Raw genomic sequence first — 144,179 nt, 5'->3', positions numbered from 1 at the left:
TTGTATTTTAAAAAATTTTGTTTTGTTTTATGTTTATTTATTTATTTGAAAGTGACAGAGAAAGAGGCAGAGAGAGAGAGAGAGAGAGAGAGAGAATGGGCACGCCAGGGCCTCCAGCCACTGCAAACGAACTCCAGACACATGTGCCCCCTTGCGCATCTGGTTATCATGGGTCCTGGGGAATCAAGCCTCGAACCGGGGTCCTTAGGTTTCACAGGCAAGCGCTTAACTGCTAAGCCATTTCTCTAGCCCCATTTTTGTCTTAATTTGTGTTTTCTTTCTTTTTCTAAGGCGGGGGGTGCAGGGGGCTGAGAGAATTGGTGTGCCAGGGCCTCTGCCACTGCAATAGATTCCAGACACTTGCACCATCTAATGGGCATGGATGACCTTTGTGCTTGCCTCACCTTTGTGCATCTGGCTGATGTGGAATCTGGAGAGTCGGACATGGGTCCTAAGGCTTCGCAGACAAGCACATTAACAGTTAAGCCATCTTTCTAGCCCCTGTGTTTTCTTAATAGTGTATGCTTCCAACTATTCTTGGTTGAAATATATAGACACAAACTAAATCTACTAGCAGTTTTAAGAATCCTTCAGGCTTTCACAGCAGGATCTAGAATGTGGATCAGTGGTAGATATATGCAAAAGTCCAGGGTTCAATCCACAGCACTGCTACAAAATGAAGCAAATCAAAACAGAGCAACAACAAAGAAAGAGAAAGGGGGAGACAGTGAGTAACACTGACCTCTGCAAATTTCAGGTTACTGTTGATAAAAGACCATTCTAACAATTGTTGAATGGTAGGAACTCCAACTTTTTCATTTTTTTCCATAAAAATTTGATAGAAATAACAATCTTGTACTTTTTGGCCTGCTGATCTAAAAGAAAGCAGAAAAGAATACCACATGTAACTTATCTACCAAGGCTTAACTCAAAATGAAGTTGTTCTAGCAAGATCTGACACAAGAACCATAAAATTGATGGTATAAGCTTTGGACCATGCAAATTAGAAGCTAAAATCAACTGGTTCAACTTTATTATCCAAAGAAAGCAGTGAATTAGATGTAATGCTTGAAACAAGAAAACAAAATCTTACATACCCAAATATGACAGACTCTTAGAAAACTTTAGAGCAATTTTTTTTTTTTTTTCCCTAAAGTGAAGGTCCTAAGACTCTCTCGTCTTAGCAAGTCTACAGCAGAATGAGTGTAAAGGCCTCAGGGTCCTAACAACTGCTTTGTAATTTTCGGGCTACAAACTAGCTCTTTAATGCCAACACTTTGCTAAAGCTAATCACAGTAAAACCCACATATGAAACATCTCTTATCCCTTATGCTCTTACTACACATGCAATTAACCCTTGAGACTACCTACCATAATGGCAAACTATCTTCAACTTACTTTTTTAATAGAACTGTTTTTATTCTATCTTAGAATAAAAACTTTGCTTTAATACTTAAGGCTCACGGCAGGTATGCCATGCTTCCAGTTATTACTGGGACAACAAATGCCCAAGTCAGTGACCCCAGAGGGCTGGGAAAACAAATGAGCTCATACTATCAGAGAAAGAAGTGGTATTTACAGTTGTTCTTTTAGAAACCAGCCTGGGACCTTTTCAGAGTTTATTTAGAGTTCATATATCTATATCTATATCTATATCTATATCTATATCTATATCTATCTATCTATCTATCTATCTATATATATATATATATATAATTTTCAGTGTTTTAGGGAAAAAACAGTATGATTTTCATAATAAAACTTTAATTCAGAAACCAGATTGTAGAAATTTCAGCCTCCCAGAGAAACTTTCATCCTCAGTAAACAAAACTTCAAATATAGCTATTAACAAGGCAGAACTTTCTTGAACACTCATAATCAGTAAGAACAGATATCTGGCAATTATTCTAGAACAATATGTTTAATTTGGTTGTTGATAACTACAGAACTCCGAAATTTTTCTATGTACTCAAAAATCATAAAAAAATAATAGGCAAACATAATGTAGAAAATTGAAAAACTCATTCTTAGTATATACACAGTGGAATTTTCTTCAGCCATAAATATAGTAAGGTTATGCTATTTTCTGGAAAATGGATGCAACTGGAGATACCATATTAAGTGAAATAAGCCAGTCTCAGAAAGACAAACATGTTTTCTCTCCCTTGTTGTTTCTAGATTATATATAGATACAAAAAATTATATAGGACATGAAAGAAGTGAAATTGTCTAGGGAAAAAGACTAATAGGAGGAGAAGGAGGGGCAACAGGAAGGTGGAAAGAAAAATAATTTTAAAAACTTAGTCTTTAAGTTTTAGAAACCCAAAAGTCCTACAGAATCACTAAATTTGATGTGATTGTACCCAACATGCAATACGGATTATTTTCCACTAAGTGCAACTCAAGAGCACTAGAATATACATGTGATAACTTTCAAAGGAAGTGGACATCCACATTTTACAAATATGAATATAAGACACTTAGGAATTGTGTATTTTTCTACCTACTTTTGTGACACAAACTGTAACAGGTGGCCACTAAAGTTGTATGTACATTACTCAGCAGGATCAAATATAACACAGAAAAGATACATCCATGTAAGACTATGTTTGGGTTATACTATCTGAACTTGCCTTGCATCTTTTGTTTTTTGGTTGCAGTTGTTATGTCACTTTTGTTTTGCCTGTCCCCGATTGTGACATGACTTTAGTTTCACCTTAACATTAACGCTGTACACACACTCACTATTACCATTTTTGTGATAGTTTTTTAAATGTGAAGGTTTAATATACCCAAATTTACCAATTTTACTCTTCCTTGCATCCCACTCCTTTTTTCAAAGTTCAATTTGACTTACTTTTAAGGTGCATCCTGTAATAAATCTCTAAGTGGTCATTTACTCCAGCTTCTTAAGAAAACTTCACATAACCTTACTTCTCCCCTATTCTCTCTACCACCTCTTTAAAGAACTCTGGGGAGAATATGCCTTCTCTGTCTCATCTACTTTCTGGATTTCCAACTCTTCACCCCTAGGTTCTTCTCAGGGAACCTTTTCCCCTCTGTCTTCCAGTGGGCAAGCCTCTCTTCCCAGTGTGCATGCTGCTCCCCCACCCATGATATACTTCCTATTTCAGAAAATTTCTGCATTTGCTTACCTATTTCATTCTGTTGGACAAATCTACTTTTATGTCTCCTCAACCATTAAAAAATATCTTACTGCCTTTCAGATTATTTTATTACTTCTCATTTTTAAGGATGTTCATCTTCCTATTAGTTCTGTCAGCTGACCTCTCCTGACCAGAATGAAAGATGAGTTCAGGGGAAGAATAACAATAGGGGAGAAACACTCTTCTATGGCCTTTAGGTAGTGACTTGCAATATGAAAAGGCTGTTTGGGGGTAGATGGCCAGTGTAGCCCTTGGGCTATAATAACTCTCTCATGGCCTTCATATTCAGCAGGGACTGATTCTGCCTTGCTTACTGAGCATCACTGAGTATTCAGCTATGTTAATATGAGGAAGTATAACATCCCTCAGGTATGCTAGGCCAAGGAGGAAAAACATAAGGATGAAAAAAAAAACTATTTTAAGCACCTAAAATTTATTTTTTATAAGATAAATAAAAACAGTGACTTCTCCCTCAAACTATCTGCTAGATGCCCCACATGATGTATATATCTGTCCTTTCCTGTTTATATTTGAAAACTGAATTTTTAAGAGGCTTAAATACTACTAAGTGTTCTTTCTATTAAGTTCTATTGATCAAGACTTATAATTTTATGCCAATAGTATAAACTATTGCTCTACATTTATAGTTTATAACATAACTTTTAACCAAATTTATTTATTTGCAAGCAGAAAGAGGGGAAATGAGTGTGTCAGGTCTTCTTGCCACTGTAGGCAAACTCCAGTTGCATGCAACACTTTATGCATCTGGCTTTACTAGGGAATCGAACCTGCACCAACAGACTTTGCAAGCAAGTGCCTTTAACCGCTGAGCCATCTCTTCAGCCCAGAATTTTTTCTTTAATTAAAAAGTTCAGTATTTTTTACCACTTCATTTTGTAAAGAACTCTACAATAACTTTCTTGAGTTTCGATTTCAATTTTTTTCAGTTTCTTGAGTACAATTGTTTGGTTAAAAAAAAAAATAGCATCAGGCTGGGGAGATGGCTTATTTAGAAAACCTGCCAGCCCAGGATTCAATCTCGCTGTACCCACGTAAACCCCAATGCACACAGTGGCACATGTGTCTGGAGTTCACATAGAGTGGCAAGTGGCCCTGCTGTACCCATATTTTTACTTTATCTCTCTAATAAGTTTAAAAGATAGCATGGATAAATTAGTCTTTTTCACCAATCAAGTCACCTTTTAACTTTGTGTAAGTCTTTTTAGAAATCTATCTAGGAAGTGGCTTAGCAGTTAAGGTGCATGCCTATGAAGCCTAAGGACCCAGGTTCAATTCTCCAGGTCCCATGTAAGCCAGATGCACATGGTGGCACATGCATCTAGAGTTCATTTGCAGTGGCCAGAGGCCCTGGCGTTCCCATTCTCTCTCTCTTTCTCAACCCCCCCCTCCGTCTCTGTCTTTAATAAATAAATAAATAAAAATCTATCTAGGAGCTGGGGAGATAACTCAGTGTTCGACTGCAAAGCCTGACAGCCTAAGTTCAAGTCCCCCCATCCATGTAAAGGCAAATGCACAAAGTGGTGCATGCATCTGGAGTTTGTAATAGCAGGAGGCCCTATCACACCCATTCTCATTCATATTATCTTTCTCCCCCCTTGCAAATAAATATAAAAAATAAAAATAGGGGCTAGAGAGATGGCTTTGTGGTTAAGACACTTGTCTGCAAAGCCAAAGGACACCAGTTCGATTCCCCAGGACCCATGTGAGCCAGATGCTCAAGGTGACACATATCTGAAGTTTGTTTACAGTGGCTCTAGGCCCCGCCACACCCATTCTCTCCCTCTTTCTCTGTCTCTCAAATAAATCAACAAAATATATTTTTAGATAAATAAAAATAAAACCTATCCAAATAAAATTGATTGGTGTTTAACTGTCTTGAAATGTGAAATGATATTCCATTTTCCTATATGTTTGAAGATATATTACGGTGGTTTTTTTTTTTTTTTTACTTGGCTAAATTACAGATTTTTTTAAGGCAGGAAGAATTTACTGTGGTTCAAACTTACATTCACCATGACAGGGAAGACACAGTAGGAGAATCATGAAGCAACTGGTCACATTCAGAAATTCTTTGCATAATTCTGGTAGTTGCTAGACAATTTTCTAGGATTTTGTAGGCATATATGTAGCCATTACAATCTTAACCAGATAATAAACATGTACAGTTGATGCTCATTCATCATGTCTTCTTTCATTTGTAGAAGTTTGCAAAGAATATCCAATTATAACTGTGGCACTTTCCCCCTCCATTTCTTTCTCTTACAAACCAGTTCAACACTGCCTTCAAACATCACTGAGGCACATACCTAAGGAACTGTCAGTGATGAGAAGGAAATAGATTGCACACAATCAAGATTATCAACAGAGAAACCATTTAGACTGCCAATACTCAGACTATCTGGGAAACCTAGACACAACATCTAACCAAGAACTGTCTTCCAGCATAGGAGAAGGAAAGACCAAGTTGGCAAAAACAGAACTAGAGTCAGTTTAAGGTTAATTAAATTCTCTAAGTGGTGGGTAGTCAAAAACAATGCTCTTCCCTTTTTTGGTTGGGTTAAAGTGAGATTCTCTTAAAAGGTTCATTAATTGGACTTACAAAAATATTCATATTTGATGGGGGTGGTGGTGCATGCCTTTAATCCCAGCACTCAGGAGGCAGAGGTAAGAGGATTGCCGTGAGTTCAAGGCCAGCCTGGGCTAGAGTGAGACCCTACCTTGAAAAAAAAAAAACCAAAAGCATTCATATTCAATTTTAATTTTTAAATAAAAGTGCGAATGGGCTGGAGACATGGCTTAGTGGTTCAGGTGCTTGCCTGCAGTGCCTAAGGACCCATGTTTGACTCCCCAGGTTCCACGTAAGCCGGACACACAAGATAACACAAGCACTCAAGGTTGCACATGTGCACAGGGTGGCACATGTGTCTGGAATTCGATTATAGTGGCTGGTTGGCTGGAAGCCCTGGCACACCAATTCTCTTTCTCTCTCACACACGTTTTAAAAAAGGACAGTCTATTGCACTTGCGTCAAAATATACTTTTTTAAAAAACATAAGAGTACTTATTACTAGTGGGCATTAAAAGTACAATTTCACAACAGTTTTGATCTTCAAGTGAAGTGTGGCATGACAGAGAGGATAGTAACTAATATTAATTTATATTTGCACACAGGCAGCTTGACTACAGGCCCCAGACCACATGCAGTGATCAGAAAAGGACTCATTGCTATTTGAATGTCAGTAATGGAAACAAGGAAAATCTACTTTTCTAATGTTTCTATAAAAATTTGAGAGTTACCTTATTTTTAACAATGGTTCTACCCTTAAAATATGATGAAACAGGATATTTAAGAATTCTTCAGGATCTAGGAGAAAATAAAAACATTATATGATAGACAAAATTTCAAAAGCATTTTATTCTTTTCTTAAAATAATTTTTTGTTTTTATTTATTTATTTCAGAGAGACAGAGAATGCAAGAGAGATAGAGGGAATGGGTGTGCCAGGGCCTTCGGCCACTACAAACAAACTCCAGATGCATGTGCCACCTTGCGCATCTGGCTTACAAGGGTCCTGGAAAATTGAACCTGGGTCCTTTGGCTTTGCAGACAAGTGCCTTAACCTCCAAAAGCCACCCCTCCAGCCCACAATCTATTCTTTATAACAGTCATATTTCTATGTTGAACTCAATTTCTATCTATATTATTTCAATTAAAATTATAGTTTTCAGGGCTTGAGAGATGGCTTAGTAGTTAAGGCACATGCCTGTGAAGCCTAAGGACCCAGGTTCAATTCTACAGGTCCCATGTAAGCCAGATGCACATGGTGGTGCATGAGTCTGGAGTTCATTTGTAGTGGCTAGAGGCCCTGGTATGCCCATTCTCACTCACTCTTTATTCCTCTCTCCCTCTCTCTCTGTCTTAAATAAATAAATAAGTAAATAAAATCTTTACAAAGTATAGTTTTCAAGCTTTTCTAACACTGGGAAAGTTATAAAGAACATTAAAGGTAATGATAAAATGCCATGTTTCAATTTTGTTACCACTTGATTGCATTTGAAAGATTTATATGCTCTGAAGAGAAACTAGAGTACACCTATTATATTTGAAAGAGTCTAGCCACTCATACAGAGTGAAATAATTATTTCTCTTGGAGTACCTTAAGATCAACTAGAATAAAACCTGAAATTTAAACACTAAGTCTCTAAATGTCATAGCTGGTACACTATTAACAATTTCAAAGTTGGGATCTGAATCTGAGTAAATCTATTAGCTGTGAGTAGATTAAGACAGTGACCATAAACACTATATTACTCAGTGGTTTTGTAACTTCTTTTACAACAAGGAAGACTAAGTGGGAAAGCATAAGTGACTCAGTATACCCCTTGGCCTCAGAAAAAGAAACAACTCAAATAGCATTGCTGGATGGAATGTAATTCTAATCTAGTACAGTAGACCAGCCAGCTTCTTAAAGGGTTCATTAATCCCCACCACACTCATTTATAGAAAAGAGGAAGAATGTACAAAAATAGGAAATAATTTTATATTACATAGAAAAAAATTTTCACTGATGTTTTTCAGTGCTAGAGAACAAACCTAGGGCCTCTTGCATACTAGGCCAACACTTTCTACTAAGCTATAGCCCAATCCTCTCAAACAATTCAAATTTAAAATTAAAACCCCAAAACTATACAGATACATTACAATAAACAATTAGCATATTGCTAAATAACATGGTTCCATATTATTTTTAATGCTTGTGCTATAAATTAAAAGAGTCACCTTTTTCTTCAGAGGTAAATCCTGATGCAGCTTCAACCTTTTCAAGTATTTTCCTTAGTTTCATAATTTTTGTGGCACACACATATCCATATCTATGATAGCAAAAATTTAGTTAACTAAATCTGGCATAGTAAATGTTACAAGACATCTGAGTAATCACATATTCTTGTGTAGTTCAGGTGTCATAAATCAACAGTCTAGTATAATTATAAAGCTTTTTACTGAAGTATGAAAGGTGAAAAAATAAAAAAAGCAGAATTACCCCTAGAAACTATTAAACACCATAAAACTGTTATATAACTAATAACATTTTAAAGCCTGTGACAAATTGGTATTAAATGTCTGCTTATGAGATTGAAGCACTTAACTTTATAATACAGGATACAAAATTTTAATAGACAAAGCCATTTTAATACTAAAAGGGAATTGATGAGATTCTTAAAATCTGAATTCTATGATCAAACCAATCAGGATAACGACACCATTTCCTCTCATTGTCTGAATACAAGACCCATTCAATAAAGTTATGAAATGCTAGTTCTACAAATGTTTTCAGAAGAGCACCTTGAAGACTAACATGGACTTCACAGGGCAAGTCAGAGCCAGCTCTTCTTCCATCCACTTTTCCTACCAACTCTTCACCCACTCAGATCTTTGCAATTAACTGAGCATCTACTGTTTGCATAGTAATCAAACATGTCAGCCATTTTAGAAAGAAGGAAAGATATATTAACATGTTTTAGGAGTTTTTCATGTGACCTGTATTGTGGATCACTGGGGGTGGGCCTTGTTTTATAGTCTGGGTCTTGCTTCCTCTTTCTTCTCTTCTGCTTCCTGACCATGGAGATATATATATATATATACATACACATATACATACACATACACACACATACATATATATGTATATGTATATATATATGTGTGTATGTATATACGTATGTATGTATATATGTGTGTGCGTGCCTGTCTGTCTGTCTGTCTGTCTGTCTGTCTGTCTGTCTGTCTATCAATCTATCTATCTATCTATCTATCTATCTATAATGTGACCAGCTGGACCCTGCTCCTGCTGCCATGTCTTTCCAGCCATGAGGCACTGTGTTTCCTTGAATTGTAAGCAAAAATAAATCCTTCCTTCTTTAAGTCACTTTTCTCAGATAACTCACCATAGTAATGAGAAAAGTAATCAATCCACATATCTGCTCTAATAGAGCATTAAATTACTAACTTGTAATACATGCTACCAAAATGGGTTACTTCATTTCATGGAATATAATACGTTCTATATATTGGATGTACTGAAAAATTAAATAACAGAAATATAAGAAAAAGCAAAGCTTTAAAAAATAGTATTTCAGAGAATTTTTGTTCTTTTCTTAATATATTAACACAGAGTATAAATTAATTATATCACCTAAAAGATTTTGTTTAGAAACATCCATAATCTACTCACATTCTCAGAGGATTAACAATTTCTGTCCTTAGCAGCTCTTGAGTTTCACTGTAATATTCCACATCATTCTTTTCTTTGGGTCTAAGTAACACAGTGTCCAGAACAGAACTGAAAGCAAATAAGCTGCAAAATAAACAGGAGATTTTTGGGTGGATGATGTGTATAAGCGTGGGTACTGCTGCTACAGTGATGTGGAAGGTAGAGGACAGTCTTAGGTGTCAGTCCTCACCTTCTACCTTGTTTGAGGAAGACTCTCTCATACACTGCTCTGTTTTCCAGCTTTGCTGGTTTGTGAGCTTCTGGAAAATTCTCCTGTCTCTGGCCCCCTTCTTTTCACAGACATTCTGGAAGTGTAGAACTTCCCCATAGCTTGTGGCCTTTTATGTGAGTTTTGGGGAGTCACACTCAGGTACTCATCTTGAAGGGCAAGAACTTTATCTGCTAAACCATTTCCCCAGCCACCTAAGAAGAATATTTTCTCCATACTATAAACGTATTTTTTTTTTTTTTACAAATAGGTTCTAACAGGCATCAGAAGAGCAAAAGAATCACAATGTAGGAAACAAAAAAATAAAAAAGATTCATGTTTTTTTAAGAGCACAGGCACCCTGTACTTCAATCACTGGAGTCCAGAGATCCTTAAGGAGACACCTTAAAAGCAAGACTATAACTGTGCCTTGACAGCATGAAGGGATAAATATATACCCAGAGACTGTTAAAGAAAACTTGCTTGCAATGTTAAGAAGCACCTACAAATCTGAGTCATACTACAGACTACAGCATAGGCAGAAACTTGGAAATTATTTGTCAAAGTAAATGCTACTCACTACCAAATTTCTCATTACCCTTTTGCAAGAAGACCTACATTACTTTAAAATAACTTGAAAGTAATTAATAGCAGAAACTTGCTGGTATCAAAGAAAACAAAACTTGGCTAGTATAGAATTTTATCAGAAATCTACAGAATATTGTATCAGTACTATAAAGCCAATTTTTTGTCAACACAAAAGTATTTTTCCAGGGCTAGAGAGATTTCTCACTGGTTAATAGTGTTTGCTTGCAAGCCTGCTGGCCCAAGTTCAATTCCCCAACACCTAAAATGTAAAGCTGGGCTCAAAGTGGTCAAAGCATCTGGAATACCAATACAAATACAGTAATGGGAGGCAGAGCCAGGAGACTGTGGAAGCTCAAGGGCCAGCTAGACTGGAGCACATGCAGCAGCAAAAACAACCAGGGAAACCCTGTCTCAAAAAGAAGGCAGAAGGAGAAGACAAACCCTGAAGGTCGTCACCTCACCTCCACATTCTCCATGGCATGTGAATCCATACACACACATCATACACAGGCATAAATAACTTTACAAGTTAAAAAATGTGCCAACAAAATGGTCCACCACCATTATTATGTTCTCTAGTTTTTAAATTCCAACAACCCATGTTAAAAAGCAATCTCCTAATCTTTCCTGACTCCCAGTCATCCCTTTCCTCTACTCAAAGGCAGTTGGCACTTTCACATACATACATACATACATCCACGCATACACACATATACCTCCCATGTCCTACCCACAACATAGTACCTATAACTACTGCATTGATTCTGAACTTACCAGAATAAGGTTGAGTCTAAGTAACAAGAATTGTAATGACCCTGGATACCTTTCTTCTTTCCAATCATTATCTCCAAACCTTCTTTTTCCATTTTTGGTGGAGTATTTTCTTCTACTACCTCACTTAAGTAGCCTCCAAATGCTTTAAAAAAAAAAAAGATTTCTTTTAAACTATTGTAGTATGTATCCATATATAGATAGCTTCATTTTAAAATGTATATCATTAATTTTATGTAAACTATCTCAATCCTTAGTTAAATGCTATTCATTTTGACTTGTAAAAATTCCATTATTCATTTGGAACCTCATTTCCACCACAATTTAAAACAACACTTTAGAACATTAAGTCATGTATAAAAAGCATCTGTCAAATAAAATATGAAAATTTATTTATACAAAATGCTTCATTTTCAAGTATGAAAAGAAAATTAAAAATGCCAGAGTACTCTTTCACCATTAAGAAAAATGTTCTTTAGGGTTAATGGATGGTGTACATATTTAATCCTAGCATTGGGGAGGCTAAAGTAGGAGGTCGCCATGTATTTGAGGCCAACCTGGGCTTCAGAGTGAGCTCCAGGAACAGCATGAACTAGAGGGAGACCCTGCCTCAAAAGCAAAATCTAAGAAAAGAAAAATGTTCTTTAAGTGATTCAACAGGAGTGTAAGAAAGACAAGAGAAGACAATGTGTTGGCAAATGTGATCAAAATACATATATACATGTTTACAATTATCAAGAAGTACTTTTTAAATATTTTTATTTATTTATTTGAGTGACAGAAAGAGTCAGAGAAAGAGAGAGAGAGAGAATGAGCACACCAGGGCCTCCATCTAGCCACTGCAAATTAACTCCAGATGTACGCACCACCTTGTGCATCTGGCTTACATGGATACTGGGAAACTGAATCTGGGTTCTTTGGCCTTGCAGACAAGCACCTTAACCACTAAGCCATCTCTCTAGCCCAACAAAAAGTATTTCTTTTACTTTATAAATATGGCTCTCCTATTCCCACTGCTAGATTCTCGGGTGCTTCACCACTACTGTTCAGAACTAGGAAGGCTAACGTCAGGAAACTTATGGTAAGTGATGGGAAGGGCTATCTTCCACCTGTCAAGCTGGTTGTGTGCAGAGGCTGTATCAGATTCCTTAAGAGGATACCTGACTGGTGTACTTAACCTGACTGGTGTACTTAAAACATATTGAGGGCTCTCAATAAAGGGCCGTGTTTCTATTTTACCACAAGTACTGCTGAAAATTAAATGTTTATAATAAACAAGGCAAGAAAAACCCAACTATTATTCATTTTTTAGATCCTAAAGACTTTTCCTGACCAGTACTTTTTCAAACATCTACTTTTAGGATAATTTTCTTATATACCAAGTTACAATCTTTACTGACTTAGAAGCTTGATGAACACTGGCAAGACAAGCACTTTAACACTTTCCTGTCAGATAATGCAAAACCATGTGGAATGGAGCCATTCCAGATGGGTAAATAAATGAAAAGCAACCAAGTACCTAAAGAGTTGCAGCGTTCAATCTGATTGGAAACAGGCTGCAGGGATGCAAACCTAGAGTCAGGTCTGCAGCTCTTCAGTTTTACGAACAGCGCCTTCTTCAGGGCACAGGTGAAATAACGAGTGCCCCTGAAAGTTCCGTCTGTACAACCTGCACATTCATCTTCCTGAAAAAGAAAGACTTCCCTATGTATCAGCCACACCTCCAATGGCAGTATCATAGGACTAAGGAACCCAAGGCATGTTCCCAGGTTAGCCTTTTCCTGAACTCCTTATTCAAACTTGTACTGAGGACAGCATCAAGAAAAAAGACTAATGATTTAAATATTTTCCTTACCCCAACATAAAGTACTCTTATTTCCTCTAAAACATGCGTAGATATTCCCTAGTTAAATGGATTTTCCTACATCATTTCCACAAGTATTAAAACCAAGTGGGGAGTAACCTAAGGAGCATGAAGAGGCAAATTAGTTTAACTAGTCCTTTCAATAGGAATCACTACCACAGAAATAGAAAAACAAATTTTAAAAACCCAAGAAATATATTTAAATAAAAGCTAAATAAAGTCAAGCTCCCTTGTCCTGAATAGGAAATATCACACAATATGCTTTTTTCATCTCAAAAAGAGAAAATTTTCCTTTTACCAAAGATCTCAAAAGATCACGGTTAGAACTGTAATAGGAGAAGGAGGCCAAGCATGAAAAAGAAAGGCTTTCCTTGTTACATTCTGTTTGATATAATGAACAAAAATATGCTAGCCTAAAAATCAATTTGATTCCTTGATCACAGATAAAATAGCATTAGGAATAAGTCACCGAACCTAGGGAGTGACAAAAGGTGAGAGGCAGGCTACATGATAATAAAATTTTTCTTCAGTAATGGCCTTTTTGACTAATACACTGATTTTTGAAGAGAACATGTAATGGGGAAGAATCTGAACAAAATCATGTAGAAAGAATTGTAGCTTTTAGGTTAAATTAAATTACCAGTTCTAGTCCAGCTAGTACTTCATTGAGTCCTGGTGGCTGGCCAATCCAACGGATCACCCCATAGAAAGGAGGGTTCTCTTTCACTTCAGCCAGGGAGCCAACCTCTAGACCGTGTGAGTTACTAGAGGAGATGGGTAAGGGTGGACTCTCCTGCACTGGTGCATTGTTCAGCTCTCCCATCACAGACTGCACTGACAGAGAAAGTGGATTGTGACCAATACTGCCATTGGTATTGGGCATCTTCGTCAGACTGAAGGGTAAAGAGTGAAATCTGTTCTCGCTGGACAAGGAGTTCATGGAAGGAGGTTGTGGTGGTGATGATGAATGTCCAAACTCTGGAGAAAGCTCTGTAAGTGACTTTGCAGGGTCTTCTGCAACTACAAAAAAATTGTTCTTAATTAAGGAAAGTTAATAATAATAAATATGCCTTACAGCTCCAAAACTTAACACACATACCTAGTCTATCTACCCACATGATCTCTCTAGTAGGATTCTTGTAGGACTATAAACTTAGTACCTCTAAAATAATGTACCTATTTTCCTCCTCTATCTTTACACTTTTCTATCTTCACAAATATCATCCAATTATTCATATTTTTAAACTCTATGATTCAATAGTATTATATAGGTTACAGTCTCTGTCCATAATATAATTAAATTACAAATCATTATAAGAAAATACCAAAAAAGTAATAATTCAAAGAACCACAGGATCAAAGAACAAATGTTAATATAAATTTTTTAAATAATGAAAAAAAGTAGAGAAAGAGAAAACAGGAAACAAAGGAAGAGCATTTGTGGAACATAAAGGAAATTTAAGGACAACATATTTTAGAAAAATGTTAGATATTAATGAACTCAGCATACAACTTAGGATGTCAGAAAAATAGAAAAACATAGAATAAAAATCAATAAAAGAAAAAACACAGAAACTTAAGCCAAAATAAACACAGAAAAATAACTCAAGAGAAAAAATATAGTAGGCTAACACCAAAAGCAGTTCCTTAGATGGCTAATGCAGCTGACAGACAAACATTTCTTCTCAGGGTAAAAATGACCTTCTTAATAGTATTGAGATAACTAATCACCCTTATATCTAAACCATTAAACTGGAATCCTATTCATATCCTTCAAAAATCATTTCCACAAATGTGACCAGCAAACTATACACTTCTGGAAAATTAATACTAGAAGAATGCTCTTTATGATTTCATGGAAGAGAGGTTTCTTGACCATATAAACAATAAATGGGGAAAATCAGTATGACCTTGTTAAAATTAAGAAATTATTGTTGATTTAAGATAAAATCTTGAGCCACAAGAAAGAGAAAATATTTAAAATAGATTTTACTGGCAAAAGATTAGAATGTGAAGAAGACCTATTAATAAATGAGATTAGAACAGATGAAAGATCTGAAAAATTCACAGAAAAAACTAAAAAAAAAACATCAGGTCATTGAGGAGAGCCTTTCCCTCCCTAGTGAACTGATAAGTGAAATCCAAAAGCAGGACGAGCTGTCAATATGAGAGTGACAGGTCTTAGAATAACTGTTCGTAAGAATAAGCATTAATTATGTCTTGCTAACAATGTCATGGGAGTATACTATAGACTGTACATTTGTGGCCCTAAAAGTCATATGCTGAAACCTAGTTCTTAATGTGATAGTGTTAGGAGGGGAGGTTTGGGGAAAATGATTAGGACACGAGGGTGGAGCCCTCGTAAGTGAGATTAGTGGCCTCATACACAGTCATCCAGAGAACTCTCTTGCCTTTCTGCCATGTGAGAACAGAGAAAATAGACAGCTGTGATCTTTGGATCAGGAAGTGAGCCCTCAGCAAACACCAAATGTGTAAAGGTCATGATTTTAGACTTTCAGCCCTTCCAAACTATGACAAATAAATTTCTGTTCATAAGGCATTCAGTCTATCGTATTCTGTTATAGCAGCCCAAATGAACTAATTCATTGTGTAAATTAGTATAACTACTTTGAGAAATAGTTTGGCATTATTTCATAAATGGAAGATATACATATCCCAAGTTCCAATAATAGTACTCCTTAGTTATATACCCTGGGCATGTAAAAGAATGTTAATAGCAAAGCTGTTAATAATATTAAGAAAATAAAAACAATTCAAATGCCTGCCAATGGTAAACTGAATAATTAAATTGTGGTATACTTGTATCATGGAAAAGCATATAACAAAGAAAATAAATAAATTATGATCACATACTGAAAACTGCAAGAATCTTAAGATACATACTGCTGAGTAGAGGAAATTATGCAGCAATATGTATAATCTGATCCCTTTTATATAAAGCTAAAAACATTGAAAGCTAATAATGTATGTTTAGATACCCAAACATAATGGAAAGGATAAAATTATAAAACATTTGCAGTGGTTTGAATGTAAATGTCTCCCACCCTATTGAAGTCTCTAGCAGGCAGAGCCCTGCTGGAGGTGTGTCAGTGAGGGTGGATCCTGGGTCTAGCCCTAAGGTGTGTGTTCAGAGTCAGTGTGTGTTCCCTGTCCTGTCTGTTATCTCTATCTGCTATGGGTCCATGAAGTAAGTCAGCTTCTTCCTCCATCATGAACCTTCCCCTGGAATCTGAAAGAATTCCTGAAAAGCCTGAAAGAAACTCTTTTCTCCCGTAACCAGCTCCTGGTTGGGTGTTTGATGCAGCAATGAGGTGCTTAACTGCTACAACATTAAAGATTTTGGTTGCTCAGATCAATAATGGGAGAATGTAACTAAGATGAGACAACCAGGAGATTTCAAAGGTAATTAGAATGATTTGTTTCATAAAGAAAGCAGTGACTACTTGGGTATTCATTGTACTTTCTACCTACTACTGTTCTTTATACCTTATCATGGTCTTTGGAAATAAAATTTAATCTAAAAATTTCAAAAGTTATTCTCTTATTTCCAACGTCCTGGCCCCCTCTAGGCCCAATGTATGGGTCCACAAAGCAGGCTCCGTTGGTCCTATCTGTTAACTACTTCCATCAACACTTTGATCTAAGCCTCTATCACCTACCACTCTAACCAGCCTCTTACCAGATTTGTCTCCCTTCTTGTTCCTCCTTACTCCATTCATCACATAGAAACTAATGAGATCTTGCCAAAATTTAAAGAATCCAGATGATCATGAGTCATTTGCCAGCTTAACCCTCCAATGGTCTTCTGAGAAGTACTGAACTTGTTACCTAGACCTGGAAAGTCCTGGACAAACTAGCTTTTCCTCTCTCCTCCCCACTCCCCTCTCCCATCTCTCTGTGTGCATGTATGTGTCTTGTACATGTGAAGGCCAGAGGTTGATTTTGGCTATTTTTCTCAATCATTCGTCACCTTAATTTTTTTTTTAAATAGTCTCTCACTGAAATTAAACCTGGACTTCACTGACTCAACCGGATGAGCTAGCCAGCAAACCCAGCAATCCACCTCCCAAGAGACTTATAAGCACATGATATCATGTCCAGCTTTTTTTAATGGGCGTTGGAGATCCAAACTCAGGTCCTCATGCTTTCATGGCAAGCATTTTACAACTGAGCCATCTCCCCAGCCCCTTCTACCATTTTTCCTTGCTTACTCTGTAGTCACTGGCCTTCCTGTTTGCTCACCACAAAGCCTTTGCACTGAAATGCTATTGTCAAGTTCTTACCCTGGCAAGCAGTTCATTCTCATCATCCTGTCCTCAGAATCCTTCCCACACTACTTGTGGTGTTAGCTTCTCACTAGTTATACTCCCTTTCATTTCTTTCACTATGTGCTACAATATCCTATGACCTTTTCCATTTACACAGTTATTATCTATCATATAAAACTTAACTTCCAGTTTTTTAATTTGTAAGAACAACAATTTTGTTGGCCTTTTCCATAACTAAATCTACAGCACTAAAGATAGCCACAAGAAAATACTTGTAAAAGTATCAGTCAGTCATACATTGTAGACAAAAGCTTTATAAATCAATGAGCAAAATTAATTATAAAAACAATGCTCTTTTACAGATAATTTACTTCCATTTTCTGATATATATTTCATCATTATCTATGATCCATGTAAGCCTTTTAGGACCAATCTCATTTCATGAAATTATTAATGTACAGGATTCTAGTAAAATCAAGAAGTTAGGAATATTCTAGTACAATATGGAATTTATATTAATAAGAAGAAAGGTAAAATTAGGGTCTAGAGATATAGCTTATCAGTTAAGCACTTGCCTGAAAAGACTAAGGACCCAGGTTCAATTCCCCAGTAGTCATGTAAAGCCAGATGCACAAGGTGGTACATGTGTATAGTTCTTTTGCAGTGGCTAGAGGCCCTGGCATACCCACCCATTCTATCTGCTTCTTTCTCTCTTAAATAAATAAATAAATGTAAAATTATAGCATAAACTTAAAGAATAGGCATCATCTAAATTATGAAAGCCTATAGTTTTACTACTTTTATGTCCTTAGAAAGAAATTAACACCTTTAAAAGCTTTTTTAAATTTTCCAAGAATAACAGAGCAAGGGCAGGATTATGCACAGTCACCATGGACAGGCCCTATACACCTGCACTGGACAGCAGGACCGGGAGACACAAAAGTCCAGCCAAACAATCTCAGGAAGAATTGTTAAAGAGCTGAGAATCACTAACATATAGGCCAAGACCTAGCAAAAGTAGTCTATCAGGAGACAGGAGCTCTGGGGTACACCATTTAGATATGACTCCTGCTCTGTAGCAGGGGTGAGTTCTTGGGGAAAGCAGGCTCTGATGCTTATGCTCACAGAGTAGGAATGGCATGTGGGGAAGAAAGAACCAAAGATTGCTTTCAAGTCTTTTTCCATGTAAATACCTAGCCCAATTTATGCAACAGATGTTTACTGTTACATTCATGGATATGTTTCAGCTTTTAACTGAATCCATGTGATAACTAAAGTCATTATAGAGACCTATAGTACTACAAATTCATATTTTATTCAACTTATTATATTCACTCATTCAGTCAAGCACTGTTCTGAGGAAAAGTGGGAAAGAAAGGAGAAAAGGAAGGCTTCCAGATAAACTAAAAAAAATTGAGACAACATATGAACAGCAGCAAGGAGACCATGAAGTTGGAGGAGCAGGAAGAGGACTTCTAGGCAGCTGAGGCCATATGCGCAGCCAGATGTGAGACAGACACACATCAGAATGAGGCCCAAGCTTCCATTTATATGTCCACTGTCTCACTCTTCATCCTTAGCATACTGCAATTTGGGTGCTAATGAGACTTTTCACATGACAGAATTGACTGAGGTCATCAACAACTTCCTGGTAACTAAATCGAATGGGCTTTTGTAGTCATCGCTTCACACACTCTATCAAGAGCATTCACTTCTGCTGTCCACATGCTTGTTGATGTCTTGACACAACAGTGTCCAACTCAGAGCTCCTCCCCCTCCCACTGGCCAAAATTGAAGTCTATCTTCAAAGACTCCCCCTTCCTCTCTCATTCCATGGGAAATTCAGACACCATCTCCTCTCTGAGCTCACATCCCTCCAAGGTCCCCCTACCCTCCATCCGCTGGTCAGTCCACCATGCTCCAAGGAGGCACAGACTCTCCCAGCTCTTCAACACAGGTGCATATATTTGTTTATACTTTCCTGCCTGTCCACCTCAGCTTCTACTCTCTGCTCACGAACATACCTTATCTCTCCCTGTGTCTTTCTCTCTCTCTCCTTCCCTACCTTCTCTTCTTCCTCCTCCACTTGTATTTGAGTTCCATTCTACTCCTAGCATGTGCACCAACAGCCTCCTGTAGCCTCAGTCACAGTCCACCTGCAGGCCAGCTGCGGGATAATTCTCATCATTCCATCTCCTGTTCATTCTCTCCCTTTACACCCTCTCTGTCAATCTCTCCATGTCTCCCACACTTCCCAGCTGGCCCCTATCTCCTAACCTGCCCCATCACTGGCTCACCATAGGCTTCCTTGGGCACATGAGACACACTCCCCCTCTTCCTCCCTATCCGAAGAGTGATGTCCTGAGCTATAGTAACTGATTTTCCAGCTTCTCACCTTCCCCTTTGCTGCTTCTCCACAGACCCATCTATGAGCCACTAATAAATCTCATTTCTAAAAACTGTGGTCTCAGAGCCTCTGTACTAAAATCTCACCTGTGCTTTTACATTTACAAATAGTCTTTTGCTTTCCCCATATCCCCTTGGTCATTTTTTCTTAGGCTCCATTGAATTATCTTACTCCCACTAATGACTTAAATTCCTCCCACTGCAGCCATTAACTTCCTCAATATTCAGTCTCAACCTCCATCTTCCATCCTCCCTCTTCTTAGGAAATGTCATCTCTACATGAAGACAACTGCAAATTTATTCTCAGCTATCTTCAAGCTCAAGACTTGTACATGCAACTTCCTACCTGATGATTCACTTTTAGGAAGTTTCAAAGGCTTCTCCACCTGAACATAATCAAATTCGTCACCTTCCCCTACCACCTAAGTAATGATCCAGAAAGCCAAGAGTCACATCTGCCAAGCCTTTCTCTTCCAAATCTTTTTTTTTTTTTAATTTGTAAGTTTGTACATGTGTGTGTGGTACCTTTGTATGTGCATTGTGACCCCATGTTGTGGACACTCTCATGTGTGTGAGCTGTACATGTGTGTGGAGGCCAGAAGCAAATGATATTAAGGATCTTGCTCAGTTGGTCTCTACCTTAGTTTTTTGAGACAGGATCTCTCACTCAACCTGGAACTCACTGATTTGCCTAGACTAGCTACCTAGCAAATCCATTCATGTCATTCCTTATTAAAAATCCTTCAGTGGCTCTCTATTTCCATTCAGTAGGGTACACCAGCCCCATGTGGTGCAGCCCTCTTGGGTGCTCCTCTCTTTCCTCTGGTTCTTGCTTGTCCTTGGAAAACACTAAGCTTATTCCTTGAAGCCTTTACATATGCCATTCCCTTTGCCTAAAAGGCTCTTCTGTCCTCTGTGTTCCCTAGCGCTCCCCTGGTAAGCCTGAGCATGTGTCACTTACTCAGACACAATCTTCTCTGGGACACTTTCATAGTACCACGTCCTGCCACTGCACTCACCACCTCTGCAATTCCACAGCTGGATCGGGGTGCAATTATTGTGCATGTGTGTCCATGTGTGTGCAGTGTGTGTGTAAGGCATCACCCCAATCTACATTTGATTAATTTCTAAGAATCTGACTATAAACTCAAATAGGTAAAGAACCATTTCTGTTTTTTTCTTACCACTGGAACCTCAAAGAATGGCTCGATAAATATTTGCTAAACAGATGGACATGAAAATGAACAGACCAGGACAAAGTAATGTCTAAGAACCAAAATAAGGTGAAGTGTTTTTAAAAATGTCAGACAAAAAATTCTTTAAATTGGTTTGATTCTAGAAGTCTTCTACCTTAAGCAGATTAGTTAAGAGGTGAGACTAGGCTGCTAAAACATTTTAAATGTTTTATTATTTTAATAGTAGTACAGTTCAAATTATGTTTGATATTTTATTTCAGGAATATTAATCATGATCTATGCATTTTCCCTGATGTAAATGGAGAGCATCACTACAAAGAACACTAATGTTATTGATTACCTTCATCGATGTACCATGTATTTTTGGACTTGGATTGTGTTTGTGAATCAACAGACGACCCATTTAAGGTATAAAATAATTCAGATCTATTTCTACTTCCAGGGTCTGAGGTAGATCCTTAGGAACAAGAAAAGTTCTGTTAAAATAATAGTTCGTATAGCATCAAAGAGTTTTTAAACAAGAGAAAGTAATATACATATGGTATTAACAACTCTTCACACACAGACAGACAGATATATATATATTTATTATATATTTATTATATATATATATTTATATATATATATATTTATATATATATATATTTATATATATATATATAAATACAAACACAAAAATAATAATTTTATTATTGTCTTCAAACTTTAGTAACCATTTTGATCACATTAAAAAGACTCTCCACCATTAGAATCAAAATAGGAAGAAGCGGAAGCAAATTCAATCCCACTCATCTTTATATTAGTAGCTTTAATTTCTTAAATAAAATTTCTTTTATTTCATATACTATAATTTATTTCTTAATGTCAAAATGACCTCCCTTAGCTTCATATGATGAATCCATTGACTCAATACTTTAACCTATTATAATCATGCATCACATAAGGACATTCTGGTCCACACAAGACCCCATATGCAACAGTGTGACACAGACTAGGTATACACTAGGCTATATCAGCAGGGTTTATATAAGTACCCTGTCTGATGTTCACACAGAGACTCACTAACAATGGACTTCTCAGAATATATTCCATTAGTACATGAATTACAACTATATTTTCCCATCAGAAGAAGATAATCTTCAAATGTGAATACAAACTAATGCACAAGTTAAGATTTTTAAATGTTGAGAAGGAGTTTATAAGGGGAATGGATGGGAGGAAGGTAATGGGAAAAAGATAATGATCAAAATACATTATGTACATTTATGAAAATTGTCAATAAAAGGGTTTTTCAAACTTTCAGATTTACACTGGGTGTAGTTCAGTGAATAAAGTGCTTGTTTAGCTTATGTGAGGTGCTGGTTTTCACCCCAGCACCAAAAAATAACATTACTAAGTTTAATAGCTGGGGCTATAGATGACTGAAAGCATGCACAAGATTGTACTACATTTGATCCTTACATTGAAAAAAAAAAATGTTTTTAAGCCAGGCATGGTGGTGCACGCCTTTAATCCCAGTATTTGGGAGGCAGAGGTTGGAGGACTGCCATGATTTCAAGGCTATCCAAAGACTACATAGTGAATTCCAGGTCAGCCTGAGCTAGAGTGAGACCGTACCTTGAGAAACAAACAATTTTTTTTTAATTTCCAGATTTACCATCTAAACATCTTAGAATGCTACCCAAGTTCTTGCTAAATTCCCTAATATCTGTTGAAAAAAAAAAAGGACTATTATTCCTTATGTATTAGATTTTTTAATATGGAAGAAAAATATATAGCTGTATCACAAACATGTGATACTAGATACTGTCCTGCCTCAGTACTAAGAAGACACGCCACAGTAGATAGCAATAAAGTCTCCAGAACTCTACAGAAGCCAAACAACCGCACTTGAACCAGACCTGCTATAACACAACATTCCCTGTCCTTAAGAAAATCTGGCGCTAGGCACAGTGCCCTACACCTGAGTTATAGCAACTCAGGAAGTTAAGACAAGAGGGTCACTAGTACGTAGGAATTCAAGGCATGGTAACATAGCAAGACCTCGTCTCAAAACAGAAAATTTGTAGCTTGTTTATAATGTGGGTATGATGGTTTGAATGTAGATCCCCCATAGACTCAGGCATTTTTTATTAAATCTAAACTTGCAACTTGAGTTTCCAGTAGGCAGAGCCCTGCTGGTGAAGAGATGTGTCACTGAGTGGTGGACCTTGAATCCATCCTTACTTGGTGTAGAGAACCAGTCTGAGCTCTGGCTTTTGGCACTCACTAGTGTTGGCCTTTCTCTCTTTGTTACAGATCTGTGGAAATGAGCCAGCTTATTCTGCCACTGATGGTATTTCCCCTGGATTCTTTAAGCCTGAAATAAACCTTTTCCTTCACGTAAGCTGCTTCTGGTCAGATGCTTGCCCCAGTTATGAGTGGTAATTCCACAGTGGGAGTAGGAAGTTTACACTATCTTACACAGATCTGCAAGTTACCATAAAGAATACTACTACTTATACATCCTACAGTTAATTCTAGGCCCAATGATACATAAGTAAAGCATGACTTCCTTTTAAGCTGAGATCATTTTTCTTCAATAGATAATTGAAGAAAAAATAGTCTTCTCCAAACTCACATATAAGTTAAGAAAATTCTTACATTTTAAATGAGCCGTTGAGCTACCCTTTAAATCTATGATATATGTGAAAGCTAAAAGAAAAATACCTGTAAACTTTACAAATCTTATTAGGAAGCATTTGTAAGACAAATTGTTGCTCAGCATTTTGGAATTTAAATTTGTGCCATATCTAGTTAGCAGGATCCACATAATTAATCTCCAGTATAATTTATCAGCTTATCTACACCACCACCTATCTATGATTATGTTATACAGTTTCCACTGCTACTCACTGCACTATAAACACACACACAGTATCACAAGTATCACAAGTGTAACATTCTAAAACCAGCTGATTATAGACAACTGAAAACATAGTCCACACAGGAAGTTTCTTAACAGATAAAAAATAAATGGTGAAGAAGACTTAGCTTGAGCAGCACCAAGTACATAAAATTTTACTTTAACTGCTTAAAAGGTTTGAAAAAAGAACATTATATCTATGTCTATATCTATAATCTATATCTATCTATCTATATGCATAATAGTTTATAACTTATATAACATCTGGGAAAATTAGATATCATAGAAATTACCAAGAATGCTGTCCTATTAATCCATACCTGTAACCTTTGGTTTATTATGACTGGATGAACCTTTATCCCCAACACCTCTTGACATAAAGGCAAGTTTCGGAGGCCTCCTTTCCTGTGCCATGTTATCTGAAACAGTAAACATGCTTTGTAAAGACAAAAGTATATTCTTATAGAGGAGAAACAAGTAGACAATGACAAGAACAAAAACAAAACAAAAAGTACTTTTCCAACAAAAAGCTTTTTTTTTTTTTTTTTTTTTTTTGTTTTTCAAGGTAGGGTTTCACTTTAGCCCAGGCTGACCTAGAATTCACTATGTAGTTTCAGGGTGGCCTTGAACTCATGGCGATCCTCCTACCTCTGCCTCTTGAGTGCTGGGATTAAAGGCGTACGCCACCATACCCGGCTAAAAAAAGCATATTTTTTTACAGTATCCCAAATTCATTTTTAGGCTACTGAAAGTACTAAACCAGGTAATTTCTCAGGGAGAGAAACACTGTAGTTTAAAATGTAATTTCTAAAAGAAAATATACTCCCAAAATACTTTTCAGCTAAATGCTTTATGTCTTGAAATTTTTATTAGACATAGTCAATTTCATTTGATGTTTTAAAACACTACAAAGAAAAATTAATACTTTTTATAGTACTTCTCAGATTAGCATACCCAGCACATCCTTACATATTACAAAGTGTTTTGCACTCAGATCTTTTGAGGTGCTGAGATAAACAAAGATGGACAATTATTCATGGCATAGAACCAGAATCTTTATATACTAATGTGTCTGGGGAATCTCTCAGGACAGATATACTAAACTTATTTGATTATATATTTTGTAGCACTCCATATCCGATTACTAGATTTCATAGAACATAGCTTGGTAAAAGCCTGGACAAGAATACAGATCAGGGTTAGAAATGCACTTATTAGTGAAGAATATACTTCTTTTTTAAAAAAACATGTACATGTTAAGAATAAGACACATGTGTATACAAGCACATATAAACAGAAAAAACCCAGGGAATTACATCCAGATTAATAAGGCAGAAAGACAGAGGCATACAATAGTAATGGTTCTGAAGAAAACACTGAACTTCACTTTTAAATACAGATATAATAAATTTGGCAAACTAGTTTTTGATATAAAGACTATTTTAAAGACTTTAAAGCCCAGTAATATCCCAAATACATTCATAAATACTGAATAAATAAATGTTGAAGAGTCAATGTGGAAAAATTTTCTCTCAAGAAATTCAACAAAACACTCATGAAATCCAACATGACACTCAGGAGTCATACCTGATAAAGCTGTATATCAGCAAAAACGGTATCACCCACAGTAGAGTTTTGAGAACAGAAAGAAAAAATAGAAAAAAAATTTATATTCAAACACAAAAAGACCATTTTAAAAAGAGGAAATCACACTGAATTAATTCCATATAAGTAATGCTTGGCATATCTTTTTTCTATGGTTGAAGGAGGAAGGAAGTATATTACTAAACTATATATCTTAAACACCTCAGAATATGAACAAATGGAAAATTGGAATATTACTTTAGTTCAAATATTATGCTGACTAACCATGATTGTAACAAGCGATATAGTAAAGAAAATACTACTTACTAATACTTGTATAATGTTACTATTTAGATATTTATGTCATATATGGATCTAGACATAAACTGCAAAACTACAAAATTTTCAAATAAAAAGAGTAAGAGGCCAGGCAAGGTGGTACATGCTTTTAATCCCAGCACTTGGGAAGCAGAGGTAGGAGGATCGCCATTAAGTTCAAGGTCAGCCTGGAGCTATAAAGTAAATTCCAGGTCAGTGAGATACTACCTCAAAAGAAAGAAAGAAAGACAAGTGAGAGAGGAAGGAGGGAGGGATGAAGGATACAAAGGTGTCCTTATACAATGCTGGTAAAATAATCTTGAAATTTCTCAAATCACTACACATAGAATTACTTGTATGACCAAACAATACTATTTCTAAGCATATATCCAAAAGAATAGAAAACATGTAGACAGAAAAACCTGTACATGAATGATTATAGAAACATTTTATGAGTCAAAAACTAGGAACTGGGCTGGAGGGATGACTTAGCAGTTAAGGCCCTTGCCCACAAAGCCAATGGACCCAGGATCAATTCCTAAGGATCCACATAAGCCATATGCACAAGGTAGTGCATGTGTTTGGAGTTCATTTGCAGCAACTGGATGCCCTGGTATGTCTCTGTCTCTGTCTCTCTATGTGTGTGTGTCTCTCTCAAGTAAATAAATAAATATAATTCAAAAAACTAGGAACTATTCAGTTGGCCATCAACTAATGAATGGAGCAACAAAATATGGTCTGTCTATTCATAAATATGTTATTCAGCCATAAGGACTTGAATACTGATCCATGCCTCAACCTTGAAAAGATAGCTGCTTAAGAAAAAGAGTCATCCATGAAAATACCACAACACACACACACACACACACACACACTCTCTCTCTCTCTTTCTCTCTCTCTCTCTCTCTCTCTCTCTCTCCCTCTCTCTCTCTCTCTCTCTTTCTCTCTCTCTCTCTCTCTCTCTCTCTCTCTCTCTCTCTCTCTCTCTCTCTCTCTCTCTCTCTCTCTCTCTCTCTTTCACACACACACACACACACACACACTTCCACAATAGGCAAATCTGTGTGTAGAGATAAAATGTACATTAGTGGTTGACTGGGTCTGGAGAGTAAAGGCAAGAAGGAAGTGGATAACAGGGTTTCTATCGGTGATGGTGGAAAATCTCCCTAAGCCAGATTGACAGTCATAGAGTTAACAACATTGCAAATGTAGTTAACATCACTGAATTGACGTTTAATGAGGTAAGTGTATGGGCACATGAATTAGACTGCATTCTTAGAAATTAAAGAGAAAAAAAAAATCTTCTGAATCTGAAACTAGGCAAAAGCTGCTACTGGACACCAAAGAGAAAGCCCCTTAAGAAGGATAATTCAAACTACAGATGCAGAAAAATACACATCATCTCTAACTAATGGCTAAGGACTGCAATAGATACTTTAAATTTCCCGAATTCTCACAACTCAATAATAAAAGAGCAAACAATTCAATTAGAATTAGAATCTGGCCAAAACAGATGAAGTAACATTTTGCTAAGTAAGATAAACACAGGGCAACAAGCACACAAATGATGTTCAGCGTCATGAGCTATTAGGGAAACAAGTGAAAACTGCAATGAACCATCACCACGCACCTCTCAGAACAGCTAAATGAAAACAGTGACAGCACCAGTGAGGATGTGGAAAGACAGATTACTCATCTCTCGCCAGTGGTCATGGGAGATCATACACAGTCATTAGAAAACAATGTAACCATTTCTTTTAAAGCCTTGATCCAATTCACTATGCCGCAACCTGCTCAGGACGCCTCCAGGCTTGGGAGCGGTTCTGTTTTGCTAATAAACCCTTATTTAATTTGCTCTTCCGCTGAGTCTGCATCTGTCATTCCTCATGAGTGCAAGACCAGAATCCAAGAGGCACTGGGTTGGAGAATTTTAGTGACCATCAAGTATCCTGCACTCTGACTCCTAAACTAAGCTTATCCAGAGCTGAGAAAGGCTCCATCGCTCTCAAAACCAGTAACACCATCATTGGTCACTGACTGGGTAAATAGCTAAGTAAAGTAGCTTAAGTGCTGGCAAAAAGAAATGAACTCTCTTATACTGCTTCTGGGATTCTAAATAGTGCAGGCAGCTTACAAAGATATTGTGGCAGTAAGCAATCACCCATAATAGTACCAGTCATTTCATATCTAGATATTACTGAAAAGTAATGGAAGCATATGACCCTGCAAAGATTTGTCTACAAATTTACACAGCAGCATTACTCACAGCAGTCAAAAAACTAGAAACAGGGGCTGGAGGGATGGCTTAGCGGTTAAGGCATTTGCTTGCAAAGCCAAAGGACCCAGGTTTGATTCCCCAAGACCCATGTTAGCCAGATGCACAAGGGGGCACGTGCATCTAGAGTTCATTTGCAGTGGCTGGAGGCCTTGGTGCCCATTCTCTCTCCCTCTTTCTCTGTCAAATAAATAAATAAATAAAAATATTAAAAAAAAAAACTAGAAACAATCCAAGTTTCCATTAGCAAATCAATGATTATACAACTAGAATCTTTCACAGTAATAAAAAGAGCAACAGAGAAGAATCAAAAAGTATGTTGAGTAAAATAAGCCACAACACCCCTCTCAAAGTGTATCATGAGTTATTCTACTCACATAAAATTCTGGGAAGTTAGCTCCGTTGGTAAAGTGCTTTGTCTCTTAAGCACAAGAATCTGAGTTTGACCCATAATCCATGTAAAAGAAAAAATCTGGACATGGTGGTCTTCCCAATGCTAGAAGGCAAACAGATAGATCCCTGGGGCTCAATGAACAGCCAGTCTAGCCTACTTGGCAAGTCCTAGTTTTGAGACACTGTCCCAAAAAAGATGGACAGTACCAGAGGAACAACACCCAAGGCTGCCCTCTGGCTCCATATGCACATGTGCGCACGCGCGCGCACACACACACACACACACACACACACACACGCATGCATGTATATACACACACAAACACAGACACAAATTTTGGATTATGAGAACAAATGTACAGTGAAAGAAAGAATATCAGTAGTTGCAACAGTTGAGATGAGAGCAGAGGAAAAAGAGGGATTCCAAAGGTTATACTTTGGGGTTATATATTCATTATTTTGATTCTGGTCATGAACTACATCACATAGGCCAAAACTTACCAAACTCGATACTTTAATTATGAACAGTTTACTATATCATTTATATTATTACAAAAGTGTTACATTTTTTAAAACAAGAGTCATGAAGTACAATGACAAGCAAATACTGTATAACATGAAGAAAAACTTAATCAAGAAATACACAAAAGGAAATAATATACTTGAGATTAATGTTAGGAGGCAAAGTTCATTATACTTTCTTAAAATTCTATGCATGTGTACTACACTCTGAAATAAATAATAAATAGCATTACTTTCTTAAACTCTTCAGCTAAAAGACAGAGACCACGCTCATTAAGCAGAAATGTAGTCATCTGGGAGTGTCACTAATCAGTATTCTTCATTACAACTTTACTAACTTGAACATGATGCCATATGTCTTCGTGTTTTTAACCACTACAGACAGCAATGAAGAGGGGATGTCTTTACAGCAGGTTGAAGATTCCTGCATCTTTTCAGCAAAGATTTTCAGAAGCCCACAGAGAGAAGCAACTGACTCAAAGGATTTTTTTCCTAATCTCACCAGCTGTGCCACTGTTCCAAAAAGAATCTTTTCTAAATACTGGAAGTACTGATTTTGTCCCACAAATGAAGCAAATTAGGCAAGAAAAAGAAACTTAGGAACTAAAGGAAACACTATGATGTTTTTTTTTTCCTTAAGAAGTTAATGATGATATGAAATATAACTGAAGAATTGTTCAAATAAACTAATCATCATTTAAACAACTTTAGTTTTTAAAAATGTATTTGCAAGCTTTATTTTGTTGGCAAATAAGCGTAATTTGTGTATTATGTTACAAAAGCTAGTACTATTCTGAATTATCAGCTATTCAAGATTTATGAATATTAAACTTTAAAAAAAATAGCATTCTACTCTGAGCCAGCAGTAATGTCAATGACAACCAGAAATCTAAAAGCTCATAGTGTGATTGTCAAAGGACTCTCAAGTTATGAAGCTGACTTTTGCTATTTTAATTCTATGCCAATATTTAAATAAAATGTAACTGATGTTTTAAAAATAAGCACTACCACAGAAGAATTCCATGTCAGGTTACATTTAATTCTATTACAGGTAAAATAAAAACAGTAGCTTTTTTGCTTTTCTCTTATTTCGGTTTCTTAAGTACTATTGCAGATTCCAAGATAATTTACATTTCAAACAAACTGAGGAGCACAAAAAATAAAAACAAAGAAAGAAATACAGCTGTAGAGTGGGAAGGAGAAGTATTTCAAATCTTTATTCTATAGCAGAGTGGGAAAAACACAATTGGTTACAAGTAAGCCAACATCACAGTTCAGGTACTTTTTAAAAAATAATAATGGTAAATAAACTACTGATATCCCCAATCTCCCAACTTATTTAATATGATGAGTAACATCCAGCTATAAAATGTTAAATCCAAAGCAATGCAAGTAAAGTAGGTAAAAAGGAGAGCCATACTCTAAGATGTGATGGGTTTGGAGCTTTCAAAAGCACCATTTGGACATCCCTCTAAGACAATTTTTTTTTCTGGTTTTTCAAGGTAGGGTCTCACTCTGGCCCAGGCTGACCTGGAATTCACTGTATAGTCTCAGGGTGGCCTCAGACTTACAGTGATCTTCCTACCTCTGCTTCCCAAGTGCCAGGATTAAAGGCATGCGCTACCATGCCCAGCTAAATTTTTGTTCTTTTTTAAGTTTTATTTTATTTATTTGAGAGAGAGAGATGGAAACAGGCAGAGAGAGAGAGAATGAGTGTGCTAGGGCTTTCAGCCACTGTAAACAAACTCCAGACACATGTGCCACCTTGTGCATCTGGCTTAGGTGGGTCCTGGGGAATCAAACCTGGGTCCCTTGGCTTCATAGGCAAATCCTTAGCCACTAAGCCATCTATAGCAGACACCTCTAAGACAAATTTTAAAAGGAAACTCCCAGATGTACTTTACTTGCTAACAGAAGTTAAATTTTATTTAAGGACATGATTGTGAAAAAGCATTATTAGGTAAACTGCTTATCTCTGAAGACTATATAAGTAATGAAAGGGAAAAAATGGCAAGGGCTTCCCCTTAACCATCCAGAAAGCTAGTATTATAATTAGAATAACTCTCCAACTTTGTTAAGGACAGCATGTCTCAACTCAGCTCTGTTGACATTTTGAAGAATGTGGGACTGCCCTGCGGAAGTTTAGCAGCATCTCTGTGCACTCAGTAGAGAGTTATATATCCCTTCCCACCACTTTAGATAAGAGCCATCACAGATGCCTCCAAACCCCTGGGTGTAGAATCATCTCAGGTTAAGAACTAGAAGGATCTTCTTTTCTTAAAAAAAAAAAAAAAAGAAAAGAAAAAAGTTGAAGTTATTTATTTGCAAGTGTGTGTGGGGATAAACTTAAAACTTTAATAGTTACCTGATGAAAAATCATACCATATTTCAAATTTAAAACCTGTAAAAGTATCATTATAAGTGTCACCATGCCTCCCCAGGGAGGTGTTTCCTTTTTTGTGAGCAAACACCTCTGTGTCCCAACATTTACATCATTTAAAAGCTAAACTGTTATTACAGAGTAAGTTCCTACCAGAGGATTTCTCCTATAGACTATAGACATAAACCTGGACAGGACATTTTTTAAAAACTATCTATGGGCACTATAAAGTAAAAAGTAGGCAACCAGATGATGATGAGTCCAAAAGTACTTAATGTAGAAAAGGAAACCTATTCTAGATAGAAAAATTCATACACAGAAAAGTAGAAGTGCAATAGAAAAGGACACCTAACATCCTCCTCTGGCTTCCACATGCGTGCACCCATATGCACACACATGTATATACACTATACACGTACACACCACATCACATATACTGCACACAAATAAAAAAAATAAGGAGGCTGGGGAGATGGCTGAGGCACTTGCTTGCAAAACCTGCTGGGTCAGGTTCAATTCCCCAGCCACTCATATAAACCAGACACAAAAATAGCCCAAACATCTGGTGTTTGTATGCAAAAGTGGGAGGCCCTGGCACACACATACATATAGATATACATATACATATATATATGCATATACATCCACAGACACATGCAAATAAATAAATTTTAAAAAATAATGGGGCATAGTGGCACATGCCTTTAATCCCGGCACTTAGGAGGCAGAGGTAGGACTTCTGTGAGTTCAAGACCAGCCCAAGACTTCACAGTGAATTCCAGGTCAGCCTGGAGCAAGACCCTACTTCGAAAAACCAAAATAAATAAATAAGGAACTGGGGAAATGGCTCAGTCAGTAAAGTGTGTCACACAAGCATAAGAATCTGAGTTCAAGTCTTCAGCACCCACATAAAAAGCCATGCACGGGGCTAGAGAGATGGCTTAGCGGTTAAGCGCTTGCCTGTGAAGCCTAAGGACCCCGGTTCGAGGCTCGGTTCCCCAGGTCCCACGTTAGCCAGATGCACAAGGGGGCGCACGCGTCTGGAGTTCGTTTGCAGTGGCTGGAAGCCCTGGCGCGCCCATTCTCTCTCTCTCCCCCTCCATCTGTCTTTCTCTCTATGTCTGTCGCTCTCAAATAAAAAAATAAAAAATGAACAAATTTTTTTTTTTTAAAAAGCCATGCACGCCTGTAATCCCAGCACAAGGGAACCAGAGACAGGAGGATCCCTCAGGATTGCTGGCCAGCACGTCTAGCTGAATCAGTGAGTTCCAGGTCAATGAGAGACCTTGTCTCAAAAAATGAAGTGGAGAGGTCTGAGGAAGCAGTTCAGTGAGTAAAGTGCTTGGCTTACAAGCATATAAACATAAATCTAATCCCCTGTACTCATGTAAAAATATTGGATATGGTGCCAAGTGCTTGTAAACCCAGCACTGGGAGGGTGGACACAAGATATCCCTGGGGCTCGCTGGACAGCCAGTCTAGCCTAACTGGTGACTCCAGGCCAATGAGACCCTATCTCAAAAAAAGGTGGATGGTATTTCTGAGAATGAAACCTGAGGTTGTCCTCTGGCCTCTACACACATATATGCACATATACACATAATACCATACAAATGCACACACAAAATAAGCTGAAGAGTGAGTGAGGTATACCCCCTGACGTCAACCTCTGCCCTCCATGTAAATGCGCACGCACGCGCACACACATAATAAAGCAATAAATGAGTAACATAAATAATCAGGAAGGGAAATATCTTCTCACCACTAGCAAGACTTTTTCTCAAGTGGTAATAATGAAGGCCAAAAGGCTGTGGGAGAGAAGAGGGAAAGAACAGAACTCTAGAGCTCCACTCAAGGGAAAAGATGGACTTTCTAATAAATGATGTTAGAACAAGTGTATACTTATCGATGTGGGAAAAAAAAGACTAAATTGGATCCATAGTCTCCATTATACAACACACAAAATATAGATCAAGATACATACAAAATGTAAAACTATAAAAGTACTACAAGAAAGCACATGGAAATTCCTTTACAACCTTGAAGTGGCTCAAAGCCCAGAATCCCAAACACAAATGATAGACTCATTTGCATAAAAATAAGTTCTAGGGCTGTAGAGATGGCTTAGTGGTTAAGGTGCTTGCTTGTGAACCCTAAGGACCCATGTTCAATCTCTCCTCAGATCCCACATAAGTTAGATGCACAAAAGGTGAGGTAAGCACAGGGTCACACATGCCCACTAGGTGGCAAAAATATCTGGAGTTTGATTTCAGTAGCTGAGGCCCTGGCGTGTCAATTCTCATTCTCTCTCTCTCTCCCCTCTCTAAAAATAAATAAATTAAATAAATAAATTCTACAAGGAAAAAAAGCAAAAGCAAAAATACTATGTTAAGTAAAATATGCCAGATACAAAAGACACATGTGTCTACTTATAGAAGACACTAACAATAGAAAAATTCATAGAGAAAATACTGAAAAAAATAGAAAAATGGAGTTATTTCTTAACAGGTACAGCATGCCTGTAGTCCCAGAGCTCAGAAGGCAGGAACGAATGATCCCCAGCAGAAGCGGGCTAGTTGGAGTAGCCAAGTTGGCAAACTCTGGGTTAAAGTGAGAAACTCTGCCTCAGAAAATAAGGTAGAGAGTAACTGAGGAACACCCAACATCAAACTCCAGCCTACATACACACACACACCCTTTGAACATGTGTGAACACAGACATGTGCCATGCATATATGAACACACATACACACACCATACATCTATACATGCAAACAAAAAAGATAAATTAATTAGTAGGTAGATAAAAAGATGAGTAGATACAAGGTAAATACAGATGTTGAATGCAAGATCCTGGTGACAGGTTTATGAATTATCAGGATTTATTATTTAGTTATTTCAACTTTTCTGTATGTATGAAATTTCACAATAAAATATCTTATGAAAATATAAAAATAGAAGACTCTGAAACAAGCAATTCAACAGAAAAGTAAGTAGAACCACAAGCAGGTATTTACAGGAAGAACACAAATGTTCAAAACACATATGACAGGCAGATCAACCATACTTGTAATCAGGGAGATACCACTTTTAAGGCATCAGACTGGAAAAAAATTAATTAGTTAGCAAGTACTGAAAAACATGAGGAAACAACTCAACACCCAAACATCCATTAGCATTAGCAAGGGGGCACTAAAGTGCAGGCTAATCCCACAATCAAACACACAGGGAAGCAGTGATCAAGTCAACTGAACTACCAATACCCTCACCTACAACACAGTGCTGAAAGTACGCAGCAGACAGTACGATTCTCTTCATATTGTTTATATCAGGTAAACTAAACAACATAGGCTCAGAGACAGTATAAACTATAAAGAAAATCAAGGGAATTGTTAACGAAAAATCAAAATAGTGATATTTCTATGAGCATGTTACAGTTCTACTGAGGAGAAGGCACGTGTATAGCTTCTACTCAGAACATCCTATTTCATAACCTGAATGGCAAGTTACAAACGTTCGTTATTGACATGCTCTTAGTATTCTTTTACATAACAAAAAATCTTAACCATGAAAAAAATGGCACTACTACCCATTTTAAGGATAAATATTCTTAATGTGAACAGTCACATGAAATTATTGAATAGAGATCTCAGTCTTAACATATTGAAAATCAAAACCCAAGCCAGGTGTGGTGGCATATGCCTTTAATCCCAGCAATTTGGAGGCAAAGGTAGGAGGATCCCCATGAGGTAGAGCCCAGCCTGGGACTACAGAGTGAATTCCAGTTCAGCCTGGGCTAGAATGAAACCCTATTTGAAAAAAAAAAATTACTTCCAATTCCTACCACACACACATTCTTGTCCATCCAACTGTGTGACCCACTTCAATAAATACCCTCCATAGCCATCCTGGATTCCTCTCTCTCTTTCAAAAACCTTACATATGGGCTGGAGGGATGGCTTAGTGGTTAAGGCACTTGCCTGTGAAGCAAAAGGATCCCCGTTTGATTCTCCAGGATCCACGTAAGCCAGATGCACAAGGGGGCACATGCATCTAGAGTTCATTTGCAGTGACTGGAGGCACTGGTGCACCCATCCCCCCCCCACCTCTTTCTCTCTCTCAAATAAATAAAATATTTACAAAAACTCACATACAAGCCATCTGAAGGACTTTTTAGCACTATTTAAATAATAGCCCAACTCTATACACTCTCCACCCACTTCACTGGATCATACCAAGCTAAGCCATCATCTCTCATAGAGATAAATGCACCAAGTCTCTCCCAAATGACCCCGTTTGTGTCTTCCATAGAGTCCATCCTGATGTTTCTTTTTCTTATGCATGTGTACGTGGTATGTGTGTTATGTGTGTTCACTTATGTATGGGCACATCTGTATGCAGATGTGTGCAAATGCATGAGGAGACTAGAGGTAGCTGTTCAATGTCTTCTTCAATCTCCACTTTACTTACTGAGACAGGGTCTCACTTGAAGCCAGAACTCACCTATTCGTCTAATATATAGCTACCCAGCCTGTCCCAAGGAGCCAATGTCACTGCCTCCCAAGCGCTAGGATTACACTGATCACCATGCCTAGCTTTTACATGGGTGCTAGAGACCTAAACTCTGGTCCTCATACTTGCAGAGCAAGTACTTTATCTCCAATATAGTCCACTCTTAACATGCAGCCAGAATAATCATTTTAAAATGTGAAGTCTGTCAGGCACACCTTGAATCCCAGCACTTGGGAGGCAGGTAGGAGGATTGCTATAAATTCGAGGCCAGCCTGAGAATACATACTAAATTCCAGGCCAACCTGGGCTAGAGCAAACCCTACCTCGAAAAAAAACAAAAGCTAAAATAAATAAAATAAAAATTTGAAGACAAGCTGTCTTTTGCTCAAAACCCACCTATGATTCTATCTCTTCAGGAATAGAAGCCAGAAACCCAATTGGTTCAACCTATCTGTGGCAACCCCTCCCTTCCTTTCTCTTCTCTCCTCTTCTCCTCTCTTCTCCTTTCCCCTTCTCTTCTTCTCTCCCTTCCCATCCCCTCCCTCCTCTCCCCTTTTCTCTCTTTACTGTCACTCATAAGGAACTTCTGATATTGCTCCAACTACTCAAGCCGGTGGGATCTCTGGGCCCTTCTTTGGAATCCATGTGTTCACTCTCCAGTTTTGTTCATATCATGAGCTCAAATGGCTTACAGAAAGGTCTAACTTCCATAGGTTAAACAGAAAATCTCACCATGGTCAGTCCAGCACTCTCTTCTCCTTATCCCCCTTATCTTGTTAGACAGAGAACATCCTCATCACCATCAGATTGACCATATATTCTACTTACTTATTGGGTCTCCATTCACTAAAATGAAAGTTCAACATGAGAAAAAAAATGTATCTGCTTTGCTTCCTGCTATATCCCAACATCTACAGTAAGTTCATGTAGGGCTTGCTGATATTTGACAAATGCTCTTTTGTAATAATGATTTAAACAATAAGTATTCACTATAGCAACCAAAACTATTTCAACTCACAAAATCATAAACTGTGTTATTTTCTTAAATAGGCATGAAAAAGTATATTAAATATCACTAACAGCCAGGCATGGTGGCACACACCTTTAATCCCATCACTCGGGAGGCAGAGGTAGGAGGATCACCATGAGTTCGAGGCCACCCTGAGGCTACATAGTGAATTCCAGGTCAGCCTGAGCTAGAGTGAGACCCTACCTTGAAAAACAAAAAACAAACAAACAAAAAATATGTATCACTGAACAAATGTGAAGCACATGTGTGCATTCCCCTGAATATAAACCATTTGTTTCTGAAGGGAAGCAAAGAAATTCCTAGGAATCTGATTTGCAAAAAAATTTAAAACTGGCTTTAAAGAAAATCAAGAAAAAATAAGTCCGCCTTCACCTAAGAAAAAGTGAAATAAAGTTGTCACATGAATCCCACACCACTTGCTACAAAGCTAAAAGATAACTGGAAAGCATTTTCAAACTGTAAAACAAATATTTATGATTTGCTACACCAAGAGGGAAACAGGAAGGGCACAAGATTCATACTAGAAAGGAAATTGAAGGTCTAAATAGACCTGTAGAAACTCAAAAGCAGTGTGCCAAAGGTAACATGGAAAAGCACAAGGGAAAGAAGATTTTGTTGGTTTGTTTACTTGCAATCTTTGCTACAGCAAAAATTAATCTTTTATAGAATTAGAAACAAAATACATCTCCATGAAAACAATTTTCTCAGTATGTGAAACTGAGAAGTATGGTATTCTTTTTTATTTTTATTGATTTATTTGAAAGAGAAGGAGGCAGAGAGAGAGAGAGAATGGACACACCATGTCCTTCAGCTGCTGCAAACGAATTCCAGATTCATGTGCCACCTTGTGTATCTGGCTTACGTGGGTCCTGGGGAATCAAACCTGGGTTCTTTGGCTTTGCAGGCAAGTGCCTTAATAATTAATCCACCTCTCCAGCCCAGATGTATGGTTTTCTATGGAGGTCTCCATATTGTAAAAACACACATAAGATTTGGAGTTTGGTGAGGTACTGAAAAGAGCACAGCTTAAAAATCAGATGGTTCTGGATTTGACTCTAGCTACCACTATTTTAGCTATAAGCAATCTGACTCCTATGGAAGCCACAGGTTATTTGGGGCTTTTGTTAGTTTTAATATATTTATTTTATTTTAGATACTTTATTTATTTATGAGCAGAGAGAATGAATATGGTTGTACCAAGGGCCTCTTGCTACTGTAAACAAACTCCAGATACATGCCCCACTTTGTGCATCTGGATTTATGTGGGTATTGAGGAATCAAAGCTGGGTTGGCAGGCTTTGACATCAAGTGTCTATAACTGTTGAGCCATCTCCCAAGACTGAAGCTACAGTTTTAAAATCAACAGAATGGGTATCATTAAGACCTACTTTATAAGTTTGTCCAGAATGTTAAAAGAGTACAACACATCTAATTCAGGGCCTAGATCATTCCTGGCTAGTCTACCAGATAGCAGCCATGGTTCGCTAGTTGAGGCAAAACAAAAGGTTCCTTAAAAGTGGTAAAGTGTTTGCCTAGCACATACAAAGTCCAGGGTTCAATTCCCAGCATTGAAAATTTAAATAAATGAATAATGATGTGTGTGTGTGTGTGTGCACGTGTGTATAAACTTGTTATAATCTGTTCCTGACTAGAGACATGAAGCATAATCAGTAATGCCATCTCAATACTAGAAAGGGTCTCAGAGGTCATTCAGCAGGAATCCTGTCCACAGTGGAAAAGATAATCATTTCTGTCTAAAGGCTTCAGTTTAAACTCTTAACTCAAATGGGCAGAAGTTTACTATATTTTATTAACATCCAATAGTCATCAGGAAAGCTATTTTCTCATTTGAATGTCTAGGAGAGGAAAAAGAGAATACAATATATAAACATCACCCCATACTTACATACTTTTGGAAATAAAAATCTTTTGCTTTTGTTTGAGGCTAAAAAAGGATATTTGATTGAATGATAATTCTGTAGTTTAAAAGTCAAGTTCAAAATACCTATCTTCAAGTATATATTTATACTCTCATAACAAATGTGTGTTAGAAACTCTGACTTATAAATACATAAAGTCAACATACCTGGGATGATATCATTGATGTGCAATAGAATTGTACTTTCAACACTTGCGAAACTACAAAGCTGAACTCCATCAAATCTTCCATCCCAGTTGCCAATAGGGTTATCCTAGAAATTATGTAATAAAATAAACTTTGAAACTCCTCAAATATATATGAAAGTCTACATTTCCTACAAAATAATATTCCAAAATATTTTACATTGGTAACTTTTCATTGTTTTTTGTCTAAAAGAAAGAAAAGATTAAAAACAACTACTATGATAACAAGGCTTTGCTCATTTTTTAAAAAAACAAGAACTCAAATAACCAAACTATAGCAAACATACAAGTAAATAATGAATCAAAAGTACTTTTTATACTTTACTGAAAATAAGCGCTAGTCTATGGACTAACACATCTGAAATTTATAAGACATTGTTTTCATAGAAAGATGTAACAGTGATGTATTATTTCACCCCCAAACCTGCTCCTAGGAGCTAATCACAGATTTATCTATCCTGAGCACATAGTCACTTTGTACTACTGCACACCTTTCTATAAATTGAAAAGATATTTTTATAAGTACTTCTTTGTTATTTATTTCACAAAAGTGAAGATTTTCAGCTGGGCATGGTGGCTCACGTCTTCAATCCCAGCACTTAGGAGGCAGAGGCAGGAGGTTTGCCATGAGTTCAAGGCTACCCTGAGACTACACAGTGAATTCCAGGTCAGCCTGAGCTAGAATGAGACCATAGCTCAAAAAAAAAAAAGATTTTCATTTTTATTTGTCATATTCTGTATGGTACTGTTCATGAGGTAGATTAACAAATGAGCCAGACAGTTGTGCGGAGCACCAGTGGGTGGAGAATGGTACACTATCCCTAGAAACAGAAGGGTATGAAGAAGCTGCAACTGTTAGATCTCATCTTCTCAAAGGCCTACCTTCTGTGTGTGGAAGACATCTCTGCACAAATCAAATGGTAGATGGACAGAACTGGATGGAACTGGCAGGCAAACCTATAGGCAGCCTCATCTCTAGACCACCACCCACAAAGGGGAGGGTCTCAACCACTCTTTTCAAGTTTACTGCGTGGGTCAAAAGACCTGAATTTCCAGATGTGGTGGCTCACTCCTTTAATACCAGCACTCGGGAGGCAGAGGTAGGAAGACAATCTTGAGTTTGAGGCCACCCTCAGACCACATAGTGAATTCCAGGTGAGCCTCGACTAGAGTGAAATCCTACCTCGAAAAACAAAACAAAACAAAACAAAAAGGCCTGAAGCAAAGGAAGTCTAACTCAAAGACAAATGGCCCTCTTTCCCCAATCTTCCCTCTACCTATCCCATAATTTCTCCTATAAAATGCTGAGTTCATACTTAAACAATACTAACAAGAGTGCTAGTAATCCGGAGGAAAGCACATGCTTTACTCTGGCTCTAACTTCTCACAGTGAAGGTTGGAAAACTATTTATTTAGCATCTACCTAATGAGTATCAGACAGCATCTTAGCACAAGGTAAGAGATGTAAGCTACAACATTTACACCCTACCATCCATGCAGATTATACCTGAATATATAAAAATGACTCCTGAAAACATCTCCATTATGAGTACCACATCCTTACCTAATGCCTTTCAGTGTTTAGTAATTCTGAATGACTCTCCTTCTTTGTATCTAATCAATTCTGGCTATGTTTTCAACTATGATAAAAATGTTCTCTGCTTCTTTCTTCTTATTCCCTTAATGTCATAATTCAATATGTCACACTGGAATTGCATCCATTACCAACAAATATAACTATAGTAATATTAAAAATGGGTGATACAAACAAAGGAGTTAACACCATATGATTCTACTTCTCTCAGATACTTAGAGCAGATAAATTCACTATAGTCAACAGGAACAGGGTAGAGTGGGCAGAATTTATTTAATAGGAACAGAGTTTCAATATGGAATGATGAAAAAATTCTGCAGCTGGATAGTGGGGACAGTAAAATGTTGATATACTGTATGTCACTGAACTGTCCTTTTAATAACAGTTCAGAGGTTGGAGAGATGGCTTAGTGGTTAAGGTGCTTGCCTGCAAAGCCAAAGAACCTATGTTTGATTCCCCAGGATTCACATAAGCCAGATGCAGAAGGTGGCCCATGCGTCTGTTGTTTGTTTGCAGTGGTTGGAGGCCCTGGCATTGCTGATTCTATATTTCTCACTCACTATCTCTCTATGCCCCTCTCTCAAATAAATAAAAAAATAACAGTTCAGTTGAAAAGTTTTATGTTATTTATATTTTATCAGAATAAGAAAACATTTTTTAAGGAGTGATGTCCTGTGGAAATACTCTGTTTACTATTCAAAAGCATTGTGGTTTTCTTTTACTCAGCTCTGTTCTATGAATGACTTTTTACATAACTTATGAGAATCAGGCCAGCCATAAAATTTTGTAAAATATACAAAAAATGTGTAACCAAAAAATTCTTTTCAAAATAAAGAAAAAGAAGATATCACATAACATATTTGGGTTTGGTGACAATTTTTTTGGTTTGTCTAGTTGCTGCTGCTGTTTTGGTTTGGCCTTTGTGTTTTGTCTCTTGGTCAACTACAGTCTGAGAACATTATTCAGGTCATTCAACATGGAGAAAAAGGAGCAAATACAGCTCTGTACCTACTCTCCTACCCCATTTCAATGTTCCTTCCCAAGGGGAAATCAACTGTGCTCTTCCAAGTACTCCAAATTTTAAATATGTAAAATGCTCAATTTGTACCTAAATTAGTTAATAAAACTAATACATATATTTGCAATGGTAATATAATCAAAACTTTTCTTACCATGTCTACACCAACAAAATATCCTAAGCTCTCTTTTCCTGGTAAAACATCACAGAATATCACTGTTCCAGATTCTATAGTTTCTCCAACCTTCAAAGAGACTCTGGAGTTTATTTCCAAAGGGGGAAGTTCAACTTGTATTGTATCCATCGGGCTTGCATAGTCACTTTCTAACCCATTGTCATCGTCTTCTATGATCTCCAGCTTGTCCAACGCAACAAATACTCCACAATCTTCTTCACACTGGAAAAGCTGCTTCCCTTGATATACCCCATCAGTGAAACCTTGACCACGGCCTTCTTCCTAGTTTTTAAGATTTAAAAAAAAGATACATATAGAAAGATTATCCATGGGTAAAAGCACTTGCCATGTAAGCATGAGCACCTGATTTGCCAGGTTCCGTCCCCATCACCCACATAAACTGATGGGTATTGCCATGCAGGCCTGTGACTCCAGACTGGTGGGGAGCAGAGACCAGAGAATCACTGGGGCTCACTGGTCAGCAAGTCTGATGGAAAACGGCTGCTGTGGCTCACAGAGAGAGTCCATCTCAAGGAAATAAACAGCTGCACAATAAAGGAAGATACCCAATACTCTCCTCTGGCCTTCACACATGTACACAGGGTACACTGTATGTGTACACATACAAATAAACCACACACACATCATACCACACATACTACACACAAACAAAAAAAAAGCTTATCCACAGGAAAAAGGATCAGCTTTAGGGATTTCAGTGCAATACTTTGGAAAAACTCTAAGTAATAATAAGAAATAGAGGGACTAGAGATGTAACTCAGTGAGTAAAGTGACTGCCTTGTAAGCATGGATACTTGAGTTTTATCTCCAGTGCCACATCAAAATGCCTGGTGTAGCAGCATGAGCTTGTGAGGCACACAAACCAGCCAGTTTAGCCTAGTTGGAAATATACAGAGCAATAAAAAATCCTCTCTCAAAAATTTAAAAGGTGAATGATATTCCTAAGGAAATATGTCTGAGAGTGTACTCCACATGTGTGTGCATGCACACCCACACACCCAGACCAGGAAAAAAAAAAACAAACAGAAAAGTGGGTGGGGGAGATGGTTCAGTGGATAAAACACAATGCAAATCATGAAGATTGGAGTTTGGACCTCAGAATCTATGTAAATGCCAAACAAAACCCCAGTGCTTTAGAAGTGGGAAGGTAGAAACAGGACTCTGGGCACGCTCGGTGGCCAGACTAGCTGAATCTGTGAGTCCTGGTTCAAGTGAGAGGGCCTGACTCAGTTAATAAGATGGAAGTGACTGCAGATGACACCAATGTCAACCTCTGGCCTCTGCATATGCATACACACATATACATGCAAAAAAGGAGTGAAGGGAAGGGGCTAGCGAGCTGACTCAGTGGGTAAGAGCACAATGTGCAAGTATGAGGACTGGAGTTTGACCTCCAGCACCCTCATCAAAAAGCTGTGCATGGCTCTACATGCCTATCACCCCAGCATGGAGAGGTCAGAGATAGGTGGGTCACTGGGGCTCCCTGGACAGCCTATCTAAACAAACAAACAAAAAAATCCCCTATCATGGATCACAAAACAACTACAAGTCATGTGCTATTATAAACCATTTTACAGATAGGAAGCAGATTAAGAGAACTTAAGTTGGTTAACTAACCTGGCAACCCTGCTAGTAAATGGCATAACTAGCTACAAAAATCCCAATTGTTTTTCTGCTTGAAAAATTAAATCAAGAAGCAATTAAGATAGGAAGTTCTACTCATAAGACTATCAAAATGTATTTGGCCTTTAATTCTTGAGAACAATACTCAGCTTGGAAACATACACAGAAATCTTGAGTATGTTTCCAATATAAGTAAGTTCCAAGGTGATTTGCACATATATTATCAGGAGTAAGTATAATAAAGTTTAAGTTGTTGTAACTTATTTAAAAATCTTGCATCTAGGGGCTGGAAAGATGGTGTAGTGGTTAAGGAGCTTTCTAGTAAAGCCTAATGACCCAGGTTCAACTTCCTAGAACACACATAAGCCAAATACACAAGGTGACACGTGCACAAGGTGGCACACACATCTGGAGTTTGATTGCAATGGAGGCCATGGCATATCAATTCTCTCTCTCTCTCATAAATAAATAAATAAATAAAATAAAAATCTTGCATCTAGGGCTACAGAGATGGCTTAGCTCTTATGGTACTTGCCTATAAAGCTTAAGAACCCAGTTCAAAGTCCCCAGGACCCACATAAGCCAGATACACAAAGTGTCACATGTATCCAGAGTTTGTCTGCTGTGGCTAGAGGTCCTGGTACACTGATTGTCAGTCTGTCTGTCTGCCTCTCTCAAATAAATAGAAAGTAACATATTAAAAGACAATCTTGCATGCAGGCCAGCGAGAGACTCATTGGTTAAGAACACTTCTTGTGCAAGCATGAAGGCTGAGGATCCCTGAGAGCACTCAAGTTGTAGCCTCACATAAACAGCTGGGCTTCACTATGTGCATCTGTAACTCCAGTCCAACAGGGAAGCAGAGACCTGAGAATCACTAGAGGACACAGAAAGTAAAGAAACAAGGCAAACTTCAGGATCAGTAAGAGACTCCAGCTCAAAGAAGAATGAGCACAAGAGCAATGTAGTGGCACACTCAAATAATGACCACTCTGGACACCAAAGACCAGTGCATGAGGTGCTGCATGGGCACATATATATGCACACACAACACACACCACCACTACCTCATGCACATGCAAAAATAATTTTCCATCTAAATTGTCATTACTTAGTAAAGTATATTAAGAAGATTGAGGAATCTATAGACAATAATCTTAAAAGATGGCTCAAAATTTTGAAGTGACTGGTTGCAATTGATGAACTTCATTTTTAAAATTTTTATATGTTTGTTTATATATTAATTACAGAGAGAGAGAATGGGCATGCCAGGGCCTCTAGCCACTGCAAATGAACTCTAGATGCGTGCGCCACCATGTGCATCTGGCATACATGAGTTCTTGGGAATCGAACCTGGATCCTTAGACTTCCCAGGCAAGTGCCTTTACCAGTAAGCCATTTCTTCAGCCCCTGAAATTCATTTTTAACATAGGTAATGTTCACATTTCTAAGGCATTGAAGTTCAGAATAACTACCAACATATTCCTACTATAGGAGATAGTTTTTAAAAGTTTCAAGCATTATCTTTACATCCTTTCAATTCATCATTAAAAAATAAATCCTGGAACCAGGCGTGGTGGCGCATGCCTTTAAACCCAGCACTCAGGAGGTAGAGGTAGGAGAATCGCTGAGAGTTTGAGGCCACCTGGAGACACCATAGTCAACTCCAGGTCAGCCTGGGCTAGAGTGAGACCCTACCTCAAAAAACAATAATAATAATAATAATTAATAAATAAATCCTGGGCTGAGAAATAGCTCAGTGAACAAAGTCCTTGCCACTCAAGACTGAGAATCCTAGTTTTATCCTCAAGCTCCATGTAACAAGTTAATGGTGGGCATCTATAATGCCAGCAGGCTGACTGGCAAGATAAGAGGCGGGAACATGAGAATTTCATGAAGCTAGCAGAGAGTACAGCAAGTGAGAGAGACTCTGCCTCAAAACAAGGTGGAAGGTAAGGGCTAAAGTTGTCCTGATCTTCAATTATATGCCATGACCTGCACCTGCCTACACTCATGGAGGACCATACACATCATACACATGCACACACACATAAAAGTACATAAATAAATAATAAAAATAAATCCTGGGACTGAGGTATAGCCCAGTGGCACAGTGAACACTTTACATGTTCTATCCCAAGAACTGTACAAGTTAAAAGTATATTCTAAGGATCCGGAATATTAAAAATAAACTTTAGGGCTAGAGAAATCACTTAGCAGTTTAGGCATTTGCCTGTGAAGCCTAAGAACCCACAATTCCCCAATACTCACATAAGCCAGATACACAAGGTGGCACATGTGTCTGGAGATCATTTGCAGTGGCTAGAGACCCTGGCATGCCCAATTTTTATTTGCCTTTTTATTTCCCTCTCTCTCAAGTAAAATAAATATAAAGTTGATTTGTTTTGAGTTTTGTTGTTGTTGTTGTTTTATTTTCTGAGGTAGCATCTTACCCTAGCTCAGGCTGACCTGGAATTCACTATGTAGACTTAGGGTAGCCTCGAACTCATGGCAATCTTCCTACCTCTACCTCGTGCCAGGACTAAAGGTGTGTGCCACCACACCCGGCTTAAATATTTCTTTTATTTAAAAATAAACTGTGTGTGAGGAGAGAAAATATGTATGTAAACACACACACACACACACACACACACACACACACACACACACACGTATACAGCTCAAACTTACCAGCAATTCCACCCCGAAGAAAATCCCCGACACTGTCCTCTCTGCTAATAAGGGTCCTCTGAAGCGCACAACTCCTGGAAATTTCTCTTCCCCAGATCTCAGCTGTACTTTCACAGGGCAGCCCACATCAACCTGGAGACCTTTACTTAGTCGGCTTCTGTTTCTAAACAGGCTGAGCCTCTCCTCGCAGTTGGTAATGGCCAAGAGCAACTCCGTAAATTTTTCATTAATCTCCACGACATCCTTTTCATCAACAAACAGAACTGCATGAGGTTGTTCTAGGATTTTTAATCCAATCTGATTTTTCTTGCCTTTTGCAGAAGGAACCCTGGAATGCCCCACAGAGCGGTCTTGGATGTACTGTCCTATGCTTCCCTTGGGTACTTTAAGGAGTTTCTGCGTCTGTTTGTCTGTGACACTACATTCTTGAAGAAGCAAATAAAAAATCCGCTCTTCCCAGTAGGGTGAAGTAACTTTTTCTTGGCTCCATAAGCCTGAACTCATTGTGATAGTAACTTCAGAACATTAACTCAAAAAAAGGAACCAGCAGCAAGTCTGTTATAAAATCACAAAAAATAAACTCATGAGCAGTCCCAAAGCAAGTTTTTAGCAATGTTGTGTCCATGCTGTAAAAAAGACTGCAAATCAAAATGCCTGGAAAACAAGCAAAAACAAACTTTAGACTTCATTCTCTATCACCTTAAATTGAGGATAAGGGTTTTTTTTAATCTAATTTGACGAACAATACACAAATATAAATGAAACACTTAAAAAGATCTAGAAGAGCTAATAGACATATGTAGCTTATATCTATTGCAACTGCATATTTAAAGAAATCTAACAGCTAAATGCACTCAAAGACAGTAACAACTGTTTCCAAAGCTCTGAATTTTATAAACTCTGATTCTATCCAGAAATTTTAAGGTTAACTTCATATAAATATTCTGACTTTGTATGTGTGGAGTAGACCGTGTGGTGTATGTGGTATATGCAAGTATGTGTGCAGATGTGAACATCCCTTGTACATGAGTAGAGGCCAGAGAAGAACATCAAGCATCCTCCTCTATATTGCTTGTCCATGCGTTTCTTTGAGACAGAATCTCTAAGAAACCAGAACTGCCATGTTTGAAGCTAATGTTTTCAGTCAGGCCAGCTGATCAGGGAGCCCTAGTGATTCTTCAATCTCCACTCCCCATAGTTCTAGGATTACAGGTGTGTGTAAGTGTCGAGCTGCTTACATGGGCACTGGGGATCAAATGCAGGGCAAATTGGGTGCTTTTAGGCCCCAATGCTTACACCGCAAGTACGTACTCTTACCATTGCTGCAGCCCTATTCTGACATTTTTAAATTTTACAAAAAAGCATTTCTAATAGATTCTGCCTAACTAAATGGACAAGCCACAATGATTACAACACATATAATCTTATAAAAATGCTATCATTCCTGATAGTGTAAATAAAAACATATGCATTGCACTACTGAACTTTTATCAATATCTTTTATCAGTATCTTTTATGAATAAAAATATTGCTTTGTCACATTCTGAAATGTCAACCCCAATCCATCAATATGTGTGCTCTAGTTTAATGATGGAACATTTTACCTCCAATTCAATTTCATTTCTTTAATTTATACATACTGTGTTTACACAGGAAAATGTTAACCACATTAATCATAACTATTATTCACATACTATAATCTTGTTATATTAAAGATATTTTAAAATCAGCTTTATAGCATCAAAACGACTATGTGACAAAGACATAATTGCAATATAGTGATACTGAATTATAGATGCTTATGTCAAACATAACATATTTTGTATAATTTAAATTGTGTATAAAGAAAACGCAAATGATTCTTTTCTGTACTCAATTTTTTATTTAAACTTTTTATGAAAATTTAATTCACAATTACATAGTCTTACTCTCAAGCTTACTTTAACTGATTATTTAAAACAACACAACTTTGTTCATTCACTCTGAGGGTTTCATCATTTTAATTCCTTTTCTGAAAAGAACAGTTCCTACGTAATCTGTTACAAGAATGTGGCTATTTGGTTTCCAAATAAATGCTGTACATATTTCATCCTGCTTTGAGATAAGAAGTTTCTGTTTTAGTAGCTAGAAGCAACAATTATAAAGTTAGCATATTTATCTACTTTATTCTTTTTTTTTTTTTTTTTGGTTTTTCGAGGTAGGGTCTCACTCTTGCCCAGGCTGACCTGGAATTCACTATGGAGTCTCAGGGTGGCCTCGAACTCATGGCAATCCTCCTACCTCTGCCTCCCGAGGGCTGGGATTACTTTATTCTTATAATGAAAAGGAAAATGCCTAAAGCTAAAGAATCAAGCTTTAACTTAATGATGAAGTGACCTGACAATTCTATGCAGAGTTAGCTTTTCTTTTAGAAAACACTGTTAGGTGATGAGGTAGTCTATCACAGTAAAGTCTCTTCTTCTGTAAGCCAAAATGAGAGACAGGTTCTCCAAGGCAGGCTGAGTCAGCACCCCAAACCAACATTACCTAACAATCGGCACAACAGCTAGTGAAGGCAGAGACACACTCATTGTGAAGTGCTTCCTTCTTTCTGCTTCTTTTTAAATGTGTTTGCTTTAATTCCACTTGAGGGCACTGTCTACTGCAGCAGCAATGGAATCAATTTATATCTGCCACTTACGTAACACACCTGTGGACACTTTGCTTCTGGCACCACACAAACAAAACCCCTTTAAAAGGTGTGCACAAGCACCTTCCAATCTTTGAATTGGGCTTTGTGCCCTTGAAGTACCAGGATGAAGTATTTGGGTTTTGCCTAAAAGCCTTTTTAAATGTCAGCATTTTCAAACAAGGTAATTATTTTTTCTTGATCACAGAATTATCATTAGAAAAATAAGTTAGCATGTGTGAACTCTCAAATAGAAGGCTGTTTGTTACCGTACATATTAAGACATGTTATATCCTGTCCTCAGGCTCTTCTTTCTGCTTTCTACAGATCTACAGTTTATACTTTTCTCTCACAATCAGCCATTTCCTGTGGTTTCCTGCAGTCTGTATTTGACTCCTACAGTCTTGCTGCTTTCCAATTTAGTGTTCTTAGTCAGTTTCCATAAGCAGGGTGATTAGGTGTGTTTGTATGTATAGAATGCTAAGCAACAAAGACACCACCTTTAGCCACATGTCAAGTTCTCATCTTAAATGGTACTTGGAAAACACAGAACACAGAATGAAAGCTCTGGAATAGAAGATTAAACAAACACAAAGTTGATCATAAAAATAAAATTTTCTTACAAAAAAATAAAATAACAATACAATTTCTTACATAAAAAGCAAAGGGACAATTACAAAGTGGAAGACACAAGTCTAGTAGGACCCTGAGGAATAATGTGCACAGGCTGCATTACAAACACATTATTTAGAATGCTCCCAGAGAATAAAACAGTCAAAACAGCAATGTCCAAGTCAGTTCTCTTTACAATGCATTTGAAAAATTTTGACCAAAAAGAAAAAATCTATTAGGCCAGGCATGGTGGTTCATGCCTTTAATTTCAGCACTTGGGAGGCAGAGGTAGAACTCCCATGAGTTTGAGGCCATCCTGAGACTCCATAATGAATTCCAGGTCAGCCTGGGCTAGAGTAAAACCCTAACTCAAAAAAAATTTATTAGTAATTCTGTTTTTAAAATAAATTATTTTTTAAATTTCTAAAACTTTCTAGAAACAACTAATGTGACAATTTGAAGTAAAAAATTCACAAGTGCTAATAAACTATTACCAAGGCAGAATAAATTATTATATACAATGTAGGAGGACATTATATTTTAAATAAATTTGATTGCAAAACTGCCTACTGCAATTCACCTTAGGCAAACAGTTCACAGGAAAAATTGATATCACTACTTGGTCCGTAAGAAGATTGAAGGCAGGGGCTGGGGAGATTGCTCAGTGGGTAAAAGTGCTTGTTGTGCAAGTGTTAACAATCTGAGTTTGGGTCCCCAGAACCCATGTGAAGCCAGACACAGCAGTAAGCACCCCAGCCTTCCTAGAGCAAGATGGAGAGAGAGAAAAAACCTTCCAGAAGCTCACTGGTTGTGCAGCAATGAACAAGAGACCCGACCTCAGACAAGGTGGAAGGTGAAGGCCATTATACCTGAGCTTGTCCTCTGACTTCCACATGTGCACCGTGTCTCACATGTACCCATGCTCACATATAAAAAGACACAAAGATAACTTTTAAGAAGGGTGAGGGTGTGCTGGAGAGATGGCTTAGCGGTTAAGGAACTTGCCTGAGAAGCCTAAGGACCCATGTTCCACTCCTCAGATCCCACATAAGCCAGACACACAAGGTGATGCATGCGCAAGGTCACACATGCACTCAAGGTGGTGCAAGTGTCTTGAGTTTGATTATAGTGGCTGGAAGCCATGGTGCTCCAATTCTTTCTCTCTCTTTCTCTTCCAACCCCCTCTTCCCCACTCTCTGGCATAAAAAAAAAAGAAAAAGAAAGACTAGTCTGTTGGGCTTGCCTCAAAAAAAAAAAAAGGTTGAAGTCAATAAATAGTAGTTCTTAAGCACCATTTTTATAAAAGTAAACTAGGGTATGGGCTCAGCATTAAGAGCACTTGCCACTTAATCCTGAAGACGTTTCAAGACCAGAGACCAACAAAGAACCTATTGAAAAATCTGGACATGGCCAAACAAATCTGTAACCAAAATGTATGTGGAGGCCAGAGATCAGAGAGTCACTTGGGCTCACTGACAGCAGCAGTTCTGGGTTGCGGAGCAGACCCCATCTCAAGAAATGCACAGAAAACAGTAAGTAAAAGAAACTTGATGCCCTCTGGCCTCCACACATACACAAATGGGACTCATGCATCTGTACACATACATGCATACACCACACATGTACTCTCCACACATATACACAAGTAAACTAGATAAAGAGCAGTGCAGAACTTAGTTTGGACTAAGAGGATAGATCACAACAGACAACAAGAATTGACAAAAAATTATGAAATAATTTTAAGTATTATCCAAAAATAAAGAGCATGTGACCTTTCCCTTTTTAAAACTCATAAATTAAGGACAGAATTGAAACTTACATTAAAATTAATTTTTATTGCAACTGATAAAGTTGAGTGGAAGAACTTTATGGCTCTAATCCAGACATATGCATGATAAACCCAATGATTAGTAAATAGTCTCAAGATACCTGGATTACAACAGAAATGTGCTAACATATCTTTTTTCCCACTGTAGTAATGAATATAATACCAACATCTCCTTTCACTGATCTGCATAAGTTAAATAAAGTCTTATAGCCCCAAGCAATAAAAACTGACTCAAGACAATATGAAAGCAAGGACTGAAATCACACTGAGTTCTTTGTGGACCAGGGTTTAGTATTTTGAGTACTCTGGGCAAGGCTAGACACTGGAAACTAGAGGCCTAAAGATTTGATGACTGCCTACCACAAGTTATCCCACTGTATCAGCTTCTGCCTTAAGTATAAGTCCTAACCTGCCACAAGGTAACACAAAGAAAACACAGCCCCTTGAAACTCAATGTGAGAGGGAGTGAATCAGAGTGGAGGGAGAAGTTTTCATTTGTGCTTACTTTCACTTTGCAGGTAGCATCGTGAGAGTGAGCACAGCACAAGCGATTCATCTGTAAACTGTTTAATTTCAGGCTGGATAACTGAGTGATCACAAATATCTTCATTATTTCTCTAAGAAGTGAATGATGATTACCACAGAGTTGAAATACAATAGGAAGCCTCAAATTGTTCAACCTGAAACCAGGATGAACAGAAGGCCTTTCTCTTGAGGGCACTGAAGACCAGAAAATAACACAGTGTCATGGAGATTTGAAATCATATCTGGTAATCTGAGCTTGTCGATGATCTGAATTCTGAGTAAAGAAGGATTTAACTATGTAAATCATTAGGTTAAATGAACGTTGAAAGAACAAATATTGACCAATTTCCTGTAAATGAAATGGAAAAGAAATGGTCAAGAAGTCTTACCCAAAATGTGAAAGATGAGAATCATCAAGTTCAATAAACAAACTACAGTACAAATGAGAGTTAGCTACATTAAACTGACACTGTTAACTTATCTAGAAGATAAAGTGTCATTCTGATGCTCAAGTTATCAGGTTTTACCATTCACAAGAACCTCACAAAGACAGGTGTAATTCAAGAAATTCTGCCATCTTCAGAGATGGGTTGCTTGATCTAAAGCCACAGGAAGCTCTCGAAATCGGTATAAAATCTACAACACTAAAATACTGCCCCAATCACGAAAGGCAAACAAGCAGGCTGGCTGGCATTAATATCCAATAAAAACAACACACGTGAGTGTTTTTCCAATTCTTCAGGGCAGCTAGAATGGCATTATTTTAATAAAGAACATCTCTCCCTAAAAGAACAACTAAACAGAAACACAAAGATTGCAGGATCAGAAAAGAACTGGTTGGTTTTAATTTTGCTCACAGATAAAACATGTGACAGAAAGACACAGAACCTAAGACAAGTAGGACTTATGAGATTTTTTTTAAAAAAAAAAAAAAAAAGAGAAGTCTTGCATCTGCATGTTCCTATCAACAAGACAACACTGCTGTCTTGCGTGAGTTAAACCTAGCCACTGAACTCTCAAGCTGACTTCCCCATTGCTCATCTGTTGACCTCTAGGGCCTAGACCAGAAACCTGGCGAAGTGATACAAGTGAAAGCCAAACATGCCATTTCTTCATCCTGTTTAAGTAATTAAAAGCTTCTTTCAGGCTTAAAAAAATAAAAGCCCCAGGAATTGGCAATATTTAAAGACTTTTGTCTGAAACATCACTAATTGTCTAGATAAATGAAGTCAATTGGCTTTTATACTTCATCGTTACACATGTAAGTAAAAACAAATAAGGAAAATCCCACAATTATGAAACCAAGTTGTTCTGAGATTCATTTGAAATGGGCTTCCTACCTCACACCATCAATAACACTTACAAATTGTGCATAAACAATATAAAATCCCCTAGAAATTTAACATCATAGTGTGAAAACCAGGAACAAAATACTAATATAATTTGATGAATAGGATAATTACTCCCTTCTTTCTTCTTGTATTAAAGATGTCTTTAAATCACTAAACCACAGTTTAGGCATGCCAGACCACAAAAATGATTGCTGTTTAATATCCATTGTTTTATATAACAAGTGCTTGGCCTTATCAGCTCTTCACAAAAAAATACCACTCCAAACAAGGCTTCCTTTGCAAAAATACCTTAATTTTGCAGCAGAACATTAGAGAATGTTCTAGGGTATTGTCAACATTCAGAGTACATGAACTTCAATAAGAATTTCCAGCAAGTTATTTTCCCCTAACACAGTTCTAGTGCAAATCCACCCACAACCCAGTGAGGAATGGCAGGCTAAATTTTGGGGGCCATTCAACCTACTTGAGGTGTTGAGGGGGTGTACAGGAGACCTAAGCTTGAATGCACACCCTCTTGAGGCCTGAGTTTTTATCTGGGAGCCAACGAATGCAAAAAAAAAAAAAAAAAAAAAAAAAGAACAAATGTTGCTAAGATTCCCTATCAGCCCCAACTTTGAGCAAGGTATGAATGCTGCTCCAGGGAGCTAACTTTCCAAGGAAAATCAGAGCGAGGAAGATGGCAGGGCTGATGGCGGGTTGACGGGATAGGAACGCCACAAGACTTGGTGGCTGGAAGACGACAACCACTCTAAAAACTATACAAATGCCCAGGGGTGAAACGGAAAAGATGCCACCACGGACAGAATAACCCAGCAACGAGCGCACAAGACCATCATCTTCCTTCAAGACTTCACACTTCCCCCAGACTGTTCGCGACAGAAAGGAGAGGAGGTTACCTGGGTCCACGGGGCACACCTTCCAATTTCAGAACTCCGAGCTGTGCGAAACCATCCTGACCCGGCGAGCCTGGGGAAACTGAAAGACAAAGCAGAACCCGCCATGAGCGAGGCCAGAACCCCCACCGCGCGAACCTCAAACGGCCGGCCCGCGCGGCCCCGGGCATCAGCTGGCACCCTTCACCCCGTGCCCATCGCGGCCGTCCCCAGCCAGCCTGCGGGCCCGGGCCTCAGTTTCCCCATCTGAAAACCCGGAAAAGCGAGAATCGGAGAGAGAGGCTGAGTCCCAGCGCTGCTCCCACCCACCCCCAAGCCTTCTCGTCTCGGGGGTTGGGAAGAGGGTGTCCGGTCCGTGGCCACGGTGCCTCCCAGACTCCCGGGGATGCCGAGAGCTGACGTCAGCGCCCCGCGGACCGGCCCGGGCGGCAGGTAACGGGCCAATGCCGAGGCCCTACGGGCTCCGAGGCTCCCAGAAGCCGGGGAGGAGCGCGCGGGGGGGATCCGGCCTCCTGCCGCTCGGCCACCGTGCACTCACCCGCCTCGGCAACGGGATGGCAGCCGGGCCCGGGCTCTCTGCAGCCCGGGTCCCTGGCGGGCCTCGGCGCCCCACACCCACCGCCCTAATATTTACCTCAGTCGCGCGGCCCCCGCGCAGCCGAACCTGCTACCTGGGCCCGCCCCCACCTGCCCCGCCTCCAAGCCTCCCGGTGGGAGGAGGGAGGGAGCGGGGGCGGAGACTGCAACCAGCCCCACCCGCCAATCGCAGCCCGAGCTGCGTGCCTACGCGAACTCTGATTGGGTGTTCCCGTAGCCGGACCTTCCTCCAATGGCTGCCGGCAAGTCTCCGGCTGAAGGGACTTTCCGCTCGGTCAAGCTCGGTGGAGCCAAAGGGAAAGCGAAGGGGCGGAGCCTAGGAGGAAAGGGATGGGGGCGGGGAGCGCCGAGTTGATTGGGCGAAAGGCTGTGGTTACCGCGCCACCATTGGCTGGTACCGGAAATAGGAGGGGCGCGGTGCTCTCAGCTCCACCTCCTACTTCAAGCTGTCAAAACTGGGGTGGGAAACGGTCCAGACGAGAGCTTGGGAATAGTTCTCCAGAATTCCGTGAAAGAGCAAAGCGTTAAAATCACGCTTGAGGTTGAAGGTTTTTCTTTATCACTTAGTCTCCGGGTGACATGGGGAGCTCCCAAACATAGCCTCAATTTCCTCATCTATAGAATGGAAATGACAATATTCACCTGTCTTCCGGGATTGTGAAATGCCACACTGTGGTTCTGAACACTCAGTTAGGAGCTCATTGAAGGTCAAAGCTTTTCCTCCTTCAGGTGCGGCCTGGGACCCCAGCTGATACTAAACCTCTGTTGTCACCTATCTCAGTTTGGAGGGAGGTTTCTAAGGATGGAAGGAATCGTTTTCCACGCTCGGCTTTACTCAGCCCTGCACCCCTGGCCACTAGCCAGAACTTGGGGTGTAGTTAAGGATCTTTCAATTAGAATGGAGGCTTCTGATTCCCCAAAGTGCTCAAAATATTTAAGGAAATTCTTTTTATAATCAGGCTCAGAATCTGGCAGCCAATGCCTGGCTGCACTGGATACTCCTGTTAATTAATTCCTTCTCCTTTGACATTTTAAGTACTAATTATGGGAGAAGGTGATTAATCCTGAGAAAGGAAGAGATGTGTGTGTGTGTGTGTGTGTGTGTGTACACGTGTGTTTAATCATAACACAAATTTCCCCAGTGGTAAATGGCATGCTTCTGAAGAGCTGGGGAATTCAAAACAATGAATATAGAAAAGTAGTCACATGGGTGATTACAAACAGTACATCTAAACTGTCCACTTCCCTCTCTTGCTTCAATCACTCAGGATGAAATACTTGAAAAAATATTTATTTGTGTGTGTGTGTCACACATATAGGTGCACCAGGGTCTCTTGCAGCTGCAAACATTTGTCCAGCTTTACATGGGTGGCTGGGGAATTGAACCTAGGCCAGTAGTCTTTTTGCAAGCAAATGCCTTTAAATACCAAGCCATCTCCTCAGCCCCTAAATGGGCATCTTTTGGAAACCTAAGCCTCAGTCCATGGGTAATCCTGTTCCACTGTATGTGTGGGCACACTCCAACAGGACACGGTTGTGATGGGAATTAACAGTGGCTTGAAGGCAACCGTAGGCACCACCATGCTCCTATACATTTAAATTCTCCCTTGTCACTGATAGAACGTCTGGCTGTCTGCTTCAGTTTGAACACTGATTTTCTTTGACCCCCATCCAATCAGGAGGAGGACTCAGAGATGGAGAGAGATTTTGCATATTTGAGGTGGAGCAAATTCGCTCATCTTCTCCAGCTTGCTACGCTCCTCACCATTCTATTTCCTCAGCTCTGGACCACTCCTCTCATATTCATTATCTAATGGCTCCTGGAAGGATGAGATTTGCCAGTTCTTGGCTTGGACATCTTCATGTCTAATAGTGGCCTTTGGTGTGGTTGAGCTTTCTGCTTTGGTGGGGCTTGATGCCTCACTAGCAGGAGCCAGAAAAGACACGTCACTCCTCCCTCTTGTCACACGCTCAGGGAATCAGTGTTGAGGCCTGGCTTCATCCATGAGATCATGAGCTAATCCAAGCCTACATGTGGGCTCTTCTCAATAACTACTCCTAAGCTGGTAATGGCTACCTAGGACTAAACTGACACAATACTGAAGCTATATATTCAGACTCAGGGGCCTGCCAAGGGCTGAAACGGGAGAACAGTGTCATGTACTACTGGTTATTTTCAGTTCTTCATCCATCAGACTCTCATTTTACAGAAGGGAGATTACCACCCTGTGGGAGGGGGAATAATCTTCCTTAGTCACTGAGGATAAGCCTGAGATCCCAGCAGGACTCTTTTCCCATCTACATATGAATTGTTTCTCTGTCTTCTCTAACTGCCTTCATGTATGGACCAGGCAACATCAAGGATCTCCAGGGGGTCTTTGTAGCCTCCATCCCCCACCTACCACCTATCTGTCCCCCAACTTCAGCCTGGCCCTGGGTTCGTGAAAACTAGTGGTTGAGTGGCTGAGAAGCTATGGGGAAGTGTCGCAGTGGATAGGAGAGATGCCATCTTGTCTTCAGCAAGGAAGGTAGACTAAAGAGCTGACTACACAGTCACCAGCTTAGTTACGGCTGTTCGGGTAACAACAGGCCACGAGAAGAGCTCTGAGTATGTATGCTGGAGGGGGTACTCAGAGAAGGCTTGATGAAGATGGACTACAAGATGGGGGAGAAATGATGACCTACAGCTGGAGCCTAGAGAACACTCCGGACAAAGTGAGCGGAAAGTATATAACAAGTTGATGGATCTGAGAATGGCAGAACACTGATGGGCTGACACACAGCATCAGGGCCCGGCTGGTTCTCAAGCAGGGAGATCCCTTTGAAGGATTTATAGCCTGGTAACAGATGTGATTCAAAAGTGTCTTGCTTGGTTCTCTTACTGAACATTCAGGAGTCTAATACAAAGCCATTGGGATGAACGGACCCCTGTTCTTATGTATTGGTAAACTGCAGGAAGTCTAGTAGGAGCACATGACAGTCACACACAATGGGGACTTGGGGAGACCTTGGTAGTGGTGGTGTGGTCAGTTAGTAGATCCTGCCCTGTGCTTCTCGGGGGCTACCACAGGCATCACCAAATTCTGGGTGGATTTCACAGCTTACTGTCTATTCTGTATCTCTACTTAACACAGGAAAAGTAAGACACCTGGTGTCCCCAACTCCACTGCAATCCTGTACCCTCAACATCACAGGAAATGGCAACGTCCGGTTGAGCTCTGTGGTAATCCAATGAACATGGTGTTCAGAATGAACCAAGAGGCTTCCTGGACCTGGGAACCTGTAGGCAAGGACAGGCTACCACTGCTTTCACCACAGAAGCCCAACATGATGTCTTCATCATGAAAAAGAAGCTGAGAGTATTGAGGGGCACCTGAGCATGCTGTCTTGGGAGCCTTTACTCCAGCCATTTAGAGGCTCTTTTCAATCAGATAAACAGGGATTACTTTAATCGTCTTTAAACTAATTCAGAGGAACTGTAAAGGCCTGTTCCATCTCTAAGCTATTTGCTGTTATCAGTGATAAGTGAATACTGGGTGTGATTCTAAAACTTGCACACTGCTCATCGTGGAGACCTCTGTGCCACTTGTGGAATCACATGAAGAGCAGTGCACACACTAGGAAAGGGTCTGTGTCTAGCACAGCCAATGACAGTTTGAATATATGGCCCCATAGACTCAGACTTAAATTTTGTCTCCAGTGGACAGAGACCTACTGAAAAAGAGGTGTCACTGAGAAGGAGGCGGCTGGGTCTTGGAGTCCAACCCTAAGGTGTGTTTAGGGGAAGATTGAGTTATAGCCCAAAGGGTGTGTTCAGAGCAGTTTGAGCTCTGGCAGTTCATGCTTGCTGGTATTGGTGTGGACTTGCTGCAGGTTTTTCTCACTCTTTGGATGTACAGAAGTAAGCAGCTTCTTCACCATGCCTGGAGTTTCCCCTGGATTTTGTAAGCCTGAAGTAAACTCTATCCCCCATGAACTAAATCTGGTTGGATGTTCATCCCAGCAACATAGAACTGACTGCATCCCAGCAGAAATGTGCCTAATTCTCGTAATCTGCCCTGCTTTTGGTTTCTGTTCCCTTAGAGTGGCTTCCTTACTTAGTTAACAAATGTTCACTGAGGGCCTACCTGTTCATGCACTGTGTACATTTTTAGATGTGGGGCACTGAAGTGAGGTTGGTCTCTGTTCTCAAGGAGCTGACATTCCAGGGGAAGTGCGGCTTTCTGTTGCTGTGACAGAATACCTGAGAAAATGACTTCTTCGTTGAAGAAGGGTTTCTTTTGGCTCATAGCTTCAGATTTCATGGTTTCCAAGCCCTGTGGCTTCAGGCCTGTGGTGGCAAATTGCTGTGGAGCTGAAGTTGCTCACCTGGCGAGAGTCAGGAAGCAAAAAAAGGGAGGGTGACTGGGGTCCCAACAACTCCTTCAGTGATATGTCCAAATGACCAGAAGGCTTCCCACTAAGCCCCAATTCTTAAAGGTTCCACTGTCTCCAAATAGCACCACAGACTGAAGGCCAAGCCTTTATCACATGGCCTGTGGGAAACATTCACAATCCAAACACTAGAGAGAAAAAGAAAAAAACAACGTATGAGGTACTCCCCACAGAAAAGACACTGAAGCAAGGCAGAGAAGAGTGACTGGAGATGGGTAGATAGTTCAGAAAAGAGCTCATTCAGATACCATTTGAACAAACACCTACAGGAAATGAGACCATAAAGCACACCACTATTGAAGGGAAGAGTGTCTCCATAAGAAAGCAGGATTGGAAAAGCAGACAGGTCTGGAAGCAGGCAGGAAGCTTGGTGCTATCAAGGAGCCAAAGTGATGCCACCAGCGAAGGAGTGTAGCAAACAGAGGTGTCCGTGGCCTAGGGAAGGCCAGAGAGGACATGCGGTGGTGTGTGCCAGCAGGCAACCTTGACTTGACTCGGCACTGGATGGACGTTGTAAAGGGCTTAGAGCAGAGCGGGTGACTGATTGGACCTGGGATCTGAGAAGCTCATTGGGCAGGCCAGGGGTGGAGACAGGGAGAACAGGAAAGAGACCAATATAGTCAAGGGGCCCCTTGTTTTCTGGGGGTGGGGAGAAAATATGGGGAAAGGAACATAGAATGAAAAGTCTAAGAAAGAATTTTCCTGGGTGTAGTGGCACACAGCTGTCACCCCAGCACTTGGGAGACTGAGACAGAAGGGGGGAGACATAAGGGAACCCTGTCTCAAAAAGAAGAGGAGGAAGAAGAGGAAGAGGAATTAGAAATAATAGCGACATCAAAGGTGCAGTAGCCTTGAGAAGAAAGGTTTACAGGGTGAGGGATGGGGGAAGAGTTCATGCTGGATTTTTTGAGAAGTAATCATAGGCTGGGATTAAATTTCTAGCCAAGATGAAAGGTTCCTCTGGGGAGCACAGCCAAAGGTCTTGGATTTCCAGTCTACACAGCTGAGGTCTGTTTGAATATGATTCTTCATGGGGAAATTGCTTGGGTCAGTCCCAATGTACCACATGGCCTATGACCACTGCCCCAGGCTCGAGGCTATGCACTCTTTGCACAAGAACATTGCCATGAGGTGTGCTTGCTGGGTGCTTCACCCATAGGGCTGAGCTGACCCCCTGGGGTGGGTAGTGGTGGGAAGACGGGCTTGAACATGTATTGGTGCAATAATGGAACAAACTCTATCCTCAACTCAACCCACATGCAATATACACCCACTGCTCACATTTGTTTTAAGGTTGTGGAGATTGAACCCAAGGTTTCTCACATGCGAGGAAAGGGCTTTATCACTGAGCAGCACCTCCAACCCCCCCCCCATTAAGTTTCTGCACTGTGCATTCATTTCAGCCTTCTAGCTTCTAGTCTGTGGAGGGGCCTGGGTTGGGGGTGAGGCAAATGCTCAGAGTGTCCCCTTTTGTTCTTCCAGGACGGTGGTGAATATAATTACAGTTTGAGGCTATTCTGAAAGTTCTCCTGCTGTAGTGTCTTATTGTTCCACACATAAGAATTATGTACTTTTTGTCAGAAATTTGAAAGCTGCAAACTCTAAGATAAGCCAGTGGCTATGAGCATATGTGTTTCTATACCAAGTTCCCTGTCAGAGAACCTTAAGACTAAGAATCCTCGTTGCCTGGTTACTGACACAGACCCAAGAGTTCTTTCAGTGGAGTCTACTAGCCTCTTGGAAGTTATGAAATTTCTCCTACTCTAAACTCTGACAGTAATTACATACCAATGCCTCAATGCCACCCCTAAAAACTAAAACGCTTTTGACTTCTCTTTTTCCCTTTTTCTATCTATCTACCCATCAATCATTTGTTTACTTTTTTTTTTTTTTTTTTGAGACAGAGCCTCATGTGGCCCAGGCTGACCTCAATCTTGCTATGTGGTCAAGAGTGACCTTGAACTCCTGCCTCCACCTCCAATACTAAGATTACAGGCATGCACCACCATGCTTGGCCTTCACTTCTAATTTCTTCGTAACCTCTCCCTGGGTTATGTCACCCAGTTCCAAGCACCACCTCATTTTGATGCTGTAGACACCCATACCCTTCTGTCTGGCAATGACTTACTGGAGGCCAGATACATACTGTATAACTTGGTGTCTCCACCTGACTTCTCTTAGGCATAATAGACTTGATCATCCCACAGAAGCCTCTTGTTCTTCCAAGGTTGTTTCCTACCCATTGTCCCCAGTCCCCAGGTACTCAAGACTGAAATCTGAGCATCCAAGATTCTTCCATTCCCGGGTCCTCTCTCCTTCAATAATGTAGGCTTTGGGGCATCCACTTCCAGAAGTCCTCTGGAGTCCATCTTTTTGCATCCACCTCCCCTTGCCAACACCGAGCCTGAACTGCCTCTCAGCTGCACTAGCTCCTAGGCCACTTCCTTTCCCCATCCAGGCTCATCTTCACTCAGGAGCAAAACACACCTTTGTTCAAGATAAAACTGGATCACATGTCTCCTGCAGTAGACACCTTCAACAGTTTGCTCTTAATTTATCCATTCATTTATTTTAGTTTTTTGATACAGATTTCAATACCAGATAAACCCAGGCTAGCTTCAAACTCATGATCCTCCTATTCAGCCTCCTGGGACTGAGCTGGGATTATAAGCATGTCCCACAGAACTTGCCTTTGTCCAAACATCAAGACCAAATTCTTTACCATGGCCATCGAAACTTGCCCACCTATCTTGGCAAGCCCATCTAGTGATACCTTCTCCTTATCCCATACCAAATATTGTATTAGTTACTTAGGTTTGCTGTAACAAAGTACTACAATCATGGTGGCTTCATGTAACACAAATTAATCTCTTAAGAGTCCTGAAGCTAAAAATCCAAAGTGGGCTGTACCCAAGCAGGCAGGAACCTTGAGCTATACTCCCTCTAAGGCTCTGGAGAGAATATGGCTTCCTGTTCTTCCCAGCTTCTAGACAGACCTTAGCTCCTCCTGGCCCCTTCCTCCACCTTCAAGGCCAGAAGCATGACATCTACTTTGAGAGTCACATTCCCTGCTTCTGTTATGCCTCCTTCTGCCTCTCTCTCAAGGACACTTGACAGTGAGCAAGGATCACCCAATAATCCAGGGCCATCTCCCCATCCCAAGACCCTTCATTCAATCACATCTGCACAGTCCTTTCTGCCAAATAAAGTCCCAGGAGCTAGAGCCTCACGTCTTTAGGGAGCATCATTCATCCTGCCACACATAGCAGTTCTTCCATGGGAGTCTCTGTACAGCCAATGACAATGACTTCACCTCCCTCTACTAGACAGCACCTCCTCACAACAGCGCAACAAGCCAGGCACTGGTCCTTTAACTATGGGACTTTGAGGAACATTTAAAATCCTAATTATAATGATTTCCTTCCTAACACTGCAATGGACTCTTTATATACATATTTTAGAGGACTCGCTCTCTGCCTGTCTTTGCTGTCCACCTCACCATGATGGAAACTATGTTGTTTGGTTCAGCCCAAATGCCCTAACTTGACTGGTTAATAAATCATTACTGAGGATGAATTTACAGGCCAACATGGTGCTATGCAAATGACTGCTGTGTTCCCTCCTCAGAGAAAGCAGTCCCATCTTCATTCCCCCTGAATATCTGCACCAGAAACAACCATTCGGCCAAGGCAGAACCCCAGGAACAAAGACACACTCATACGCAGGAGGCCAGGGAAGGACCATAGCACTTAGCATGTCAGACAAGGAAAAGACCTTTCATGGAAGTGGGACTCCACCGCAGAAAGCAGTCACCCGAGTCTGTGGTCATGGTGTGCTTATGCTAGCAAGGCCAGAGCAGAAGGCTGCTGTCAGAGGAGGCGCACACACACACACACACACACACACACACACACACACACACACACCTCCTATTAGAGGCTCTTGGGGCCAGTTGGAGAAGACTGAGGGAGGCCCATGGGCCTTTTCCTATCTGCCACAGCCCTTCTGCCAGGGCACCACAAGACTCCCACACTGCTTCACACTTCATGCTGGGTTAGATTCTGTTAAGCTGAAGCCAAATGGGTTTTGATTGTCAGCCCGTTTCTAAGAAGTGCTTTTGCCTTGAGCCATAAATTATCTGGTTGAAAACATCATTTTCCCCCCTTCAAGTAGAACACAGTGTAAAATTTGACAGGCTTTAAGGGTATTTTTAAGTGTTTGGTCACAATGAAGAGAACTCGGTAATTTTCACCTCTGTGATTATTTGTAAGAAAAAGTTTATAGACATGTTTTATATAAAAATAAGAACTTGAGAGAATACAAAAACATAATTTACAAATAGCAATTTTCACACATAATAATGTTGAAAAGGAATAACATATGCCTATTTTACAATATACAAAAGCACCATTCCGCCAAATCCAGGAAGATCATAGCTTAAAAGGAGGGATCTAGATTTGCCCCCTGCAAACTTCTGACCCCTAACTACGTATCCTAAAGCAGTCTGCCACAAATCAAACGGACTGTCTCTGTGGCTAGGTTTTAGAAGTCTGTTGTCAGAGTTCAGTTCACAGGCACCAACCGGAGGCCTGGTGGGGCTATTTGAAATTCTGGCCCAGATTAATTTTAAAAAGCTGCATTTGGAGGAGGAACTGTTTCCAAGGGCTCAATTGTAATTGATTTCACTGGAAATAAAAGTCCATGTGTGATCCCAGCTGGAGCGTGGTCCTATTTTTCTTGCAAATCTAGAGAATGTCTTGGGAACGAGCGGCTGCCGTGTGTCTCCTTCCAATAATGTCTTGAGCGTTAGAAAGGAGAGCAGGATGCAGCACAGCGCTGGCAGCCAGGGCCTTGGAGGTTGAGCCCTGGATGGTGGGAGAGAGGGCATCCTGCATGGGCATCTAGGTCTTCACACCAGCAGACACTCAATTGCCATCTGTAGGTCCCCTCCCACCGTCAGGATCCCTGGTGGTTCAGCCGGAGGCCAGGCACACCCTGGCTGAAGGGTGCTCCTTGTGGTCATCTCATGCTTGGAGTCTAGAGAAGAATAGGCATATTAGTCAGGACTCTCCAGAGGAACAGAGCCGATGGAATACCTACCTATTTATCCATCCACTGTTTCAACTAAGATACAAGGAGATTTACTGGATTAGCTTACGCAGTGGAGGCTGGGTAGTCCAACAGTGGTCCTCCGCACCCCAGAAGGTGAAAAGCGTCAACAGTCCCAATCCGAGGCTGAAGGCTGGAATCTCCCTGGAGAGTCACCGGCTTTGGGTCCGCATTGAAAGACTGAAGAAGCTGTAGTCAGCTGTCCCCGGGCAATGACAGCAGCTATAGATGCTCTGCCTCAATGAGCTTGCAAATGCACTCACACTGCCTTCTTCCTCCAACTTCCTCCACTGGGGGCCACACACATTCAGAGTGTGCCCCCCACCCCCTCAATGTCCCACATGTCGATCTTCTCCGGAAATGGCCCACAGACACGCATTCCACCCGTCTTCTGCTTCTCTTAATCCAGTCCTGTTGACAACCATGACCAACCACCATGAAACCCTTGGGAAAAGTCAATTCTGGAGGACATGAGCATCTCCCTGTGGCAGAATAAGGTAACCTGGCAAACTCATTTCCCCCTGAGCATCCCGGGACTGCTGCCAGACATCATTCAGCCCCCAGGGTCCAAGTCCACAGCTCTTCACAGGCAAACTGAGAGGTCAAAGCAAGATTCTGGAGTCCCTGCAGCTAAGTGTCTCAGTTTCCTCTGGAGAGAGTGTGTTTCCTCGGAGCCTGTGGGAACAAAAGGCAGTGATTGTCTGAGTGAGGATGTGAGAGCAGGCTTTTAAAGGGAAGAGGCCATATTTAAACCAATGCCTGGGAGGGGCTGGTGCATGGGCCTAACGCAGGCTCATGGAAGAGAAGTGGTGGTATTTGTACTGCCTTCCAGCCAGCGCACGTCAAGGGTTATTCCACAGGATGAGCAAGGCTCCGTGACTGGGCAGAGTATCCACAACACTGAGCCTGCTGACCACGCGCTACTGCAGACTCTAGCCATTCTTTTTCAGGAAATAACTATATCAGTCAAGAATGCAGTGAGCAAGTCCTATGACCACCTGGCTCCAAGGATAGGCAGCAAGGAGACGCAGGACCATCAGCCTGAGGCTGGCTTGCTCTAGACACAGAACATGATATTTCTTAGGCTTGTTTAGTGGTTTTACACACTCACACACACACACACACACACACACATATACACTTTCTCTCCAGCAAAGGACCCGCTGCTCTCAGTCTACAGAATCTCATAATCACACAGGAAGCAAAACTTCTTTTTTTTAATCTTCATTATTTGAGATCTATGTTTGCTACCATTTTGCTGTGCGTTTTGGGGGATGAAGTCTGCGTGACTAAAGCAGGGTCACTAGCTGACTGGGACAGGGAGGTGAAACACGGGAGCCACCAGCGCCTGTTCTAGATCATAGGTCTGACAAGTCTGTAGCCAGCTAGAACAGGTTTGCCCACCAACAAAGGACCTCCTTTCTCCACCTCTGATGAATGACTGGCATTGAGAATGGGGCTTCCAAAGCATTTGAGAAGTAGAGGAAGAAGGATTGGCTGTTCAAGATCATTCATGGCTACTAGTGAGCTTAAGGCCAGCCTGGAGAACTTTTTCTCAACAAACAAACATATAAACAGAGAGAAGGGCTATTCTAGGCAAGGATTGGAGGGGGCTAGTTTGAATTTCCAAAACCCACATCAATGGGTGTGGACATACAAGCCTGTAACCTCACTCCTGCAAGGGGAAGCAGACCAAGGAATCGCCAGGGCTCTGGTATCGATACTGCAGCTCAAACAAGAGCAGACAGAAGAGGTGGAAGAGTGATGGAGCAGGGCACCCAACATTCTGCTCCAGCCACCAGAGGTGGGCAACACCTCACCCCCTGCACGCTCCATGCCTGGCTTGAAATACAGATCCTAACAGGAAATCTCTTATCTTTTAAATGCTGGTATCTGGCCTAGTGCCTAAAACACACACAGCATCACTCATGCCTAACGTGCTGGACCAGGAGAGCCTTTTCTACTTACTACCTGAGTGAGAAATAGATGTCTGGAAACAAGGAGGATCATTCAAGCACAACTCGATGTCTTTTCATATATAGGAAGGACTGTGGCTTTTAATGATGTATCTGTAGGCACACCAGGCCACAGTGCCCACCCTGTGAACCCTCTAGGATATGAAGCATGCAGGGTCACATAGAACATCTTCAGTCTGTGAGAAAAGTATGACTAAGTGGGTGACACCAGGTTATTTTCTCTTACTTTCATTCTCCAACCACATCCCTATTTCTACCTTGCTGCTTAGGACAGAAAAGTGTTGAAATAAATACTTCTAACTTGATAGTTTGTTCACTTATTACTTTTAAAAAATATTTTTTTTATTTATTTGCAAGGAGAGAGAGACTAAGAATGGGTGTCAGGGCCTCCTGCCACTGCAAACGAACTCCAAATGCATATACTGCTTTGTGCATCTGGCTTTATGTGGGTCCTGGGAAATTGAACCCAGACTGTCAGGCTTTGTCAGCAAGCACTTTAACTGCTGAGCAATCTATCTAGCTCTGTTTATTACTTCTTAAGACACTGTGTCACCTCGTGAGCCAGATGGACCTAAAATGTGAAACCTTGCTACCTCAGCCTTCTGGATACAGGGATCCCAGGTCTGAGCCACCACACCCAGCTAATAGTACTCTTGAGTTGAAGCAAAAGAACTGATCCCTGTTTCAAGATGCTTAGAGACTTCCTTCACAGCCAGACATCAAGATCTACCATATGCAGAATGACACCAGCTGTCAGTCAAGATAGACCACCCTCACCCCATTTCACATGTAGGAAGACTGAGACTCGGACACAGGCCTTACCATAATTCCAGGATTGTGCTATTCCTTGCAAGGGCCTGCAGGAGAGCTTCTGCACCCCGGTAGGTGATGCCATTATTGGACAGCCTGGAAAGGAAGGTGGCAAGATGAACTTCCAAGATGCCTGCTTTTCCACTTCAGCCTGCCTGATTTCAGGATGCCTCCTGGATGCACCCCCTCCTGTCTGAGTGGCCAGTGAGCTGGCCCACAGAAGCTCAATGGCTCCACGGAGAGTGTCTCTCCTTGGGAAGCGGCCATAACATCATGGCTGAGGACCTGCGGCACAGTGCCAGGTTCCAGGGCTCAGATCCGGCCTCTGCTACTTGCTTTTTGATTTTTAGCAAATGTTTCTGAATTTCCTCATCTATGAAACAGGTAGAAGAAGATCCCTGGGACTCAAGTGGCCATCCAGTCTCTGCCAACACTTGGCAGAGAAGAAGCTGGGGAAAGGAAAGGGTAGGTGTCGGGCTGGAGGGGTGGCTTAGCGTTAAGGCTCTTGCCTGCAAAGCCAAAGGACCCAGGTACAGTTCCTCAGGACCCACATAAGCCAGATGCACAAGGTGACACATGCATCTGGAGCTCATTTTCAGTGGCTGGGGGCCCTGGCACACCCATGCTCTCTCTCTCAATCAAATAAATAAGCAAATAAAAATATACTAACATATTTAAAAAGAAAAAAGAGGTAGGTGCCTCTTGACTCTCTCTGTTTCTCTCTTCTTTCCTTTCCATCTCCCTCTCCTTCCCCTTTTCTCAGCAACTTAGCTTTATAGGGAAATAGAGTTCTATAGTCATCTTCACTCAGGATGCTGAATATCAAGGCTGGCACTGGCAATAAATATCCTGGGGCAACTTCTACCATTACCTGACCTCCTTTTAGGATCAAGTGAGGTACAGCTGTGACTATGAGGAAGGACAACCCGGCCACACCCACACCTCATCAACAGTGCTCCAGGTGTAACCAGGTAGCACCCAGCTTGGAAAATCAGGCCTTCTCCTGCCTCTTGGCCCACATGTACACAAGCGACCCTCGTGCAAGTGCTTTCCTCAAGCACTGGCCCTGAACAGCAATGCAGACACCGTCACCATGTTGGATGGGTATCAGGCAGCGGGACAATAAGTGCCCAGAGACAGCTGCTGAGCCATCTCTAAGATGGGAGTGATCCAAGGCCACACCTGCCAGGGAAGATGCCACCTTCCTCCAGCAGAAGGAGCTGTGCAAAGGTGCCTGAGATCCCTGTGAAGTGAGACTCAGAATGTTCTGACACAAGTGATGGTCCCCTGGTGGAGTCTGGCTCACAGAGTCTGGGATGGGCCCTTGCTGTCCCAGATAAAGCCACGGCATGTCTCAGTCACACACACGCACAGTCTCTGCTGCTGTCTGACTTCTAGCTCCCTGGCCCACAGGACCCCAAGGTCCTGTTCCTTTCACCTCTCTGTTGCCACCAGACTCATCTAGGCCATCTTCACCTCCCTCCTGAAGTGTCCCATTGTCCCCTACTTCCAGCAGCCCTTCTTCCACACTTTAACACGAGACACCACACATCGCTACGTACGATGTAAGTCAGCCCTCATGACTGCTGTCTGGAGCCCTCCCAATGCTCCCAGTGAAACTCCAACTCCTGCCCATGGCTCTGAGGGCTATGTGGCCTGTTCCCTACCTCTTCCCACCCGCTCCTCCATTACATTCCAGCTTCTCAGGCCTCTGTTTTCAAAGCCACCAGGCTTATTTCTGCTTCAGGGCCTGTGTCCTTGCCACCACTGCCCCCTTCACCTGATGTGTTTCTCTGAAACCTAGATGTGTGGTGAGGCCTCAGTTTCATTGTTCAGGTTTCAATCCTAAAGCCACCTTCTCAGAGAGTCCTTGTCCAGAAAGTAGCAGCTCTATTTCCCCTCATCACATCTCCCTCTTGAACCAAAACTGATCTTGTCTGTCTGCCACCTGCCGCCTTCATTAGAATACAGGAGTTAGGTGAGTGGGGTTCTGCTTTGCCCTTTCTGCCACTCCACCTTCAGAGTCCCAAATAGCTCCTGACAGAGTGGGGGCAGTAGAAACACGTCTTGTAGGTATGCATAAATGAGGGTGTAGATGCAGGTACAAAGGCGCATCCAACCAGCAAATGAATACACTCACACATAAACACAGGCACTTCCCCCTGCACAACACACTGAGACACCCCTGGAGATGGCATCTGAATGGCACTCCTGCCTGAGCAGCAGTGGCCCCAGGCGGAGGGAAGACACCCACCCCCGTAAGCCACAGAGCAGATGAGGTCAGCAACCTGTCCCTCTGCACTCCCTCAGCTTCCAACACATCCAGTGCTGAGAGCTGCCTGCCCAGAAGACCTGCCACTCTGCTGGGCTCTTTCCTCACCCTAGGAGCATGCTCAGCCCACCGAAGGCGCTGGAGACCCGACACCTCCGCAGCCACTCCTCCCCGCAGAAAAGGGAGGTATGTACCATAAGCACACACAACCCCTTCCCTTGCCTGGGTAGGTGCCAGGCGTGCTTTGCCAAGTGGGCTCCAATCTCCTTGTTGGTAATTGACCCAGGGTCCACCCTCTCCTGGTCACCATTCCTCCCTGCCAACTGTACTCCTCTCCCAGCAAAATGTCCTGGGACCACCCACCTGCCACATAAGCAACCAGCACTGAGTCCCCCATCTGTCTCAGAGGCAAGCTGCTTCCACTGGGCACCCTGGTGAGGGCCTGGGGGCCGGAGTTCTGACCTCAGACCCCAGGCAAGGCTCTCCGGAGGTTAAGCATTACCATCTCAGCTCCTACTTATGGGTTCCTTACTTCAGGACTTTCAAACTGGAATTTCTCTTCAGTCCTTCTGCGAGAGAACACGCCCCTTCATCGCAGACATGGTTCTCCTCCAGGCTGGCAAGGACACAGAGAAAGTGAAGCTGACCTACTGACACGGGCTCTGAAGGCGGACATCCTGCAAAGAGTAGCTCACCCCTCCCCTCCAAGAAGACCTGAGTGTGAGCTAGAGTTAGGACACACAAAGGAAGGGTGACGGGACGAATCTTGGTTCCAGAGGTGTCTTTGCAAGAGCAGTCACTCCACAGTGCTTCCGCGTACAGAGTTCCTTCATGCCCAGATACACAGTGCTCATGTCTCTTTCTTTTCATATGTTAATAGGAAACATCATCTCATTGTGTTAAGTCATGTGCTTGGCAAAAACAAAACAAACAACAACAAAAAATTCTCACTCTCCATAGCAACCAGGGTTGGCCAAGTAACCTTATGGAAATGGACTGGTGGGGCTTACAGGAATGCTTTTGAAAGAGGGAGACCCTGCTTCTTTGTCCTTCTCAGGTGTATAGACTAAATCCTGCAATGCAAAAGTAACTGCTGCGTGTGGAGTTGCCATCTTGATCATGCGATGAAGATACAGGCTAAGCATGGTGGGATAGAAAGAGACTGGCGAGGCCCCCACTAGCCTGTTGCAGACAAAATCACAACTGCACATGGCACACCTTCAGACTGCTTGTACATGAGAAATAAACCCTTTACTGGATTAGCCTTGTAAGTATAGGCTTCCTATCCCTTCCAACCTAAAGTGCTATTAAATCAGACTGAAGCTGAGTTCCTGTGTAACAAACTGTGACCTAATTTAGCATGGAAACAGTCTTGAACCTAAGAATATATTCTTGCAACAAATAGCAGAATCTCAGCCAGTCACAGGCTGGCAACTCCTTACATCACACCTAAGAAAGGTAAGTGGACAGCTGGTGGTATATGCTGTCAACCCGACAGGACCTAGAATCACCTATGAGGGACTACGTAGACTAGGTTATCATTCTATGCTTGTCTGCGAGGGATGATCCTGATCAGATTAATTAAGGTGGGAAGGCTCACCTTAACTGGGTAGCACTGTTCTATGGGCTGGGGTCCTGGGATGTATAAAAAGGAGGGAGATGACTGAGCAGCAGCCTTCACTGCCCTCTGCTTCTACTGTGCTGAATGTGACCAGCTCTACTTCAAGCTCCTGTGGCCATGCCTCCCCCACTGTGATGGCCTGTAACTTGAAACTGTAAAGAAAAATAAGCCCCTTCCTCTCCTGAATTGATTTTCATCAGGTATTTTGTCCTAGCAATGAGAAAGTAACTAATAAGCCAACCATGATGTGCTGCACATCACTTCCTTTTAGTATCTGTATTTTATTTTATTTTATATTAGTATTTATTTGTTAGAGAGAGAGGCAGATAGAGAGAGAGAATGGGCGTGCCATGGCCTCCAGCCACTGCAAATGAACTCCAGATGCATGTGTCACCTTTTGCATCTGGAATATGTGGGTCCTGGGGAATCGAACCTGAGTCCTTCGGCTTTGCAGGCAAATGCCTTAATCACTAAGCCATCTCTCCAGCCCACTTTTCCTATCTGTAAATACCACTGCCCACATTGATAGGTGGAGCTCTCGGAACCTCTCCTGGCTCTGAATGCTGCCCTGTTCACAAATCAATCTTGTCTCAAATTCTTTCTGTTAAATCAAATTTGTCTTAAGTTTTCCTTATCATCATAATCATAACAATACCTCATAGTGAGGTGCTCCTGTACCAAGAAAGGACAAATGGCAACACCACGTTAGACTATAAGTAGTGGTACTTCTATAGCGATAGGATGCCCTGCCAACAGCCAAGGTCCCTCCATGGTATGCTTGTGGCAACGTTTACGGGTCTCAGTGTTTTGTCTCCCTGCTCTACCTGGGACTATAAAGGAACCCCAGGAACTGAAAATTCTTGGCGGCATCTGCAGGATGGAAAACTTGGGATTTGCTTCAGGTCCACTGCATAAGCATGACTCATGACTCATCTCTAGAAGACCTCAAACTCCATTCACCTTCTGAGGTGACCCCTGATTCGAACACCCAGTGTTCTTAGGAACACAAACTCGCTTTGAAAAGGCGAGCCTTCCCACAAAGCAGCAGCTGCAGCACTAGCAGTAGAGCTGTGGCAGCAGCAGTAGTAGCAGTCACCTCACGAGGGCGATGGCTTAACAGTTACGGAGTGCTTGCACATATGGCAGAAACTATATTAAGCTTCTACCCTTCTTCATTCTTACAAACATCTTTCTATGGAGGTATTATTGCTCTCATAGGTAAAAGCTTGAAATCTGGAGATGCTTTAACCTGACTGTAGTAGCTTAAATGCTAAGTGTCACCCATAGACTCATGTGTTTGAATACGTAATCCCCAATTGGCAGAACTGCTCACTGTTCAGGAAGGTTGTGGAAACCTAGGCAGGCGGAGCCTTGCTGGAAGAGGTTCTATAGCTCAGTCCTGCTTGCAGGTCTCTCTACTTCATCCCCGCTGATGTGGCAATGTGATGCAGCTTCCTGATTCTGCCATGCCTTCTCCACCATGATGGACTCTATCCCCTGGAACTATAAGCCAAAACAAATATCTTCCTTCCCTAAGCCTCTTCTGGTCACCAATGAGAAAGTGACGGATACATTGCCTAAGACCACCGCCTGCCGGATTCCAGAGTCTGTGAACTTCACCAGTGTGACATGCGCAAGCAATAAACCAGCGAGCCAACAGAAACATTTAAATGAAAAGAGTTAGGATCTAGACACCGGGTTCTGTGAGCTTCATGCCACTCAGTACATACAAAGACAGAAATTAACCGATGTTTCAGTCATCCATCCTTGGCCAGGAAATCAAGAAAGGCTGGTATGTGCCTCTCCAGAGCAGGCAAATCCCCCCAACTCACCAGAGTTCTTCCAGTGCCACGTTCTTCTCCAGCATCAGGGCCAGGGCTTGTGTACCCACGCTGCCAATATTGTTCCCTACCAGGCTAGACATAAACATGGAACAAAAACATGATCAGAGCAGTGAGGGACCTCAGAGACCAAAAAATCTAGTAAGGGCAAACATGTATGGCACACTTTCCTATTGTCCTCCATTTCAGGCATTACTAATTGATTACAATGCCCCTGAAACCTGAGAACAGTCTTCTAATCTTTCCTAACATGGTACACTGGGTGCCATTATCAATGGATTGGGATTTGTCCTTATGATAAAATATGACTGGCTTAGCTCACAGTCTTCATTTTGCAGACAGAAAAATCAAGACCTAAAGAAGAAGTCACCTTCTAATTCACCCAGAGATCCCCAAGTTTCCTGTTCCCAAATTCAATGGTCTTTCTTCCTTACTCAACTGCCTTCCACAATTGCCTTCCTTACCCAATTATCTACCTAGAAGATATGACGTTCAATGGCCTTCAAAACTGGCTGAACTTCATGAAAAAAGCAGACAAAAGCTTACCTGAGCCACTTCAAGCTCTGGTGATTGGCCACAGCTTCCGCCAAGGCCACGGCCCCGTTGTCACCCACGCTGTTGCCCCAGAACCTGAGAGAAGGCCAACAAGGTGAGATCAAGACGTGCTACTGTGCTTCTGCCTCCTGCAGACGTGGTGCCAAGAGAAAGGCCACCCTGCCCCAGGAAGGGCTCCCTCAGGGCATCCAGGGTCTCCACAAAGTGCATTGGCCACAAACTTTTATTTTGGGAAGATCAAACTTCGCTCAGACTCTCAGTAGCTTTAAACTACAGACTTAATAGAGGTCCAAAGTCCCTACACCCCCAGTGACAGGGAACTCATCCTCTCCATTGAAGCTGGGCTGCCTTTGGGGTCTAGGGCCTTCAGATGAAGAGGCTCACCTGACCCTAAATACTCCAAAGCCCTAAGTCCTCCATGTGAGCCTCTGGCCAGGAGCCGACCTACCCCAGGAACTGCAGGGAGGTGTTGTGTTTGAGTCCCTCAGCCAGCACCTGGGCTCCGGCACTGGTAATGTGGTTGTTTCCCAGCCTGGAAGAAAGATACAGAGGCTGCAAACACAGCTGAGGGCCAGGACTCAGGCCTCTTCCAGAGCCTAACAGCAGTGTACTTCCCAGCAGAGCTCACTGTTTTTGTTTATTTATTTAGAAACACAGAGAAGGGGGGAGAAAGAGAGAGAAAGAGAGAGAGAGAATGGGCACGCTAGGGTCTCCAGCCACTGCAAACCAACTCCAGATGCATGTGCCACCATTGTGCATCTGGCTTATGTGGGACTTGAAGAATTGACCCTGGTCCTTGGGCTTCATAGGCAAATGCCTTAACCACTAAGCCACCTCTCCAGCCCTGGACTTGATTTTTTGAAACAAGTGTGGGCAGGAGCCACAGTCCTGGAAGCTGGTTTCCCCAGCTATCACAACTTTCCCTTTTGGTCTCAGCTGTCCTCAGTCTACACCCCAGCAAGCCCCTGTGAATTCAGAGCCACTGTCACCACAGGTGGTAGTGACCTGTTGTGAAAAGGCAGGGCAGGAGAGGGATCCAGAGTATTCCCTACAAACACTAAGGACACTACAGGAGGGAGAACAGGCGGGCCACAGGGAAGGAGCAAGGATCTAGGAGGAGCCAGCAAGGAAGACTCGAACCCAGCCAAATCCAGATGCCTCCAACAGTTAGACCAAGTCCCCACAGTGTCAACCACAAGTCAAGCTTCCTAGAATAAGTGCATCTTTCAGAGCAGCTTGAGGCCCTCCAGTGCACAGCAATCTTACAGGGCAGGTGTTACTATCACCTCCCAGAAGGGCTGCGACACTGTGAGCATGCGCCTCTCAGACCTCCAACCTCAGCCACCTATAGGTAGTTAAGGGTGCTAGGAGCTGCACTCAAAATCCAACATGGTGGTCTTGGTGCCAAGGTCACTGCCCACAGACTACTCCAAGCTATTACAGAAACATGAGACCCCTGCTGGGTGAACTGGGCTTGAGCGAGCCCCAGTGGCCTCATGAGCTCTGTTAGAGCTGCACCAAAGTCCAAAATGCTTCCTCCTAGCCCTCATTCCTTCCTTCATCTCCTGCCTACAAGACTGATCCCCCGGGCCTCCCGCAGCTCCCTTCCCAAGCCCCCCATCCACCCCCTGCGGCATTTCCCCAGCACATTCGTTGCTTATTTAATCCCTTCTCTGAAGCCTGGACTAAGTAAGGATACACAAGCTGGAAGCTTACATAATTTGCCCACCATCCTCCAGTCCCTGAGCTTACTATATAAAGCACGTACTGTACTGCGCTCTTTATGTGTGCTGACTCCGTCATGGCAGCCTATCAGGTGACTATCAGTGTGCTCCTCATTTTATAGAGACACACACAGAGGCACTGAGACATTAGGCTGACCCAAGGTCACATAACTAATAAGGATTCAAATCTTGGGGGTTCTTCCATTTGAACCTGGGGCAGCCTAGCTCCAGAGCCCCTGCTGTCCGCTATGATGATGTGTTGGCCACAAGCATAGGCCTCCAGTTTGGAGTCCAGGATTGCTTGCTACCCACAGTCTTCCCTGCCCAGGTGAAGCAGTGGCGCCTGGGGGAGCAAGTGTCAGCAGCAGAACAGGATCTTTTGTACAGCATGGCACCTGCAGCCCGGGCAGCTCCCATCCCCAAGCCCAGCCCAACCCCAGCCCAGACTCTTCTTCACCCTGGGGACTAAAGTCCATGAGACAGGAAAATCCTCAGCCTCCCAGAGCAAGTACCACAGGATCAGAGAAACCCAGCTCAAAGCAGGCATTGCCCTGGATGCGGTCGAGGGTCACAAACCACTATGGACCAGATCACAGTGGATGCCAGGACACCTTGACTCACTAAGAGGATCATCAGTTTCCAGGGAGTAGCGACTACCAGGGCTTACCTCAATGCCAAGAAGTTCTGCTTGCATGCAAGAAGCTTGGCCATGGAGTGTGCACAGCTGTCTGTCAGCTTGTTGTTGAACAGCCTGTCAGGGTCCAGGACAGAAATATGGAGACGAGGCACAGAGTCAGTGAGCCCTCAAACCCAGGGCCTGCTCAGCGACTCCTAAGAGCCACGTACCCCCAGCTTGGCTACCACTTGTCTCAGTCCATCATGCCATCATAGTTCCCCTGGTGGCACACCCTGAAGTGAGCTGGTGGGGGGGGGGTGACACTGGACCCATGGGCCACAACCCAGGATGACTTACGCTAATTTCTGCAGCCACTCACAGTGAAGAGCACGCTCAGTAAGCATGCAGACTCCGCGGTCCGAAATATTGTTATCTCGCAGACTGAAAGAGACATAATCAAGTCCTTTGAAAGCAGAGCTGAGAAGACAAAGTGGGCAAAACCCCAAGAAAGACTTTGACTCTCACACAAAGTGCCAACCTCCTTGTGCTTCTTGGAATCGCAAGGGCTGAGCACCCCATAAGGGTGGATGCCCCCAGCATTCCCTCCCTGGCCAGGGAGCTGACTACGGAGGAGACAATCCAAGGAAAGGGGACCCAGAACCCTGACTACACAATTCTAGTGTCCTTAGAGAGCCACAGATCTACTATCAGGCCCAGTTCCCATCTCTGCAAACAGATAGTGACCCTCAGAATTGCCTCACAGTAAGGTCCCAGGTGGAAAGGAACGAATCCAGGGGACAGGTGCAGAGGGAATGAGGCAGGACCACGTCCTCATGAGCAGCCAACAGATCAGTCGGATGAGAGTGGCCCCGATGTTGGAAACATGCTATGGGCTGTGAGCTCTGCTGACCTGTCCTTCTCCTAGTAACACTTTGCCCAGCAAACCCCTCTGACAATACAGACTCTCAGGCCCCTATCTGGGAGCTGACAGTTGAACTACATGTAAATGGTAAGTCCCGGGGATCTGTAGACTTTAATAAGTGAGCTCATGCTTCTTTACCCTGAAGTAAATGTGGAAGACTGACAAGATAGCTACCAGCCTAGGCACTGAAGTGTGACTGTGATCAGCCACTTACTAGTTACTTGCTGGTCCCTCCATCTACACGAAGGACCAGCTGCGTTACCGCCTTCAAGGGCTGCACACATGCAAGCCCATGTACACTGGGCTCTCACCCGCAATTAGAAGCATGTTCTGTATGTGTGCACTGCCTTAGACACTTCCCAAGAACAGCACTGTGTCTCCTCACATCCCACTGTGTCTCCCCCAGCACATCAGCCATAAGGGAGAAACAGAGGCACAGACAAGTGAAGCGGCTTTGCTAAGGTTGCACAGCACTGAACAGGATGAGCCCAAGTAGTCAGGATGCCAATCGGCAGAGGCTGCCAAGCTGCCGTCAAGCACCACACAGATGCAGTCTCCCTGTGGCCTTTCATGAGCTCCCCAGAGCACTGGATTTGGGGGGCTGTAGGTTGTGTGACCCACTAGTGGGCTGTGAAGCCAGTTTTGAAGGTTTTGAGCATTTAAAAACTGAAATAGAACAGACAGAAGAAGGCAGGGTGTGTCAAAGCTAATAAGGGAAGTTAATTCAAAAAGTTCGTTTCAATTCTGCACACCAGTGTCTACTGATGTGTTCATATCCTTTCTCTCTCTCGGTCAGAAAACTTTGAAACCCACCACCCTAGAAGCAGAGAAAGCAAGAGAACAGTGTCTAAAGAGAGCTGCACAGGGCCACTTTGCATATGGGGTTTCCTAGAGGTGAGGATTTTGGTTGGCATGGAAACCTTTCAAGTGGGAGAGATACAGCCTGGCACTGTGGGAGAGGAGCCTGCCTCCTTCCTCTCTTCCTCTGTCTTCCCTCCCTCTGTGAGTCTGTGTCACATTCACACACACACACACACACACACACGAAATGCCAGCAACTTCCTGGTTGTGTGGACAGAACAGTAGAAAATGGTCAAAGACATTAATTGTTCACTATAAAAATCCATGAAGATAATCAAGAGAGGAGGTTCATTCTGGCACATGCTTTTGGAGGTATCAGTCTAAGATCAATTGGCCTCACTGTTTGGGAGCCTATGATGAAACAAGACATCGTGGGAGAAGGGTGGAAAGGGGGAAAGTGACTTATATCCCAAGCCAAGAAGCAAAGACCAAGGAAGCAGTTGAACAACCACTATCCCTCTCAAGGACACACCTCCAATGACCTACAGGCCTCCCACAGGCCTGCCTCTTAAAGGTGGCACATCCTAATGGCACAACTCTGGAGACCAAGCTCTTAAGACAAGGATCTTTAAGGGACACTCATGCAAACCACAGCAACTGCTTACGGGAAACCACGCTGATTCCTGCCTCACAGTTCTCACAGACGTACCTGTGATGCAGGCACCCACTCCAAACCTGCTGAACAGGAATTACTAAGGACAGCCCAGGAACCTGCAGCTCAACAAACATCTTTGAATACTGCTGTCAGAGTGCCATGAACTAGAACTAGGCCAGCCTTATTCCTTTCTCTGGAAATAGCCAGACCCACAGCCTCCCCCAACCCCTGGCCCTTCTGCACACCACAAGCATCTTATGAACATTTCTACTCAAGGAGAGCAGATCCGATTAAGAATCCCAGGCAGGGAAGCGGAGGATAGCGGTGAACACCTGTGATTCCAGGACTGACGAGACAAAGGCAGGAGAATCGTGAACTTGAGGACAGCATAAGTTATACAGCAAGATCCTGTCTCAAAAATTAAATTTAAAAAAAGGGAAGGAAAATTCCAGAAATGGACTGTTTTATGAGGACCATCCAGGCCAGAGTGCCTGGCCTTTTTAGGTCTCATGGTTAAAAACTGCTATGTGTTCCACCAAACTGCCTTCTAATTGTTTCTGTTTATGCCTATAGATTCGAGCGCTCTCTGCTTTGGTGAGAGCAGCTTGGTTTTGCAGTGGGTAGCAATTACCAAGGAGACTCAAAATTTGTCGAAGTGCTGAGAATAAGTGACTGTTGAATGCTTTGAACTAAACAGGATGTCTATAAATCACCCCTCCTTGGCTGAATGCAGAAAGAACTATGCAGCATGAAGAAAGGATGAAAGAGCTAGAGGAGCAGGGAGGTGTGCTGTGGAATGCTACCTTCCATGCATGTCACCCCAATGAAGTCCCAGAAGCTGGAGTTACCTCTGCAACCTGCACAATACTGGGGCTCAGGAGGCCCCGCCCCACCCTAAGGTGTTAGTGACAATTAACAGCTGCTGGGGGAGAGGGACATTTTCTTCAGTGGTAGAGCAAGTCACAGCTCTTCCCGTAAATAACCCCTTACCCATGCTCGTGCAAGCAATCCTGAATAAACTCAGAGGTGAAGGCTAGAGGAATGGCTTAGAGGTTAAGGCGTTTGCCTGCAAAGCCAAAGGACCTAGGTTCTATTCCCCAGGACCCATGTTAGCCAGATACACAAGGGGGTGCACACATCTGGAGTTCATTTTCAGTGTGTACCCATTCTCTCTCTCCCTCTCCTCCCCCTCTCTCTGTCAAATAAATAAGTAAAAAAAAATTCAGAGGTGACTGTGGTCACCCAATTTCTTAGCCAGATTCAGTCATTCTATGTATGTCTATATCTACTATCTATCTATGTGTCTGTCTATTGATCTCAGCTTCCTGTATGTCTATATCTACTATCTATCTATGTGTCTGTCTATTGATCTCAGCTTTCTCCAGGGAGGTGGATTCCCCAGGACGTCAGCCCGTCTACTGCATTCACCCAGCAGAGGGCATTGTCAGGAAGCAAGGAAATGTGGAGAAAGGGTCAGGATTTCTTCCCCCAGATCCTACCTTACCAGAAGTCCTCCTTCATAAACTCTCCTCAGCCTCTCTGGGAGCTGCCTCAGGCCATCCACACTGTTACAAGCCCCAGAGTCCCGTGCCCTTCCTAACTCCAGTCCACACCTCTGCAGACACTTCCTACCATAGACTCTCCTCCTATTGCCTAACTTAAGTGTGGCATCTATTTTCTCAAGACCCTGATGGGACTATTCACATTTCTAGTATGCATTAACTATATGTAATATAGAACTGATATGTGAACTTTCCATAATATAATTTATGTTATAAACTTATAACCATAGCCCCCAAGTGGGGAGTAGTCAAAGTCATCACATAGTTTCTAGCAGTTATTTCTATGTCTATGGCTTTGCCTCAGAGGAGATAAAACATGTAACAGTCTTGTCCTTGGCCAAGGGTAATTAAAATTATCTGCAAGGAACCTTGAAGCCCCAGGAGGCTGTGACTAGACTGTAACTGTAATCTACAACTTCCGCTTCCCCATAGGGTCTAAATTAGTGGCAGGACATCCCCTCTTAAGGCCAGAAGGGAAGTTGAGAGTTGGTGGCAGGCAGCTTACCAGATCTAGGTACACTCTCTGCCTTCGCCTGCACCAAGATATGGAAAGAGAGACACATATCCAAGGCCATGGGTATTCTGAAGAGCAAAGCTTCACATTTCAGCCAGGGGACAGAAAGTAATATGAGCATTGCCAAAAGGATAAAATTCTCCAACCACTTTCTATCTCTGAGGTCTTGAAATTCCCATTTGTGTATGTGTGTGTTTTTTTGGTGGGGGGTGAACCAGGGCCCCTTGCTTCTACAAATGAACAGCCATACTTGCATCATTTTTTTTTTTTTCATCCGGCTTACACAGGTGGTTTAGGCATTGAACCCAGGCCAGCAGGCTTTGCAAACAAGTGTCTTTAACTGCTGAGCCATCTTCCCAGCCCTTTGTGGGATTTCAGACTTTGATGGGGCACACCTCCAACTTGAAGTAGCTCCTAATACAGACACAAAACTTGCCGTGGCACTTCAAGCTTTTCCTAAAACATCAGAAGTACATCCATAGACAGGAGCCAGGAAGCCTGTGCCCAGAAAGACGTGATTTGTGAAAGACACTCGTCATTTCCTGTGACTCTCGGCCAGTTATTTCACTTCTGAGCCTCAAGTCACAGGGTTAGAGCAGGTGATCCTGGAACACGTTGCTCCGTGTCGGGCACACAGGACGTTCAAGCATGGCTATCACTGCCGTGTATTGAAACTAAGGCCCAGAATGGGAAGGGATTGGGTGTGTGTTGCACAGAAGGGTGGTTGGACACAGACTTCTGGATGCCAACTAGGTGCTAGCTCCCCCCTATGCCCGCCACAACCTCGACTGGGGCATTCACCACATGCACAATCCACAAGGCCCAGCCACACTCACTACAAAGCCGTGCAGACGCCGAGGCAAGGCAGCAGCTGCTCCAGGCCGACATCGCCCACCGAGTTGTGGTCCAGCTGCAAGGCCAGGGGCCTCCTCAGGTGCCGCAGCACAAAGGCCAAGGCAGCGCACTCAGTGGGGCCCACGCTGCAGAACGTCAGCTTAAGATGCCCGACGTCCAGCCGCCGCACAGCCTCCCGTGCCAGCCGCTCCTCCTGCATCTCATACAGGCTCCTAATGAGCCACACAAAGCAAGGCATGGCATGCATGCTCTTGGCCTCACCGGGCACGGCGGGTGGGATGGAGTGGAAGTGTTTGCGGAGGCTACGGGCCAGACACCGGCGGACACAGGCGCGGCGCTGCAGCAAGGCCTTCCCAGAGGTCTGGCACATGGCCAGCAGGCCCCGGTGCTCCTGGGACAACAGTCCTGCCAGGAAGGCTGCTGTGATCTGCAGGTTGTGCGGCTCAGCCTTCTGTAGCAGAGCCACCTCCCTGCCCTCCTTGGCCCCGGAGCCCTGGACACACTGTGTGGGCAGCAGCCTTGCCAATAGTGAGCTCGCCATCCCGCTCTGGCAATTGAACAGGTGTCGGAGGGCGGCTGCCGATGTGTCAGCACTGAGCGCCAGGTACAATGCAGCAAAAAAGCACTGGAAAGTGATGTGCAGGAATTCCAGCGGTGCCGCACTCCCGGACACGACACTCTGGGCCCGCACCAGGAAACCGAGAGAAATGTCCTCAGAATCGACCTGTGCCGCCTGGAGCTGCTGGGCTGAGAACAGGTAGCAGCACGTGGACAGGCCCCAGAGAGCCAGGTAGCCGAGGCGCAGGAGGGTGGGGAGCCGTCCTCGAAGGAGCTCAGGTCCCAGGCCATGGGAGGCAGAGTCTGGCAGGGAGGCATGCAGCAGAAAATGCTGAAGGATTAGAAGGTACATGTCTGTGGTAGTCTTCGGGGCCCCCCCACCCTGCAGCAACAGCTCACTGTGGCACTTGGATACCATCCATGAGAAGACAGGGAGGTGGCATAAACCAAGCAGGGCTGAGGTGCCTTGGAGCAGGTGGATGAGGCGATCCGCCACCCCAGACTCACGGTGACACTTCCTCAGGAAGAGCTCTATGCTCTCTTCCGAGAAGCCCTTCAGGTGGCACTCCATGCGGACATACTTCCTGAGGAGTGCAGACACGGCGTCTGGACGGCTGGTCAGCACCTTACAGGCATTCTTTAGCAGATTGCCTTCTAGAAGGTTGAAAAGCAGAGTCTGGACCGACGTGGGTTCGGTTGGAGAGCAGTGACGCTCACGGTCTGTGAACCTGAACTTGAACTCATCCAAGCCATCAAAGGTTAGCAGCACACACTCGGGGTGGTCAAGGAGAAACTGAAAGACCTCCTGCTGGCCAGCGTCGGGCCAACAGCAATGCTCAAAGAGCAGCATCTTTAGAGACAGTGATTTGGACACTCCCTGCAACTGCCGGCAGCTGAATGGGAAGATGAAGAGAAATTCCTGGAAGGCCCGCCCCGTAGCCCACAGCAAATGCAGCCGCTGAAGGAGAGTGCTCTTGCCACTGCCAGCCTCGCCCACCACCAGCACAGTGTCAGCATCTCTGTTGAGGTGGCAGTGGGTGCCAAAGAGCTCCTCCAGGCTCAGGGTGACAGGGCTTTTCTGCAGGGCCCCAGCTGTGCCCATCTCGGTCCTCAGCTCCAGGAGGTTCTCTGTGTATATGTCCTCCAAGCAAAGATTCTCCGCCCCATCGTAAGTACTGAGGAAGCAAGACTGGGCGGACACTGTGGTCCTCAGCTTGGCTATGAACTTCTGACATCCGGCTGCTGGGAGACAGAAGAAGGGACAAGTGAGGGTGGTACCATGCTCATGATAAGACCTCACCAGGACATGGGCTGCAATGCCACAGCTAGGAGAGAAGAGCCAGTGGGCATCCATCCTGGCTGGTTCACTCATAAGCTATGGGAAGAGCCATAGAACCTTCTAAACCCATTTCCCCTGCTTTTCAACCTTCTGGAGGACAACCTGCTAACGAGCACGTACAAGGAGCTGAGCAGCCATCCAGACACCGTGCCACGCTCCTCAGGAAGTATGTCCGCACAGAGGGGCACAGAGGGCTTCTCAGAAGAGAGCACAGAGCTGGACCCGAGGAAGTGACACCAAAGTAGGAAAAATGGTGGCCACTCCTTTAAAGACCTTTGGCATTGGTCAGCTGAGATGATGTGTGTTGTGTGGTAAGTACAGCATCCAGCACAAAGACACTGGCCACCATCCTAATTAAGATGGCCACCTGGAAGTACTGTGGAAGATGAGGAGCATTGAGGCTTAGAGGATATCTGTGCCACCGTTCAGCCTCCTCTGCCTCTATATGAAGGGCAATGAAAGGGGGCAAGGGCATAAAAGCCCAGATTTTCAGGTCAAACATCTGAGCCCACCACTACCCTGGGCAAGACACCTTGCCTGTCTGAGATCTAGTTTTCTTATCTATACCAATGAGGACTAGCCGGGCATGGTGGCGCACACCTTTAATCCCAGCACTCGGGAGGCAGAGGTAGGAGGATCACCGTGAGTTGGAGACCACCCCGAGAGTACAGAGTGAATGCCCAGTCAGCCTGGGCTAGAGTGAAACCCTACCTCAAAAAATCCAAATTAAGAAAGAAAAAAAGAAAAAGAAAATGAGGACTATCATAGTTGGAACATGAAGTGGCCCAACACATCCATATCAGATCCCTGAAATCTGAGGATTCCCCTTACATGGCAAACTGGATCTGGAAGTCAAAGCTAGCTCTGGAGAGCCTCAGGGTCACTTAGTGCTTGGGCCAACTTCTTGGTCAGGGCTTAGTTCTCTTTCAGGAAATGCAGAATTTCTGGCATACAGTCTTGGGCTGGTGGGACATTCGCATGCTCCACCCTATCCACCCTATGGCGGGAAGCCAAGTCTTGACCTTTTACTCCAGTACAGCAATAAACAAGTCATTTTCACAGAGCTCTCAGCCCACTGGGGTACCAGCAGAGCAAAACAAAACAGGGGTCTTGTGTCTATGTCACCTCTTTTTTTTTTTTTTTTGCTATGTATCCCAGGCTAGCCTTGAACTGGCAAACCTTCTCCCTCAGCCTCCCAACTAGGCTCATGTCATGATACCCACTATGTAACACCTCTTTTGTTCCCAGATCTGATAATCACTGCTGTTCTTTTTGCTCCCTGACATACCAGGAACACTGGCCAAACACCAGAGACATATAACTTCCTTTTCAATGTACTGACTTCTAGCCATTACCAGTGACACTAAAAACTTCCAATAAAAGTTTCCAAAAAACTAAAGAAAGGAAGGAAAAGAAAAATGTTTCATTTTGAAGAAAAATGCACTTCAACTGGTCCTCCTCCTTTCTCTCTTCCTCTCTTTTCCCAAGGTCTGACCTTGAGCTCCGATTCCTATCTCCCAAGCTCTGGGATTACAGGCATGCTGCATCCTGTCGCCTGCTTACCTGTGGCCTTTGGCAGCATTGTTTTCTTTGATTTTGCGTGTGTTTGTGACATATGAGCGGATGTGTGCATGCAAGTGGAGGCCAAAGGACAGCAGCCTCCTCTACGTCTCTCCTGTTTTGTTGCCTTAACACTGAGTCTCCCAATGAATTTGGAGCTGCCATATTTTAGCCAACTGGCTAACCAGCACACCCAAATGAGTCTCCTGCCTCTGCCCTCTCCCAGCCTTTTACGTGGGTGCTGGGGGTCAACCTCAGGTCCTCACGCTCACGCAGCAAGCACTCTTACCTGCTGAGAAGACGCCCCATCCCCTCGAAGCATCTCACAGCCATGGCATCGCTCAGTGTTTACATAGCTAGCTTTGTTTTGATGAAACCACCAACAAATGTTCACCAGGGAGCTAAGCCGTTACCATGCACTGAGCTCCACCTCCTGGTCTTGGATGAGGTGGTTCACGCCCAAATGCCAGGCACAGGGCTGCAGATCTGCTCATGGCCCAAAGATCATGGCTAGGACCATAAATTCGTCCATTAACACTAGGCACACAGTTCAGTGCCCATGTGCTTCCTTCAGTGGGGTGGGAACAAGAGAGGGGGAACACCGGCTTGTGCCCTCTCTTTGCAAATGATGATTTCTTCTCCTGAGAAGAGGGAAGGTGTAGGTGGGGACAGTATAGTCAGACCCATCTTTCTCTTCTTTGCCATTCAAACCTCCCAGTTCCCTAGTTGTGAAGAGCTGAGCAACACCTACTTCTCAGGTTGTTGCAAAGGGCAGAGGATGCCCATAAAGTGCATGGCAGGATTTCTAATATGTTCCAGCCAAGCCACTCCAGGCCTCCCTTGCTCCTGACCCTGCCTGGTAACCATGGACACAAAGGGGAGGGGGCAATCTGCTCTGAACATGCTTAGTTATGATCACGAGGAGCTAGATTTCAGGGAGCAGAAGATTTCAGCCTTCACTGTCTCTATGGAACGGATGCTGACAGCTTGGACAGCAAGGTAGGTATTCTAGCAACTGGCCTTCCATGTACAACAGATACGGGAGCACCATGCGGTGTGGGAAGCCATGGAAGGGAACAGCCGAAATTAGTGCTTTTGTCTTTTCAGACAAATGAGGGAAACGCAGTCTCAGGGGTATGCAGCAACGCATGGGTGCTAACTGACGTGTGTCTGGCTCTTTAGCCACGAATCAACACCGACTCCCCTTGTCTTTTTGGCCAACCAGGGACACTTACGTACCAGCAGGAGGCAGGGACAGTAAGACGGGTAGTTCCTGCATGTGCTGCAGGAGGAAGGCAGCCAGTCCATTTGCCTTCACTGCGGCAAGATCAAGCAGCCTCCTTGCCTATGGGAGAAGAAAAGGCCGTTACTTTTTCAGAAAAACTAATGCATAGCACGGGAAGGCTTGCTCTATATTCCTAATCAGATGATCCCAAATCCCCAATGTTCCAAAATCCAAAATCTTCTGAGTGCAAACGTGATGCCTTAAGTAGACAATTCTACAACATGAAAAAATGTACAAATTATTTCAAATATTGCATGAACTTAACTTCAGGCTATGTGTGAATGAAACATAAATGAATGTTTTCTTTGGACAATGATCATGTTTCCAAGATTCATCATGCTTATACAAATATTACAAAACCCAAGAATCTATTACTGTGGTTATGCTAACTGAACAGCATGTCAAACTGCCTTCTAAATATCTGTATTTGTTTCCATAGATTAGTACTGCTTGCAGCCTCAAACACAGTTTCTTACTACCATGGGCAGTGGCTAACATCGAGATGTTTAGCTGGCAGAACTGCTGAGAACAAATGACTCCGGAGTGCTCAGCCTCAAATGTCTAAACCACCCTGTCCAAGGCTCAGAGAACCTCCCAGAAGAGGGGACAGAAAGAATGTTAAGAGCAGGAAAATGAGGAGGAGAGCCGTGACATGGCCGTTACACTAGTGAACTCTCCCAGCAGCTGTGCTTTCCCGTACTTCCGCTCAAGCCTCACTTCTGCTCCCACGGGCCATGGCAGTCTGGAAATGTGCATTCTGAAAAGGCAAAAAAGAGAGGGTCCCAGGAGAGTGAGGCCCCAGGCACAACGAAAGGGATGAACACCATATCCCAAACCGAGGGTTGAAATGACCATATGCCAACAAGAGCGAACACTACCTACCACCACCACCACCCCCCTGGCCTCTCATCCACAGGCTTCCAGACCTCTCTGGATGTAGGAGCTTCACCACAGGCACGAGAAACTCAGTGGGCCCAGGAGGAAAGGTCTAACAATATAAGCACTGCCATTTACCGAATGTCTATAGTGGGAATCTGTTTCACCTGCTCATTCAGTGAGTTTCAAAGCCCTCCATCTCAATAATGAGAAGAACAACCAAGGCTTACTTATCATCTGCCCAAAGAGAGTACCCAGGATGGGAGAGTGAAGTCAAATCACTGGAGAAGGGAAAGCAACCTGAAGGATAAAGTTTTATATGGGGAGGAAAGGATGTGGCTCAGGGGTGGAGCAGTTGCCTAGCACGTACAGAGTCATGGTTTCTTATGTAGCATGACTGAAACAATCAGACCAAGTAAACAACCAGAAAGTCTGACTAGCATTATGATGTCTAGAAAGAGTGCATCTGTCTGTCAAACAAGAGCATGAGGACCCAAATTTGGAGCCCTAGCACTCACCAGCACTCATGTTAAAAAGCTGAGCGTGGTGGCATGTGCCTGTAATCTCAGCGTGGGGAGGCATCCCCAAGGCTTACCAGAGAGTGAATATTGTCAAGCAATGAGCTCCAGGTTCAGTGACAAGCCCTGTCTCAAAAAAATAGAGAGTGACTGAAGAAGACTTCCAACATCGACTGCTGGTCTCCACGTGCATGCATGTACACCTGTAACATGTGCACACATAAACCTGGACACACATATACCACACAGATAAAGAAGAGTCACAAACAGGCCTCGTACATTGAACATATAACAACATAAATGAAAAATTCAACAGTTTTGAGTTGAAAAAAATCATACAGAAAATGGCACAAAGCTGGGCATAGTGGCTAAGCCTGTAATCCCAGCATTCTGCTCAGGAGGCTGAGATAGGAAATCTGCTACAAGTTTAAGTCCAGCCTGGGCTGCAAAGGGATTCCAGTCCAACTTGGACGACAGTGTGAGACTGTGTCTCAAAAACAACAACACGAAATGATACACAGATGTAAAATAGAAGAAAACTAGAGGATTGGTTAGGAAACCCTAACATTCAAGTTGCTGCAATTCCATAAAGAAGAAAAACAATGAAGTAGAAGAAATCATCAATAAACTCATCAGACAAATTTCCCAAAACACAGAGAGATGAATTTCTGGAGTCACAAAGCCTTTTGAATGTTAACTACACAAAAGATAATCATGAAATTTTAGAATATTGAGAACTCCAAGAAACTCTGATCAGCTTTCAGAAGGGGATAAAATGGTTTTCGAGTTATTAGGAATTATACAAAAAGAGAAGATAAAGGAATAATTTCATCAAAATTCTGAAGGAAAATGATGGCCAACCCATACTTTTCTTTTATTTACATATCATTTATTAATTATTTGCAGTGTTGGGGTCCAAACCTGGGCCCTCATACATGTTAATGCTCTACCACTAAGCTCTACCCCTGCCCCTCTTTTTACTTTCTATTTTGAGACAGAGCCTCATGAAGTTGTCCAGGTTGGCTTTGAACTCACTTTGTAGCCTAGGTAGGTCTTGAACTTTTACCGTTGTTGTTGTTGTTGTTTTTCGGAGCGCTTTACTTTCCAACATGAAAAGTTGTTTCTGAGGACCTGAAACCCCAGAAGATAACTACCACACAAAAAAATGATAAGTGCTTTAAATGATGAACCAAAAGCAGCCTTGAGGAGAAATAATAATTGACAGAAGGTAGAATGCAATCCCTGAAGGGAACTGTTTTAATTACTACCCAAAAAGCAAAGTTACAGAGCTACACTCAAGGTCATGGACCACTTCCTTACAGTTAGGCTTGGGGGAGAGGTGAAACAGGGAAAGGAAATAGCCTTAAGAATAATATGAATTGGAGGTACTGGAGAGATGGCTTAGTGGTTAAGTCATCTGCCTGCAAAGCCAAAGGACCTCAGTTTGATTCCCCAGGACCCATGTAAACGAGATGCATAAGATGGCACATGCATCTGGAGTTTGTTTGCGATGGCTGGAGGCCCTGGCGTGCCCATTCTCTCTCTCTCTCTCTCTCTCTCTCTCTTAAATAATTATTTTTAAAGAATAATATTAATTGGGGCAGCAGTCCATTGGTCCTGACACTTCTGTGTCCTGGTGTCTGAAATCACATTGCTTCCTTTCATCTCCATCTTTGCTGGCATCTCCAAGCAGCCTTCACAGAGCTAAATAATAGCTGCCATTGTGTTAGGATTCAAATTTTCATTCCAGTGGCCACCAGACCTTTCATTTTACCATCATCAGGTTTCTTCAAAAGCTTGACTCCCAGTTCTTCAAATCTTTTACAAGCACTACAGACATCAGGAATGACAATTGCAATGGAGCCGAATCCCCAAGGGCCTGAGTCGCCCTGGTGTTAACTCTGGGTCTCATCATTTTCAGTGCCCCAGTGGTGTGTCCACTTGAGTGTAGCTTTTCTGGACAACGTCCATGCTATGTTTTCATTCTTATCTGTGGGGATGTCATTCTTATCCTCATAAGCCAGGAAATAATGTGAAAATTTCATAGTAGGAAAGTTGAATTTTTGGAGTAGCAGCATTCCAAGAACTCTTATATAGAAGTCCAGTGACTTCTTAGGATCTTTAACGCTTAGCATGGTCTGCTGCAAGAGGAAATTCTTGGTGCTGGGGTCCATCTCCCAGCAGCACCTGAGGCAGGCTTGTCTGGGTTGAGGATCCACCATGGCTGCACTGGAGGACCACGGAGCACCCACACTCAGGACAGGAGCAGAGCGACACCCAGCACCTGAGTCTGTGCAGCACTCACAGGAGAGCAGGTCGTGAACTTTTTTAAGTTTATTTTAATTTTTTGACAACTTTCATAATTGTAGACAATAACCGATGGTAATGCCCTCCCTCCCCACCACTTTCTCTACTGAAACTCTACTCTCCATTATACCATTTCCCCTTGCAACCAGTCCCTCTTTTATTTTGATGTCATCATCTTTTCCTCCTATTATGATGGTCTTGTGTAGGTAGTGTCAGGCACTGTGAGGTCATGGATATCCAGGGCCATTTTGTGTCTGGAGGAGCACGCTGTAAGGAGTTCCACCCTTCCTTTGGCTCTTACATTCCTGCCACCTCTTCCACAATGGACCCTGAGTCTTGGAAGGTGTAATAGAGATATTTCAGTCCTGAGCACTCCTCTGTCATTTCTTCTCAGCACCATGTTGCTTTCTGATTCATTCCAAGGTCACTGCCATTTGAAAAGAGAGGCTTCTCTAACCAAAAGTGAGAATAGCTTTAATATATGGATATGAACATTAAGAGAAGTGCTTACTGGGCCATTTGGTAAGCATAGTACCCTTCCTACATACTAACAACAAACACACAGAGAATGAAATCAGAGAATCACTCCCATTCACAATTTCATCAAAAAATAATAAATTACCTTGAAATAAACCTAACCAAGGAAGTGAAGGATCTCTACAATGAAAACTTTAAAACAAGCAAGAAATTGCAGAAGACACTAGGAAATGGAAAGACATCCCTTGTTCTTGGATTAGAAGAATCAATATTGTGAAAATTGCAATCTTGCCAAAAGCAATCTACACATTTAATGCAATCCCCATCAAAATTCCAATGGTATTCTTCACAGAAATAGAAAAAACAATCCAAAAAATCATTTGGAAGCACAAAAACCTCAAATATCTAAAATAATTTTGAGCAGAAAAAAAAAGGGCTGGTGGTATCACCATACCTGATTTTAACCTATATTACAGAGCCATGGTAACAAAAACAGCATGGTACTGGCACAAAAACAGACATGTAGATCAACAGAACAGAATAGAGGACCCAGATATAAGTCCAGGTAGCTATAGCCACCTGATCTTTGACAAAAATGCCAAAAAATACTCATTGGAGAAAAGACAGCCTCTTCAGCAAATGGTGCTGGGAAAACTGTATATGCATACGTAGAAGAATGAAAATAGATCCTTATTCTCTCCATGCATACAAATTAGGTCCAGATGGGTCAAAGACCTTAATATCAGACCCCAAAGCCTGATAGTGCTAGAGAACAAAGTAGAGGAAACCCTTCAACATATTGTATTGGCAAAGACTTTCTGAAGATAACCCCAATTGCTCAGGAAATAAAACCATGGAACAACTGCTAGGTTCTCATGAAATTACAAAGCTTTTACACAGCAAAGGACACTGTGAACAGGGCAAAGAGTCAACCTACAGAATGGGAGAAAATCTTTGCCAGCTATACATCTGACAGAGGTCTTGAACTTTTAATCCTCCAGCATCAGACTCCTGAGTAGCTGGGATTACAAGCATGAGCCACAAGAATATTATAATCAGGTAAGCTGTCAATCAGTACTGAGATAAGTGTTTAGACATGCTCAGAATTTTTTTAAAAAATTATTTATTTATTATTTTGAGAGAAAGAGAGTCAAATAGAATGAGCAGACCAGGGCCTCTAGCTACTGCAAACGAACTCCAGGCACAGGTGCCACCTGGTGTATCTGGCTTATGTGGATACTGGGGAATCGAACCTGTGTCCTTAGGTTTCATAGGCAAAATGCCTTAACTTCTAAGCCATCTCTCCAGCCCATGCTCAGAAATTTTAACTCCCATACACTCTGCCTAAGAAATGAACTAGAGGGTATATGAGCTGACAAAATGGAGTAAACCAGGAGAGAGAAGACGTAGTATTCAGGATACAGAAGACTCAACATAGGATCCCCTATGAGGAGAGCTCTCGGGATGGTGGCTATGGACTACGGAGCGCTACGCAGTCTGACAGAATGGAGTAATGACTCAAGACTGAGACATGCTGTGAGTAGTTACCTCCTGGAGGTCCAGGTAAGCCTGGCCCTAAACCTTATCTGTATTTGACTCCTCTTCACTATGGACTCATGCCATCCCTTCTCTCAGTTCCTGCTGCCTAAGTCATCAGAGGACATTAGGTTCAGTTCACAGAAGTGCTTACCCTTGACCTAGTCCTGGAAGCCAGAATGGCCTTTGGCCAGCTTACACTTGAGAGTGCTGAGAAGCCCACATTTGCAGGAGCCCTCAGCATCTGCTCACACTAGCCCTACCAAGTGCTCCAGCTTTAATGAGGCCTGAATGTCCCTAGACTCATGACTTTGTCCACTGGTCTCTCTTAAACTTTCAGGGAAGGGGATGGCAGGCCATGTCTCTAAGACCTGTGAAGCTTTCCACCTAGGAGTTTCTGTCGTACATAGGTGGAGGGTAGCAAGAGTATCCCTTCCCACACAGGTGTATTTGGCTAGCTGCTCAGTTTTTCAAAAGAAAACAATACAGTATTTGGGAATTTATTGCCAAAGGTGCTAACACCATAAAGAAAGCAAAGGAACGACTAATACAAAAGTCACGCCAGCGGCTGCCTCTCGCGTGTGCAGCTGAAGAAGGAAGGACCATGGTGCTGGTGGTGTTCTGTTTCTGAACCTGGACAGTGGTAATGTGTGTACACGAAAGTTACACACTCTTCAAGAGGTGTGGCACATTTTGCAGTTTAAAAATATTGAAGCTAGGGTCAGAGAGATGGCCTAGCAGTTAAGGTGCTTGCCTGCCAAGCCAAAGGACCCAGGTTCAATTCCCCAGGACCCACGTAAGCCAGAGGCACAAGGTGGTACAAGTGTCTGGAGTTCATTTGCAGTGGCTGGAAATAAATAAATATAAAATATAAAAATAAATAAATAAATGAAATTGAAGTTAGTACCATGATAAGAGCAAACAATTCAGAGTTCAGTCTGACACCTCAGCCCTGTTGGCCTTAGCAGCTGTCTGAGTCACACAGACGGCTGGCATCACAGCTGGTGTTATTAGAATAAGGTTTCCTAACAATTGTCTTTCTCTACTGGGCAAAACCATACAAAACCTTCTCATCTTACCACAGAAAGAAAAGCACACACAGTTGGGAGGAACATGGACCTGAATTCAGAGTCTAGTTGGCGCTTTCCTTTCCTAAATGGGAAATGTGCCCTTCATTCTCAAGACATGGTACAGCGGCCCTCCATCACTGGACAGAAGCTGCAGGACTCAGGCAAAGCTGACTGCAGTGGACCTAGGTACACACTAGGCACCTGCTCTGGAAACGACCGCAATGGACACTTTAGTAAGGTTACTTCTCTAATGTCCTTCCACACACAGCAGTCTTGATTCCCAGCCTGCATCAATGACAGGTCCCTCTATAAAAGAAATGAAGAGGTTGACATGGGTGACATGTCAATTGGACATGCCACAAATGCCATCTACATGGAAAGAGAAATTCAGCCACTGAGGGAAAGCCAGAGGTCCCAGAACGCCAGCATTGGAGGAGGCTCGGAGGTGGTAGATTCTAATCATTGGATCTTCAGACCCTTTCTTCATCTCCCAAATCCTTAGTGGCCTCAGATCGACTGTCCCTTCCACTGCACTGTCCTTCAGATCAGTCCCCATCTTCAGTGTTGGCTTTTGCTGTCCACTTAGTTCTTTTTATAAGATTTTTTTGTTTGCTTGTTTGTTTGGTTGGTTGTTTTGTTTGGTTGGTTGGTTGTTTTGTTTTTTGGTTTTCATGGTAGGGTTTCACTCTAGCTCAGGCTGACCTGGAATTCACTATGTAGTCTCAGGGTGGCCTCGAACTCACAGCAATCCTCCTACCTCTGCCTCCAGAGTGCTGGGATTAAAGGTGTGTGTGGGTTTTTTTAAGCTTTAAAGGAGGCTTAGCTCATTAGAATCCAGCCTTCTTTTCTAAACTAACCATTGTAGTTACAAATGCCCCTCTGGGCTCTGATTTAGCTGCACACCCCAGACTTTGACAGAACCAGGTTCTCCTTCCTGCTTGTTTGCTTCTGGGTTCCTTCTGCTTTCAGTTCCAATTTCTCATGTTATCGTTAAGTTATGCCATTTGCTTTCCTTTGCCAATCCACAGACTTCTTAAATCCATGTTCTGTCTCCTCCAGGGCCTCAGGATCCTGGCTACCTTCTCCAAACCCTCCAGAACACGCAGACCTGAATTTACTGCTGAACCCTTAATGAAGGGGGACAAGCCCCGATCACGTGACTTCTGAGTGGTCTGATTCTATCCTCACAACGAGTCACAGGTGACACGGAGGAGGAGAGATGATCAACAGGCCCATTTGAATGCTTAAAGGAGGTGGTGCCCAGGGTACACCTGTGGGTCATGTGTGCCCTAGAAAGACTGAGCCACCTTCAGCAGCATGACAGCAGAACTGAAGACAGAGAAGTTCAGTTTTTCCACCTCAACCTACGCTTGCCTGCACTCACTTGAAGGTTTTATATAGATATCACAAAAATAAAAACTCAAAGTCCCCAACTCAGCCCAAACTGACACTGTAATGTAATTCTAATTCACTTGATCAACAACTTGTTATCCCACTAACAAGTATTCACTGAGCACCTGTCATATACTAAGTTCTCAACACAGCAAACTCTGAAAGCAAAGGTAAGCATATGGTAAGCCTCGTAGATTCTGGCTGACTGACTGACTGACTGACTGATGAATGAATGAATGAATAGATGAGTGAGTCAGTGAGTGAGTCAAGGGCAGAGGTCCACCACTGCCTTCCCCTTCACTGTTACTCAAAACACTTCCCTTGGCTGAAATTCCCCACTCTATAAAGTGGAATATTACTGACACCTTCCTAGCTGCCTTATAGGAAACCAGTGGCTCACAGGAGAAAATGAAAACAGTTTTGGAAACACTCACCAGTCATTTTCCTGTCCTGCTGAATCATTGAGTTTCATGGGAGGTTACCTCCTAACACTAATAATTTAATATCTGCATTAACATGCAGTATACTGTCTTAATTATTAAGCAGAGGTTTAATATAATGAAGTGTTATGCTCCAGTGAGCTGTTGATTTAAAACAAGCAGTAACACAGATGTACCAGTGCAGAGCACTGCTGCCCAGAAAGACAGTAGCTGCGGTGACGGCAGAGGGACTTCCTGTGGGCAGACACTGCTCTCACACACAGGCTACCTCAATGGATTCTCCAAACCTTGGTCTGATGGTTATCCCAAGACTGGAGAGGTGAAGGGTGGAGATTAGAGCTAGGGGTGCAGCAGGTATAGCTCAGAGGTAGAGCGCTTACATGACATGAGCAAGGCCCTGGGTTCCATTCCCAGCCCTTAAAGAAAAAAAAGGGGGAACAGATGCAGTGCTGATCTTGAACCTATGTGGTTCTGGCTGAAGAGGCCAAACTCTAGGCTGCCACACCATAGCCACTCCCATCAGAGGGTTTTGCTGGCAGTAACCAAGGCAACTTTGATGTGCCTGACCTCTATAGGGGGGAATCCCATGGGTCATGTTACCTCATGAGGCTGACTTCACAGGAACAACAGTGCCGGTGACTAAGCAGCCTTCTCTTATGACTTCTACTGGTGTAGCCTTACCCTCTGGGATGACGTGAAGATAGGCAGCCTGATTTCATCACATTCATACTGGCTCAGGAAGCCCTGCTCCCGTGCCAGCTCCAACACAGCCTCGACATGTCTGTAGAGTCTCCTGATAATGGCCGGTCGGTGACTCTGCAACTTCCGAGCTGGATGGAGAGAGTGGGAGTCCCAGCAGCCATGGAGCTCAGGGGCCTGGCTGTCAACCTGGGCTCTTTGGATAGCTTCAGTGAGCTTCTGACAGCCCCAAGTACCCTTGTTCCAGACAGTATCCAGCAGGCGCCGGGCCAAGTGAGAGAGAGGCTGTCCCGGGAGGCTGAGACCCTCATAGTCCTCCCAGCAGAGTACGTCCCAGGACAGCAGCCAGTCCAGAATGCTCTCAAAGCCCTCCAGGGACCCTGCGACTAGCAAGGCCACTAGCTGGCTCCTCTGTGCCTGGAAGTCCTCCTGTGAGCACATCTCACGGCCTGAAAGACAGCAAGGTAAAGCCAGAGGTCGGTGCAGGGACTCTCCAGAAGCCAGGCTGGGGTGGTGGTGGGTGGGAGGGAGGGGAGGAGGCAGCCCATCCCAAGGCCAAATCAGCCACAGTTGTTCTCAGGCATTATCCAATCCAAGCTTCTATACTGAGGCCCATGGAAAACAAGAAATTGGTTAGAGTCCCTCCATGACTTTGCAGCAGCCAGACATACATCCTGAAGAGCCCTAGCTCCTATGCCCATGCATGATCCCAGCCTCAAGTTTCAAAAAGCAAGAGCTAACAGAAGGAGGAGTACCCAAGGATCTGAAGTCTAGGCATTGGTTCTCTCCCAAGCACAGTGGCAGGCTCTCCCAAGCCAGCTGCATTCAGGCTCACAGCTTCAGAACGGCTAAGATTCATTGGGTGCACACTAAGTCCTTTCCTGTATGAATTTACTTACTCCTTCCAACCTCTAGAAAGCCAGCCCATTATACAGAGGAAGACACTAAGGCACACACAGGCAAGGCATTTATAGACTTGTCACAGCTGGTTAAGGCAGAGGTGGGATTTGAACCTAAGCAGTGGGACTTCCTCCCCAACGCGAGTGCCTTTAACTCTAATCCTTGGGCTCTCCACAGAGCGTAGCCCCAGCCCCACTGTGGGTACATAATTGACCATGTAGACTCGGGCATTACTGCAAGGAACCCAATCCAGGCGAAATGGGGCATGATTTCTAGGTCAGCTGAGAGTTCACCGGTACAATGTCCCTGTTAGAACCCCTGCGCGCACGCGTGCGCACACACACACACACACACACACACACGGGTACACACTTGGTCTAAGGACCACCTTCCCTCCCATACACTCACCAGCACATGCTGTCCATGCCGCCCTGACACTGTCACTGTTCTCAGGGGCTGCCTCTGAGCTTGACCCTCAAACTCCAGGTGCCGGGACGTGGCAGATAAAGGGCACCAGGAGCTTTAAGTTTGAGAGGTCCCCAACCAGCAGAGAAAAATCTCAGTCTGTTGGTTTGTGATTGCCACAGGGCCCAGGCCAAGGGCTCGGGCTGTGCTCACGGCAAACGAAAGTGAAAGGACGAAGCCATGGAAGAGGAACTCGGGCTTCTTCCATATCCAGACGTCCTGAGACACGCCAGGGAGCAGATACTAATCAGCCTGGGGAGTCTCCACCTTTCCTGCCAGTTGGTGGCATGCTTCCGGCCCTGGCAGGCTCACACTGCAGCCCAGTCTCCCTTGTCCCACCCTCCCCCACAAACTTGGCCCAGTGCTGGATGGGGCTAAATGGGGGGACAAGGGAATGCTCCCGAGTGAAACCCAAGTCACAGCCAGGGGCTGGAACATCGCGTACCTATCCTCAACCTAACACTCAGCACACTGCCAACACGCAGGCTGGAGGCCTGGGGCTGGCGGGATGGGGAAACAGGCAGCGAAGCTCCTTGGGTATCTGATAGCTTAGGAGGGCGTATTCCTACTTCTGTGACACTGGAAACCAGACACTAAGAGAGTTCTCCCTCACCAAGCAGGTCTCCTCCACAGGCCCAGGACGAGAACACGGGCAAGGGCCGGGAGGGGTACATGGGACAGAACAGGATAAGGAGTGGAGTAGCTGGGGCTGAGCCCTGGAGTGGCTGTCAGCTGTGGGTACACCAGCCACTCCACGGCCCCAGCCTGGGTCCCAGGAAGTGTCACCATTTGCCCTGGAGGCCAGAAGCAGGGTCAAGACTCTGGCCAGGAGTCCCAGAGAGCACAGAAGAGCAGGGATGTGAGGTCTGTGGAAGAGGCTGAGACTGGGTAGCCTAGCTCCCTTACCTATAGGAGGTGCCTTCTTCATCCTTCTCCTTCGAGACCCATGAGCCAGCAGGCACATCAGGAGTGCCCAGGGAGATGAGAGCCCGTGGTTCTCCACTGGCCGTCCCTGATCCAGCAGACCCAAACTTAGGGGACAGCCTGAAAGCCTGGGCAGGAGGCCCAGAGCTCCCTAATTCTCATCCGTCCGGGCACAGAACCCCGTATATCCACCCGGGTCCTCGCTGAAGGACAGCGACCCTGGTGACGTGGGGCACACCTGCTGATGTGCTCGCCCATGTGGAGGACAGCTATGGGAGACGCAGGGGCCCTTCCTAGACAAGACAAGCCTGGACCGCCTGCCAGATGCCCAAGTCATACACACCCAGGCAGTGACATCAGTGTCGTGGGCACTGGGCGGGTGAGGCCAGCCCAAGCCACAAGGCTTGGGGATCCATCTTCCCACCAGCAACTGGAAAGTCCCTTTTACACTCTGCAGACCACAGAATGGGCAGTGTCCCCGGGGACTAAGCCAACCACTACATGAAGACCTGGTTTGGGTACTGTCCTACTAAGAAGCAGTAAGTTCACTGGCTCAGAAAGTTCTTCATTCTCTCTCATTTAAGTTAACCCTGGTTTCAGTTACAATTGGCAGAGAGAAGCACAAAGGAAGCTATTCACTCATCACTGATTTCATAAAATCTAGCCCTAAAATCCTGCCAATTGCACCTTTCTACCTGCTCACACACGTCTCTTCTTCAGACTGCCTAACTGATCTGTCTTCATTGTCTTTCCTTCTCTGTTTGGTTCAAACAGCTCCTGAGTCACCCTTATCCTCCTCCCCAGATGCAGCCCAAGCAAAGCGGCACCTCCATGACCAAACAGAGGGTTAAGGGTGACCAGCACGGGTTCTCCCTCATTCTCAAGCCCACCCCTGTGCCCAGATGCATAGCCAAACTGGGATCCATGCAACCCAGAGCTTTGCTCAAGGGATGACCTCATGGCATGAAGTCCCAGACCTCAAGTAAACAGAAGTGGGGGATGCTTCTGTACGACATGGGTCCAAGCTGGGCCAAGCCTGGCGCACTGGCTCCACCCTGCCTCACGACTTCCCACGACGAGTCTATGTCTCCATCAGATGAGGGGACCTATAAGGTGCCTTTAGATCCCTTCCCCCATGCAGCTCCAATGCCATGTCTGCCCTCCCTTGTCTGTAGCCTAATCTACCATGCCCACGTCCTCCCCTCCTTTCTTCCCACATCTACCTCGAGTGTGACTGCAACTGTGACTTCTTGTTGTTTGATCCTCAGCCCCTGTTTTGCACCTTCAAAGGTATTTGTTCTCACCGCTCACCCTCTTCCCTGGAGCACTTTCCACAGGGCCATGAAGGACAGTTGAGTCTCTGATCTTCCTCCCTACTCACCAGCTGCTCTTTTTGTCCTTTGTGTCTCCTGGGGTGGGGGAGGGGGTGTCCTAGTCCCACTCCAGCACTGAGTGGTCCTTCTCCACATCAGTCCATCACTAAGCAAGCCCACCAGCTTCAATGCTTTAAGTCCAAACTACATGGTGATAGTGCCCAAAATGTCACTGCCTGCCCCAACCCACCCCAACTGTTCATGCGCTTTATATGACATCACGTGGGTGCCTATAGGCATCGCAAACTGGACGGGCACAAGACCAACCTCTGGGGCTGGGGAGATGGTGCAGCAGTTACAGGTGTTTGCTTGCAAAGCCTGCCGGCACAGGCTAAATTCCCCAGTACTCCCATAAAGCCGGATACGAAGTGGCATATGTATCAGTGATCCTAACATGCCTCTGTCAATGGGAAGCAGGTCTAGGAGAATCTGAAGCCCACGGGCCAGCTAGTCTGACATTTATTGGCAGTCTGGCAGTTTATTTATAGCTGCAAGAGACCCTGTCTCAAAGAGGTTGAAGCCCAGACACCTCAAAGTTGTCCTCTGACCTCTAGACATATGCTGTGGCATGCATACATCACACACACACACACACACACACATTAAAAATCTCTGGGGCTGGAGAGATGGCTTAGCAGTTAAGGCCTTTGCCTGAGAAGCCTAAGGACTTGGGTTTGATTCCTCAGTACCTATGTAAGCCAGTTGCACAAGGTGACACATGCATCTGGAGTTCATTTGCAGTGGCTAGAGGTCCTGGTACACCCATTCTCTCCTCTCTCTCTCTGTGTCCCTCTCTCTCATAAACGCATATTTTCAAATAATCTCTGCAGGGGCTTGCAAACACTAAGGATCCAGGTTCAAATCCCCAATACCCATGTAAGCCAGATGCACAAAGTGGTACATGTGTCTGGAGTTCTTTCGCAGTGGCTTGAGGCCCTGGTGCACCCATTCTCTCTATCTGCCTCTCTCTCAAATAAGTAAATAAATACTTTAAAAAAGAAAAACAACTCCCTGGATCTCAAGCAGCACCTCTCTCAGGTGATGGAAGTCTCAAATTCCCAGAGTCATCCATGCCTCTGCCTCTCTTACGAGTCCCAACCCGTATTCAGTCAACCTTCAAAGAAAACCCCAGATTTGAAAGCTGGAGATTTTCTCATCCACCTATGCCATGGCTCAAACTCCATGGTTTCTCCCCAGAATGACAGCAGAGCCCCCTCCTGCTCTCCACCCACCCCGCTCCAGCCATGCAGGCCAGCTCGGCTCCACTGCCTCAGGGTCTTTGCATAAGCTCTTCATTCCGCCTGAGAGTCACGTGGTTTGCCCCTCACCTCCTTATGACTTTGCTCAGCAGTCACTGTGTCAGAGAGGCCCAGCCGGACCATGCTGTATAGAGCTGTAGGCTCCAACCCCGGCACACCAACCTTCTCTGCTTTATTTTCTTCCTAATTCTCTGGATCTCATGTGGCATGCATTAACACATCACACTGCTGGAGCTCTTTCTAGAATGTGTGCTCCTTGAGGACAAGGCGTTCTGTCGGTGTTTTTCCGTCGCTGTTGCCCCATGGGTTACCCGGGGAGTGCATGGAGTGAATGAGAGAGAGTGTTTGCTTTACAAAGCTTGTCAGGTGGCTCCTTTAGAACCAGGGGGTAGAATCTGCAAGACAGACTCGCCTACAAATAAGAGCTGGCAGCCACCTTGTGCCACAGTGGAGCTCTGACCTAGGTGGGTGGAAGGGAGGGAGGGAAGGAGTGAAGTGGCGCAGATGCCAGCTCAGTTCTGCACACAGAGAGGCTAAGCGGCCTAGAGTGACCAACATACCAGGGGCTCGAGCCCCCGCCACAGGGATGAGGCAGAACAGAGGCAGTAGGGGTGTGATTCACATCTTCTTCACTAAGGGGTTGGAGTAGGGTGACAGGACATGCTTTTTCCTCTGCAGAACAAGGGCTCCTGGAGGAAACCAATCACAGCCCATGGGAGAAGCAAGACCCTGAGCTAAGACTCTAAGTGCTCAGGGAAAGTCAGAGAACTCAGAGCAAACTGGAAGTCGAAGGTGAAGCTGCCACCATCCAGCAGCTGGGGACTGGCCCTGAGGGCGGCCTGCCAGGACAAGGACAGCACCAGGCAACGGCTACCCCAGCTGGAGTCAAACCCAGAGATGCGTGTAGGGCTGGGGCTCAACTGGTGGGTACGGGCCTGCCCGGGCGTTGGTAGGGTTTGAACCCACCTCCCACACCAGCCAAAGGGGAAGGGGCTGGAAGAAGACTCGCAGATCACAGCACCTGGTGGTAAAGCTCATCTCTGCAGACTATGAAGATGGGGAAACTGAGGCCCACAGAGAGACAGTACTAGGAGGGGGACAGCCTCTGTCAAACCTGCTGCTGGATCTTCTCCTCCTGGGAAAGACGGACCTCATATCTGGTAGGATTTCCCTCCACTGTCCCAGCCTCCTCCCAAATAGCACTCTGGCCTTAGATCTCAGAGGCAGATCCTGGGAGCTAGGATGTCCTCCCTACATCCCTAGATCGCATACTCTAACCACAGCCTACCTGCAGTTTCCTCTTTCCTCCAACCACCCATCTACTTAGCTGGATGTCTCCAGGAAACAGAGGCAGCCCCTCCCCCCAGCTCACCCAGGAAGGCTATGGCACTAGGTGAACACATCTGGGGGGAAGGTACACTTAGACTCCACCCCCAAATCTGCCCACACCCACGGTGCTCATGCTCAACCCTCTATCTTCCTGCCCCTCAACTGGAGCACGGAGGGTGCCCTGGACTCACCGGCCAGCCACGGGGATCCTGGGTCGTGACTCCCAGCACCAGCCCTGGCTAAGGCTGGGCATGCTAGCTCCACCCCAGAAGCTCCGCCCCTCGTCCCACCCACCCGTCCTGACTCCGCTCTCCACCCACCCCAGCCTGCTCTTCTGGGCAGCCCCACCCCTTCGGATCCTGGGGCACTCAGCGCAGATGCTAGGCAAGTGGCAAGGCTACCTGCGTGACTGTATCTGGCCCTGTGTGTCCTTTCTGGGCCACATTTCAACGAGAAGGGAACAGCAGCAGCGTCCTGGAAACAAGAAACCTACATGGGGCCCCAACACACACACACACCCCTGTGAAATGAAAAGCAGGAAGCCCTTTGGGCCAGCATGAACTGAGGGACCCTCCCTGGGATCCATGAGTCCTTAGTCAGCAGCAGCATTGGTATGGTGGCATGCCCAGATAACAGGCTGGGTGGGGAGTTGTCAGGGCATTTAAAGCTCCTCTTTTCTTCCGGTTGGCTGTCAGCCCTGTGTAACTTGAGAAAGGTCACCATGTAGTAATAACCTGGCTTGAATACCTGCCTCTCACACCTCTGCTGGGCTCTGCAACCTTGCTAACCGGAATTCAGTAGCATGGCTTGATTCCCATTACATTTATTTGACTTAGTGACTTCCTATTTATTTATTTACTTATTTGAAAGAGAAAGAGGCAAATAGGGAGAGAATGGGCGCACCAGGGCCTCCAGCCACTGCAAACAAACTCCAGACACACGCATCACTTCTGCTTACGTGGCTCCTGAGGAATCGGACCTGGGTCCTTAGGCTTTGCAGGCAAGCCCCTTAACTGCTACGCCTTCTCTCCAGCCCATGACTCCTTATTCTTTTTTAAAATTATTACATTTATTGAGAGAAGTACAGAGCCAAGGAAAGTCACCCACGTAGCTAGAGATCCTGTGTGGAGGGCCTGGTCAAAAGCACGGACAGAAAAGAGCAAGTTCAAGGAACTCCTGCTAAGTGCGAACTGCAGGGATTAAGGAACCCTATTCTTAATGTTACTTTAAAACACTTATAACGTGAAGTCTTATTTAAAAAAAAAAAAAGAATAGCTGACATCGACATAGAGCTTGTTATATGTCAGCCTCTGCACACAATAACTCAGTAACCCCACCTACAGGGAATTAAGTATTTTTGTCCCTAAATTAGATGAAGAAACTGAAGTACAGAGAAGTTAATTAGCCTGCCCAAGTCAAGATTTGCCCCAGGCCTCTGACATCCAAGGCTGTGCTCTAACCACCACCCCACACTGCTTCCAGGCAGGTGCTTGTTCGGGCACGCTCTCAACCCGCTGCATTAGAGGGATACAATCTCCCCCAGGGAGGCTCTTCTGCCCACCAGGATGCCCACCACCACCACACTGTTTTCATTGTGAAAGAGCAGAACCATAATGGACAATAGCAGAACACATAAGAAAGCTCTGCATTGTTGTGACCACCATACCCAATAAATAACTACAGAAGGAACGACTGACTTGGGCCCAGGGTTTCGCTCCATCACAGAAGGGAAAGCACAGTGGAGCAGCTCAGCTCTTGGCTTCGTTCATGGCGGAAGAGGCGTGTGGAGAAGCTCTTCGCTGCGTGGTAGACCCGGCAGCACAGTTTCGGGAACCAGGGATCGGGTATGACCTGCAGGGCTCACCTCAAATGATCTACAGCCACCAGGCCCCACCACCTAGCATTCCACAGCTTCCCCAAACAGTACCGCGAGCTGGAAAGCAGGCATAACACTGACAGACCACAGGAAGCAGGAAAACCACCAGCCTGTGTTTTCTCATACTCCATATCCAACCCAGGAACAAAGTTTCCAGCATGACCCTCAAAGTACCCCCAGGATGCAGTCACTTCCTACCCGAGCTACCATGACCACCGAGTTCCCAGTCAGCGCCACCGCCTCTCACCTGCATTATGCAAACGCGCCTCGCCATTCCCCAGGCTTCCCAACCAGCAGCCGCAGTGAGTGTCTTCCACAAGGACAAACCACGCTGTTCTGCTGCAGACAGCTCCCACAGCATCTACAGTAAAAGCTAACATCCCTGCCATGTCCTCTCGTCTGCCGTAGGGTCCCTAGTGCCCTCTCTGGTTCCCTGTGATGGTTCATGTTGGCTGTCAACTTGACTGGATTGACAGCTGCCTAGAAAAGCGAGTGAGTACACTTCTGGGTGCCTGTGAAGGCATTTACAAAGACGATTCAGAGGGCTGAGTAGGGAAGACCTGCCCTGAATGTGGGCAGCACACCCAGCAGGATGGAACAAAAAGCAGAACGCGGACGTTACGGTTAAAACATGGAATGTCCCCATAGGCTCATGTGAGGACTACTTGGACCCCAGCCGGCTGGCGTTTGAGGAGGTTGTAGAAACTTTAGGAGTTGAGGCCTCGCTGGAAGAAATTGATCGCTGCACGGGGTGCTAACTTGTCCTAAGTACATCTCCCTTCTGCCCCCCTCCCCAGTCCTTCCTGTCTGCCATGAAGAAAAGCAGCTCCCACCATGCACGCCTCATGCTCTAAGAGCACAGGGCAAGTGACCTCGGACTCTCTGAAAGTGAAACTGTAAAGCAGCAAGTGACACAAAAACGCTAAGACAAAGGGACAAGTGCGCCTGAGGAAAGCTCTCCCTGAACACGTGCCCCTGTGGCTGCTGCCATCCTGCGTGGCTGTCAGCCCCCAGCTTCTCCAGTCCCTCAATGCAGACTCGTGACAGCGACTCTTCAGGGAGACGCCAGGCCTTCAATCTGAGACGGGGCATCATCTTTGCTCCCTTGTTCAGAGGCTTCCAGATTCTTGGGCTGAGAAAGTACTGGTTCCCCTGGCTTTCCCACCTGCCGATGGCCATTATGGGACTAGCCAAGCTCCGATCACATGAGCCAACATGATACGTTCTTTCTAATAACACACATGTACTCTCTTAGCTCTGTTCCTCTGGTAAGATCCAACTAATGCACCCCATCCTCTTACATTCTCCTTCACTCTCTCTGTTCCAGACACATTGACCTCAGGGATATCCATAAAAATCGGCCAAGCCTGCTGCTACCTGGGGCCTTTGCAATTTCTATTCACTTAGCCTGGAATGTTCTTCCTGTGGAAACCTGCATGGCTCCCTCCTGAACCTCTTCCAGGTCTTACTTGTGATTTTCCCAAGGAGGATCTCTTTCTCTGACCAGTCTCCATACAGTGGCAGCCCCTCTCCATCCTTTTCCCTGCTTTGTCTTCTAACTCCATCCATGCTGTGCAGGGCTGAACGGTCTACTTACTTGCTGTCTTTGTTGTTAAGTCTCTTGCCTAGGAGAGCATGAGCTCTGAGCTAACAGGACTCTTCTGCCATGTTCCCTGGCTGATTCAGGGCTACATAACAGGGCCTGACACGCAGTAAGCAAGCGAATGTACTAAAAAGAAAATAATTCAATGAACCCAATGAAAGAAAGCAGACTGCTGAGGCCTGACGTAATGCTGCTGAGAGCAGCCAAATGCCCAAACACCCATGGTCTGCATGATCCCATTGATATAAAGTTCAAAAGCAGGCAAGACCAAATCACAGTGGAAGGAGCCAGGACACAAGTTACCATGGGGAGGAGGTAGGTCACAGTGACTAGGGGTGAGGACAAAGGAAGCACTGGGGTGCTGGCGATTCCCTATTTTTGGTCTGAATGGTGTCTACATGGATGCAAATACTTAATGGGAAATGGTCAAGTTAAGCATTCATGAGAGCTGTGCTGTCCTTCATGTCTGCTGTGTTTCAACAGAAATTGATTTTTTAATGATGCTATAGTGTGTGCTCACCAGCATAAAGATACCCACAATATAAGCCTGATTTCAAAAAGTAGGTTGCTTTTTAACAAGGGTGCCGGGACAAGTCCAAAGGAAAGAACAGTCTTTTGTTTTAATAAGTGGTTCTGAGAATCTGGACATCCACATGTAAAAAAAAGGGATTTGGCCCCTTATCTCATACCATATACAAAAAATAACCCAACATGGGCCAAAGCCATCATGCAAGAGCTAAAAGAAGAAATATATGTGTGTATGGCCTTGAATAAAGCAACAATTTCCCAGACGTGACATCTAAAGCACAACCAAACACAGAGAGAAATTGAGCATTAGCAAAGCTACTTCAAAGACACTATCAGGAAAGTGAAAAATGACCAACAACATGGAAGACAAATATTTTCTCTAGATTTTGTCTAGAATGTTCCATATAAAAGACCACTATAACTAAGTCATAAAAGACAAATACTGGGCTGGAGGGGTGGCTCAGTGGTTAAGGAGTTTTCCTGCAAAGCCAAAGGACCCAGGTTCAATTCCCTAGGACCCACGTTAACCAGATACACTAGGGGGCACACGCATCTGAGTTCATTTGCAGCAGCTAGAGGCCCTGGAATACCCATTCTCTCTCTCTCTTTTTCTGTCAAATAAATAAGTAAATATAAATATATATATATATATATATTTTTTTTTTTTTTTGGTTTTTCGAGGTAGGGTCTCACTGTAGCCCAGGCTGACCTGGAATTCACTATGGAGTCTCAGGGTGGCCTCGAACTCATAAACCTCCTACGTCTGCCTCCCAAGTGCTGGGATTAAAGGAGTGTGCCACCATGCCCGGCAAAAGTAAAATATTTTTTTTAAAAGAAATACTAGGGCTGGTTAGATGACTTAGTGCTTAAGGTGCTTGTCTAAGAAGCCTAAGGACTCAGATTCAGTTCCCCAGAACCCACATAAACCAGATGCACAAGGTGGTGCATGTGCCTGTAGTCATCTACAGTGGCTAGAGGCCCTGGAGCACTCATTCATTCTCTCTCTCTCTCTCTCTCTCTCTCTCTCTCTCTCTCTCTCTCTCTCTCTCTCACACACACACACACACACACACCACACACACAATTCATTCTCTCTCTCTCTCCATATAAATAAATAAATACAACTCTCCTCTGATGTGGAGGTCTGATGGGGAATAGGTCTGTCTATAGGTTGTCCCCAGGGGCAGGGGACCCTCTGGAGGGACTCTCCAGAAGGTTGGGATGGAAGGGGTCATGCCCAGTTCCAGTTTCTGCACTGGACACAGATGGTTATCCCATGCTGGACAATAACCTCCATGTGGGCCCTTGTCCTATCCCATGGGGTTGTTGCTGCTATATCAGAGTCTAGCCCTTCTGCAGCAAGCCCATGGAAAGAATATGAGAGTGGCTTTCCCACCACCTCAACTCTCCCCCCAGAGTTCAGTCCACTCCTGCCCTCCCCAAGTGCTTATTCAACTCTTCACCAAAAGAATGGTTTGTTAAGAAAAGTTCTGTTTTCTCCACACCATCTCAACAAATCCTGACAGATCAGCAGGCCTGTCTGTCCTGAGGCAGAGCAAGGATTAGGAGTCTCAGCATGGTGACCCAGGCTCCCCAAGCCTGCAGTGCAGAAATGAGGCCAGAGCCCCAATCCTTCCTATTACATCTCAATGCAGTCACAAAGGCAGCCAGAAGCACACTTGGTCTGTGGCCTCATTTTAAAATCCTGTCGCATGAATAAGCTTTGAAACCTTTTAAAGTCTTGAGTGTGCATGCAGCTGCAGAAAGACGAGACTGATGTGGTTTGGGGTCATCTGCGAACATCTCCCCAGCTCAGTGTCCTTCATCCAACCTGCAGGGGAGGTTCACCTGCCCTGTGGGTGATCAATTCCTGTTAATTTCTCAAAAGCATTTCAGGGGGATAAGAAGATGGGTTCATCAGTTACAGGTGCTTGTCTGCAAAGCCTGCCAGCACCCACGTAAAGCTGGATGCAAAATGGTACATGAATCTATGACCCCAAGTCACCTGTACCAATGGGAAGTGGAGCCAGGAGACTGGTATTCATTCCTAACCGCAAAAGACTGTCTCAAAGAAGATGTAAGGAAAGCAAAGATACCTCAGGGTTATCTTCTGACCTCCTCACACACGCCATGGCAAGCATGTGTACACACACACACACACACACATTAAACTTTTTTTGAGACAAGCCCAACAGACTGGACTTTTTTTATACAAGAGAAAGAAAGAGAGGGAGGGAGGAAATTAGTGTGCCAGGCCCTCCAGCCACTGCAACCAAACTCCAGATGTGTGCACCTTCTCGTGCACGTGTGTGACCTTGTGAACCTGTGTCACTGTGTGTCTGGCTTATGTAGAACCTGGAGAGTCGAATATGAGTCCTTACACTTCACAGGCAAGTGCCTTAACTGCTAAGCCATCTCTCCAGCCCTGAATTAAAAGTTTTAAAAAGGTGTTTCGGTGTCATAGTCCTCAGCATACCAGCCTACAGTGGTGGTGAGCAATAGTTTATTTATGGTCACTTTCCTTGCAGCACCAGGGGTTGAGTGAGCAGTAACTTGTAATAATTACTGCTCAATGCGGAATGCCATTCAATTTGGAGAGGGGTGGTGGCTCACTCAGGCACACACTGTGAGTCAGGCCTTAGCGGGAGCCATAGCCTAAACAGTCCTTCATTCTCTCATCCGCTCATTCATTCACTCACTCAAGCACCCATTCAAATAGCAACGACCCACTGAGCATCTACTAGACGGCGGGTACTGTGCTGGGGACAGACCCTGACACAGACAAAGCTCACCATTCTGGACTTTGAGACAAGCAGCAAGTAAACCAATATGCCAATAGTGATAGACATTGGCACAGGGGTTGGAAGCAGGCTGCCTGGAGGAAGCTGGGAGCTAAGGGTGGGGGAAGCCCTCTATGGAAAGAACCTTTACAGGGGATTTCCATAAGGGAACTCAGTGACAGAAGTGAGGCTGCTCACCCGACATTCCAGCCTGGCTGTGGTAAGGGTAGCAGGTGGCCCTGGAGTGGCACAGTGGGGTCAGGAGGGGAGGCAAGCAGATACTGGGGACCTCAGTGGCATGTGGATTGGCTCTGAATATAATGGGAAGTCACAGGCAGTATATAATGGGAAGTCACGGGCAATTCAGAGCAGGAGTGAAATGCTCTTTGGTTTGGGCTTCCAGAAAGGGCACTCAGTTCCTGGAATACTGGCATTTCCCTTCCCTGACACTAGAGTGTCTTTTGGGGTTCCTCCTTGTCTTGTCTCAATACTGAAGATGTCACTGTTTGCCTACCCTACCAAAACTTTCTCCATCTGTTGTACACAGAATATGTGCCTTCATGCTGAACTCCTAACACCCAGTGTGATGGTCCTGAGAGGTGGGACCTTTGGGAGGTGAGGAGGTTATGGGGTAGAAACCCCTTGGGACTAGTGCCCTTAAATATATATATGGAGTGGGATCAAAATGCACAGATCTGTGCTTCACAGAGATGCCCACCAATAGCAAACTCATCTGGTCACTATGGTCCAGGTATGTCTTCCCAACCCAGGTCAGGCACCCTTCCATATCAGGGGGGTTTCCAAAGAACATCTTTGGCCACAGAAGAGGAAGCAAGCAGAGACTGTCACACTCTTCCCCTGTGGTCAGTGGTGGCTGGTGATAGGTGCAGAGAAGTGCTCACAACCTCTTGGCATCTCACAGGGCCCGAGCCTGAACAGAGGCAGGGCAAGTAAACTGAAGACCCACAAGACATGACACGGGGAGAGAAGGGGTGCGGCGATGCAGCCTCACTCTGTGAGCCCTCAGTCCCATACCACACAGGACTTTCTACCTGGCAGTGGAAGGCAGAGGCCAACAAGACATAAGCTCTGCACCAAAGGGCTAGCGGGCCAGAGGCATGCCACGTGTGATACTTCTCCGCGGCAAGTCTCAGAATCGGACCCTTAAAGACGTGGCTGCTCTTTGCACCGCTGAAGAGAGGTGGTTTTGGGTGCTGTTCAATAAACAGGCCAGTAGGTAAACAGGTGCAAGCTAGAGTCCCAGGAGAGAGGCAAACGCAGGAGGTTTCAGAAGGACATCAACTGCCAGCACTCATTGTAAATGTTCTGCACAGCTCCACTCCTCCTTACCCTCCCAAAGGCTGATCTCATTGAAGCAGAAGCAAGAGAGAAACCTTCACAACCATGCAAGAAATGACTCTGGTGGTCGAATATGGTTGGCAACACCTGTTTGTCACAAAATCCCATTGAGTGAGTGCAAATGCAAGCCACAGGCAGGGACAGGATGCTGGCAAGTACAGATGCCCAGTGAATATATAGAGCTCATCCACAAGCAATTAAAATAACTCAGCGAGGGGGCTGGAGAGATGGCTAAGTGGTTGCAGCACTTGACTGCAAAGCCTAACGACATGGGTTCGATTCCCAGTACCCACGTAAAGCCAAAAACACAAAGTGGTGCATGCATCTGGAGTTTGTTTGCAGTGGCTAGAGGCCTTGGCATGCCCATTCTCTGACTGTTTCACTTCTTCTCTTCATTTTATTTTATCTGCTTTTATTGAGGTAGGGTCTCACTCTAGCTCAGGCTGACCTGGAAATCACTCTGTAGTCTCAGGGTGGCCTCAAACTCATGGCGATCCTCCTACCTCTGCCTCCCGAGTGCTGGGATTAAAGGTGTGTACCAACACACCCAGCTGATTATCTCACTTCTATCTCTCTCTGCTTGTAAATAAATTAATGTATAATGGCTGGGGAGATGGCTCAGTGGTTAAAAGTGCCTTCAAAGCCTATCAACCTGAGTTTGATTCCCCAGCACCCAGGTATATAAAGCCAGTGGCAAAGTGGTAATAGGAGGCAGAACCAGGAGAATCTAGAAGCCCATGGGCCGGCTAGACTGGAGTGCACAAAGAAGAAAAATAAATAAAAATAAATAACAAGGGAGAGCCTGTCTCAAGCAAAGCGGAAAGAAAGGAAAAATACCCCAACGTTACCCTCAGCCCTCCACATGTGTGCTGTGGCATACACACACACAAATAAATAACAAAAGGTGAGCAATGGACTTGAACTAACACTGTACTGAAGAGGTAAGTCCGTGAAATGATATCCACTTAAAGCTAGAAGGTAACACCCATTAAAACGGCCAGTGTCAAGTGCAGGTGAAAAGGCGGAGCATCTGGCTATCTCACACCATCCGTGGCTGGTGGGGATGAAAGCAGCCACACTGGGCCCAGCCTGGTGTAGTTGAAACCCTATCCTCAAAGACCCAGCAACATCCCCTTAGACCGACTGACTTGGCTAAATGTCTCAGAATGGATCTGGCGGTGCGGATCATGATGGGCACCTCAAAGAATCCACACGAGAGCCACTGCCCTGAGGGCAAATGAGCAGGGCTGGGGGGCTGGCTCAGTGGGTCAGCTGCTTGCCACACACGCATGAGGACCCAAATTCAGGTCCCCAGCACCACGGTCATGCTGAGCGTGGTGTACGCACCTGTGATTCTGGGGCTGGAGAGGTGGAGATGGGGGTCGCTGGGGCTCACAGGGCTCATTCGCCTAACAGAACGGATGAGCTCTGGGTTCAGCAAGAGAAGAAGATGGAGAGCAACTGGGAAGGACAAGGTAGAGAGCAACCAGGGAGCTCCTGACAAAAACCTCTGGCTTCTGTGTGTATTTGCACACACATGAACCCCATACACACATGCTCATACACATGCAAGCATGCATACACATGCACGCACACAAAGAATAAGCAGTGGTGTATTCAATGTAGAAATGTATTGGAAAAATTTAAAACCCCAGCAAAACACACACACACACACACACACACACACACACAATTTCAATAATGAATAAAATGAAAGTCAACTTCTTGGTAACAAGTTCATAAAATGAAGAAGCGACATCCAGTCAGGGCCATGACCACCTCTGCTGGAGAGAGGGGATCAAGCTTAGAAAGACACATGCAGGACATTTGGAGGACATTTTGTATTTTTGCCACTGTGCTCTTGGACTTCCCAATCTCTAGAAGTGTGAGCTAAATACACTTTTTAAAATAATTTTTCCCACTGAGAAATCCTGCTGGAACTGAGCTGATAATATGCTCCATTTAGAAGAGCAGACAGAAAGCTGGAAGAAGCCATTCTGCATCCAGTTCAATGGGAGAAAGAGAAATCACCAGTGAAGATACTCAACAGTGGACACTGCAAGCCTTATATTTGGCCACCCAGGCCAAATGAGCCAATGGGTGCAATAGTGGCACATCTATCATGGTGGAAACCAACTGCCCTCTAATTGGACTGGAGGCCCACTCCCTGGGAGGGAATATATCTCTGATACTGAAAACTTAAAACAGGGGTAGTCATGAGCCCTAGGGCTATAATGTCTGTGGCTGTCTGGGTAAATGTATATACTATGCTTATCAAACTGCCCAGCAAGCACTGCTCTTAATGTTCATACCCTTATATTAATGCTACTCTCACTTTTGGTAGAGAATCTTCTCTTTTCAGATGGCAATGACCTTGGGATGACTCAGAAAGTATCATGGTGCCGGAAAGAAGTGACCGAAGTGCTCAGTACTGTAATATCTCTATCACACCTTCCAAGGCTCAGGGTCTAATGCGGAAGAGGTGGCGGAAAGAATGTAAGAGCCAAAGGAAGGGTAGGACTCCTTACAATGTGCTCTTCCCAGACACAAAATGGCCTGGATATCCATGACCTCACAGTGCCTGACACTACCTACACAAGACCATCATAATAGGAGGAAAAGATGATGGCATCAAAATAAAAGAGACTGATTGAGATGGTGAGAGGATATGATGGAGAATGGAATTTCGAAGGGGAACGTGGGGGGAGGGAAGGTATTACCATGGGGCATTTTTTATAATCATGGATGCTGTTATAAAAAATTGAAAAAAATAATTTTTTCTAGTCTGTGGTCTTCTGTCATATCCACAGGAGAAAAAGTCTTTAAAAAAGAAAAAAGACTATGGGAGCAGCTATCTATCTAAATGTTAGATTGTCAGGTAGGTGTTTAAGGGTCAGAGAGATGACTGAAGGCTGCTGAGAAATGAGGCCAGGCTGTACTTCTCCCATAAGTCCTCCACCACACAACCGCCCTGACGTGTACTGCAGGCCCTGCACACCTTCCCTCAGCCAATGGGCTGGGGCCCTGGGAGCAGGTCATACAGCCTATTTCCTGTTTTCAAACGGGGAACTCGGCAGAGCAGCGGACAGTCGACCCTCTTGCTGGAACTTAGAGCAGACAGCCAAAAGGGCCATGTGATGCCTCCTGGACCCCTGGACCTACAGAACCTGAAGACCCCAGGTCAGTGAGTGTTTGACTCTAAGCTCAGGGTGGCTTGGTCCCCTCCTTCTGGAACATTCTGAGTACTGCTGGGGACAGGGTGGGAGGGCTGAGAGATGGTGACTGTTTGTATCTGTGTGGCTCTCCTCCTTTGGGAAACAACAGGTAACAGTCCTCTACCTTGACCCATCATCTCCATTCCTTTTGAAATGTCAGGCACTGTGCAAATCCTTCTGGTCCTGGTCTCTCTACCTGGTTCTCTCGAGTGGTGCCAAGGACTGTGCGTCACCATAGCTCTGGGGGACTTGTCTCAAGTGCAGACTCCAGGGCCCACCCCAGCCTTATTATAAGCTGGGGCTGTCTGGGTGTTGCGTGGCTGAAGTCTGCTTCTGTTCAAGACGCAGCACTTCCCCTCACCCCACTACACGGGGGTTTCTGGTTTATGACCACTTTGAGAGCCCTTCCTGAGCCAGGCTTCTTGGGCAAACACCCAGTGGTCCCATGTGGCCTCCACCTGCCCCAGGAGCAGCAGGTGGGAATACCTCGCCTGACATTCCAGTGAAGTGAGGATGGCCAGAGCTTCAAACTCCACAACCAGGGCTACCACTCCAGGCTTCTTCTTCCCACTGCTCTTTGACAGGGGCGTTCCCAGTTCTTCTTCTGTCTCCTGGGGCAGCTCAGGAGGCTTTACTGGGCTCTGCTAGAAGCTCAGGCTCTCTGTGAGGACCTGGACTCTGCAGGTGGCCCAACGTGCTCAGCAGGGGAAATGGACAAGCAGGTAGGAAGTAGGAAGCGAGGACAGTGCACCTGGCATGGGAGCTGGAGGATGCCAGTGTGTGTGGGGGGTGACAGGGACGTTTCCCTGTCCTCTGAGCCATGTACAGGTTCCCAAGCCAACAGCATCAACCTCTGCAGTGTTTTGCTGTAAAGTCTAGACATCTTTGCCACCAAGAGTGTAGAGAGGGAGGGCAGGGCCTGCAGAGCTCCCAGTATGGCTGCCTCCAAAGAGCTTTTCAGTGACAGGATTGCTTTCCTAAACCCTGGAGAGGGAGACTGAGACCTAGACATGATTGGGAAGCTGTCCCCAAACCCAGAAAGGCATGACTTTCCCCTTCCCATTCCTCTTTTTTAAAGTGAGGGACTCCTGGCCAGTCCCGTAAGAGAAAACAGAGGCGTGGCCTTGTCTGCCGGGTTTAGTTTTATTCCAAGAGTGGTTGCACAGTTAGCTTTCCAAGATCTCTACTGGAGTGTCCAGCTACAGCACCATTTCTGGGTCTTCTGAGGTCTTGGGAAAGCAAAGCCCTCCCTGCTTCTGACCCGATACCAGCTGCCAGACCAAAACAGAGCCAAGGGCCAGGCCCACTGAGGCCAATTCCACGTGCCAGCGCCTTTGTCACAGATGAGCTGATGGAGTTAGACAACACTACACTAGGTCCCCATTAGATTAACTGTGTTTGCTGATGAACACTTATAATCCCAGCACTCTGGGCTGGAGAGATGGCTTAGCAGTTAAGGTGCTTGCCTGCAAAACCAAAGGACCCAGGTTCAACTCTCCAGGACCCACCTAAGCCAGATGCACAAGGGGGCGCGTGCAGCTGGAGTTCATCTGCAGTGACTGGAGGCCCTGGTGTGCCCATCTTCTCTCTCTCCCTCAAATAAATAAATTAAATTAATTTTAAAAAATAACCCTAGCACTCTGGAGGCAGAGGCCAGAGGATCATGAGTTCCAGGCCACCTTGGGCAAGTAAGACACTGTCTCAAAAAAAAAAGTGTATGGATCACATGCTGTCTTGCCTAAGCACTTAGTAGAACAGTGAGGCTCCACCCCTAGCCATACATCACCTTAGCAATAGAGCAGGGCTTGCAGCCACACTTGCCAGGAGGGTGAAAGGCAGGAGATAGTATATGTAACCAGCTGGCCGGGATGCAAGGCCATCTCTGCTGACTCTTCGACAGGGCTGAGAGAAGTGAGACATACCAGCTACTGAGTGCCCAGGTGTGGGCAGCTGAGGGTGAGCCGAGCCCCTGCTTCATGCCTCAGCTTGCCTGCCTCTAAATATGAGGCTTAGTAGAGGATTTCCTGAAGGAACCCACGGGACAAGTGCTCAGAGACCAAATGAGCCCAAGTCCCTTCTACCTGCCACATGTAGAGCCATCCCGAGGCACAGGCTCCAGCTTTACTGACCTCCCCTCCCCAGGCCAGGCCAACCAGAGAGGTGTCTCATGCCTACAGCAGGGACAAAGTGGCAGGCACTCAGGTAGCGGGTCCCATGTCCTGTAAAGCCATGGACAGCAGAGAGGTTCAGACCAGGGCAGTGCCATTCAAAGCCCAGTGTTCAAGTCCTGTTCCACTCCCCATCTTCCACACACAGCTACCTCAGGTACTGATAAAGAGATGAGCTTGCCCCATTATTTTGAATTTCTGTGCTACAGTGGTTAGTCTTGATTGTCAAGTGCATTGAGAATTGCCTAGGAGACTGGTGAAGCGTACCTCTAGAGGTGTCCATAATACTAATTAAGGGAGGGACAGAAACCAGCCCTGAATGTGGGCAGTACCATCCCAAAGGCTTGGGATCCGGAAGGACAAAGAGGAAGCTGGAGGGGTTGGGGAGTTACCCAGTCAGTGATGTGCTTGCCTTGCAAGCATGAGGATCTGTTTGATCTCGAGAAAACAGAGCCTCTTTAATCCCAGCACTTGGGAGGCAGAAGTAGGAGGATCTCCATGAGTTCAAGGCTATGCTGGGGAGGAGGAAACAGGTGGATCCCTGTGGGGCTCACTAGCAAGCCAGTCTAGCCGACTTCGCAAGCAGGAGACCCGGTCTCAAATAAAGTGCCTGAAAAAGTGCACTTGAAGTTGTCCTCTGGCTTTCATTTGCATGTGTACATGTGCATACACACCACACACACAAACACACAGGAGGAAAGTGGAGAAAGTCCCCATTAGTGCAGACATTCTCTCTCTCCTGCATCCTGGTTTCCAGGTGAGCTGCTCCACTTCACCACCATGATGAGCTGAAACCTCTGAAATGGAACAAAATAAATCCTTCTCTTTGGTTTATATCAGGTATTCTGTCTCAGTGGCCAAAACAAAACAAAAAACCCACTAATACGTGCCTTAGAAGGGTACCCCAGCCATTTGTTTTGTTGGGAGTGAATATTTTCATTGTGTCTTTTTCCAATTTGCTGCTATTTATACTCCTATTCCAGCTGGCATTTTAGAGTTATTTCTCAAACCTCTAGTGTGTGCCAAATGCTAATAACGGGACAACTGTAGTGCCTGGTATGTGCCAAATCCTAATAACAGGGCCTGGTGTGTGCAGAGCTTTGAGCTGATGTTCTCTGGGGTGGTCCTGACTTAATTCTCACATCAGTCTTGTGAAGTAGCTTTTCCCACTGTGCTCATGTTGAGGCACAGAGAGGCTGCCAGGTCATCTGATTTACATGTCTGGGTCACAGAGTTAGTATGTGAACTGGACCTCGGGAAACTGCTGCCTGCCTCCCGCCCAACTGTGGTGACAGGGAGGATTCTGCAGCCAGCCATCCTGGGCCTGGGTCCTGCCATCACGCACCAGCCCTAATGGTGGGCAGCTCTGCACCTCAGTTCCCGTATCACAAAGCGGACATTAAAACAGTTCCTGCTTCTGATGGCAGTCAGACTGAGAGCATGTCCGAGCCAGCACATCCCAGCATTTGAGACAAGTTCCCCTTTGCTCCTCGGTACTCACCAGCAGCATGACCTTGGACTACATCTGTTTCCTTGTGTGAAAGCTGCAAACATGATGGATTTTTGTGGGTGTTAAATTGGATAGAGGGGTATCAAGAACTAGGTGAGTGTGAGGTCTGCATAGTAAATAGTAAATATCTGTTTTAAAGTAGGTAAATGAGGGCTAGGGTGATGGCTCAGTGGCTAAGTGCACCTGAGGCTGTCCTGTGGCCTCCATGAGGGCCTCTTAGACTGGAGGCTACTGAGTGTCCAAGAACGTGTAGTTGTGGGCCTGCTGAGCCCCCGCTCTTGCCTACCTTAAAAGTGAGGCTCGTTGGAGGATTTTCTGAAGGCCCCCACTGGACAAGTGCTTGGAAGGCACCTGACCTGCCACATTTAGAGCCATCCCAAGGCATGGACTCCAGCTCCTCTGACCTCCCCTCCCCAGGCTAGACCAACTAGAGAGGGGTCTCATACCTAAAGCGGGGACAAAGTGGCAGGCACTCGGGCAGCAGTGGCCCCATTTCCTTCCTATAGGCCGTGGTGAGCCCAGATGTTCAGACCAGGGCATTGAAATATAAACTTAAGTGGTGGGACATCTATCTGGAGCAGCCAGTATCTTTCTTCCAGTCATCGTCAGTCATTACCTTTGCTTGACATCACCTTGTGTGAAATGCACAGCAACTCCCACAGTACCTGGATTCGGGCTCTTAAACAAGGGTTGTGCTGCCTGGGTGCCAGGGGTCCACCTGAAGGACAGGCCACGCGTGACCTGGCAGCTAGGTGGGCAGTGGAACACCCAGCCAGGGGCGCACTGGCATTTGAATCTCCCTGCCTGCCAGCCTGGGATCCCAAGCTCTCACTAGGAACTTCCAGGAACCCCAACATGAGTGGGCTCTCACTGTTCTCTCTCTCCCTGCTGACAGCCTCAGAACATGGCAAGTCCAGAGCACCCTGGGAGCCCTGGCTGGACAGAACCCATAGCCCCATGCACAGCAAGGACCGGGCAGGAGTTCCCAGCCTTGGGCCCAGACCTCCCATGTCCAGGACTGGAAGAACACTCAGGTGAGCTTGGCAGGGGCAAGGAGGAGTAAAGACATTGAAAGAGGAGTACGAATGTGAACCACTGAAGTGATGTTTTAAGCCAGCCTGGCACCCGTCTTAACACGGGTCGCCATTCCCAAGCAGACGTCAAAGCAAGGGTCTTGGTATATAAACTGCTTATGTGGAAGATGACCCTTGGAGGTACGGCAGGAAGTGGAGGAGACAAACAAGGGACGGGCAGCAAACCCACACAGAGGATGAATGATCACATGACTAAGGTGCAATCCCAATGGGGGTCCTCTGGAAGGTGTGCAGAATATACTTCAGAGTTGTGGCATCCAAGGCACAAAGAAGCCAGGGATAGTGCAATGTCCCTTCCTGCATGGGCTGAGGGAGGTGCCCGATTATGCTGTTGTGGCCCTGGAAAGGTCTCAGGGCCCGAGTCATACAATGTTGCTTCCCTCAGGAAGTCAGCAGAATACTCCAGAATAGAGGGTGCCAAGGGGCACTGACAGATAATGTCTACTATAGCATCATCTCTTGGAACAATCTCATTCAAGATGGATTCTCAGGGGCTGGAGAGAGAGCTCAGTAGTTAAGGCGATTGCCTGAAGAGCCTAATGACCCTAGTTCAATTCTCCAGGACCCACAGAAAGCCACATGCACAAAGTGGCACATGCATCTGGAGTTCATTTGCAGTAGCTAGAGGCCCTGGTGAGCCCATTCTGTCTGTCTGTCTCTATCACTCTCTGCTTGCAAATATATAAAATATTTTTAAAAGATAGACTCTCAGAAGCCTGAGGTATGTGATGCAGGGAAAGTGGGACAGATAATTCCGCCCTGGTCCTCAAGTTCAGTTGGGAAACATCACTGAAAATTAGAAGTGCCACAGACAGGCTACCAGAATAAGGTGGCAGTCTCTTATAGCAATACCAAGAGACGGGGTGAGAAGTGGCATCTAGGTCAGCATAAAACAAGGGCTGCCGGGACCTGCACCCTTGCAATACAGTGCACTTGGGGTGGGGAAAATTTCTAAGGTGTGTAGATTTTCAGAATGGTGTGGAGCTCAAGTGAGGTTTAAGAAACACTATTGGTTTCTAGGAAAGGAAACAGGAAGATTGGATTCAAAACAGAGAGCTGGCCAGGAGACCAAGATGAGAGGGGTTGGAAGGGCAAGCCAGGGCTAAGCTTAAACGCGGCCTCCTTGTACATTTCTCCATCACACTGATGTGCACTACAGGAATCCCTGTGGCCATCCAGAGTCAGTGTTGGAGGGAGTGCAGGGGCAGCCATGACAGGATCACTGTTTGTCAGAAGAGGAGGTTTGCAAAATAGCTCATCTACAGCCAGGAAGTGAGTGATGCAACATGGCCACACTGCCTTTCACAACCAAGAAGCAGTGAAGGGTGGTGGGCTATTTGAGGTCAACATGCTGGGCGCATTTACAGGGTTCTGACCCATGTCCCAACTGAACCTATTAATGTGGGAATAGGAGGAAAGGGGCAATTAACCCCTAAACCCACCCACACTGAACGGATGTCCCAGACACACGCCAGCTCTCGCCGCTAGAGGGCGCTGTCGGTTGCCAATCCCGACAGGCGCTATCTTTGCAGACGCTGAGGACAGCCCCAGCCTCAACTCTAGCATGACCACTCGGGAGCTGCAGGAGAGGTGGAGGAAGGAGAAGAGCCGCTGGAAGCCCGTCAAGCTGCTCTTTGAGATCGCCTCAGCCCGCATCGAGGAGAAGAGAGTCTCCAAATTTGTGGTAAGTCAAGTTCCATCACGATGCCTCCTGCCTGGACTTGGACAAGTCGTGGGAGACCTTAGCTTTTCTCAGCCATGAAATGGGTTGACAACGCTAATTCATAGATTCTTCCAGAGAAGTGGAGGTTTCGTGATGCCAGGGCTGGGTCCAGTGAACATTAGCGGCACCTGCGGCACAGTCGTGGCCTTAAGCAGGGCTATCCCAGCTTAATCCCATGCTACTAGACGTTCATCATCTGTGTTCCTTCCCCACCAATTTGCTGTATCCTCGTATCATTAACGATGATTATTGATTTTTGTTTTCTTTGAATTGAACCACTTTTTTAAAAAGCACTTCAGCCGGGCGTGGTGGCGCACGCCTTTAATCCCAGCACTTGGGAGACAGAGGTAGGTGGATCGCCGTGAGTTCGAGACCACCCTGAGACTCCATAGTGAATTCGAGGTCAGCCTGGACTAGAGTGAGACCCTACCTCGAACAAACAAAAAAAAAAATTTCAGTTTTGCATGATATAAAAAAGTCATTATGAAATACAAAGGAAGCTGAGGTCTATTATTAGATTCAAGCTGCTTACCATGGCTGTGGGAGGCTCCCTGCTTGGGGGCTGCTGACTTTATTAAGAGTAGACTATCAGCCTGTGCTAGGGAGATGTAAAAGCCACAGACTACCATTCCCCACTTCACTGGGTCCAGGATAGTCATTCCCCCAGACTTCCATGTGTTCATTCATTGATTTGTTTAATCGTCATCCAGTGAGTGAAGTAGGAACTCTTCCTATCCTCAATTTACAGTTGAAAAACACTTGGGCTCAGATAGGGTAAATGACCAATCTAAGAGCCACACAGCTAGACTGTGTGGGACCTGGGCAGTCTTGACTAGAGTATGAGGCCTGAATCAGTGCTCTCTTGGAAGAGGATTGAGATGGAAACATTTCTTGCTATGCCACATCATTGGCAGTATACTTAACTGATGTTATACAGTGCCTGAAACAAACTCTCAGCACAGGGTATTTCACACAGGGAAACCCAATTCCAGTCCAAGCTTCCCAGCTCAGCTCATGGGGCCTCAGTTTTGACAATACAAAGTCAAGGGAGACTTCAGGCCCTCTGTCTAAGCAGATTTTTCTGCTCTTTCCTCTGTGATGCCTCTGGGCACTGTCTACCACTGCAAGGATGACTTTGGCCATGAACCACTTTACAAATAACACAGCAGAGGCAGGGGGGCATGAGGGAATATCAGATGAGTATCAGATGAATATCATCAAAGTATGTTATATGCATGAATGACAATGTCACATGAAACCCACTACTTTGTGCATTTAATGTGCTGAAATATACTAGTAAAAATAAAAAGAGGGCTGGAGAGATGGTTCAGCGGTTAAGGCACTTGCCTGCAAAGCCATAGGACCCAGGTTCGATTCCCTAGGACCCAAATAAGCCAGATGCACAAGGTAGTGCATGCGTCTGAGTGTCTGCAGTGGCTGGAGGCCCTGGCACACCCATATTCTCTTTCTCTCTCTCCCCCCCCCTCCAGTCACTCTCAAATAAATAAATAAATAATAAATAAAAAGAACTGCATCTCTGCAGCCAGACAGCCTTAGCATGGCAGTAATCCCAGCCCTCAGGATGTGGAGGCAGGAGGATGGGAGTTTGTGACCAGCTTGAGCTACACTGTAAGACATTTGACTCAAAAACAAAATGTCAGGGCTGGGGCAATGGCTCCGTGGTTGAGGGCACTTGTGTGCAAATCCTGATAGCCCAAGTTTGATTCCCCAATACTTACATAAAGCAGGATGCACAAAGTGGTTCACGCATCTGGAGTTCATTCGCTACTGCAGAAGGCCCTGGCGCACCCATGTGCACTCTCTTGCTCTCTCTGCTCACAAATGAATAAATAAAACTACTTTAAAAAAAACACAAAGGACCCAGGTTCATTCCCCAGTACCCACATAAAGCCAGATGCACAAGGTGTGGGATTCGTTTGTAGCGGCTAGAGGCTGTGGTGTGCCCATTCTCTCCCTCTCTCTCTCTCTCTCTCTCTCTCTCTCTCTCTCTCTCTCTCTTTAATATTTTATTTTTATTTATTTACTTATTTGACAGGAGAAAGGGGAGGAAGAGAGAGAAGGAAAATGGGCACACCAGGGCCTCTAGCCACTGCAAACAAACTCCAGACGCATGGGCTCTCTTGCACAGCTGGCTAACATAGGTCCTGGGGGATCGAACCTGGGTCCTTTGGCTTTGCAGGCAAACGCCTTAACTGCTAAGCCATCTCTCTAGCCCTCCCTCTCTCTCTTAAATAAACAAATAAAAATGTTTTTGAAAAACAATGAGGGTCTGGGGCTCAGTGATGGAACACTTGCCTAACATGTGAAAGGCCCTGGGTTCCATCTTCCCGCATCACACATGTATGTGTGCATACAACATACACACAGAGAATACACAATCCTTTGGGCGTACTTTTGAAAAATGGCTTATTAGTTTTTTTATTTTTAATTTTTATTTATTTTTTTGAGATAATGTCTTACTCTAGCTCAGCTGACTTGGAATTCAGTATGTACCCTCTGGAGTGCTGGGATTAAAGATATGTGCCACCACCCCTGGCTGGCCTCGGGTACTTCTTTACTTGCGGGAGGGAGAGAGAGAGAATGTATATGGGCGCATCAGGGCCTCTTGCCACTGTACCCGAACTCCAGACGCATGCACCACCTCGTGCATTGGGCTTACGTGGGTCCTGGAGAAGTAAACCTGGGTCCTCTGGCTGTGAAGGCAAGCTCTTTATCCACCAAAGCTCTTTCTCCAGCCCAGTTTACTTTTTGAATGTTTATTTGTGGGCAGAGAGAATGAGTGAGTGTGCCAGGGCCTCTAGCCATTGCAAACGAATTCCAGACGCACGTGCCACTGTGCGCCACCGGCTTCTGGTGGGCCCTGGGGAATCGAACCTGCGCCATACTACGGCTTTGCAAGCAGGCTCCTTTTACCCCCAACTCTGGAGCGGGGGAGGGCTCCTTGTTCGGACTGGCAGCCTCCTCCCCTCTCGCAGATGTACCAGATCGTGGTGGTCCAGACGGGCAGCTTCGACAGCAACAAGGCGGTGTTGGAGCGGCGCTACTCGGACTTCGAGAAGCTGCACAAGGCGCTGCTCAAGCGCTTCGGGGCCGAGCTGGAGGACGTGGCGTTCCCGCGCAAGCGCCTCACCGGGAACCTGTCGGCCGAGACCATCAGCGAGCGGCGCGAGGCGCTGCGCGACTACCTGCGGCTGCTGTACGGCGTGCGCGCCGTGCGCCGCTCGCGCGAGCTCACCGACTTCCTGACGCGGCCCGAGCTGCGCGAGGCCTTCGGCTGCCTGCGCGCCGGGCAGTACGCGCGCGCGCTCGACGTGCTGGGCCGCGTGCTGCCGCTGCACGAGAAGCTCACGGCGCACTGGCCGCCCGCCGCCGTGCCCGCGCTCTGCGCGCTGCTCGTGTGCCTGCGCGACCTGGAGCGGCCCGCCGACGCCTTCGCGGCCGGGGAGCGCGCGCTGCGCCGCCTGCACGCGCGCCAGGCCCACCGCTACTACGCGCCGCTGCTGGACGCCATGGTCCGCCTGGCCTACGCGCTCGGCAAGGACTTCGTGTCGCTGCAGGCCAGGCTGGAGGAGAGCCAGCTCCGGAGGTCCACCCACCGGGGGTTCACCCTCAAGGAGCTCGCCGTGAGGGAGTATCTGTCCTGAGCTCCCCCCGGCCCTGGCCCTGGCAGCGGGGCTGGGGACCGACCTGGCGTCAGCGCCGCAGGTGGACTGCTTGAGGCTGTTTTGAAGGCAGAGAGCCACTGGGGCGGGCGGGGGTGGGGGCGGGGTGAACTACTTGGGGAGGGGTCTTGGACAAGCCCCCCACCCCGATCTGTTTGGATTTGATGGGCTCCTTGAACCCCTTGTGCCTCTTGAGTGCCAGGCTTACTCATCTCAAAGCCACCCAAGTTCAGCTGCTGAAATTTGGGAGGTGATACGGACCTTACTAAACTCCACAAGCTCGAGAGTACACAGTGAGTTCAAGGCCAGCGTGGGCAACTTACTGAAACTCTTGTGCCAAAGTGAAAAGTAAATAAATAAAAGAACTGGGGAGACAGCTCAGTGGTTGTGAAGGCACAAGGTCCTGATTCCCATCTTGAGGAGGCAGACAGGAGGCTCTTTGGCATCCGCGGGCTAACCCGTGGAGTCTGATTGGTGACCTTCACACCAGTGAGAGACTGTCTCAAAAAGAGATGTGTGATATTCCCACACAAATATGAACATGTATACATACCGCATTCACACACATGCAAAAAAAAAAAAAAGCAGGTTGAGGATGTAGCTCGGTGGCAGAGCACTTGCTGCGCAGCATGTGAGAGGCCCTAGGTTCAATCCCCAGTACAAGAAGAGAGGGGTGAGGGCTTACTGAGGTCTGTGCGTGAGCAGCCGGGGGAGAGATGTGCGGAGTGCAGTGCATTCTCCTGCTGCCCTGGACCCTTCCTCTCTGCTCTTCTCTCTGCCGCAGCGCCGCTTACAAACGTTCGCACCCATAAGCCCAACACTCGAGCTCTTCCCCTTAGAAACAAAGTTGCACTGTTGTACCTCAGGGGTGGCTTCTCCTTGTAAGAAAAGTAAAAGAGAACACTGGACTTGATCTCTACAGACAGCCTGTTTATTGAGGGAAACGGCGAGAGGCAGCAGCCTTCCCGCGGGATGAAGGCTGAAGCACTGAGCCAGGCTGGGGTGCAAGTTTATAAGGAGGATCCTAAGAAAAACAGACTGGACCAGGTTCAGTTGATTTAAAAAAAAATGTAGCTGTTTGTGTCCTTGTTCAGAATAGGCTTCTTAAGCCAGGAATGTCTAAGGGGGGCGAGGGATACTCAGATGGTCTCTGGTCCTTCAAGGCCATTTAAGAGAGGAGTACATCAGTCAGGGAAGGGTGCCAAATTTAATGAGGCCAAACGCCTCTTTGCCTTCTTTATTGCCCTTGAGCTTTAAGGATAGTTATTAACTTGTTAGCTCCCTTTAGTTTTCAGGGAAGGCTATGAACCTTTCACTCCTCTAGTCCACCCCCAGGATATTGGGGGCCAAGTGCAGTTAGAATCTTAGCACTTTGGAAATCTAGGCAGGAGGATCATGAATTCAAGATCAGACTGAGCTACAGAGTGAGATCCTGTCTCAAGAAGCAACCCTGCAAAAAATAAATAAAGGAGGAAGGGGGAAGGAGAAGGAATATAAGTAGAAACATTGATCTAGAAATACCCTAAGGGTCTATGGCACTGGTCTTAGGGAATTTGCCAGTGATTTCTCTGCTTGGATGTCAGACCCCATTGTCCAGCGGTGGATGTCCATAATGCAGTTGTGGCTTTAGTGCCTTCCCTGGGAACCTTATGGTAGGGTACCACTTTGTCCTCTGCAGGGATCCGTTCTAGGAAGACGGGCCAAGGCGGCCACAGTGGACACAGTGGACAGCCCTTCCACAACCTGTACCGGAATCTGTTCAACAGAGACACCTTGTGGCAACTATGAGGTGTAGCACTATTGGGCTTTGTCCTGGAGGGGAACATGAGGCAGATACTAGGCATAGCCCTTAAGTCTTTTCAGTCATTCCAGAAGGACACTTTAAGTGGGGGATACTGGGCTTCTTTAAAAGATGTGCTTATAGGAAATTAAAAGTGCTCAGTGGTAAAATAAAATAAAATAGCAGCGGTGAGTCTCTGTACTGATGATTTTGTAAGTTACTTCATCAAATCTTAAATGTTCTTAATTGTAACATACAGCAAGGGAAACAATACCCCACATGGGGAACTGTGATGGTTTGAATGGAGATGTCCCCCACAGCCTCAGGTATTTTTCAAAAGTATTTTTGTTAATTATCTATTCGCAAGCAAAGAAAGGGGGCCATATGTAGGCAGACCAGGGCCTCCAGCCACTGCAAATGACTCAGTGCATCTGGCTTGACATGGGTACTGGGGAATCAAACCTGGGTCACCAGGCTTTGCAAGCACGCACCTTTAACTGCTGATCCATCTCTCCAGACCCTTGGTTATTATTATTATTGTTGTTGTTGTTGTTTTTTGAGGTAGGGTCTCACTCTAGCCCAGACCGACCTGGAATTCACTATAGAGTCTTAGGGTGGCCTTGAACTCACAGCAATCCTCCTACCTCTGCTTCCGGAGTGGTGGAATTAAAGGCGTGCACCACCATGCCCAGCTTCCCTTGGTTATTTTTGATGGAGCTTCCTACTTAGCCTGCAGCAGGTAGAGCCCTGCTAAAGAAGGTGTGACACTGGGGGTAGATCTTGAATGTAGCCTACTATGTGTTCAGAGCCAGCTTGAGCTCTGGCTGTTCGTTCTTTCTGCTGTGGATGTGTGATGTTGTGAGCCAGCTGCTTCTGCCATGCTGAAGCTTTGCCTTGAAACTGTAAGCTGAAATAAACCCATTCCTCCTAAAAGCTGCTTCTGGTCTGGTGTTTTGTCTCAGCAACAGGAAGGTAATTGCAATAGGAACTGAATAAAAGATTCCATAGAAAAATCATAGGCGAACAAAAAGATCCTAAATGTAAGGGTCAACACAGGTCAGACCTGGTGCTGTGGTTTGACTGTCCCCAACAAAGCTCACCTTGAACTTCAGTTCTTACTGCAAAGTATTAACAGGTAAGAAGTCAGCTGGGCATGGCAACATACATCTGTAATCCCAGGGATTGGGAGGCTAACACAGGAAGATTGTGAGTCCTAGGCTAGCCAATGTAGTGAGTTTCAGGCTGGTTTGGAGTGCATGTCTTTATTAAATAATAGATACTTATTCCAAACCTGGTATGTGAGATGGAGCTTTGCGAGGTAATTAGGACCAGAACCAGCCCAGCACATGAAGATGGCCCTGTGATTGTACTATCAGCAGAGGGATAGAGACCCAAGCTAGCACATCTGTTCTATCTTACCCTGTGTTACTCTGCACAGCCTTGCAAGGTCCACACCATCAAGAAAACCTTTGTTATGCAGATCCTAGCTACAGACGATAGGGCTTCTGTGTGAGAAGGAAAAAACTCAGTAGCAGAGGCCAGTAAGCTAGAAAAGAGATATAAAGGGAAGAGAAAGGAAGGGAGGGGGTTATTTAATAGGATGGTATTGTATATATGTAAGTAGAAGAATAGATTAACGGGGGTGAAAAGGCCCAAAGTGAGTCATGGGAAGAGATCGAGTAAAGCAAAGGTGGAGAGAGGGCTAATCAAACTTTAGAGGATATAAATAAATCATATGGGATCCCACTTTTTTGGACAATGGAACACTCAGAAGCTGTAGATTGTTGCTAGAAATTTTTCAGTGCCAGTGATGGGATACCTTCCAGTGAGTTGTTGGCCAGGGAGGTCCCTGATATCCCCAAAAATTTATAGGCCATTGCCGAGGCCCTTGGTTTCCCACCAGGAATAGATGGTAAGACCCTATTGCTGAAGACTCTACATATTTGGGCTGCAAGGCCACTGAGAAATCCTGCTGGAACTGAGCTGATAACCTCCTCCATGTGGACCAGCTGATAGAAAACTGGAAGAAGCCATTCTCCAGTTCAATGGGAGAAAGAGAAATCACCAGTGAAGATACTCAACAGTGGACACTGCAAGCCTTATATTTGGCCAGCCAGGCCAAATGAGCCAATGGGTGCAATAGTGGCACGTCTATCATGGTGGAAACCAACTGCCCTCTAATTGGACTGGAGGCTCGCTCCATGGGAGGGAATATATCCCGGATACTGAAAACTTAAAACAGGTGTAGTCATGAGCCCTAGGAGTGTAACATCTGCTGTTGTCTGGCTAAATGTATATACTATGCTTATCAAACTGCCAAGTAAGCACTTCTGTTAATGTTCATACCCTTATGTTAATGCTACTCTCACTTTGGGTAGAGAATCTTCACTTTTCAGATGGCAGTGACCTTGGGATGACTCAGAAGGTATCATGGTGCTGGAAAGAAGTGACAGGAGTGCTCAGCACAATATCTCTATCACACCTTCCAAGGCTCAGGTGCTAGTGTACAAGAGGTGGTGGAAAGAATGTAAGAGCCAAAGGAAGGGTAGGACTCCTTACAACGTGCTCCCTCCAGACACAAAATGGCCTGGATATCCATGACCTCACAGTGCCTGACACTACCTACACAAGACCATCATAAGAGAAGGAAAAGATCATGATATCAAAATTAAAAGAGAGACTGATTGAGAGGGGGAGGGGATATTATGGAGAATGGAGTTTCAAAGGGGAAGGTTGGGGGAAGGAGGGTATTACCATGGGATATTTTTTATAATCATGGAAGTTGTTAATAAAAATTTGAGAAAAAAAAACAACCTTTTTCAAGGCTGGAGAGATAGCTTAGCAGTTAAGGCACTTGCCTGTAAAGGCTAAGAACCCATGTTCAACTCTCTAGATCCCATGTAAGCCAGACACACAAAGGTGAGGCAAGCACAAGGTCACATAGCTCTCCTTGGCAGCCATCTCATGGTCCTGGCATCTCCACTGGGTCTCCACTGCAACCCATGGTTCATCCTTATGGCCCCATCAGGTCCCCATGCAGGCATCCAGCAAACCTGCTTCACACTGCCCATGGCCATTTCCAAAACACAGGACTGTGTTGCAAATTCAATGGCCCTCTCTTTCCTGCATTTCTTATACTCCACAATACCAGATGGGGTGCCAACTTGTTAATCCAGGGGGCAGTAAAGCTGACTTTGAAGAACAGGACACTCCTTGACCATTCAAGCCCCTTCAAAAAACTGCATTGTTGCTGGGCATGGTGGCACATGCCTTTAATCCCAGCATTCATGAGGCAGAGGTAGAAGGATCACCATGAGTTCGAGGCCACCCTGAGACTACGTAGTGAATTTCAGGTCAGCCTGGACTAGAGTGAAACCCTACCTTGAAAAAAAAAAAAAAAAAAAAAAAAAACCTGCATTCTTTCTGTTATCCCAATGCAGGTCAGCTCACCCAATCTCAATGGCTGTAATCTCTCAATTGCAGCTGAACAGGCAGCAGTTTCAGCCCAAGGATTTCATTTCTGTGCCATGTCCCTCTACTCATACCAGTCCATTTCTACGCAATGCAACCCTGCACAAATTCTCAGGACATGACCATAACAGCAATCCTCCCACAGAAATTGCTTCTAGCCCAGTCCAAGCAATGCTCTTTCTCACCTTCATCAGCCAAACCTCACAGTTCATAGTTCATACTGCATTCAGGTCTTTCAACTCTGACCAGAATAGTCCACAAAGCTGTACTTACAGCACTGCAAGGCATCTCTCAGGCCAAGGTTTCAAATCCTTCCACATTCCTCTTGAAAATCAGCTCCAAAAGGCCAAAGCCACATAGTCAGGTGTCTAACAGCAAACGACCCCACTCTCAGTACCAACATTACTGGTGTGGTCAGGTTCACATTACTGGTAGAAATCACCCAACCAAGAGAAGCTTGTGGGGGTCAAAAAGAGGTTTATTTTGGCCTACAGGCTCGAGGGGAAGCTCCATGATGGCAGGGGAAAACGATGACATGAGCAGAGGGTGGACACTCTGGCCAACATTAGATGGAAAACAGGAACAGGAGAGTGTGCCAAACACTGGCAAGAGGACACTGGCTATAACACCCATAAGCCCGCCCCCAACAATACACTGCCTCCAGGAGATGTTAATTTCCAAATCTCCATGAGCTGGGAGCCTAGCATTCAGAACACCTAAGTTTACGGGGACACCTGAATCAAACCACCGTACCACATAAGCCAGATGCACATGGTGATGCATGTGTCTGGAGTTTGTTTGCAGTGGCTGTATGCCCTGGTGTTCCCATTCAATCGCTCTCTCTTTCTCTTTGTCTCTCCCAATAAGTAAATAAATAAAAATAAAATATTTTTTCAAAAAAGAATAAATCCTCCCAGAATATGTGCATTTCTAAATTTCATACCCTGCAGCTCTCCATCCCCTGACCTAGGGTCCCAGCCAAATTCATCTGCATCAATTTTGATGTGCAGGTGGGAGCCACACAGGAAGGATCAACCGCCACATTCTTGTTTGCATTTTCCCTGCTGAGCTGAGCTTTGCTTCCATCCCAGCCTGGAGTTTGTAGCCATCCAGTCAAGGGAAACTGCAGGCAAAATTCATAAGACATGTTTGTTTTAGAAGGAATTCAAGGGCATGGGTTTTCTTGTTGCAATACATCTGCTCATTGCTAATAATAGCCTTGTTTAAGCAAACAGAAAACTTTAAAGGAAAAACTTTTTTAAAAATAAACCACTATGACTCCTGGGAGGTGAGTGACACCCCTGGGTGTGTCTGGGAGAGTCCAGAGGGAATTAGGTCTCGAGGGCTGTGACATGGTAAGCCCACCGAGTGTGGAGGAGGTGGGTGGTTAATGCAGCCCGGCTCTTGCCGGGAACATTTCTCAACAGACAGGCCTGCGGGGCTGTGTTGGGAGTGGCACCATGCCTACTTCCTTCAACCAGGCCCTACCTTCCAATCTATTAAAACTGTGAATCTGTGACTGGGTTAAATAATCTAGCAGGGGCTGGAGAGATGGTGCCATGGTTAAGGCACTTGCCTGCAAACACCGAAGGACCTGGGTTAGATCCCCCAGTACCCACATAAAGCCAGGTGCACATGGCGGCACATGCATCTGGAGTTCGTTTGCAATGGCCAGAGGCCCTGGCATATCTATTCTTTCCCTCTCCCTCTCCCTTGCCCCTCTCTCAAATAAATACATATTATTAAAAAAAATAATCCCTCAGGTCAGACATCTTCCTGCTTCGAGGAACACCCTGTCACTTTGCGGCCCAAAAAGCCACTCCCTGTTTTGCCACCAATTTCTTTTTCCCTTTGAACAGCATATTTTTGCTTATGCAAATTTATTCACAAAACAAACTTCCTATTACTGTAACCACAAGTGGGAAGTCAGAACCAATTACTAGAATTAGAAGGTAGTTCCAAGATAAACACCATGACACCTGCCACCCTCATGATACCCCAGGTAAGTTGGGGAGGGGGGAGTTGACCCCGAGAAAGAGGCAGAGCAAGAGAACCTAGGCTGCTTGGATGGACTCCAGAGATCAGAGAGGACTGTGTGAGGATGAGTGACTGCTGTGTGACCCCTCCAGTCCCTCTGAGACTGGTCCAAGCCTGCCATAAACCTTGTGCCTGCTGCTGGTCCCCATGCCCCTGGTCTCCCCATCCCCAAGCCCCAGACTCAGCCCAGGTTGCTCTCCAGCAGCAAAGCCATGGGCCTGCTCTGACTTTGATGGTCTGTCCTTGGCCTTCAATGCCCCATTCAGGAATGCTTCCACTCTTTCGTACCTGACTTCAAACTGACTCCAGGTGAGAGTGTCTGCCTGTGGAGAGAGTGGCCTGGATCTAGACTGGTCAGAGGCTGACCTTCACTCAGTGCTGTTGCTCTTGGTTCTGCTGTCCTTTTCTCTGCCTTCTCCCTCTTGGGGACAGAATAACTGCTGCAGCTCCAGGAGCACGTGTTTCTTTTCTGGGAGCCCCCACAGGACCCCTCTCATCCAGAGTTCTTGTGAGGTCCTCACCTGCAGAATATATAGGAAGCATACCCTTGTCTTTTCCCAAGGAACCTGGGAAGGCAGCTGCTAGCCCCCCATCCCAGTGCACAGCCATAACTACCACATGCCTCAAGGAAACCCTGAGCAGATACAGTTTTTAGCGTAATATTTTGTAACTTCCTGCTAAAGTTGCAGCTGCATTTGGACATTTCTCTCTAGTACATACTATTCCCGCCTGCTGGTCGTAGTGGCTGCGCTGTATCTAACGCGCTGTGGCAAGCATCGCAACTCGGATACCCCTTTTTTTTTAATTTTTTTTTGGTTCATTTATTTACTTATTTATTTGAGAGTTGACGGGGGGGGGGGCAGATAGAGAGACAGAGAGAGAATGGGCGCGCCAGGGCTTCCAGCCACTGCAAACGAACTCCAGACGCGTGCGCCCCCTTGTGCATCTGGCTAACGTGGGACCTGGGGAACCGAGCCTCGAACCGGGGTCCTTAGGCTTCACAGGCAAGCGCTTAACCGCTAAGCCATCTCTCCAGCCCTTATTTTGCTCTTAAATTGACAAAAATCATATTTATGAAGATCCACCTTTTCAATGATTTTGACCATCTTACTTGATTTTTCTCCCCTACAAAAGGCTTTACTAATACTCCTCCACATGGTAAGTGCTATAGTTTTCCATTCCTTGAACCTTCCATAACACAGTCATTTTAAACTAACTTTTATCTGTGGTCGCGCATGGAGCGCTTCGGTGAGGGAGGAGGGAGCCCACGCTCCATCCCGCCATTCACGCGGCGGACGGCAGAGGGCGCTGCTGCCCGGCAGCTCCGTAAACCCCCGCTCACCATGCCTCGGAAGCCGGAAGCATGGAAGCCGCTGGCTCTCCAGCAAGAACCTCGACTTCGCAAAGTATCAGAAGGTAGGGGAAACAATGCTAGAAAAAAAGAGCTTTGCCGGGAAAGAACTGGAGTGGCGCGGTTTCCGAAATCTCTCCCTCCCCCATGTCGTTGGGGGTCCCCAGGTGATTCCCACACCTCCTGCAAGGTTACCAAGGAAGGGTGGTCACAGGAGGCATCCCCGTGGGTCAGATGTCTAACTGCCCGCATGCATTGGTTTTAAACCACCCAGTCCCCATCCCTGAGTGGCCCAGTACAGAAGGAAGGGACCCCTCCCCAGACCCATCTCCCACCTGTGGGCATCCAGATAGTAGCAGCGGTAGGGCCCCTGTCCCTCCAGCTGAGAGAGCGAAAGAATGCTTACACTCCCAGGTAGGCCCCAGATGGATACACTTGGACTCCCTAGCTCTCCAGCTGATGCCACAGCCCAGTGGCGACACTGTCCGTTCTAGTAAGTAATGAAAAGAAAGGGAAAGTGGGGGCTGGGTGCCATTGTGAAAAGGGACCTAAAGCCAGGGTCCAGAGTCAGGGTTAGATGCCATTGTCCAGTGGCCGCCAGGGAATGAACAAACCAGCTCAGTGAAGGGAGGGAAGTGGAGAGAACCCAAATCCAGTGATAAGACAAAAAGGCATCTGAGTGCCCACCAGGAGACGTGCCACCTCTACCACATCTGCCAGGGCTGGGGAGAAATGGCAGAGGAAGCAGCGACAAGAATACTGCTCTCACTGCTAGCCTGACAAGCAGCTCCACGGAAATAGTGACAGACACAGTGATCAATTGAAGCAGAAATTCAGAGGCTACAGAGAACGCAGCACTATATCAAACTGCCAACAGGCCTGCATGGCTCAGGACACATTGTGAAGAGGCAGTGGAAAGATTATAAGAGCCACAGAGTGGGTAGGTATACCTTGAGGCATGGTCCCCTGCTACTTTTCTACCCCATGGGGGCTAACTGAGGTCTTCTTGATCCCACAGTGACTGCCATAACCCCACTGAGGAGGGCCCCAGGGAATTGAGAGCAGCATCAAGGGGATATATATGTATGTATGTATGTATATCCTGTGTCTGTCTGTCTGTCTGTCTGTCTGTCTCTCTCTCTCTCACACACACACACACAAACACACACATATATGTATATTCCTCCTTCTTCAGTCTCTCAAATGCTGGATAACAGGCATGTGCCATCATGCCCAGCTCCTTCCTCCTTATAAACTGACTGTCCCCAGGTATTTCTGATCGTAATGGGCGCCAGGATCCTTAGAAGTCAGAGCTGGATTTGAACCTGAGGTGCCTCTGGAGCTACCTCGGGGCTAAAGCACTGAGGGAAAAGAAGAGAGGTTAGATGAATCCAAGGTCTCAGATCAGTGGAGATCCAGACCAGCCTTCTTCCGCCTCGCCAAGCTGGCCACAGGCTCCCTAACCTTAAGGAACAGACTGGGACTGGCAGTTAGCCGCCCTCCAGGGACGGAGATGCAGCTCAGCAGTAGAGGTTTGCCTGGCTGTGTTCCCTGTTACACACAGTGCGTGGGAAGGCCGTTCTCCACCACTACTTGTCTCCTTGATGTGAACCATGACCCCCCCACAGATCCTCCCACTAGAGGAGCAGGATTAACCTCCCTATCCCCACTTATTGGGCCTCAGTTTCCCTGTTTGTGGAAGCCATCCATCTCCTATAAGAAATTACCATGAACTAGGAGGCTTGAAGCAGATTCTGGAGGTGAAAGCTTAACCTCCAGGTGCAGTGGGGCCATGTTCCTGTTGAGGTCAGCAGAGTGCCCCTGCCACTCACCCAGATTCTAGCAGCTTCCAGCATTTCTTGGTTTATGGTTTCATCACTCCAACCCTGCCACTATCTTCACATGGCTGCTCCCTTCTGTGTGTCTGGATCCAAATTTCCCTTGGCTTCTTATTTTTAAAAAATATTTGTTTTATTTATTGATTGATTTATGATAGTGAGAGAAAGAGACAGAAACAGAGACAGAATAGGCATGCCAGGGCCTCTATCTAGCCATTGCAAGCAAACTCCAGATGCATGTGCCACCTTGTGCATTTGACTTTTATGTAGGTACTGGGGAATCAAACTTGGGTCCTCTGATTTTGTAGGCAAGCACCTTAACTGCTGAGCCTGCTCTCCAGCCCCCAAGTTTGCCTCTTCTTATGAGCATGCTTATCACCAGGGCCCACTGCAACCCAGTGTGGCCTCATCTCAGTGTCACGACATCTGGATTTGGAGGAAGCAAGATCATACCCATGGTGTGCATGAAGGGGTTATGCTAGGTTGCACTGGGCACTTGCCTACCTGACATTCTAGGACTTTTATGAAATAAATGGCATGTCAAGGGCAGAATCAAAGGCTGGCTTACCCAGCACTAGCCATGGTTCTTAAGCTGCCAGATGCCAAGAGACCCTATCTGCCCAACCTTCCCACCTCCTTTGCCCTTGCAGGTAGGTCTGCATCCTCCTTAGCTCACTGTGGTACTTGTGCCCACAGCTGGGGACATGTGGGGAGTCACCTGATACTTCTTAAGCTCCACCCTTAATATGTCCTGCCCTCCCCAGCCTTCTACCCCTACCCACCATGCCACTTGGCCAGATGCCATCAACTTTTAACAACTACAGAATCCTCTCCTCTCTAGTCTCTGGCTTCCCTTCCCAACTTGCCACTGACATTCCATTTTCTAGGCAGTCATCAGTGACACCCTCGAAATCTTAATAATGGGACCCCTGCTGCTCGCTCAGAGGAGTCTTCCCACAGGGGACTGTCCCAGTACAATATCTACTCCCAATGGCTCCACCTCCTTCCCCCTTCCAGCTATAGTGACATTCTTCCTCCCCCTCCCTCTTCCTCCTTCCTTCCTTCTTTCCTTCCTTCCTTCCTTTCTGTTTTGTTTTGTGGTTCTGGGATGGAGTCCAGGGTCTGACCCAAGCTAGACAAGCAATCTGCCATTGAAGTACATCCACAGCCTGTTATTCCATAGTGGTTTGGATCTTGAATGTCTTCAAAGGTTTGTGTGTTAAAGTCCTGGTAGCGAAGATGGTCTTTTGGGAGATGATGGAAACTTCGGAGGCGGTGCCTCAGGCCACTGGAGGTATATCATCAAAGAGCGCTGTGGAACACCAGCCACTCTTTCCCCTCTTGCTACCTGCCCTTGCCACGAATGGCTTGCTGCCTACTATTATCATCCAGGCCCCAGCAGAAGCTAAAAGCCATGAGTCTGTCCATAAAAAACTGAAACCTGTCAAACCATAAACCTTTCTTCCTTATAAGAGTATCAATCTCAGGTGTTTTGTTATAGTGACAGGAAGCTGACCAACAGCTCATATTTCACGGGAAATTATCTATGCATCCCTTTGAGGCATCACTTACCGCCTCACCTATGCAGTTTCATAAAGTCCTTACTTTTTTTTTTTTTTAAATTTTTCACTTAGACTTGGGAACTAGATAGCCTGCCCTGGTATTGGGAGGATAGGAGGCACTCAACCGGTAGTTGCTAGATAGTGCCCAGGATTGCTTGAGGTAGGCAGACACTGTGCATGCCCTCCCCCAAAATCTGCTTGTGAAGAGACAAGCTGGGACCATTAGGTCTAAGTGGAGAGCACATGTCTCGCAATGAACGTGAGTCCTCCGATTCCTCCCCTTCCTCTGTCCCTGAGTCCCTGTGTACATCTCCGATGGGTGCAATAGAACCTGGAGTCAGGAGGGGCTCGAGGCCTGGAGGATAGTGGACACACTGCAAGGAAATCTCCCTGCATCTCTCCTACCTGCACCTGCTGTGAGGTTCAGCCATGCCAACTCCTGCCCTCCTGGCACAGCTGGGGCACCAGTGTACAGCTGGACAATCTCCAGCTCATCCCATCCAGGCTGACCTTGCAATGCTAGGGCTCGCAGTGGAGGACTTCTCACATACCAGGCAAGCCTGGACCCAGCACTCCAGGGAGAGTGGAGGCTTGGCTTTCATAGGGAGAAGCATCTAGCTAGACTGGCTGCCACGCTGTCCTGCTTAGTTTCGTTTCGTGTTTAGTTTTGTGGCTACTTTTTAAAAACATTTTGTTTATTTTTTTATTTATTTGAGAGAGACAGACAGAGAGGGAACGAGGCAGAGAGAGAGGGAGAGAGAGAGAGAGAGAGAATGGGTGCGCCAGGGCCTCCAGCCACTGAAAACAAACCCCAGACACATGCGCCCCCTTGTGCATCTGACTAATGTGGGTACTGGGGAATCGAGCCTTGAACTGGCATCCTTAGGCTTCACAGGCAAGCGCTTAACCACTAAGCCATCTCTCTAGCCCAATGGCTACTTTTCTTATCGCACACTGAGATGATATTTCTGTTTGTGGGAGGGGAGCCATACTCCTCATTTGTTTGGAAAAGACCGTCTTGCTAAGCTTTTCCAAAGAAAAGAAGGTAGGGCAATTCTTTCCTGGGCTCTGCTTAGAAGGAACACTATGGTTCAGAGAGGAAGGGATAGTCTATAGTCATACACAGTCTGCATTTCCCAAAGCACCAAAGGCTGGCAGCTGCTCTCCTTCTGCAAGGACCCGGCCCTACCTCAGGGTCCCTGACCGGTTTGCAGGCTGGGCTGCAGTGTGGCCAGCAGAAGCGAGCCTCACTCGCCCTCACCGAGCTCAGATGAGCGGCCTGGTGCCTGCAAACCTTGTTGCCACTCTGAACTCGCGAACCGCTGCCTGTGCACCTCGGCTTGGTGAATCCTCCCAGGCTGTGTTTGAAATACTCTCTCTCCTTTTGCAACGATCAAAGGAGCTGCTTGTTCCCCTGATAGGTGACAAAAGATGTCAGAGAAACTAATGAGAACACTGGTTCCACCCCCTTCCTTTTGCTTGGAGGAGAGAGACTGAAAGCCAGGTGGCTTTTAGGACTTTGGGGGTGGGTACAGAGATAAGGGTGGGAGCTGCAGAGAAGCGTGCCCCCACCCCGGGAGGCTGAGGTTTAACAGCAGCAGGTGACATCAGTGGAGTGACCTTCCAGTGTCCATCCGTTCTCCTGGGCACAGTGGCCCAGGTTTTCATTATGTGCTCAGTCTTCAGGCTCTGTTGACTCCACACAACTCTGTGGTGGCGTGTGATGGTCAGGCATGGCCTTTCACTCTACCTCCTGGCCACAGCAATTGATTTTTAGTTGGGATATGACCTGAGCTCTTTTAGACCGACTACTGAAGGATGCCTCTACCTACTGGTCTCCGTGTGGTGAGGCCAGCCTGGTCCTTCCAGGGAACTTGCCAGCGAGGAACCAAGGAAACAGAGCCCTAGAGCAAGCAATAGGCACTGAATTCTCTCAGACTGTATTCCAAGAACCCTGAACCTGTGTGTGAGCAGGGAGCCCCTCTGTCTAGGTGAGCAAAAATCCCCTCTCTCCATGGCTGTGATGGTTCATCAGTGTTGTCAACATGACAGGATTTAGAATCACCATGGAAGTAAATCTCTGGAAACGTCTGGGAGGGATTTTCTAGATTAGGTCCTTTGAGGTGGGAGGCTTTACCCTGTGGGCAGCAGCATCCCATGCACAGGGGGGCCCCGGCGGAAGGAAAAGGAGGAAGTGAGCTGAGCAGCAGCATTCGTCACTCTGCCTCCCGATCGCAGATGCAACATGAGCAGCTGTGGTTCGTGCTCCTGCAGCCTCGCCTTCCACACCCTGATGGATTATAACCTCAAACTGTAAGCCAAAGTAAGCCCTTCCTCCCTGGAGCTGGCTTTTGTCATGTATTGGCGCCCCAGCAATTTTAAAAGGTAACGAGCACAATGATCAAACACCTCACAGGGGACTTTCCTGTGCCCGCGGAGTCCAGAGCCACGGAGCACCTCTCCGAGAAGAAGCTGTCCTTCCAGGCAGCAGCTCAGCACGCCAGGCCACTCCCCTCCCGTAGCTCTGCCATGTCTGCCATCTGAATACCGGTGACACCTGCGTAGGTCATCCCAAAGGGACGGGAGGCACGGAAACTCCGGGCCCTTGACTTATCACCCACTGAAGGCGCCGTGTATGCTTCCTCCTGCCTCCATCCTACGCTCTGCCCGCGGGTTTGCCAGCAGCACCAGGCCAGGGCACCGGGGCAGGACGTATGCCCGGTGGGAGCGCCTCAGGCCCCACGACTGAGCCGCGTGCATCCGCCACCGCCGCCGCCGCCGCCTCACAGCACGGAACACCTCTGCTGGGCCCACTGTTAAATGGTTGCCTAGGCGACCTCACAGAAACGTGAAGGCCGCTTTGGCTAAAGACACCAGCTCTCTTTAAAAATAAAAAAAAAAGATATTGTATTTATTTATTTGAGAGAGAGGGGTGGAGCAAATAGATAAAGAATGGGCACACCAGGGCCTCCAGCCACTGCAAATGAACTCCAGACACATGCATCACCTTGTGCAGCTGGCTTATGTGGGTCCTGAGGAATCGAATCTGGGTCCTTAGGCTTTGCAGGCAAGCACCTTAACCACTAAGCCATCTCTCCAGCCCAAGACACTAGCTGTTTGCTGGAGCCTGTGGCTATCTGAGGGGTGAAGACTTAAGTTCAGGTAAGAGGGCGTCATCTCAGCTTACATTGCGTCTGTCCCTTTTGCTGTCTCAAGCTATTAGTCAAGTACTACTCAGCTCCATGTGTGGAGCAGCGGGTCGCTTGGGAAGTGTTTGGTCCAAGGCTAAGCCACGGGGTAAACTTGGCCTGCCACCTGCTGGAGCTGGCATGTGTTTTGTTTTTTGGGGTATTTTTGTTGTTGTTGTTTTCCCTCCCTGACCTGTGCTTCCTCAGCTCAGCAGCCATGGTCCCGCAGTACAGTCAGCCCCTCACCCTTATCGCAGCCCCTGACCACACCCTGAGGGCAGGATGTATGTGTAAGATGCCTGTGGCCCCCTCCATCACTGCTGTGTTCCTTCAGCTGAAGCTGGAGTCAGTTGACCAGCTGGGGCTCAAGTCCCAACAATGGAGCCTCTCACCTGTTTGTCCGCAGGTGGCTTGTTTGTTCTGTCCTTGCCACCAGACCCCCCCCCCCCATAGAAGATCCCAGCGGTAGAATGCAGCAGAAGGACACGCTGCCTCTTACACACTTCTGTCCGGTGCTGGAAGTCCACAGGCCGGGGGCGCGAGGGGAACAGGGGCAGAATCCTCTGCTGCCCAGCTGCTATACACCATCTGCTGCTGTCCTCTGCCTCCTCTGGTGAGGTCCCTGTTACTGCACAACCGCTGAGGATGACTCAGATACAGGAGCTGTGCTCAGCACCAGGCTCGCCACGATGACCAGAGACATCACGTGCACTCGTGCTTTTGTTATTGTCATTGTCACCTTTGTTTGTGGAGGTTTTTTAGGCATGCTCTATGTTGCCCAGGTGGGTCTCAAACTCTCCATCCTCCAGCTCCAGCCTCCCAAGGGTTGGGATTACTGGCCTGTGTCACCACGGTCCCAGTCCTGAAGGACCTCAGAAGGTAGAAACAGAAAGACCGAGCAGGACACCACTGTCATGTCCCACATTTCCATTTCTGTGCTGACTTGCTAGCAGCCCCTCAAGCCTTCCTGACTCACACGCTTTCAGCTCTCGCCCCTCAAACCAGCCAACGGGGACAGTAAGAGCCACATCGAGAGCAGCTGGCAAGGAGGCAAGTGCATCTCATGTAGGTGAGGGTTGGTTCAAATCCCACCATCTGTATTCCTAGTGCTGTCTCACAGTGGCATCTCTTCCCTCTTTTCCTCCCCGTCCTCCTCTTCCTCTTCCTCTTTCTTCTCCTCTGAGGGGCAGGCCCTACAGCCCTTTCCTAAATTTCCAACATTTCCATGTTTCAAAGCCTTCTGGCGATGGTCAAGGTTAGCTCGACCTGACCTTGAGCCAGCCCCGGTGAGAAAGGAGGCATCTCTGGCACTGGCTCCCAGCTCCTGTGGTCCCAGGGGAGCCACCATAGCCATCTTGTTTCCCAAGAACCAGACAGGGCCAGCTCTAAGCCTCTCCCCAATCACCCTTTCACCCTCACAGATGTGGTTGGTAAACTCAGCACAGGACCAGCAAGGCCACCACAGCCACCATTAGAAAACTGACCCATGTCGCTGATTAAAAACCAGGAGGGGCTGTAATCTGCTGGGCCATATGCTGTTTGAGCATAGATGAAAGCACAGATGCCAAGTGTCATCTCCCAGAGGAGGTCAGGGAAGGAAGAGCAGAACAGCAAGTGGAACCTTTTATCATCGCAGCTGCCCCTCGCCAAGCTCTTGTCAGGGGGCTTTCCGCAACATCTGGGCCCTGGCTATTACATGGTACTTACAATATCATTGTGTTTAACACTGGCCTGTGAGCCCACACCACACTAAACTTTTAAATAGACAATGAATGCCTATGAATCATAGTTTTCAAATCAGCACGAGGATCCTTCATTAACTTAATCGCCTCTTGTGTTTTATTAGGAAGTTGTGTCCTCTCCATTTCTCATCCCTGAACCGGACGTGGCGTGTGACACTCGTGGACTGTTCAGGGGGTCCTGCCATCTCCACAGTTCTCCTCTTGCCCCCACTCCTCAGAGAGGAAGCTGGGCCTTTGCCGTCCTGGGTCCAGGGCAAGCTGATCAAGCAGAATGGGCCTAAGTCAGCATGTGTGTGTTGGATGACAGAGGGAGAATGGAGGTCATCACCTTCCACGTTGCAGTGGACTGTGGACCCCTAGGTCCTCACTGATGGCACCCGGGATGATCCTCCAGCTTACACTGGCCAGTGACTTACGCACTATCATTTCCTGGCAGAGAGACCCACACTAAGATTTGCAAAAGGGAAAAAGATCTGCTCAAAACTTCAGAGCAAATTGATGACCAAACTAGGCTTCACCCAGGAGGGGGCATTTTCCAGAGTGCAGCTGCATGGGAGGCCGGGAGCAGGGAGCACTGATGATCAGGAACCAAGCCCTCGCCTACTTAGCCTAGGGCGCTCCCCTCCTCCCCTGTATGAGCTAGGCCATGCGACGACAGTCAGTGAGATGGCCTTCTTCTGAGTGGTCAAAGGATGCTCAGACAAGGGAAGTGAGAAAGTAGGGAGGTAGAGAGAGTGTGGACACAAACCTTCGAGAGACAAATAACATAGCTTCCTGGCCTCGCCTTCTTCGTCTGTGAATTGGACGTACCAGAAGCTTGCGGTGACTGTGGCTTCGATGATCAGACAGTCAAGCTTTGCCAAAGGGCTGTTCTGCCTCTTGCAGGTCTCGGGCTGCCTGCCTCCAGGGCCACTCCACGGGCAGGCTGCTCACTCTTGGAGGTATGATACGGGGCTCAGGGTTCGTGCAAGAGGCCCAGGTGGGGATACCTTCCCCAGACAGAGACTCAGCATAGGTCACCTGAAAAAGCCAACACCCAGAAAATCAGACCCACAGACATTGGCAATTCAGCTGTGGCCGCTGGGGATAAGTCCTCGGAGGGCAGAGTCTCATCTCATCTTCCTGCCAACTCTAAGGACTTCTCTGGTCTGGCAGGAATGGAAGGGTCCACAGCTCTAGAAGCACATAAACCACGAGTCAGTGGGCACATGTGCCAACCTTGCCACCTACAGCTGGAATGCAGTGACCTTAGCAACATACCTTTGTGTTGACGCTCATCTCACTCTCCATTCCCTCATGCTCCCTGACATCCCACTACAGAAATCATCTGCCCCCTCAGTCTCTGTCTCAGGCTGCACCATGGAGACTCGGGCTAAGACCAGAGGTGCAGAGGAGGGGAAGAGCAGACAGCACAGTAGTGGTGTTCGCTGGGGTGGAGGGACAGAAGAATCCTCACTGGACTGTCAAGACACGCAGTGCTGTGGGAAAGAGGAAAGGTGTGGGATAGCAGAGACGAGGCGGGAGACGGGGTACACTGAGGGCCAGCCTGCTTGTGGGGGAAATAAGAGCTTGCCCCAATGGCGACTAGAAGAATCATATTGCCGTTTGCTAAACTAAAAACAAATTTGGGGACAGGATGGTGAGCTTTGGGTGCATGCCATTGGAATTTCACAACCTGGGCCTGATCATCAAGGCCTTGGAGTAGATGAGACAAGGGGGTCAGGTTGCAGTGTGAGGGCCCTCGCTGTGCTAAAAGCTTTGTCTTTGTAAGTGATGACAGGGTCACAGGAAGCGGCAAGGATGTCAGAGAGCTTCCATGAACTCGTGTATGATGCCATTCTAAATGGAAGTTTAGATTAACCTAACTGCTGCAGGCCCCGAATAGGCTGGAGGAAACGGAATGTGTGTGACATTCAGGAAAATAATTTCACCCGGAACCTTGTTTGGCTGCAATGTGAGAGTGTTCAGACAAGCAGGGCGTTGGTTTATTCCTCACAGAAGAGTCTAAACATAGCCGTCACCCGTGGGATAGAGGCCCTAGTCCTCCACGTCCTCAGGACACAGGCTCCTTCCTGCCACCCCAGTATTTCTAGGACAGTCTTCATCCTCATGATCCATTTTGGTGCATAGAATTCCAGCCATGGACTCTGCTTTCCACATAGCTGGATGAAGGAAGAGACTGACTGGAAGAGATGGCAAAAGGAATAAGTAAGCCGTCCATAAGGAAGATTACCAGGAGCCACTGTCTCGTGACATGTACTACTGACCAGAATCTTATCACAAAGTTTACTGGCAAGACAGTCTGAGTGTATAGTCTTTATTCTTGAACTCAGAACCAAAGGTTGTGTAACCAATAATGAGAGAGAGAAGGGAATCAGAGAGCAAGTAACAACCCTGCAGAGTCCAAGGGTCCCGGGTGTTGTGAGGGGAAGCTGTGCTCAGCAGCATGACCACTACCCATGAAATGAGGAGACCTTGGTACAGAAAGGTCCAGTACATTTAGAGGACAGAAAGCCCATGGCTACTTGGTGATGACCGTGATCGCTGTCCCTGAGACCAACGCTCCTGATTCTGAGTTCTTTATTCTTCCCAGGTAGGCGATGGGAGGATGAGGCAGTGAGAGGAAATATTAAAGCAAGCATGCAAATGCAGATCCTGCAGACCGGAGAAGAGGGGAGGTGGAGATGAAGAGGCTAACTGGGGGACCCGCGATCAGGTGGAACCCAGTGGGAGCAAAAGGAGGGTTTTGTGTCTTCAGTGGTGGGTGGCTACAGGAAGAAAGGAAAGGGAAGTAAGTCTTTGCGGAGACAAATATCACAAAATTAAGAGCTGGGCTCCACGCAAGAACAGAACCCCTTGATGCTAGTGGGGTGTCAGGGGGGCTGAGGCTCTCCCAGGTCCTCTAGCAACCCTCAGCCAGCTTCTTGAAGACCCTCTGGCCTCCTCGGATCATGATGCCTGTCTTAGACGTGGATAGCTTCCCATTGGTTCCCAGGGCCGTCCTGTCCTCGGAGGCTCTCCCCATCTCCTGGCGTCACAGGCTCTGTCATTTCAGTTTGTGAGTCTCATTTCCAGCTGCCCCCCACTCACTCATCACCAGACCTTATTCCTGGGACACTGAGCTGCCCTTGAGCAATGTCTGACAGGAAAGGGGAGACAAGAGCCACCCCCTGACTGACATGGAGGGGGTCGCCATACACCCAGCTCCTTTGTTCTGCCAGAAACTTTTTTAAAAAACATTTTATCTTTACTTATTTATTGGAGAGAGAAAAAATGAAAGGGGGGAGGGAAAGAACACCAGGGCCTCCAGCTGCTGCAAAAGAACTCCATACACATTCACCACCTCGTGCATTTTGGCTTATATGGGTCCTGGGGAACCGAACCTGGATCCTTTGGCTTTGTAGGCAAGGACCTTAACCACGAAGTCATTTTCCCAGTTCTGCTGGAAAAAGTTTTTTGAGGCAAGCCCAACAGACTGGACTTTTTTTATGAGAGAGAGAAAGAAATGGGGAAGAGAACTGGCATGCCAGGGCCTTCAACCACTGCAGTCAAACTCCAGATGCGTGTGCCTCCTTGTGCATATGTGCAACCTTGTGCACCTACGTCACTGCACGTCTGGCTTACGTGGGACCTGGAGAGTAGAACTTGAGTCCTTAGGCTTTTCAGACAAGTGCCTTAACCACTAAGCCATCTCTCTGGCTCCCCGCTAGAAACTTTTGAGGGGAATTCTCCACAGTCTCCTGGGGCACAACAGCAGGATTAAGCTGGAATAGCCCATAGTTGCTTCCCTTCCCTCTCTCTCTCTCTCTCCCTCTCTCATTTCCCCATTTGTCTCCCTCAAACAACTTGCACTCAAATCCTCGTGCCAGGATCTTCCCCCAAAGAAAAGCCACAAAACAGCTCCTGGCGCAACTGCAGCAGTGTAGGTGTCCCAGTTCAGCGGTGGCCACTAGGACCCACGCTCTGGTCACTAGGCAGCTATCAAGATGGCTGCCATCTTGATAACATCTTACAAGGTTCCTGGCTCCCCTTTAGGTCTTACTGGACAGAAATGGATCATATGATCATTCCTGACACAATCACTGGCAAAAGCAGTGGATTTGCCACGATAGGAAACCTCCTACTATGTCTTCTCCAAAATGAATCCTCCACTGTGGGTGAGGTAAATAGTGAAAAGACAACTGGTTGACCTTCCATGCCAAGCAGCTTCATTTTTTCATTCTTTTTTTTTTAAAATATTTTATTTATTTACTTGAGAGAGAGAAGGAGGGAGAGAGAATGGGCACTGCAGGGTCTCTAGCCACTGCAGATGAACTCCAGATGCACGTGCCACCTTGTGCATTTGGCTCACGTGGGTACTGGGGAATCAAACCTGGGTCCTTAGGCTTCACAGGTGAGCACCTTAACCTCTAAGCCATCTCTCCAGCCCTCACTTGTTATGCTATGAGCATATCTTCAGTGTTCTTTAGAAGGCTGGTTGATGGGTTTCAGGCCTGGAGGAGAGAAGAACAGCACCGGAGGCTGTATAGGGCTTGCGTAGGGTACAGAGGCATCACCCTGGGCATACCTTAACCAACTCTTTTGCCTTCTGGAATGTTCCATGCCCCTCCCCTCAAGATCATGCTGTTCTCCAAAGCTCCTCCCTTCCAAGAGGCCTTTCCTGATTTCTCAAGACT

At 45.2% G+C, this 144,179-nt stretch overlaps 3 protein-coding genes across 6 annotated transcripts in view; 1 reads left to right on the top strand and 2 right to left on the bottom strand.

Moving 5' to 3' along the window:
• Cyld (CYLD lysine 63 deubiquitinase) overlaps positions 1-54,527 on the bottom strand; it is a 65,068-nt gene extending 10,541 nt beyond the window's left edge. The window contains exons 1-15 of one of the 4 annotated variants that reach the window (XM_045151522.1): positions 54,459-54,527; positions 53,828-53,906; positions 45,947-46,600; positions 41,591-41,893; positions 38,787-38,892; positions 25,274-25,282; positions 24,007-24,105; positions 21,122-21,238; positions 13,531-13,910; positions 12,546-12,711; positions 11,030-11,171; positions 9,421-9,543; positions 7,968-8,059; positions 6,486-6,552; positions 743-875 (exon numbers count right to left, since the gene is read on the bottom strand). In XM_045151522.1, coding sequence (XP_045007457.1) covers positions 743-875; positions 6,486-6,552; positions 7,968-8,059; positions 9,421-9,543; positions 11,030-11,171; positions 12,546-12,711; positions 13,531-13,910; positions 21,122-21,238; positions 24,007-24,105; positions 25,274-25,282; positions 38,787-38,892; positions 41,591-41,893; positions 45,947-46,450 — 2,241 coding nt within the window. In that variant the 5' untranslated portion in view covers positions 46,451-46,600; positions 53,828-53,906; positions 54,459-54,527. Of the gene's footprint in view, positions 1-742; positions 876-6,485; positions 6,553-7,967; positions 8,060-9,420; positions 9,544-11,029; positions 11,172-12,545; positions 12,712-13,530; positions 13,911-21,121; positions 21,239-24,006; positions 24,106-25,273; positions 25,283-38,786; positions 38,893-41,590; positions 41,894-45,946; positions 46,601-53,827; positions 53,907-54,133; positions 54,170-54,362; positions 54,425-54,458 lie in introns of those variants that run through there. The other 3 variants (XM_045151532.1, XM_045151538.1, XM_045151541.1) reach the window with 3 other exon arrangements.
• An 8,657-nt stretch (positions 54,528-63,184) lies between these two features.
• Nod2 (nucleotide binding oligomerization domain containing 2) lies at positions 63,185-95,186 on the bottom strand. Its single transcript, XM_004664851.2, has 12 exons — positions 94,728-95,186; positions 85,385-85,490; positions 80,670-82,488; positions 75,737-75,820; positions 75,431-75,514; positions 73,488-73,571; positions 73,031-73,114; positions 72,476-72,559; positions 69,555-69,638; positions 66,763-66,846; positions 64,014-64,639; positions 63,185-63,892 (listed from the first exon to the last, which is right to left on the bottom strand). The coding sequence occupies exons 1-11, from the start codon at positions 95,184-95,186 to the stop codon at positions 64,567-64,569; spliced, it is 3,045 nt and encodes a 1,014-aa protein (XP_004664908.2). The 3' UTR covers positions 63,185-63,892; positions 64,014-64,566.
• A 17,018-nt stretch (positions 95,187-112,204) lies between these two features.
• On the top strand, positions 112,205-122,601 carry Snx20 (sorting nexin 20). The gene is made up of 4 exons (XM_004664796.2): positions 112,205-112,321; positions 116,930-117,068; positions 118,661-118,812; positions 121,848-122,601. Exons 2-4 carry the CDS (start codon positions 116,939-116,941, stop codon positions 122,514-122,516), a joined length of 951 nt encoding a protein of 316 aa, XP_004664853.2. The 5' UTR covers positions 112,205-112,321; positions 116,930-116,938; the 3' UTR covers positions 122,517-122,601.
• Positions 122,602-144,179: the final 21,578 nt, after the last annotated feature.

Source organism: Jaculus jaculus, chromosome 1 (genome assembly GCF_020740685.1).
Source record: "Jaculus jaculus isolate mJacJac1 chromosome 1, mJacJac1.mat.Y.cur, whole genome shotgun sequence".
In the NCBI taxonomy this organism is placed as follows: Eukaryota; Metazoa; Chordata; class Mammalia; order Rodentia; family Dipodidae; genus Jaculus; species Jaculus jaculus.
This window is presented reverse-complemented; position numbering and strand designations above follow the sequence as displayed.

What these genes read in the sequence shown, in the direction of transcription:
- Nod2 (XM_004664851.2), bottom strand. Translation starts at nt 95,186, where the DNA reads ATGTGCTCACAGGAGGACTTCCAGGCACAGAGGAGCCAGCTAGTGGCC. An exon ending in TCTTCACGTCATCCCAGAGG is followed by an intron (nt 85,491 to 94,727) that starts GTAAGGCTACAC and finishes CTTCTCCCATAG; the next exon opens with GCAAGGAGGCTGCTTGATCT. An exon ending in AGCACAATCCTGGAATTATG is followed by an intron (nt 64,640 to 66,762) that starts GTAAGGCCTGTG and finishes TTGTTCCCACAG; the next exon opens with GCTCCGAGGAAACACACTCT.
- Snx20 (XM_004664796.2), top strand. Translation starts at nt 116,939, where the DNA reads ATGGCAAGTCCAGAGCACCCTGGGAGCCCTGGCTGGACAGAACCCATA. An exon ending in AGGACTGGAAGAACACTCAG is followed by an intron (nt 117,069 to 118,660) that starts GTGAGCTTGGCA and finishes CTATCTTTGCAG; the next exon opens with ACGCTGAGGACAGCCCCAGC. An exon ending in AGAGAGTCTCCAAATTTGTG is followed by an intron (nt 118,813 to 121,847) that starts GTAAGTCAAGTT and finishes CCCCTCTCGCAG; the next exon opens with ATGTACCAGATCGTGGTGGT.